Raw genomic sequence first — 137614 nt, 5'->3', positions numbered from 1 at the left:
TCAGGGGAGCCTGTGTTCAGTGTTATCTGGAACATTCTCCAGAGTCAACTGGCCAAAGGCCAGAAACACGTTGCTGCTCACTACAACCCCCCCACCACCAAGGAAAGGTATGCCCAGGTGCCCAGGCGCCAGCTGAGGGCCCCACCTCTCGGCAACCCCTCCTCCAGGGAGCCAAGACCACAGTCCAACAAAGACCCCAATCAGGATGTTCCTGGCCACGTTCAGAGACTCTGAACCCTTCAGGTTCTCTGGGGGGGCAGGGGGGGGAGGGGTGCTAAGGGTGGGGGTAGGGACAGGCAGGAGTCAGAGTTATTGGCAGCAATAACAGCAGGTGGGTCCCCCTGGGTCTCCTGGGCCCCTGGGAAGGGGAGGGGAGTGCAGAATGGTATTTGTACCTCCCAGCACCAGGAGCCCTGAAAGGCACGGGCTCTTGCTCTCTCTCTCCAGATGGAGTGGTTTCTGTGTGAGATTAATGACATCTCTCTTGGGTGGGCAGGGGGTGCCTCCTCCAGAGGGGGCCTGGACCCAGGGAAATGGCTGCTGGTAGCTGTTGCCATGCTGCGGGGTGAGCAGAGCCTGTCTCTGCCTCTTTTTATAAATTAAAAACTGAGAATCAGGTTAAGCGCCTCGTCCAAGGTCACACATCCGTTACATGGGGAGAGGGTGTCTAAAGCCCAGATTTCTGACTCCAAGTCCAGTGCTCTGTCAGGGGTGGGGAAGGGACAGGGTGAGAGCCTTTTGGGGAAATGACTTGATCACCTGTTTTCAGTGGCTTGAGGCCCCGGATACTTCGGTCCCCACAGGGGTTGGGTCTCTTGGTCTCATGGGAGAGGAAGTGGGGACGCAAGTGGGAAGGGTGATGGCAGGGTAGGAATCAGAAGTGGATTCTGGCCTCGCTGCCATCCTGTCTCCCCATGTGACCTCGGACAGACCCCTTCCCTTCTCTGAGCCTCAATCTTTTCAGTTATAAAACAGACAGATGACATTAACAGACCTCTTCTTGCTCTCAAACTTCAAAGGGATGCTCCAACACCCTCAACTGTCAAGAGAAGGACTGAGGCCCAGAGAGGGAGAGTGTCTCACTCAAGGTCACACAGCTCCCTGTGGCAGAGCCAGCTAAGATCGGATGCTGGACCAGATATGGGCCACGAGGCCAGTCATAGGTGTCCTTCTTCGGCCAATTCTGCAATACCTCTGCCCAGCCAGGGCTGGACCCAACCCTTGGGCTGCTCCCCAGTCAAGCCTATGGCTTTAATCCCCACACTGCCCAGGCTGTGGGCCTCCAGCTATGCTCCCAGACTCCAGGAGGCTTTTCCTAATGGGGAGATGGCAACCAGCCCCGCAGAGGGACCTTGGCGACAGAATCAGAGGGGCAGGAGGGGCTCTGCTGGGCTCCTTCCTGTCTCTGCTAAAACCCCTCCCTCAGCTATGGTGAGGGATGACTGGAGGTAAAGGAGTTAGGAAGGCCCTCGCTGAGGCTCCTCGAATAGGAAAGGGCAGGCCCCAGACCCAGGCTAGGCCCAAGACAAGAGGACTTTTTTTTTTTTTTTTTTTTTTGAGAGAGAGAGAACATGAGAGAGAGAGAGAGCAAGAGTATGAACTGGGGGGGAGGGGTAGAGGGGGAAGCAGACTCCCCACTGAATAGGGAGCCTGATGCAGGACTCGATCCCAGGACCCCGAGATCATGACTTGAGCCAAAGGCAGACTCTTAACCTACTGAGCCACTCAGGCGCCCAAGACAAGAGGACTTCTAAAGTCCTCCCCTCGATGGGAGCAAAGTACACCAACAGCTCCTATTAAATATAACATTTTTGCCAACAGTTTTCTACGGGATTTTTATTATTTTGTTCTTGGAAGTGTTTGGCTACCAGGCACTGATTTAACTGGCAGTTAGCTTTGCCTTCCTTCTCATCCATTCTCCAGCTTACCCGGGATTTCTTACCAAGTGAAAAAATGTAGCTGACAAATTGCTTTCACGAGTAATGACACTTTTATGAATACCCAATGTAGTAATTAATGCAGTTGACCCAACGTTACATTTTGTAGACATTTAACATTTATTAATTTCGATTTCACAGTTTTCTTTTCCATTTTGTAGCCAATAAATATTTCAAGCTCTCAGATATTTTTGCAGGATCCTTAAAAGTTCATAGGCCCAAAGAGCTAGTGTGACCTTGAAAAAGGGACTGAACCTCCCTGGGCCTTGGCTTCACACCCCCACCCCTGTCCTGCTCCCCGGGGGCCCTGCTAGCTGTGGGCAAATCCTGCCGGGCTGGGCCACCCCAGGGGCAACATTTTAGAACCACAGTTGATCAGCCCCAACAGGGGCTGCCAGGCCTACGATGAAGACGCTCAGGACCACACAAAGACAGAGACAAAGACCTCCCTTTCACCCATGAAGAGCAAAGCAATAAAAAATGTTATTTTGCCAGTCAGTTGAATTTCATTTGTGTGGTTTGGAGTGTATTTTCTAGTTAATGAACCTGCCACATTTATGACCACTCTTTTTCAATTCGATGGAGAGAAAGGGGGAAAGGGAAGGGGGAAAGCCTGCCGTATTTCCCCCATACAGCTGGCTGGCTGACAGCAGCAGATCTGGGAAGGGCAGAGCTGCATAGCTGCAGACCTAATACCCCGGTCAAGGGCAAGTTCACTGGGGAAGCAACCGTTCATGCAGCATATTTGATGTGGGTTGGACCTCAGGGACAAGTTCCCAGCATAGGGCACTTGCTCAAGGGAAGTCCCCAACCCCACCTCCAAGCATCTTTCCTGGCTCAAGGTGACCGGGTCTGCTGTGGTCCTCTGCCGGCAGGCTGGAGGATGCCAAGCGGCCAGCGCCCTCCACCCTAGTTAAGCAGGTTTGGGGCAAAAGGCGAGAGACTGGAACGTGGCCGGGGGAAGAGGAGAAGGTATGCCCCTGGCAGACTCGTCCACCCATGAGGCACGCTGCGATCAGGTCCTGAATAAGCCATGACTGGTGGGACCAGGGGCTCCAACTACAGACACCCACATACATAGACACATGGGCTCCCTCTCCTTCCCCCAGCCCAGCACCCCTCCCTGGGACACTTCCCAAGGAGCAATCTGAGGCCTCAGTCTCTGGGGGGATTCTCAGCTGCCAACCCCACTATTACCCCGACAGAGGACATCTCCACCCACGCTGGTCATGAGCTGCAAGGGCAGCAAACCGGGCATGACTTTGCAGGGCTGCCGAGCAGGTGGGCTTTGGCAGGCAAGCCCTTATCCAAGCTGGAGAAATCCCTCTTCTTCTCTGATTTCTCCCTCGATCACCCCCGCGCCCCTCCCACCATCACAGCAGCCCTGGCTCAACTCACATGGTGCAGTCGTGAACCATGTCTTCATTCATTCACACACTTTCACTCCCATTCACTATATGCAGGCAGACAAGGTGGATGTGTGCCTGAGGAATTCTCAACACTACTAGAGAAGTAAGCACGGCAGTCACAGAGGAGGAGCCAAGTTCTGATGGGGGAAACACAGGCTCAGGGAGCACAGTGGGTGCCCCACCAGGATGGTGGAAGCAGCATTCCTGGAAGACTTCCTGGAAGAGGAGACAGCTCATCTGGGAAGGGAGGAGGGGATTCTGAGAGGAAGCCTGAGCACAGAATTGTGCGTCATTCAGCTCTCACCACAGATGGACAGCGAGAGCAGGGCCGGAGCTTGGAGGCTTGCCTTGAGATGCAGCACCCACATGGCCACAGAGTGTGTGAATGGGAACTGAGGGGAGAGACAGTCTGAGTCACTGGTTTCAGGCTGCCAGGGCCTCAAATCTTCCACTTTTCCCTCCCAAGGGATTTGCATTTGAAGAGGGATCAGAGCCCCAGAAGGGCATCAGCTCAGCTCTCCATCCTTTGCCAGAAAGACTTTCATCTGGGCCTCTTCTCCCTTCCTCCTCTGGTCCCCAGACCCTGCACCCCCACACCCATCTTATGGGGTGATCACCGTGGTAACCCCCACACTGGGGGTCCTTCCCCTGCCACTAGCCTGGGGCACACCGGGTCTTACACAGCCCCCGCCTTGGCTGAACCAGCACTGAGCTCAGTGATCCTGCTAGGTTGGGGGGGATGGGGCAGGGGGACAAACACTAGGCCCTCCAGGGTGCTCTGATTTCCCACCTGGTAAGACCTTCCCATTGTAACAGGAGTGTCTAGAAACACTGTCACCCCGAGGAAGGTAGAAAGAGGTGGCATGGAGGACACTGAGGCCCGGAAAGCTGGGGGACCAGCCAAGGCTGCAAACTAGTAGATGTCCTGGCCCCGACCTCAATCCAAAGCTATCTGGTTCCAAAGTTTGTGCCTCCAACCACTGGGCCATTAAGCCGCAAAACCCCGAACACCTGCCACGGCTGAGTGGGTCAGAAGTTGAGTGGAATGTGAGTGGTGAGTGCTGTGGGGAGTCGGCCCCATCTACACAGATGGCCAAAATTCTACCCCAGCTGACAGCTGCCATGTGGGAATGTAGGCCCCGGGATGTGAGATCATCTGATCTTTTCAGAAAGCAGGAATCCAGCTTTTCATAGGAGATACTCAAGTTCATAAGGGTTATCTAATCAAAATACATGTCATTAGATGTTGTATTGGTTAAACAAGACATGTCTACCTCCAGTTTATGTGTATTGACTCAACAAATGTTTAATGAGCACCTACTATATGACAAGTAGGGTAACCGAATCTTCCCAGTGCACCCAGGCTGTGCTGCTTTGAAGCCTGACAGTCCCACATCCTGGGAAACCCCTCAATCCCTCTGCCAGATACGGAGCTTTGGGTCTCCAAGGGGAGCATAAGAAAAAGTCCCTGGCCTGTGGGAGCTTCCTCTGTGGGAGAGGGAACAATACAGGCATCCCCTGGGCAAGACAGAAGGAAACAATACAGGGTGAAGGATAGACTCAGTGGGAACCTGGCCGGGGGTGGGGGGGTGGAGGGGCTGATCAAGGACGACTGCTCTGAGAGGGTGACAGTCATCCCCGCCGAATCCTGAAGGACAAGAAGAAAAGTAGTCAAGAAAATATCTGCCATAACAGATACACCGGCGAAAATACGAAAATGTGTCCGTACAAGCTATTCGCTCGGCTCTGTAAAAACAAGACTGGAAATGACCCAGATAACATCAGTAGGGGCGTGGGTGGTGGGGCGCCATGCAGCTGGAGGAGGAAACAGGAGGAGAAGGGTACCCCACTACTCAGTGCCTGTTGTCAAGGACACACCGTTGAGCAGAAAGCTGGGTGGAAAGATGCATACAACAGGCTGCCATTTATCTAAGAAATTGTGGGGATGTGCTTACATTTAAAAGTAAATAAGTACAGGGACATCCGGGTGGCTCAGTCGGTTAAGCATCTGCCTTCGGCTCAGGTCATGATCCCAGAGTCCTGGGATCGAGTCCTGCATCGGGCTCCCTGCTTGGTGGGGAGTCTGCTTCTCCCTCTCCCTCTGCTGCTCCCCCCACTCATGCTCTATTTCTCTCTCAAATAAATAAATAAAATCTTAAAAAAAAAAAAAGTAAATAAGCGCTGGCTGTCGGTTAAGCAATCGACTCTTGATTTTGGCTCAAGTCATGATCTCAGGGTCGTGAGATGGAGTCCCGCATCAGGCTCTATGCTCAGCAGGGAGTTGGCTTGAGATTCTCCCTTTCCCTCTGCCCCTCCCCACCGCTCTCTCTCTCTCTCTCTCTCTAAAATAAATAAATAAATCTTAAGGGGGAAAAAAAAAGCCACCTGAATCTGGAGACAGGCAGGAATCCACGGTGTCCCAAGTAAAAACTCTATAAAAATGAATTAAAACATTGGCAAAAGAAAAAACGTATAGGCCAATGGGGAAAATTTATCCACGTCCTAGATGTCGGATGATATTAGGGAAATAGAGCTTATTTCTTGAGTGTGATAATAGTGTTGGGGTTAGGTTCTGGTAAAGAGCCTTTTTATCTTTTGGAGCTAATGCTAAAATAACTACAGATTAAACGACAACATGCCTGAGTTTTGCCTCACAAAAACCCCGCGGGGGAAGTGGGTAGGGCTATAAATAAAACAAGACTGATTGGTCATGAATTAATAATCCTTGGATCTGGGTGATGGATAGAGGAGAGGTTCATTATTTTCTCTCCTATTGTATCTGTTTGAAAGGGGAAAAAAAGTAAAAACAAACAAATGAAACAGGATTTGGGGTGAGAACTTTCTAGACAGAGGTTATCAGCCACCACAAAGGCCCTGGGGCTGGTGTGAGTGTGGCCAGTGCAAGGGTAGGGAAGGAGGCCAGTGTGGCAGGAATGCGGTAGATGAAGGACGGGAGTGCCACACGAGGTCAGAGACACAGGGGTCCCGGCCACGCAGAGCCTGGGGCCAGCGGAGGAATGTGGGCTTTACTCTGACCACCAAGCAGGATCCATTAGAGAGCTGTGGGCAGCGGTAGGGCGGGATCTTTTGATTAAAAGCATGTAGCCTCCCCACAGGGTGGAATATTACTCAGCCACAAACAGGAATGAAATACTATACACCCTATAACTTATATACTAAGTGAAAGAAATTGTAGGAAAGGCCACATATTGTAGGATCCCAATTATGTGGAATATCCAGAATAGGCAAACCGATAGAGACAGAAAGTAGACTCATGGTTGTCCAAGGCTGGGGGACGGGGGAGTAGGGACCGACTGCTAATGGGTTACAGGATTTCTTTCTGGGGGGTGGAATGTTCTGGAATTAGTTGTGACGGTTGCACCACATAGTGACTATACGAAAACCACTGGATGATACACTTTCAAATGGTGATTTTTATGTTGTATGAATCATATGTTTTTTTGAAAACCCAAAAAAGACAAGATCCTTTTGGCTGCTCTGGAGAGTAAGCAACAGGAAGGGAGCCGGGGAAGCAGGAAGAACAGTCCGGGGACAAGACCAGCCATGGCCATGGGAAGGTACCACTGCTCATGCCCCCAGTGGGCTGGCTGGGGAGGAGGGAAAGAGGGGTGGGGGTGGGTGGAGATGCCACCATCCACCAAGATGAAGAAGGCCAGGGTCCCAGGAGTAGCAGACTTTTGTTGCATATTCTTTAAGTTCTAGGTGTTTGGTGGTCATTAGTACTTCTCCGCACATCGTCCCAGCCCTTCTCTTCCAGGCCCCCAGGTGTGGCGTGGGGCCATGCAGCCAGTTTGGGCCAATGAGGTATAAGCTGAAGTGAAGTGCATAAGGAGACCCTCCAGAACTCAGTGACCGAGGAGGTTTACTACATTCAAGATGGTGGCTGCTTCGCCCACCTGGGTTCTGGAGTAAGAAGACATGAGCAGAGCCGCAGAGAGCCCACGACAGATGTCCCAGCTCCACCATTACTAAGTGAATGACCTTGGGGAAGTTGCTGAAATTCCCCATGCTTCTGTTCCCCACCTATGACATAGGGATAGTAATAATACCCACCTTTCGGCATCACCTGGCCTGAAGGAAGGGTTAAATATGTGCTGACGAGATTAATAAAGGAATGAAAGTGGGTATGTCAGTCAGGCTCCTTTAGTCACCAAGAACCGAAGTCCAACCCAAGCTAGTTCGTGAAGAAATGGTGCTCAGCAGCTCCAGTAACTGAAAAGTCCAAGTATGGTAGATTTGGCTTCAGACACAGCTGGATCCAGGGACTAAACAACGTCCTTCAACCTCATCTCTCTCTCTCTCTCTGTCCTGCACACAGCTCCCTCCATGTAGCATGGAAGAGCAAAACTCCAATTGACATCATCCAAATAAGCAACTTTAGACAAAGGAGAAGATGCAAAACCCCAGAGAAGAGATCTGATTGGCTCAGCCTGGATCTCATGGGCTCTCGTTAAGCAGAAAGGGGTCCAGTAATGAAGAGCTCCCACAACTAGATGAAGTGGCCAGGGGAATGTTCTCCCAAAGGAGGGGGTTCTGCCACCAGAAGAAGAGGGAGCAGTGATGCTGAGCAGATACAATAGGGACACATCAGAGTCTCCCAGTAGGTGACTGGGCAGCTGGCCAGGGTGGAGCTGCAGCCTGTGACCACTGGGGAGGAAAGGGTGTGGGAAGGGGGTAAAGGGGAGTTGGTGGGAGAAAGGGGAGGAGAGGGGAGGGAGAGGAGTAAGAGAGGAGAAGAAAGGAAAGGAAGCATTAGGGAGAGTAGGGAAGAGGGTGTGCCTGGACACACAGAGCTCCCCCTGAGCTCAGCACCCATACAGGCCCCCAAACACCCTGCTTGCGAGGGGCCAGCCCCACCCCAGCCCCGACCCGCTTGCCATAAGGTCATCCCACACCCCTGGCCGTGGTGCTTCGTTTCCACAAACCAGGTCTGAGCCCATCCGTTCATGTTGCCCCTCTGGCCAGTCAGCCCATGGGGGGCCAAGAACTTTTGCTGGAATTCTGGGTGGACATCTCTCTCCTTCTGTGCTGGGAAGCATGGCTGGGATGGTGCGGCCCTTTTGCCACCATGAAGGAAGCCGTCCTCTAGTCGAAACCAACACCAGGAATGGAAGAGAGTGGAGTGATGGGAAATAATTGGACAGTCCATGACCACTGAGAGGCTGAGTCCAGCTGTGGGGCTGGCTTACCCCTGGGCCCCAGCAGCACGAGCTAATACACCCCCTCACCTGTTTAAGCCACTTCGAGCTGAGTTTTATTACGTTCACACAAGGGCAGCAGAAAAGCTGAGGGGAATGGAGACCAGCCACTGTCCTCTCCCTGAGCATCTATCTGTTCTGCCTGATGCCAGAGGGGGGCCAATGGCCACAGAGGGGTCTGTGTTAGTCAGGGTTCTCCAGAGAAACAGAACTAATAGGATATGTGTATATATACAGAGAGAGATTTATTTAAGGAATTGGCTGGCAAGTCCAAAATCTGCAGGATGGGCCAGCAGGCTAGAGACCCAGAGGAGAGCCCATGCTGAAGTTCGAGTCCAAAAGTGTCTGCTAACCCAGAGGTCAGGCTTTTGTTCTATTCAGGCCTTCAACTAGTTGGATGAGACCTACCCACATTATGTCAAGCAATCTGCTTTTACTCAAAACCCATTGTCCACTGATTTAAGTGTTAATCTTATCCCAAAATACCCTCACAGAAACATCCAGAATAATGTTTGACCACTTATCTGGACACTGTAGCCCTGCCAAGTTGACACATAAAATAGACAGACCATCACAGGGTCCCCAGATGCACCTTGGTCAGCCCCCTCAGGTACAGATGAAGAAACAGAGGTCCAGAGAGGCCGACTGGTCTGTCCAAGGTCACACAGCAATGTAGCAGCAGAACCTGGCTGCCTCCATCCGACTCTCAGGCCAGTGCTCTCTGGACAGTCCGCTCACTCCTGTTGTGGCTCCTGGGCACCCAGGGGCCAGCTGAGAGCTAGAGCCACAGGCAGGCTAGCCCATGGCCAGCCCAACACACCTGAGCGATGGGCCTTCGAGAAGAAATGCTGGCTGGCATGGAATTTGCATATCATTTACATGCTGTTCCCCAAAGTTCAAACTATACAGAAATTTCTCAGATCTACCTTTTTCCTTACAGCCTTGTAGCTTTAGCCGCATTCCTTTGGAAGGACCCAGAAAGCACTGGTTCTTCTGGGTTGGTCACCTTCCCTCTCACCTGTCCCCTGACTCCCACCCCGGGGCTGCAACAGCCATGAGGTCAGGTTCAACTGATCGAGGTTTTCCTCCATGAGGCAAATGCACCACTGCCCATGTGGGAGTTCCTTCAGGTGGTACAAGAATAGACATTTTTTATTTTAATAGTCATGTATTCATTTTTATGTTGCTTTGAATTTATGACTAGGGATGCTGGTTTCCCATTTATGGAGGTCATATAAAGTTTCCCTTTAAACTAAATTTAAGTTTTTTAAAAGTAAGTCAATGGAAATAAAAATAGTCAGTAAATAATGGAACAGGCAGTATGTCGATATGGCCAAAACAGAGATGAAATAACCAAGATTTTAGAAATGCTGGACTGACCAAAATATCTCCTGCCACCCTGTCAACCCGCTTCCACTTGGCCTGGCCCCAGTGGAGGTGAGGGCCGAGGCGATATAGTCCCGCGTGTTGGGAGGAAGTGTGTACTCTCCTGGCTCAGGAACTATGGCGTGTCCAGCCACCTCACTCCAGAATCCTGTAGACCCCAGGGAAAGGGTCCCAGCACCAGTTCTGGGGACTCAGTATCTACCAAAGGAACATCCCACCAGGACTCACTTACTGTCATGCTTCCCAAAAGGGGAGTCATGGTTTCCCACCTAGACCACCCACCAGCATGGAAATAAGCCATTACTCCAAACATAAAAGCCTGCAAGGTAATTAATATTCCAGCCATTTAACTCAGCTGTAATACCCTCACCGTTAATAAGCTAGCTAAGAGCTCCGCTTGAAATTAATAACTTGCAAATGACCCAAGAGCCCTGGTTTCCTACCTTCTTTTTTTTAAACCAAAAAAAAAAAAAAGACACACACCAGAATTTAAATAGAAAAGCAATTTTCATTTATGAGCCAGTATCATTATTCATAACCGGAGAATTATAAGGAGTAAAAGCCTTTTCCACTTAATTAGAATCTTGAGCATCACAGCAAAGGGGAGAGGCCATATCTAGTACAGGGCATTAAGGATGCCAAAGGTACAAATCGAAAGGAAGGAAGTCCCTCCCGGGTAGCTGCAGGTCTGCACAGCTGCATGAGGAGCAGGACCCGCCCTCCGTGCATCTACTGCAGCCCGAGTCCTGCTCTTGCAGCCACATGGGGGCTGAGGCTGGCAAGGGAGAAATATGCAAAGATGCCTGCATGTCACGTCCATGTCCTCAAGACACAAGCGATAAAGTCTAATCTTAAACTGCAAGGGAAGCAGAAGGGAGAGAGCAGAGCCAGCAAAGGAGCCGCAGAGACCAGATGAGAGGCTGGTGGGGAGGGAGGATTGGAGGCAGGAGGGACGAAACGGGGAGAGAGAGCTGCCTGTCCTTCTTCCCATACAGAGGACCCGGCCCTGAGGCTCATGACCCCCAAAGACCCCACCCCGCGTACCAGACGCTAGGCTGGTGCGCTCTCAGGTTAACCTCACAGTCGCCCGCAAGCCTCACAAGACAACCCGTATCTCTTGTCCCAGGGAGGGGATGAGACTCAGAGAGGGGAGGGACATGCCCTGGGGTCACCCAGCCGGGCAGAGCTACGAAGCAGACTCAAGTCTTTGATTATGCCAAGTCCAACATCCAAGGCCACCAGCCAGCTCTGCCTTCCTTTTATTTATTTATTTTTTAAGATTTTATTTATTTATTTGTGAGAGAGAGAGAGAGTGGAGTGAGGGCCAGAGGGAGAGAGAGAATCCCAAGCAGACTGCTGCTCAGTGCAGAGCCCAACCCGGGGCTCGATCTCACAACCCTGAGATCACCACCTGAGCCGAAACCAAGAGTTGGACACTTAACCGACTGAGCGACCCAGGCGCCCCAGCTCTGCCCTTTCTTTTAAACCTCCCAGCATCCTGGTAAAGTAGACATCGTCGTCGAAACTGAGGCTCGGGCTAGCTGAGGGCAAGTACTGGCCAGGGCTGAGGTTGGGACTCGAACCCAGGCCTTGGACTCAAAGTCAAGCACTTGCCTAGCGCCAAGGCACAAATATCAGGAAAGCTGATTGTTGAACCAAAACACAGGGTTCAGCTGAGCCCCTGGAAGTGGCATCTAGACTCAGAATGTCCAAGCTCTAATGATCCGGCGAGGGCGCCTGGGTGGCTCAGATGGTTAAGCGTCTGCCTTCGGCTCAGGTCATGATCCCGCAGTCCTGGGATGGAGCCCACACCAGGAACGGGGAGTCTGCTTCTCCCTCTCCCACTGCCTCTACCCTCTGCTCATGTTCTCTCTCTCTCTCTCTCTCAAATGAATAAAGAAATCTTTTAAAAACATAAAAATAAAATAAAGATCCGACGAGTCACCTCATCCACTGCCGTGCTCATTCTATAGGTGGGGAGACCAAAGCCCCAGAGAGGATGCCCTGACTTGGCCAAGGTCACGTCCTCCTCCCCCACCCCCTGCCCACTGGCCTCCTGGGGCATCCTGGCATCCCCACCTCCCCTCCATGGCCCGTCCCACCCCACCCCCAGGCACTGGCAGGCAGCGAGACCTGACAGCTCCAGGAGGACATCTCAGCTCCCAGATGCTCCGCCAGCTGGCAGGCCTGGGTCCCCCCGTGGGCCGCCTACCACGTGTGGACACAAAGCCTTCCCCACCAGGAGGCTTAGGTTGGAGTCTGGGCTCAGCAGCCGCTGCCTCTCCAGTCGTGGGCAAGACGCACCCTGTCAGCTGTCAGGGGAACAGAGGAAACAAACCGTGCCTCGAGCAGGGATGAGCTCATCGTCCTGTCTGAGGAACCAGATTTCTTAGGCAGTGGTTCGCAAATGTCCAGTTATGAGCTTGCTACATCAGAATCACTTCTCCAGAATACAGCCCCTGGGCCTCACCCCCCAGAGAGTGTGATCTGGTGGGTCTGGGGGAGGGCCCAGGAATCTGTATCTGAAAAGCCTCCGGCTCCGTGCAGCTGACTCTGGCAAGCGGGCTTGGGGACCACTGCTCAGAGCACTTTACTCACAGAGGGTCAAACTTGCGGGCACTTTAAGGACCCCCTAGCCCAGCCCACCCATTTTACAGCTGGGAAAACTGAGGCTTATGGGACTTGTCTTGATTCAGTAATGGTGGTATTACACAGAGCCAGGTGTCCTGGCTCCCAGCCTGGGGTGCTTGCCCTTCTGTGAAGCTGTCCTGGAGAACAGAAGGAAAGGGCTTCTAGCCCAGGACTGTAGCCCATGCTTGGCACAAAGCAAGATTTTCATGGACAGTTGTTGGATGGGAATGAAGAGCATCGATCTGGGGACAGATAGTGCCTGTTTCTGCCCATCTCTCCCTGCTCCCTGGGGTCCTGAAGGAGCTCAGTCACAGTGGTTTGTGGGACACCTCTCTCCCTCCCTCCCTCTCTCCATCTCTGTCTCTGTCTCTCTGTCTCTTTTTGTCTCTGTCTCTGTCTTTCTGTCTGTCTCTGTCTCTGTCTCTGTCTGTCTCACACACACACACACACACACACACACACACAACATGGGTGGGTGGGCGGGCGACAGGACCGGGCTGCCCAGAGTTCTCACCCCCCTGACCTCTACACCCTCTCTTCTTGGGATCTGTGAGTAACAGCAGTTGCCTCCTGGTCTATTGGTCTCACTGCACCTAAATAATCATAAAACTCGACCATAAAACACCCTCTGCACCTCAGTTTCCCCATTTATAACCTGGGGTTGCATCCACCCATCCTGCCACAGGGGGTCAGCAGGAATTGGATGTGATAACGCTGTAAAGAGCCTTGAAACCATGGAGGGCTCTGATCTCCAGGGAGAGAGAAGGCACATCCGAAGCGAAGGGCGGCCCTTGGAGGACCCCACCATCAGAGTGCCTCCTCAGGACCCCTCTTTGGAGTAGGTAGGGCCAGAATGACCCCCCTCCCTCCAAAGAGGTAAAATGAGGCACGGCGAGGTAAATGACTTACCCAAGGATACACACTGGTTATCCAAAGATCCAGGACGAAATGAAGAGATGGGAGACAATGTCATCCAGGCCGGTTGGGGTTAACCAAGGAGAGTGTCTCGGGGGAGGTGAAGAGATGGAGCAGCCGGTTGCCAGACTCGCAGGGCACGTGCACTCACACACACGTTCACACCCCCTCTTTCCGCCAGCCCCGGCAGAATTAGGAATGCAGGCAGTGTAGAGAACCGGCTAGACAATTACCCTGTCACTCCCGCTCCTAATTCTCCCTCCCTGTCTTTGGACACAATTGAGAATCTCTTTTAGGTTCACAATTAGACCCCTTCTCCAACTGGCATTGTTTCTGCGCCTCACCACGTGACTTCCCCTCTCCCCAAGCTCTTCAGTGGCAGACCTCTCAGCCCAGCGAAGCCTGACAAATCCTTCCTGCAAACGTGTCTCAGGCTCAGAATAGCCTCCCCAAATAAAACAAAAACCCTCACGAAGTGATTCCAGGTAAGTTAGAGCATTCTGTGCGCAGCAACGTTCCCAGTGTGTCTGCCTTCTCCCCAAGTCATGACCATTTCTCATCTCTGACAGCCATTCAGGCCAAGGCCACAGACAGCCAAGGGAAGCCTGTTGCTCCGAAGACCCCCCACCGACCAGATCACAATGATTAGACGCCCCCCACCTTCTCATCTGGAGCGTGCTGGGGTCGGGGAAGGAAGACATCTGGTCTCCCGCGCAGAAACAGAATAACAATGCTCATGGATGTTGGCAATGCGAGCTACTCTAAGCCCTGTGCATTTATTAGCTCACTTAGCCCTCATACCAGCTCCCTGAGACAGGTATCATTACTGTGCCCCTTTGACAGATGGGGATGGAGACCATCTGACAACCAAGATCCACGTCCTCTTGGGGCAATGATCATTGGAGCAGAGAAATGGCTTCCTCTTTAGGTGGAACATGCACACTTCAGTTTGCCCTAGTCCACACTGCTCCCTATTATATTATACCCTGTCTGCCTGGCCCCTTTAAGTCACTTGCTTCCTAACCCCCCCAGGTGTCTGAGTTTGTAACCCCTACAGCATGTTGCCTCCTCCCCCGTACTTCCTCTGCCCCGCATCTGACTCTTAAGGAATCGGGATCTGGCGCCTACAGATCTGCAAAAGTCGGCACCCTTCCTTCAGACCGGCTCCTCCTTCGGATGGGCTCCTCCTTCAGACCGGCTCCTCCAGGAAGCCTTCCCTGTTTAACCATCAACCCTGTAAATGTCTGAGCTGAAAGGCTTCCCAGAGTCCCTCTGGTGCTCACCCATCAGTTACAGATTAAGAGCCCGAGGCCCAGAGAGCCATGACGTGCGGCTACCCCCTCACATGATCGCGAAGCCCTGTCCCACCAACAAGGTCCCCACTCCCGCTCCTACCGGTGGTGGGGAACTAAGGCTGGGATTGTTCTCATGCATGTTCTCATTACTGAAGCAAGATGCCGGGTGTCTCTTTGCCACGTACGAGGCGGCTCTCACTTCCAGGGTCTTCCTGCCCATGAGCCAAGGCTACTTGCCCTCTCATTCCTCCTGACTCTTCTGTGAGTCCCTGAGCTCCAGGGCCAGGTTTTGGGCCCTCCCCTACCCCTCTGCCTTCATCTGGGTGCAGCCTCAGGGAGCCCGAGCCTGGAGCTCCCACAGACTCTCCTGTCCCCATACTTGCGTTCTTCGTTCTGCCTCCGTTTCATACCCACCCCGGTTACACTCTCCTCCTGGGCTGAAGTGAGGCCTGATTCTGCCCCGAATTTCCCAGCTGATGAAGGAGCATCACAGAGAAGCTAAATGTGACCCAAGGTCACAGCTGCTCCTGCCCCCGGACTCCTGTTTTAGCTTATTTCCCCCTCCAGTCTGCATTGCCCTCCACAGAAGCCAAGAAGGGACTCTGTGACATCGCTGTGACTATTCCCCTGTCTTGGACCTTCCCCTGAGGACCCTCACCACTTGGAAAACATCCCATTTTCTGGAGTAGGCAGTAGAGAACTTGGGGCCCCCCAAATTTTCTCAGAGCCTTTGCTATACAGGCCCTGGCAGATCCCCAAGCCCCCACTCCCTAGTCTTCCCCGGGACTCTGCCCGTCTGTGGATACCCCCAGGCTGTTTGTACAGCTGGGCAGGCTGTGCACTGCTCCCGCAGCACAGCCACATGCTGCAGTCCTAATTGTCACTCACTAAGCATCGCAATGCATCCTACACGATGCGGCTGCCAATTGCAGGAAGCGCTGCAGCAGCCCGCCACTCCCGCGGGCCAGGGAGCATCCCTTCCCTCCACTGAGTCTCCCCCACCCCCGCCCCCACCCGAGTCACTAAACTCCCTCAAGCAACTGGGAGTGGACCTCCAGGACTGACAGGAGAGGTCCCCCAAGCAGGGGATATCTTGCTTGGCCATAATTAAACTCTGCCACTGCACGGGCTGCAGACAAAAGGGAGCCCATAATGGGATTAGAATTGTCATAAATTAAAATCATAAATTCAATAAACGCCTTATCGGCCTCCCTCTGGAAGTGGCTGGCCCACAGCGGCTGGCTTTGACAGGCATAATGGAGGGGCCATGGGAAGATGGGTCACTGCAACCAGGTGGGCTGCAGGTGGGGGAGACTCTGGCTCAGCTGCCAGGCTGAGCTGAGGGGGCCAGGTCAGGGGGCCCTTTTCCAAGGAACATCCCACAAGGACAAACCATGACAGCTGACAGTGTTGGCTCCTTATCACCCCCAGGATTTAATCCAGCCTAGCTATTCACCAACTTCCTGCCTTAGAATTGGTTGACACACCTTCTGCCACACACGATATGGGCACCATTAAATGGTCTTTGGCCTCAAATGTGTGGTGCAGAAGACATACATTGACAAAGCAGAGTTCTGGGTTTGAATCCCAGCTCCAGCACGTGTGAGCTGCATGGCCTTGGCCAGGTGTCTGCATTCAGGAGCATTCACTTCCCTCCCACCCTGAAGGCACCATCCATCTGTCCATCCATTCATCTCCACATTTGGCACATAGTTATGGTGTTTGGACTGAGTGCCAGTCTGTGCTAACCCTCGGGGGAAATGGCAGTGAGCAAGACACATAAGATCATGGAGTTGACCTTCCAATGTGGAGACAGACATAAGCAGACAATTTCACAAATAAACTGATTATAATCGCAGAGGGACCACAAAGGAGAAGCCCAGAAGACCCAACCAAGCTGGATAGGGGGATGTGCGGTGAGAGATTTCGTGAAGAACTAAAGCTTGAGCTGAGGTCTAAAGAAAAAACCAAGAGAAGAGGGTGGGGGAAGCATAAAGAGATCTCAACATCAGGAAGAATGTGTGCAAAGGCCCTGGGGTGGGAGCAGCGGGGATCCTAGTTTAGGGGGGCCTGAAGTTTATAAAACCTGGGTGGGTGACGGGGCTTTAAAAAAAAAGAATGTAAAATTAAGCATCAAAGTTAATGTTTATTTAGAATGAAATAAAGTTCTAAATAAAGTTTAGAATGAAATAATGCTTATTTAGAATGGAAAACACGTTACAAATTACACACTTTCTAAAGCTGACAAATACCACAGACATCACAAAATCCAGGAGAGAAAAATATACTTTTATTAACTGTTTAACACATCTCTATAATATTTTCTTCTTACATTTATTGGCTGCAGACTCTTGGATTCTCTCTTTGTATGTCAACATTTTGTAATATCATTTTCTAGAGGAAAGAACGATAATCCCTCCAGCATTATTGAGGGAAATACACACACACGCACATATATAAACACACATATGTAATACACACATATATAATACATATATTTTGTTATACAGGATGCATAAAGCATGTGGCTTCACACACAGACACACTCATTGTCTGTAGAGCTGCTACAGATGTATGCCCTGCTGGGGTCAGCAGAGTAACGGCCCCGCAAGACATCTATACCACCATCCCCGTAAGCTGTGAACACGTTAGGTTACATGGCAAAGGGCAACTAGGTGGTAGCTGGAATCAAAGTTGACCTTGAAATAGGGAGACGATACGAGACAATTTGAGTGGGCCTCATGTAATCCCAAGGGTCCTTAAAAGTGGAAGAGGGAGGGCGCCTGGGTGGCTCAGTTGGTTAAGCGACTGCCTTCAGCTCAGGTCATGATCCTGGAGTCCCGGGATCGAGTCCCACGTCGGGCTCCCTGCTCAGCAGGGAGTCTGCTTCTCCCTCTGACCCTCCTCCCTCTCATGCTCTCTGTCTCTCATTCTCTCCCTCGCAAATAAATAAAATCTTAAAAAAAAAAAAAAAAAAAGTGGAAGAGGGAGGCAGGAGGGAGAGGACCAGAGACAGCAGCGTGAGGACTCAGCCCAGCATCACTGGAGGCTGGGGCTACAAGCCAAGGAGTACAGCCAGCCTCCAGAAGCTTGAAAAGGCCAGGAAACAGATTTTTCCATCAAAGCTTCCAGAAAGGAAAGCAGCCCTGCCAAGACCTTGATCTTAGCCCTTGATGGGAGAGCCATGTTGGACTTCTGACCTCTGGAACTACAAGACACCAAATTGGCATTGTTTAAGCCACAGAGTTTGTGGTAATTTGTGGCCGTAGTAGTAGGAAAGGAATGCACCCACAAACACAGGAATTCTAATCAGTTCCATTTCACACACTCACCATTGAGAAAGGAAACACACACACACACACACACACACACACACACACACAGTGTGTTTATACTGGTATATCATGTGTTCTCAAGGATGTCCCTGACTGGAGAGAACTGGTTTTGACAAGACCTTTGTGAGAACCACTTAAGAATTTCCACATCCGGGGCACCTGGGTAGCTCGGTGGGTTAAGTGTCCAACTCTTGTTCTCAGCTCAGGTCTTGATATCAGGGTCATGAGTTCAAGGCCTGCACTGCGCTCCAAGCTGGACATGGAGCCTACTTTAAAAATAATAATAATAATAATAATAATAATTTCCACATCCAACAACTGACTTCCTACTCCACACATGCCAAACCACATGCCAAACCTTCTGAGATGGACACCTCAGGACACACACACTCCCAAGTCAGGTCAACCCCTGGCCCATGTCTTCATGTCACGACCTTGGGAAAGTCATGGGTGGGGGTGGTAGGAGGCCTCCTTAACTAGACTCAGAGACTGTGAGCCACATACATAGATCCCGTTGAACCCACACTAAACAAATGTCCCCTCAGCTTTGCCTTAGATGGATTTTAATGCTGTCATGGCCACCCCAGCCCCCCGACCCACAGGCAAGGGAAAGCAGAGCATCTGAGTGGACAGAGACAACAGTCTTAATAGGCTGCAGTTAACACATCTCCATTAGCGAAGTTTACAAACACACCTGACTGTGTGGACACGATGTTAGGGGAAGGGACCTGTGTAACAGAAGGACCCTGAGCCTTGAGCACCGAACTTGGGCAAATCCACGCTTGCCCCATTTAAGTAACTCAAAGCAGGTTGGGGCCTGGGGCACAGTGGGTCTGGAGGAGTAATGGGGGCAGCTGGTGGGCCAGACGGCTGGGCCTTGAACCCATCTGATTCACCAGTGGTAAATGGGATGGTGACAAGGTGAGGTCACAGCAGCTGCTGGATGGTGAATGGCTGGAGGAAGGTTATTGCAGGGGTCCCAGGAAGAGCTGATGGAGGCTGGGGAGCTGGGAGGAAGAACAAGCACCAGGCAGGAGAACCACAAGACCTTGGGACAGGTTGGAGGGGGCTTGAGGAAGAGGCAAAGTCAGGGGTGACTCTGAGGTTCTGGCTGAGAGATAAGAGGGTTGGGGTGGAGCAGGGGCTCCAAGAGGAGGGGCTGTGAGGGAGAAGAGGAGACCCTTTGTGCCCACCTCCCCTTCCACCCACAGGACGGAGAAAGGAAAATCTTCCCTCACTTCCCCGGCAGCCACCGAACCGTGACATTGGGACAAGACTAAGATCCTGCCAAGCTGGTGCTACCTAGTGCCTCAGCCCAGGAAGCAGAACAAAACCTCCAGAAACAGAAATGGGTTCTTTTCTTGGTGACAACGTTCTTGCAGCTGCTCAGGCTCCCTCAGGACCCCACCCATTCCCAAGGCCAGTGCTTGTTTACCCCTGCCTTTCAAGCCCCCACTCCTCATCCTCTGGAGGTATCCATTCCCCCCCACCCCAACTCCCAAGCCAAGCCCAGAGTCTTTGCTAGTGCTTATTAAGCTACTAATTAATTGAATTTTTCCCCCTCATTGCATGCTGTTAATTAGTTTCTTGTAGTAACAGAGACTATTATTCTTGGAAGTAATAACTTGGTCCAGGAGGCAGTTTTAATGTTACTTATAATTGCTGGAGGAGGTGGGTTCTTGGGCTCAGGTGGGTGGGGCTAATTCAGGAAAGGAAATAAACGTCGACGTGATTCTCTTATCTAAAAGATGACTTTCATGTTCATCTTAATGTTGTCCTGTGTTTTCCAAATTTTCTCCAATGAAAAGCATTATCTTTATAATATCAAAAGTATGCTGGAACTAATATGAATTCAACAAAGTCACAGGATATAAAAATCAATGTACAGAAATCTGTTGCAGTTCCATATACCAATAATGAAGCAACAGAAAGAGAAATCAAGGAATCGATCCCACTTATAATTGCACCAAAACGCATAAGATATCAGGAGTGAACCTAACCAAAGAGGTAAAAGATCTGTGCTCTGTAAACTATAGAACACTTATGAAAGAAACTGAAGAGGACACAAAGAAATGGAAAAATATTCCATGCTCATGGATTGGAAGAACATTGTTAAAATGTCTACACTACCCAAAGCAATCTACACATTTAATACAATCCTTATCAAAATACCACCAGCATTTTTCAACAGAGCTAGAACAAAGAATCCTAAAGTTTGTATGGAACCACAAAAGACCCTGAATAGCCAAAGCAACCCTGAAAAAGAAAAGCAAAACTGGAGGCATCACGATTCCGGACTTCAGGCTATATTACAAAGCTGTAGTCATCAATACAGTATGGTACTGGCACAAAACCAGACACACAGATCAGTGGAACAGAATAGAAAACCCAGGAATGGACCCACAACTATATGGTCAACTCATCTTCGACAAAGCAGGAAAGAATATCCAATGGAAAAAAGTCTCTTCAACAAATGGTGCTGGGAAAACTGGACAGCAACATGCAGAACAAAACTGCACCACTTTCTTACACTATACACAAACATAAGTTCAAAATGGCTGAAAAACCTAAACGTGAGACAAGAAATCATCAAAATCCCAGAGGAGAACACAGGCAGCAACCTCTTCGACCTCAGCTGTAGCAACTTCTTACTAGACACATCACTGGAGACAAGGGAAACAAAAGCAAAAGTGAACTATTGGGACTTCATCAAGATAAGAAGTTTCTGCACAGCAAAGGAAACAATCAACAAAACTAAAAGGTAACCTACGGAATGGGAGAAGATTTGCAAATGCCATATCTGATAAAGGGTTAGTATCCAAAATCTATGAGGAACTTATCAAACTCAACACCCAAAAAACAAATAATTCAGTTAAGAAATGGGCAGAAGAGGGGCACCTGGTGGCTCAGTTGATTAAGCGTCTGACTCTTGATTTTGGCTCAAGTCGTGATCTGAGGGTCATGAGATGGAGCCCTGTGTCTGGGTGTGGAGTCTGCTTAAGAGTCTCTCTCCCTGTCCCTCTGCCCCTCCACACAGCTCACTTGCTCTCTCCCTCTGAAAGAAAGAAAGAAAGAAAGAAAGAAAGAAAGAAAGAAAGAAAGAAAGAGGCAGAAGACATTTTTCCAAAGACATCTAAATGGCCAACAGACATATGAAAAGATGCTCAACATCACTCATCATCAGGGAAATGCAAATCAAAACCACGAGATACCACCTCACACCTGTCAGAATGGCTGAAATTAACAACACAAGAAACAACAGGTGTTGGTGAGGATGCAGAGAAAGGGGAACCCTCCTACACTGCTGGTGGGAATGCAAACTGGTGCAGCCATTCTGGAAAATAGTATGGAGGTTCTTCAAAAAGTTAAAAATAGAACTACCCTATGATCCAGCAATTGTACTACTGGGTATTTACCCAAAGGATACAAAAATGCTGATTTGAAGGGGTACATGCACCCCAATGTTTATAGCAGCAGTATCAACAATAGCCAAACTATGGAAAGAGCCCAAATGTCCATCAATTGATGAATGGACAAGGAAGATGTGGCATATATATCTATATATACAATGGAATATTACTCAGCCATAAAAAAGAATGCAATCTCACCATTTGCAATGATGTGGATGGAGCTAGAGTGTATTTTGCTAAGCAAAATAAGTCAGTCAGAGAAAGACAAATCCCATATGATCTCACTCATATGTGGAATTTAAGAAACAAAACAGATGAGCATATGAAAGGGGGGGAACAAAAAGAGAGAGAGGGAAACAAACCAGAAGAGACTCTTAACGATAGAGAACAAACTGAGGGTTGCTGGAAGGAGGTGAGTGGGGCAGGGGCTGGATGGGTGATGGGCATTAAGGAGGGCGCTTGTGATGAGTACTGGGTGTTGTAAGTAAGTGCTGAGCCACTGAATTCCACTCCTGAAACATTTTGCAATGTATGTTAACTAATTAGAATTTTTTTTAAGATTTTATTTATTTATTTGAGAGAGAAAGAGAGAGAGAGAGCAAGCACGAGAAGGGAGGAGGTGTAGAGGGAGCGGGAGAAGCAGACTCCCTGCTGAGCTGGGAGCCCAATGTGGGGCTCAATCCCAGGACCCTGAGATGACCTGAGTCGAAGGCAGATGCTTAACCGACAGAGTCACCCAGGTGCCCCTTAGCTAATTAGAACTTAGATAAAAATTTGAAAAAATATATATATAATATCAAAATTTAAAAAGATGCAAGGCTGGGGCGCCTGGGTGGCTCAGTCGTTAAGCGTCTGCCTTTGGCTCGGGTCATGATCCCAGGGTCCTGGGATCGAGCCCCGCATCGGGCTCTCTGCTCAGCGGGAAGCCTGCTTCTCCCTCTCTCACTCCCCCTGCTTGTGTTCCCTCTCTCGCTGTCTCTCTCTCTGTCAAATAAATAAATAAAAAATCTTAAAAAAAAAAAAAAAAAAAAGATGCAAGGCAGGAAAGGCCTCAGAGTGTCTAGGAAGATTGTGCCAGAGCATGGAGCCACAGAGTGCTGGGCTAGGAGCTGGGAGAGTGGGCTCCCTTTGCTCCCACAGCTTCTGTCCCAAGCTACCCCTTCTGTTCCCTCCCCATGATCCCACAGCTAGTAAGCACCACAACCAGGATGCAAAATCTGGGCTCTGACTTGGAGCCCAGGGACCAATTGTGGACCCCCGGTGAGTTACAGAAAGAAAGCAGCTGGGAGTCATGTCTTCTCCAACCAGGAATCAGGGGGTCACAATGAGGAGATGATGAAGAAGCAGCATCTGAAATTGTACCCCAAACTGCTAAGCCCCTTTTTCCCATCTTCAAAGAGCTTGCATTCCAGTAAAAGAAACAAGAAAAAAGTAAGCAGAAAATAAAGTAAAGGAGAAGTTTGTGGAAGCAGAGAAATATACCATAGCTAGGATGGTCAGGGTCTCCTCGAGGAGCCGACACTGAAGCTGAGATCAAAAGGATGAGGGGAAACCCAGCCATACAAAAGGGGCATTCTAGAGGATATTCTTACCTGGAAGAAGGGCCTCAGAGCACCCCCTTCAGCCAGATTCCTGCCTAGTCCTCAGAGCACAGCAAAGAGCTATCACTCACACCAATAAAAGCACCAGTTAACCTTGATGAGACCGCAATTAGCCGGCAAAGTCTTAACTCCATCATTAGCCTGGGCGTGGGAGGGGAGGGCAGCAGGAACCACATCTGATTCCCAAAATGGCCTGTGATGTTGAAAAGTGGCCAAACACAGGCTGAAAACTCCTGACTCCTCCATGGGAATTCATTCTGTTCTTCCTTCAGTTCTCCCCAGACGAAGCAGCCACTTGCAGGCAAGAGGGACATCCTTGGCGGCTCCAATATGCCCCCACCCTTTGCTGCCACTTCAGAAGACAATCCCCGTCAAAGTGCTTAGGTGGAGTGATGTGCCGGTGAATGCTTACCAACCCGTTCTCTGAGGGGGGAAAGCCCTGATTTGTAGCATCTGCCAACTCCCATGGTGTAAATACTCCCACCAGCGTCAATTGCAAACAACCAACCTGACCTCACTGAAGACCAGGTTGGAAAGAGATGCAGACAGGTGCGAGTTGGCCCCACACACACCACTGCTCAACCCTTGGCAAGTTTCCTCATCTGCAAAGTGCAGATTAAATGAGATAAGGTAAGTCACCATCACCACCAGGAAGGGCTGGACAAAGGTCAGTGCTGATAAAGTAAAGGTTTCCTTCTCCCACCCAAGGAAAGCAAGGGAGTCCCAGCACAAAGTTGGGAAATGTCACCGGAGCATTTAGGGATTGATTATCCTGTTTAGCCATCTGGGCGGAGACGGCATGGAGTGGGGTTGGCGGGGACAGGCAGGACAGAGAATGTAGGAATCATTAACTCCCCATCCCCACCAGCGCTGGGTGCAGTCTCGCCTTCCGGGTGGTAGCAGAGGGATGGCTCCCCAGGACAGGGGCCGGGCTTCGCTGGTTCACCGCTGCATGCACAACCCCCAGCCCAGGGCACAGCAGGAACAGCAGATGTTGGATAATGTGTGCCAAATGAGTGAATGAATGAATCATAGAGACCTCTCCAAAAGAAGGAAGGTAGCCTCCCCTTCTCAGCCCATGCACATGCACGACAAGCAGCCTAAATCATGGGGTTGGGCTCTGGATCGGATCACCAGGCCAGCACCCCCTGCCCCCCCGCCACAGGACACTGGGAAAGTATCTTGGGACCCAAGGATAGGCATGTGGTGCTCTGTGAGAGCAGGGTAGAGACAGCCCTGTGATTCATAGCAGCAAATGCTGGGGAAATAAATATCACACTGCCCTAGCCCTTCCCACCTCAGCCTCTAATATCCTTTCCGCGGAAAAAGGCCTTATTATTCAGTGCCTGTGGTGACAGCTAACGAGTAAATCAGTGGCCTGGAGATTGCTCCCTGGGGAAATTGGCTATGGCTTCTGGTGACGGCCACTCTGCAGGGGCTGTGTGGGAGTAGGAGGGGTCACACTGGGGCAGGAGAGGGGGCAGGGGTTGGGTATGGAGAGAAACTCCCTGCCCATCTTCTTGCTTCCCGTGAAGCCCCACTCCCCACCTCCACCTCACCCCCATGCCTTCACTTGCCTTCCTGGAACAGAACCAGCTCATGGGGGAAATAGAGGCACAATTCAAAGGAAGTATCATATAGTCTTCTGGGCACTAGTTTCCCCAGGCCCCAACCCTGGAACCAAATCCACCCTCCTGGGCTGGAGTGGGTAAGAACCAAATTCACCAGTTACAGTGCTAAGAGATCACCACTGTTTTCCCAGCATCAACACCTGATTCTTGACTATTTGCCTGGCACATAACAATCCCTCAATAAATATTTGTGAATGAATAGATGAATAAATGAAAGCATGAAGGAATGATGACAGAACAGAACAGGCATGGCTGTGCATTTTCATCTATTTCCCTGCCTTGTTATCTTCCTAATCTTTCCAAGGACGCACCACGACTTTTCATCACTACAGTGATATAATTCACTGGGTCACACTAATTTCTAGTCACCTGCTTCAAGCACTGCTTGGTTTTGCTTTCCTTTCTTCCCACTGTCAAAACGACACTACCCCGAGGTCCTCTCCCTCCCTCCAGATGGTTGGCATCATAAGCAAACTGGACCCTGTCCTCCTGGCTGGTGTAATGTCTCCCGACATCCCCAGCAGGACCCCATGGGATGGCCTTCATGGTCAGAATTCCAGATGCTGGGCCAGGCAAGGAGGTACTCTGGGGGCAAGAGGGCTCTCCTATCACCTTGAAACCTCACAGAAGAGTAAATTTCAGGGGACAAGTGCCTACAGGGCTCTGCAGAGAATGGGAGCCACGAACTTGGTGAGGGTAAATGGCCCAGTTCCAAGTTTTCCCCAAGGTCAGCAGGATACAGCAACGCCAGCCCCGCTGCCAGCCACTCTGGCAAATCTTTCTCCTAATTACATCTGAATTATGCAAATCAATACCAATGTCGATATACGATTTCCTCTAACAAGTCAAGAACATGCAAGAAGTGAAGACCTGGAGAGATGGAAACCCATCTAATTAGGAGTGAGTTTCTCTGTTTTTCTCTTGGCTGAGGGAGTAGTTGGCTGCATGACAACCCCAGGGAAGAGAACATTGGGATACGGAGCAGGGCAGAGGGCAAAGAAAACATGAAGACGGGGTGTGGGCGGAAGGGGTCAGGAGTTGGGGGCCATGATGAGAGCATGATGGGTGTAGCGTCAGTCTCAGAACAAGCATGTGACCTTAGAGACTCTCCTTCCATTGAGCAGTTTAAAATCTCTCGAAACTGGTGGTTGGGGGCCCAGAAACATGGAGCAGGCACAGTCTGCTCCCCCCCTGGACATGGGCTAAGAAGGAAAGAATGAGTGAATGAGTGAATGAATGTTATAGCTATCATACATTGGACCTTCGCTATGTGCCTCTGCTAAACACTGCATCTCCGTGCTTTCATTTAATCCTCAACACTCAGAGTCAGATACTACTATGATCCCATTTCAAAGATGAAGACAGTGAGGTCAGAAAGGGGAAATGTCTTGCCATGGTCCCATGGCTGTAAGGAGAAGGCTGGGACACCAGCCCTGGTTGTCCCGCTGCACCCCACTGCTTCATTAAGTACAAACTGGGGGTTCATAGGCAGAGTGTGGGCAGGTAGAGAGTTGCCTATGGAAGGGTCGGAGAGGGAAAAAGGACCCTTGCTTTAAAGCCACGGGGTCCTTGGGCACAGTTACCCCCTCCTGCAGGCCCCTCATGCAAGGAAGAAGTACCAAGACCTGAATCCAAGAACAGGAAAGTCATCACAAGAAGGGGCTGGCTTAACTCCCTTTGGAGTTTATGCCCAATCATTTTGTTATGGCATATCGTCCCCAAGTAGAGACTGGAACACACCTGGTGAGCTCTTTATCTGGTCAATGAATAAACAGTCACTCAACTGAGGACCCAGTGTGAAGCACTATAGCATAGTAGCTAAGAGGCTGGCCTCTGGAGGCAGACTGTCTCCAATCCCAGCTCTGCTACTGGTAGCCATCTGGCTTATAACAAATTATTCTCCATGCCTCAGTTATCCCATCTCTGAAATGGGACTGATGGCAGTGCTTAACATATAGTAGGACCTCAATAAATGTTAGCTATTGTGATTGTTCAGGGCAGGGCACCAGGCCTCAAGATGAATGAGGCACCATCTCTGTCCTCGAGGGGCTCGTGTATAAGGAGAATGGGAAAAGACAGCACTGTTTAAGTCAGTTATGGAGGTGAGCAAAGGGACCATGGGAGACTAAGAAGGAAGCTCTTAACCTTGCCTGGCTCAGTGTTCTGGGGAGCTATGGAACAATCAGGGAAGGCTTCCCAGAGGTGGCAACACTAGGGTTGAGTCGTGAATGATAAATGGTCCTTACCAGGTAGACAAGAAAGGCAATGGCTTTGCAGGCAGAGGACCCAGCCCGTGCAAAGGCCTGGAGGCATTCAGGATGTCCATAGCAGGCCATGGGCCATGGCAGGAGCTGAAGCTGGAGAGGTGGGCAGTGCCTTGTCTTCCAGAGACCTTGAATGTCAGGCTAAAAGATTGGGATTTCATCTTAGAAATGCCAGGAAGACCCTGAAGAAGGACAAGATGAGATTTATATGTTGGAAAGGGTGCCCTGCTGGTGAGTGAAGGCTGGAGCAGAGATGTGGAGTAGGGAAGGCAGGAGGCTGAGTCCGGAGCCCAAGCCCCAAGCTCCCAGCTCACAGCTCCCAGCTTCCCGCCAGGCTCCTTCTGTGGGGGCTGAAGTGGGAGCCGGAGCTCAGCAGGACCAGAGAAGTTATTAATCGCTCCACGACGCCGCAAGCCATGGTCCATTTGCTGCTTTTCTTGGTCTGTTTTGAAACTGTGAAATGAGCTCCAGTCTTCAAGGCGGCTATAATAACCATCCCGATTCTGACATTTAAATTACAGATGGCATTTTCAATTAAACAGGCGCTCTCAGCAGGTTTAATTTAGCTATCAGTTCTGGTCTGTTCTTTAAGTGCTTTAAAAAAAAAAGAAGAAGAAGAAGAAAAAAGGCCAACAGTGAATTCTAGGTCTCCTTCTAGGAGGAGGAAGGGTCTCTGAGAAATGACACCAACTCTCATCTTCTAGCTCCCCCAGGGACTGACGCAGCCTCCTGTAACAGTCCTACTCCACTGAATCCACCCTCATTCACATCCAGAGGCACTCACAAAGCCACACACATAAATACAGACCCAGCCTCTCAGCTATAAGCCCAACAGCTTTGGGGTCATTTTTGCCACAAGTGTGCAGAGGCTGTGCCTCTCCTGTCTGATCAGAGTCACAGTAAGAGATTCCAGAGTCAGACAAACTTCAATGGAGGCCCATGCTCTACTACTAACTAGCTGTGTGATCTGGGACAACTTGCTTAACCTTGCTGAGCCTCAGTTTTCTCAGCTGTAAAATGAGAATAAAGATAAGGCCAAGTTGGAGTAATGTATTAAGGTGTCCAACACTGGTGTGGGCTTATATGAATGCCCATTAATCCTTGTGCCTCCCCCTCTCCTTCCCTTAGACTGTTCTACCCTGCCGACTTGTGGTTCTCCCATTCAGGATTTCCACTCCTGGAGCCTATTTGGTGGTGGCCGGGGTGCTGTCCGCGGTGCTGAACCACGCCTATTGCTTGCTCTTAGTTCCAGATGCGTTCTCTCCTGTCCGAGCGCAGTCTGGCTGGCTTGCTCTGAAAACCTCACCACCACCCCCAAGGCAGCCTCTGCAGATGACCTGGAAGACAAAGGCCCAAATGTCCTCCTAAGGTTCTGCCTCCCCATATCCCAGAGTGATTAAACTGAGGGCAGGGGGCAGGCGCACCCAAAAGAAGAGTACCCTGACCTCCAGCCCATATGGACACAGAAAATCGCCAGCTTCAGCCAAGTAATAGTCCAGCTGCTTGGCTCCAGCATTTGTGTCTGAGGTTTGTATTGTTCTGGTTGATTCCTGCTCTCCTTTTGGGCTCTGGTATTCTCTGGACTTTTGTTAGCTGGACAATAACCTTTGCCCTCTCCTTCCCTCAGCCCTAGTTCCACTTGATCAGAAGTTGATCTGGAAGTGAGGGGACAGGCAGTCCATGCAAATATACCCCAACTGGACACTTCTGGCTTCTGCAAAGCCAGCTTCTCTCTGAAATACTGGAACCAGCACACAGTGCGTGTGTTCCAGAAATCCACACTGTGCATCAGGTCAGGCCAAAGCTCCAGTCCACCCCAAGGCCAATAGACAGGGTGAACATCGTCCTGAAGACATTAGAAATTGGGGGGTAGGGGGGACATGAGGCTGCAGCCCAGAATCTCGATAAAACAGCGTCTCCAAGGGAGGGTTTTAGAAGAGAGAAAATTCTCCCAGCTGAACCTTATTTGCAGAACATTAACAGTTCATAAAGCACTTTCTCAACCACCCACCTCATTGGTTCCAGCAGCAGTCACATGTAGTACTATTATCCTATTTTATAGGGAAGGAAGCTGAGGTTCAAAGAAGTAGAGGAACTTGCCTAAGGCCACTGGGAAAAAGCAGCAGTATGTGGACTTGAACTCTGGACTTGGGAAGTCCCATTCTCCCTGTCCTCATACCCCAGGCCACCTTACTCAGGAAGGTAGGGCAGTTGGCAGAAAACAAGGAGGGCCCACCCCACCTCTACACACCTGCAATCAGTGCTTCCAAGGCAGGGCACACCTGGGCTCAGCAAGGCTGAAGCACCAGCTCTCCAGGCAACTCCTCTACTTTCACCCCCTCGCCGTCCTTTCCAGCATTTCTCATCCGAGCCTCTGTGCTCTGTTCCCCGAGCCACAGCCTTTAGGGGCAGTTGTGCCCAACAAGGCCCCCTTCAGAGGTCCCCACCTCTCCACTATGTGCTGGGCCTTGTAGGGGACTTGAGCCCCCTCCCTGCACACATCAAACCCAGATCAGTACCAGTCCTTGGTGAGCATGCGGAGTGTGCCCAGTGCTTTACACAGAACAAACCTAACTCTGTGGAGTAGGCATCATGATGTCCATTAAAAAAAAAAAAAACTTACTGAGATTCTGAGAGGTAAAGAACTTGCCCAAGGCCACCCAGCTCACGAGGAGTAGAGACACATTTGAACCCCAGTGCTGCCTACACTTTTTCCAACCATGCCCACTCCTCGGGGCTGATGGCTGGGAAGTGGGGGCAGGCAGGGGAGACTGAAGGGATTCTGGAAAGCTTTCTTGGAGGCAGAGCACTTCTGAACTCCCCCAGATCCAGCCTCCACACTGCCCCAGGTGCTCCCACCCCTCCACGGGTCCATAAGCTTCCATCTCCCACACCACCTCTGCTGCCCCTTCCCCAAACCCCTGTGGACCACAGGAAGCAGGCTTGGATGCCCCCACCCCCTGTCCCTCACAGGGCCTCTTGCTCTGGCTCCTCTTCCAGAGCCCTAGAGTAGCCTTTATGTCCTCGAGGTAATATAATACTCATGAAATCAAATATTTGTTTTGAGCCCTAACTGTGCCAGGGGTTGCACTGTGCTTCACACACCATCTAAGTTCATTCTCATGACCACCTAACAAGGTAGGCCCAATCTTTCTCCCTATTTGACAGAGGAGAAAACAAGCTCAGAGAGGTCTGGAGTCTTACTCAGAGTCACACAGCCAGCAAGGGATGGAGCTGGTCACTCTGCACCCATGCCTGAGCCGGGGACCTCGGCGCTCTGCCACCTGTCAGAACCAGACTCCAGGTTGGCTGCTCTGTGTCCGTCAGCACCTCTTCCTCTGCTCCCCAGTGAGCAGGGGCCAGGTGGTCAGATCAGGCACCTGAGGACCCCCCAGAAGCCAGGGGTCTGTCAGCTCTTCCCACTTCTTACCTCATTTCCTTTCTGGCTCTGGAGCCTTCCGGAAGCCTACATGCCCCTCCCCAGCCTGGGTTCTCCACCACCCAGAGGACAACGGTGTGGGATGCAACCTCCCTCTCCACAAACACCTGATCCCAGAACCGAGGTGGCTGACTCTCAAAAGAGGCATGTTCATTCCCTCCTGCAACACGGCCTCAGTTTCCTCATCTGTACCTGGAAAAGTGCAGAATAGGGGGTGCCTTGAGTGAAAACCCCTAAGACAAAATGTGCCGGCACTCCATGGTGAGTAGGAAACAAGACTGCTCCCCTTCTCCATCCTCTTCCTCCTCCTTGTCCTCCTCCTCCTCCTTCCTTGATCCCCAGGGCAGATGTCTAATCAATACAGTAGAGTTCATCAGAATCTCTCGGCATGGGGTGGGAGGCAGAGCTTGTAACATAAAAAGGCAAGCGCAATCTTATAACATGACTTTATATTTGGAGAACATAAAACAGACACCCAGTGCTTTCACAATACAGGCTAGAGATAATCAAGCCTGGCAAAATTGCCTTGGCCATTGGAGATATTTCCTGCATGAGGGAGATCAGACAGCAAGGGGGCATGAGGAGGGCAAGTGCCCCTGGAGAGCTGGCGGTGCCCACTGCAGGCTGAGCAGCTCTCAGCTCAGGGGCACGGAGCCCCCTCTGCCCCCACCCCTCTCTCCCTGGCCAGGCCTCCAGCCCTTGCAGAGCTCTAGCCTCGGCCCCCTCCCCAGCAACTCCTTTGGCCCCAGCTCATTAGCCCTGAAAAATCTGCTCAAATCCAGAGGGAGGGTTTTTCAGCTAAAATAGCTCCAACTTGGGCTAGTTTTTTCCTCTCTTCCCCACATCATTAGTGAAAGTGCAATCTCTGCATCTCCTGGACTGTGTGGGGTAAGGAACCCCACCCCCTCCCTGGGGACCCCTGGCCAGGCAGAGTGCCAAGGCTGGGATCTGGCCTGGGGGTGGGCTGGGGGAGCAGATGGAGCCGGAGACCGTGAAAGAGGCAGAGAGAGTCTGGGCAGAGCCCCTCCTATCCTGCCCAGGTGGACACTGCATCCTCCTCACTGAAAATTGGAAGCTATCACTCTCAGCAGGACCGTGGTTGGCAGAATGCTTGCCCAATGCCCAGCGCTGTGCCAAGCACCCACTCATTCTCACCTGGAGCCCGTGAGGGGCAGGGCTCCCCCCAGCATCCAGTCCCCCTTCTTTAACCCCATAGCGTCTGCCCCCCTCTCTCAGCCTATGGTCCTCACTGGGTGAGTCCATACCAGGCCTTGTTGCCCATGGGAGGGCCATAACAGTCTCAGAGACGGGCACGTGAACCCACTGGACTTAATGCTGGGGGTGCTGGGCCCCTTCCGGAGTGAGCCTGCCTGGGATGAAGCCACACAGAGCTGAGAGACAAAGAGAAAACCCAAATTCTGAGTATGCCATTGGAGTCTCTGGATCCAGCTATACCTGAGAGAAATCGGCACTGGGCTTTTCTGTTACGTGAGCCCCAAATTTGCTTTTTTTTTTAAAGATTTTATTTATTTATTTGACAGAGAGAGCAGGAACACAAGCAGGGGAGTGGGAGAGGGAGAAGCAGGCTTCCTACTGAGCAGGGAGCCTGATGTGGGACTCGATCCCAGGACCCTGGGCTCATGACCCGAGCCGAAGGCAGACGCTTAATGACTGAGCCACCCAGGCGCCCCCCAAATTTGCTTTTTATTAAACCACTCTGAATTGCATTTCTGTCATTTGCAGCTTTTTATTAAACCACTCTGAATTGCATTTCTGTCATTTGCAGCTGACATATTGGCAACAAGTAAACCCATTTTTTGGATCGGGAATCTGATGCCCAGAGAGATTGAGCTACTTGTGCCAGGTCACACAGCTATGCCTGGGTAGAACCAGTACCCCAGAGTGAAAAGCTCTCAATCCTAACTTGTTCCACCTGAGGTTTGGGGGGGCGGGGGCAGGGGGATGAATTTGAGGCCATTTTCAGCTCAGCCCAGAGAGGGAGGGACAAAAAGGTAACAGGTTGTCATAGTTACTAGTTCACTGTGTGGCCTCAGACAAGCAACCTCCCCTCTCTGAGCCTCAGGCTGGGAACAAAATGTCTCACCCCTGCAGAATGCAGGTGGCCCGTTGGGCAGGTGGGATGGCTGCCTCTTCCCCCCCTCCCCACCCCAGAGGACTGTGAGCGGGGGGCATCCCCAGCCAGGCAACAGAGGCCCCTGTGGTTGTCAGACACTCCCCATGAACATGCACACTCCACCTGGTTTTAAATGTCTCTCAAAGAGCAAATTCAATTTGGTATAACTCCACCAGCTCTGCAGTGCAGAATTCATCAGATGAGGAGCCTGCTTTTGGAGGAATAATTCATTTTTCCAGTGTCGGAGAGCAGAGTAATTGATCCAGGGGGCCGATGCCTCCCTCCCTTCTCCCTGCCCAGGACCATCTGATTCCAAATGCAGCCCAAGACTGTTAGGTCAAAGTCACAGCAATAAATAGGAGGGGGGCTTCTGCTTTAATATATTGGATTATTCCACTCAGTGGTGACGAAAAACAAGATTTAATTCCCTGAGAAATGCCAGCTGAGAAAATCATTTCCCTGCCTGCTTCTCCTTTCCTTTTTTTTTTTTCTTTTTATTTTTTCCAAAGACATCTTTGTCTTTATGCAGGCCACAAGGGCCTTGTTACACCGTGAACAGCAAGAGATTTCTCTGCACCTGCCCAGGGTCATCTTCTATCTTAAGAGAAGGTTGAGGACCCTCTTGGCCCACCACCCTCAATCGTGGGTCCCTAAGGACACAGATTTCTGCTCAAATCCACACAACACTGTGGTGCTTATCACATTGATAAATTATAACAATAAGCCCCAGGAAATGACCAGTTACTACCACACCTCCAACTTATGGGACAGGAAGCTAAGAGCTGGCTAGATTTACCTTTCTATTACTCTTCAGATCAAGAGTCCACTCACTGCTTCCTCCAGGAAGCCCTCCCTGATTAAGGTCCAAGTTAGATGCCTCTCCTCTGGGTTCCCAAAATATGGTGGGCCTTTTTCTCATAGCCCTTTTACTATTGGACTATAAGCTGCCAGATTTGTTCATTTTACCTTTTTAACAAACTCACATATAGTACTTGATATCTGCAAGCCCTGATCTTCACAAATACTACTTCGTGCATTACAAATTATTCATTCATTCGATCCTCATAACAACCCTATGAGGTAGGTACTATGATCAGCCCTGTTTTATAGACAAGGAAGCTAAGTCGCTGACTGGTTAAGTGACTTGGCCAAGGTCACACAGCAGGAAGGGTCAAAACTGGCAATCTAGGTATCACCCCCTTTAGTCGGTGAGCTCCCAGCGGACAAGGCCTTCAGGGGTTCACTGGACCCTGAGACCCACACCCTTCACCAATCCCATCCTGTACAGGACCGGAATCTGCCATGAAAGTCCTATCACGTGGGACAGCCCCTTGGTGTGGACAGGACTCCCTCCCTGGAGTGGATTCCAGCTGTGTGGCCTCTGGCAAGCCTGCATTCTCTGGCAATCAGTGAGAGCCACAGTCTCTCACATGGGAAGGAAAACAGTGCCTAGGTGTGCTGGAAGGATTCAAAAGCCCCACACCGATGCCTAGCACATAGTGAGCGCTCGGTAGGTGTACAATACCATGAACTAGAAAATGCGGACTTCGGGGATACTCTTGCCATGCTCAGAAAATAATAGAGCCTTATCAATCCCAGTAAATGAAGCAAGGCCTGAGATCTGGATGGAACAATGGGTTTTTCTTAATAGTAGTAGTAAGATGGGTGAGTTGCCAAGAATTACCAAGAAGAATTTTGCAATCACGCACAATCCATTTACTTCTGGGAGCTACCAGGATGCGAGAGAGTCTGAAACGGGGACCTACTGGGCCAGAAATGGCAATTGAGGAATGTTTCATTCATTAAGTGTGGGTTGAATGCCTTTCAAGTGCATTGAAGCAACGTGGAGTTCGGGAGGAGCACAAGCCCAAGGGCCCCTCGGATCCAGGGCCACCCCAGCCAGCTCTGCAGGTTACAGTTTGTGATCTTGACCACTAGACCCACCTCTCAGCACCTCAGACTTCTCTTCCATAAATTGGGATGACGAGTGAAGCCTCCCCCAGGGGCTGCTACAGGGAGTCGGTGAGATATTGTAGACCGGGTAGGAAATTGACAAATGTTAGTCTCCTTCCCTACCTCCCACCCCTGCCTCTCCACAGTGGCCCCAGCGGTGCGGCAGTCCACCTGACCCACTCAGCCCCCTGTCTTATACAAAGAACCCAGCAGGTGCTAGGACTGGGCCTGGAAGCTTGGGTGCTTAAGCTCCTCAGAGCTGCAAAGCAGGTTGGCAAGTGGGGTTGCAGGTCTCATTTTGCAGCTGAGGACAAGGGGCAAAGCCAAGTGAAATCCAAGTGTTTCTGTCTCCAAATCCATGCTCTGAACCCCAATTCCTGGGACAGGAAAGGAGGAGGGCAAGCAGGGTGGGGAAGAAGCTGGAAACCCCTACATGCAAGTTCATTTACCAAAGGCAACCCCAGAATGGAGCCCGTGAGGCTGAGACAGGTCACAGAGCGATACCCTAAGGGAAGAAAGGCAGGGAAGGGTGTCAGCTGGCCTGGGATGGAGATGGGGCCTCAGGGAGCAAATGCCTTGTACGTGCAGGGATGCTCCCTGATGTTCCCAGGGAGCTTCCTCCTTGTCCTGCAAACCTCACCTGGTATGGAAGGTATTTCATACCTTTCACATCCCCCTCCTTGGCTTCAGCCCCTTCTCTCATCCAGGCAGTTCTTCCTTACATCTAACTGAAATTTTTCCTGTTGCATCACCAGCAGACCCCTGCTGGAGCACTAGGAGACAGCCCCCAGCCCTGCCCACCCTGTCTGCAGAGTTAGTGGTGGCTCCTGGCTCAGGGCAGTAATCCTGCTGACAATTAATTGGCTTTTGTTGGAGGAGAATGAATACCATCTCATCTTAATCTTCTTCATTATTCTCCTTGTTCAGCAGAGTCAACACAAGATTAGGTTTAATTTATGGGGGAAAAAATAGCAAAGTCATTACTCACCAGGAGATCAGAACTGGATCTGCCTGGGTGTTCCGTGTTCACTGCAGGGGAGGGGCCAAGAGGAAGGCCCAGGGCTCTGCCAAGTTAGCAGGGGCGGTGGGAGGAAGGTGGTGTCTAGGCCCCCAGACTTATTGGGGGCTGGATTCCCAGAGACCACAAGTCCTTCCTAGTCTTATAGGACTCTAACCTCAGAGGACCTCGCATCCTAAGTATTTCTCAGGAGCCTCTGGCGTTAGAGCAGCCCCAAAGCAGGCAGGAGGCCCAGCTCCTCAGGCCCAGACTCAGCCCCAGACAATAAATCAGGCTCCAAATTCAAATCCCCTCTACAGATACCCCCTTCCTCTGCAGAGAACGGGGCAAGAGGAGTCCAGCCTGGGAACTACCTTGACAATGCTGACACCTAGTGGTGGTTTGAAGAACTGGTCCTTCTTCCCTCCTCCCTATACAACCACTACTGAACATATAACCATGCCTACGAAAATCCAGGTTTACAAAGAAAACAAATCAGAGATGAAAATTTTCCCATTGCAAAACTGCTAAATAGAGGGCTCCACTAAGAAATCTGAAAGAAAATTCATTTTACCTTCCCCAACCCCATGACCAGAATGGCCCAGAAACACTTAGCATCCCCTCCTTCTGCCTGGGGCAATTAATAATATGCTTAAAAGGCCTGGAGCCCCACAGCCCCGGTCATCTCCACCGTTTCCATGCTTCCTCACCTCAGAGCCCCTAGTTTCTGCCCCGGCTCTGTCCCCTGGCATGTGCCCATCTCTGACTCTGTGCCAGAGGGAAGTGGCTAGGACCTGAGCTGGGAATCCAGCTCAGCTGGATTTGAAAGTGGAAAGCCATGACTATCTGCACATTGTGTATATCCCTGGGCAAGTTACCCAACATCTTGGAGTCTAAGCTCTTTCATCTGTAAAATGGGAATATCTGTAATCACCGGAGAGGGCCACTGAGCAGATCGAAGAGGCCTGTGTGCTTAGCACAGGAATTGGCTCCCAGCAGGTCCCAACGGATGCCTGTTATCATCCCCATCACTGCTGTAATCAGCATCCTGTTCATCCTGTTACTCTTGGGAAATTTGGTTTCATCACGTCAACTGTAAGTTGCTCATGTCTAACTCCCCATTCTCGGGTCCTGCTGGATAGAGCAAAGGTTTTTCCTTAAAACATGTATACCTTGTAAGACAGAGCACACAGTAAGTGCTCAGGAAACTCTTGGGATTGCCTGCCTATATCTCCAACCTCATGTCAAACCACTTCCCTACTTGCTCACTGAGCTCCAGTCTTTCTGATCTGTGAATGAGTTCATTCCCACCTCAGGGCCTTTGCACTTACTGCTCCTACAGTGCTCTCCCCCCAGATATCTGCATGGCTGGTTTCTCCTCATCCTTCAAATGTCCCTTCCTCAAAGAGGTCCTCCCTGATCACTTTGACCAAAGTGACCACTCTCACTCTCTAGTTTGTTTACTTCACTATAGAAGTCAAGTGCCTAAGTGGCTAAGTGGAATTCCAGTTCCACCACATATTAGCTCTGTGGCCTCAGGCAAGTTGCTTAACCTCTCTGTTCTCCAGTTTTCTCACCTGTAAAAATGGAAGTAATAATACTTCCCCCTCCAGAAGGTTATTTTAATGAATCAATATATATAAAGCTCTCAGAGTATTGCCTGGTATGTATATTAAGGGCTCCATCATGTTGATAATTATTTATTTAGATGCTTGTATTTAGGTTTCTCCGTCTAGACTGTATATTCCAGGGGGCAGAGTCCTCGTCTGGTTTTACCCTTCCTGGCAGATAGTAGGTGCTCAGTAAACACTGATTGATTAGAAAGGACCTTCGGGAATATGCACCTCTCTCTCCTGAGCCGATGTTCAGGTGCCATTGAGCCACGTGGCTAAGCTGTCCGCTATCCACATTCCCCACTGTCCAGAGAGGGCCCTGAGGCGCCCCCTGCTGGACATCGTAGGTTTTCCCTTGAAGGAAGCCGACATCTGTAGTCCTATAATCAATGTTTGGGGGGGGGGGGTTGTTAGGGGTTAAGCGCCCGCTCTTTGAAGCCCATTGCACCTAGGCTGAACCTTGTGCTTCTCCAATGAATCTGTGAGTCATCTGCCGAGTCTTGGCTCCTCAGTATCCTCATGTGTACAGCAGGGTTAACAATGCCCTCTCCCCCTTCCCCATCTCCGACTGGGTCACGGGGGTGGTGTGACAGGCCGTGCCCCATGCACAGTGAGCTTTGCTGGCCCACCTACCCCCGAAGCATCAGCCCTTTTTTTTTTTAAGATTTTATTTATTTATTTGACAGAGAGAGACAAAGCGAGAGGGAGAACACAAGCAGGGGGAGTGGGAGAGGGAGAAGCAGGCTTCCCGCTGAGCAGGGAGCCCAATGCGGGGCTTGATCCCAGGACCCTGGGATCATGATCCGAGCTGAAGGCAGTCGCTTAATGACTGAGCCACCCAGGTGTCCCAGCATCAGCCCTTTGATGACTCAGGAGCAGCTGCCTGGTCTTCCCAAGCTGAGTACCACCAGTGTATCCAACTAGCCTCTAGTGACAGGTACTCAGGGACAGTGGGTCTGAAGCATCCCATTATCTGAGCCCCTCAGGTCTCCTCCGTGGTTCCCATGCCCTGGGGCCTCAGGGCAAAGAATCTGGTCTCTGGGTTTCTGGCTCCCTCCTCTGAGAGCAGACAGTTGGCTGCAGGTGGCCTCACTGGGCTTGCATCCTCCTTCCCCACTCCCCCATCCCCGCCTCCCTGGCTGCTCTGTCTCCCCCATCATAGCCCTGGAGGTTTCTCTGTGCCCTCTCCCGCCTCACTCCACATTCGTCCCCAGCCCTCACCAGTGGCCTTGGCTTTGGCTGCTGGCCACATACACTGCCAATCCTCCAGCCCAGAGCCCCAGGCCCCTCATGGGTCTCTCTTCTGACTGCCCCATGGTGGGGGGGATCTCCTCCACCCGCAGCACCTCCCATGCCCCCACATCACAGCCCTGACATCCGGGCCCCGCAGGCACCTGGATGCAACTCCTGCCTCTCATGCTCGCTGAGTCTCCATCCAGCCTCTTCCTGAAACCCCCTCCGGGGGGGGGGGTCCCAGTCCTCTCCCAACTCACCCTCATGGGGCTCTCCACATGCCCATCCTAGTCCATCGCCCCAGAGCACTACCTTGCCTATTACTCTTTCATGGAAACTCATGGGGGGTGACCCTCTTCCTCCATGGCTTTCATCAAACCCATCAAGGCATCAATTCTCCTGATTGGCAACTCAGGTAATTGTGGACGGTGCCTTCCCCACCAGAATGTGTGAGATCCCCTAGAAAGGACTAAGGATGCCCATGGGGCAGGGGCTCTGCCTCCACCTTCAGATTGGGAATTCTAAGAGAGACTGAGGATGACCCCAGAGCTGGGACTCTAGCTAGAGCCCCCCCAGGACACTGGATATCTCTTCCCAGGGCGCCCCATCTTCCTGGGACAAAGAGTGTCTCCCTCATCCCTGGAATCTCAAGGCCCTGCACAGAGCCTGGCCCCAGGGCTGGGACTTCAGGAATGGTGAGTGAATGAATGAACCAGTGAACAAGTGCAGGCTGGCCCAGTTTAAACCCCGCAATCCCATCTGACCAGCAGGTGGCACCGGGGCTCAGAATCAAAGGAAAGCTGGAGGGCCACTGAGGTTTTATTGGTCACCATTTCCAAGAGGAGAGCAGCTGTGTGGAGACCCTCAGTCCACCCCCAGGACCAGCAGCTGAGCATCCTGGGGAAAGGCTGGGTGTGAGAGCTGCTGGGGAGGCCAGAAAGAGTGCCGGGCACCACACCCCTGCCCCTTCCGCTCAAACCAGTGCTAGGGGGCCAGCCTCTGGGTAGGGCTTGGAAAAAGACCAAAGACAAGATACGAATGACTCCTGTTCAATCCAACACCAGGCCCGAGAGGATGGCATGAAGTGCGCATGAGCTAAGAGGGACGTTGCTCCCCCAGCCACCCTCTCCATCTCCCCATCCCCACCTGGGCCACTGGCATCCATCCCTGGGCCCAGGAGAATTCGTATTCTAGAAGAGGTGCTGCCAACCCCCCTCCCCAATGATCCTGCCCTCAGAAAGGAACGGGATGGGGATCAAGGGATCCAGAGAGGCCTGGAGGACAACCCCCCACACACACCCTGTCCTGGCCTCTGGGCAGCTTGGGTGTCAGTCAGGCGCCAGGCCCAGCTCCCCACTCCTCGCCCTCACAATCCCAGCCTTTGTCCAGCCGGCCCAGGCCTGGCTGGCTCTGCACGGGCCCAAGGGCCCCTGGAAACCAGAGCAGCTGGAGCCCCACCAAGTATTTTTCCAGGCCGGGCCTGGGGCCCTCAGGAGACAGAGAAGGATGCAAAGGGAGAGGTGTTCATTCGTCCGTTTGTTCATTCATTCCTTCCTTGGACAAATAATATTTATTAAGCGCCCACTTTGTGGCAGGCATGGTACTAGGTGCAGGGGGTTCAGCGGTGGGCCCAGCCCAGGCCCATACCCTCACCCATCTTATTTTCCAGATGCAAATATGTGCCAACAAAACCCCTCCTTCCCAGTGTGGGGGCTGGGCTTGGAGTATGGGACAAGAGAGGAGTGGGGGGTGAGGATGGTAAAAGTGAGGATGCTAACGACTAAGACCTATGTACCCCAGACCTCTGCCCCTCCAAGGCGGGTGAGGTTGGAGAAAGGGGGTCACTCAGGGCTCCACCCACACGCTGCTGTTGGTCACCCGGGCCCCGAACCAGCCCTTCCAGTAGACGGAGTCCTGACCCCCGTGCTCGAAGCGGACAAAGCGGACGCCGGGCCCATAGTCGGTGAAGGTGTGCGAGATCTGGGGAGTGAAGGTAGGAGGGTCAGGTTAGGGCGCTGGTGCCTCACCCAGCCACCCCACCCCGGCGCACTTTCCCGCCTCTAGCCTCCCCTCGATTTCTCAGCCTGGGTCCCTCTTCCACACCTCTCCGCCACGTCTGCCCCACCCTCGTTCCGTGGGCGGGGTTTCCACGAGCCCCGCCCCTCGTTCCCAGGCCCCGCCCCGCTACCCGGAGCCTCCAGGCTCACCTGGATCCAGCCCCCTTCGTCGCTGTCTGGGGGCACGGCCACCTGCCCGCTGCTGAACTCGGCCAGCACGTCCTCGTGCTCCGACAGCAGCTTCACGGTGAGCTCGTACAGGCAGCCGGCGTCGCCGCGGCCCGAGTACCTGCCCCGAGGGAGGGAGCGAGTGCCGGCCGCGCCCTGCTGAGCCGCTACTGTGGGCCGGGCCTGCTACACGGGTTCTCATTTCCGCCCAACCCCGCCGCCGGTACTACCAAGGTCCCCGTTTTACAGATAAGGAAACTGAGGCCACAGAGAGAAAGGACTCGCCCAAGGTCCTAACCCAACGACTACACCCCAGGTCGGCCAGACCCAACTCTGAGGCTAAAGCCAGCCCACAGTGACACGTTTTGGTTTTTTGATTGCCAACATTTAGAAATCAGGAGGGGAGGAGGAGTTCCACCTTCTGCTGAAAACCCCTGGCCCACGTGACCACAACCACTAGAGTCGGGAGGCAGCGGCCCGTGGGGCAGGGCAGCGGCTCCAAGTTGCCCCTCACACACACACACACACACACACACTCCCTCCTTCACCCCGTCCCCTTTCCCTTCCCCACAGTCCTGGCCCATCCCCACGGCTGCTCACCAGTCCTTCGCCACGATGGCCGGCTGAGTGGTGTCCAGCAGCTCCTCCCAGTAGCCCTCGGCCTGCAGGTCAACGACCTGCGCTTTGCGACACCACCTGGGGAACTGGAGTTAGGAGGGAGTGGCGCCCCCTCTCCCCCGCTTTGCCCTCCATCCCCCTTCTCCTTACTCAAAGGAGGAGGCGAAGTACTTCTTGACGCTCTCATCGTGGATGAATTCCACCCCACAGTCTCCGGGCAGGTCCTCCACCCTCCAGCCGTCCCCACCGTGCTCCACGTCGCACCAGCCCTCCAGGTCCTCTGTAGGAAGAGGACAGCCCCACCCTGGTCACCCACTCCCTGCTGAGGGTGTGGCAGGGCTGGCCCTTGCTCCTATAGTTTGGGGGGCGGGGGTGGTTGCAGGGCTGGGCAACGTGGGACTTGAACGGTGGGCTGGGCAGGTGATGGTGCGGGTAGAACGGGAGGCCCTTCCTGTCCGTCCCCAGATCCTCTCTCCCTCCTGGGAGGGTCCTCCCGAGGGCCGGTGTTGCCCCAGCTCGCTGAGGGGGGAAGGACCTGGGAAAGGGGACCCCCAGAGAACAGTCAGCCAGGGAGGCAACCACACGTACAGTATGCGCTGGGGCCACTCTGCAGAGCATTGCGCCAGGGCTTTATCTCACTGAGCCCTCCAAAGCGGGCTAGCCTTGTTCCGGCCCATTTTGCAGCAGGGCAAGTCGAGCTCGCCGAGCCCCTCACCTTCCCCGCACGGATTGCGCAGCAGGTTGCGCCGCCGCTTGCTCAGGAAGTAGAACTGCTGCCAGTGGTCGCGCTCGTCCTCGGCGCCGCCCTCGGGCACCAGCCCCTCCTGCTGGCACTTGAGCAGCCAGAGCGGGGCGCCGTCCACCAGCTCCTTCCAGCGCAGGCACACCAGGCGGCAGGCCTGCACCAGCTGGGCGGCCGGCAGCTCGGCCAGCACGCGCAGCAGCAGCGGCTCGGGCAGCTCGGCCAGGTACGCGGCCGCCTCCGCCGCCGCCGCCGCCGCCGCCTCCTCCTCCTCCTCCTCCTCCTCCTCCTCCTCCTCCTCCTCGGGCTGCTCCTCCCCGGCGCTCGCCTCCTGCGCGCCCGCCTCCTCCTGCTGCCCCTCCGGGCTCACCTCCTCCGGCTGGCCCACGCTCTCTGCAGGCGGGGGTGGGGGGCTGTGACTCCGCTCAGACTGTCCCCCTCCGAGCCTGAGAACCCCCGTGTGTCGGCTCTCTGCCTCCCACCCAGCCTCGGGCAATCCGCAGCTGGGCCCCAAGATTCTGCGCCCTGAGACTGGTGCCCAGTGGAGGAGGTCCACCCAAGGGGGAGGGGCGGGATGAGGGCCACAGACCAGCCCCGTCCCAAGAGTGGCCTCAGAGGCCTCAGTTGTCCCTGCAGGGCCAGTAAACCTGAGAAGACAACAGCAACTGATAATATTCCTATAAGGGCATCCATCTATTGCACGAACTTGACTCCATGTATCACACATCCACTCCTTTATCCTTACCAGGACCCCCTGAGATCCCTGCTCCCCTCGCCTCCTCCGGGGAGTGCTCCCAGACTTCCCACCACGACATCTTCCCACTGTGGAGTTCCTGTCCTTCCTAGCTCTTGTCCTAGCGTGTGTTGGCTTGTAAACACCTCTCTCAGGACCAGACTGAGCGTGAGAGGGCAGGAACTGGGTCTGGGACGCTCACTGGTTCATCCCAGTGCCTGGCATCTGGAACCCTCCCTGGCACACTGTCAGCAGCTAATGTTTCCTGGGCATTTAGCAAGAGCTAGGCATTGTTCTAAGCAGTTTCTTTACTCTAAATCCTTACAGCATCTCTTGGAGGCTGTTCCTACTGCCGTTGCTATTTCATTGATGAGGAAGCTGAGGCGTAGAGAGGTGAAACCACCTGGGATCACACAGCAAATGAGCGGTCGGAGCCTGGACTTGAACCCAGGCAGTCCAGCTCCAGAGCCACCATTAACCACCGTGCCCTCGATAAAATAAGGTATTGACTTTGGAGGCACCATTATGAGTTTGATTTTGACTCGCCAAATGTTACACCGCTGGTACGAGGGCAGGGCCGTGGGGATCTGAGGTTGAAGGGAAGGGAGCACAGGGTTGGAACCCCCTGCCAGCCACAGCTGTGTGACGTGGGGGCTCGCTAGAAGAGAGCAGGTATACGGAACAAGGAGATATAATAAATGCTGGAGAAACGAAGGTCCTTTCAGTCCCTTTTTTACCTACCCCTGGCCCTCCGTTTCCTCATCTGTGAATGGGAGTAATCATTGGGCCAGGCCATTCAAACAAGCGCTGATGTTCCGATCCCCTGAGGGGGGGCCAGGGCACTCTAAATCGTAAGGAGGGGGCAGATGTCAGGAGCTCCAGGCTGGGCGGTCTCCTGGAACCCAGCCGGCCTCAGCTGGGCCATCAAAACCTTGAGTAAGCAGATACTGAGCACACAGTGTCTCAGGAGGAGGAAGACACAGTGGCGAGGAGATGGGGCCACTCCGGATGATGGGGGAGGAGGGACAGTGCTCTCAGAGCTAGGATGGGGGGGTGGGGGTCCTAAGGGCTAGAGCCTGGAAAGCCCAGGCGGTGGTAGAAACAGGCCGAGCCTTGGGGGAGGGAACAGGCAGGGCCTAGACCCAAGTCTGTGTGTTGCCAGGACCCCAGCCTGTCAGTGCTTACCTCCCCCCACCACATGCGGTATGTCTCTCCTCCCGCAGTCAGACCCTCGAACTGAATCAGGGTTTACCTCTTCTTCAGAACCCAGAGCACAGTCAGTCCTCATAAATCTTACTTAGTGAATCTTATTGAGCATAACACTTTCCTTCATTAATAGCTTTTTTTTTTTTTTGCCACATCTTTATGATGTGGGGGTTTACCCTTTCTTTTTTGCCAAGAAGAAACTGAGGCCCCCGAGAGGCTTACTAGCTTCGCCCAGGAACAATGGGTGTGCAGAGAGGAAAATCCCAGGCCCCAAAGCCACATCACCCGTTTGTCTTGCTGCCCACAGCTCTCTGGGGAGCTGGGCCCAGTGTCCTCACCTCTCCACCTTTCCCCCTGCCCTGCCCTGCCCTGCTGGACACCTGATGCTCCCCCGAAAGGTGCACCTTGCCCGGTCCCCTCTTCTGGCCTCAGGCCTGGCACTCCAGGCCCCAGATCTGATTACAGCCCCCGCCCCCCCTTTCCAGCACATACAACTCTCCACATTGTTGCCATCGGAAAGTTATCTGGCCCCTGGAAGCTGCCTCCCAGGCTGACTCACTCACCTGCATTGGGCCCTGGAGTCCAGGGAATAGCTGAGCCCTGGGAAAACGCAGGAACCCATTCTGGGACCCTATAGAGGGTGTGGCAAGGGGGTCATGGATGGGGAGCAGGGGCTGAAGGAGCTGGGAGTTTCAGGGCTAGAGGAGAGGGGCTTGGCCTCCTGAGCGTGCATCAATATTTCTGGTGGCCTGCTCAAAGCAAGGCCCACTCTCAGATGGGCCCGATGGGGCAGGGGTGGGGGAATCTGCAGGTAGGTCTTTTTCCCACCCTGACTCAGCAGGCAACCCCTAGAGGCTCAGTAGGGAGTTCAAGGGATGGGGGGGAGGGTCTCTGGTGCCAGACAAGATGACTGGGCAGTCTCTGAGGGCCCTGAGCACAGGCGAGAGCTATGCCCCAACTCTCCCTCACGGCTGGCCTGATCCCCACTGGGCAACCAGCCACCCAGTTGAAGAGCAGCCCCTCCAGCCAAGGGATCCCAGGAGGAAGAGTGGGATGGGGTGGGGAGAGGCCGGTAACCCCAAGAAATCCATGGGGATACAGGCAGCTCAAGGGCCAGAGCTGACAAATGAAAGAAGTTGATGGAAGAAAAAGGCTTGCAGCCTCCTGCATCCCAGATGGGTCCCAGACCCAGACCCAACAGACCCTAGGAAGCTGACAGGCGGGAACGTGGGATTACTCCTATGCTATTTGCCTGGTAAATAGGACCCAGGAGCCTGTCACCTCTAGAGGCCTCCAGCCAGACAGAGGGCTGCGCTCTTTTAAGACTGTCTCAAGGGCTTTGCTTGGGTGAAAGTTTGCCGCGCTGGGTGTCGGGGACCCCCTCGCTCTCTGATGCCCCCTCTGTGTAGCAGTCGCCCGCGTGCCCCGGTCTCCCCTCCCGGGCTGAGCGAGTGGATCCGGGTGGCGGCAGCTACCTGGTTCACCGTCTCCGTCCATCGCTGCGGAGGGCGGTCTTGAGAGGAGGAGGAGCCGGAGCGCTGCGGGGCTGCGGGGCTGCCAGAGTCCCGCGGCGGCGGCGAGTCCAGGCGCTGCCCGCGTCTAGGTCGGGCCCGGCTGGCCGCGCCTCTTAAAGGCCCCCGCCTCCGTCCCCGCCCCGCCTTTGGCCCGGCGCCGGGACGCCCCGCAGTCCGGAGCGGTCGGCCCCAGGCCTGAGGCTACCGGTTCCTCGGCGGCCCCGGGAGGCTGGGAAAGGTCGGGAGTCGGGTTTTTTAATGGGGGGAGGGAATCCGATTTGGGGCGTCTTCCAGCTCCCTCCAGGGGTGGCTGCTGGGAGGTGGAGGCGAGGGGGCAGCGAGTCTGGGTCAGGTGGAGGGTGCGGGGCGCGCAGTCCTGGAGGAGGGAGGGGGGCGGAGGCTCCTCCCGGCGCCCCCACCCCCAGGTAATTTTCCTACGACGCGATGGGGGGAGCGGCGCGGGGAGGGCCGAGGGGCGGGGGCGGGGCCAGGGCGGGGTCTGGCGGGCCGGGGCGGGGCCGCACGCTCCAGCTCTGGCAGGCAGAGGCCCGCTCAGCCCCTCCGCTGAGAGGGACCGCGCAGCGGCGGCCGAGCGCAGGTGACGCGGGGGAGTGGGCGCGGGGAGCGCCGCGGTGGGGATGCGGGCGGGCCAGGGATCCGCGGGCGGGCGGACTGGGCGGTTTCCGGGCAGTGCGTGGAGCGAGGCCGGGTGCGGACAAGGCCCAGGCCTCGGGGGCTGCGCGGCGCGGCCGAGAGCGGCGATGGAGGCTAGAACCCGGGCTGGGGTCGCTAATCGATGTCCAGGGGTCCGAGCCCCGGCTTTGGGGGGCACTTTAAGGCCACAACGCGAGGTGGGAAGGCCGCAGGCGCGCCGGGGATCCTGAGGCTGAAGCCCAGCCGCGGGGGTGGAGGTGGGAGTATGGGAAAGGCCTTTCCCCGTCGCCCACCCCCTCTCGAGTCCCGACCGGGCAGATCATTTATTCTGCGGCCTTGAGAAGGTCTCTTGAGCTCTTTGGACCTCTGTCGGAGACAATGATAATTATCCCCCTGCCCCCAACCTTTCTCCCTCCTCCGTTTGAGGACTTGCTGGACGGTTCTGCGGTCCTGCGCATTGTTACTTACACTCTAAAGCCTGGCCTATTGGAAAAGGCTTGCTCTAGAATCAGAGAAGACTCTTTCTGTCTTCTGTCTGTCTGTGTGACCTTGGGCAGGTACTCGCACCCCTCTGGGCCTCCTTAGCGTCGTTAGAGGCTGCTGTGAGGTGACAGTAAAATCAATCACCTTTATTTTTTTTTAAGATTTTATTTATTTACTTGAGAAAGTGAGAGTGAGCAAGAGAGCATGAGCAGGGACAGAGGGATCATGACCTGAGCCCACGGCAAGCGGCTTAACCGACTGAGCCGCCCAGGCACCCCCAAATCAATCACCTTTTATCGAGCATCTGCTGTGTCAGGTCATTTGAAACCATTTTAGTACCGTTCCTGGCCCCATTTTACAGAGGAGGAAACTGAGGCTCAGAGAGGGACGGTGAATTTCCTGAGATCATAAATGGCAAATACTCAGTTCTGGTGAGGGGGCCTGGTCTCTAGTGCAGCTTTTCAATAACCACAGGGGGGGCATCCAGAAGCCACATGCCATGGCCGTGGGGAACATCAACGAGCTCCCCGAGAACATTCTGCTGGAGCTGTTCACGCACGTGCCCGCCCGCCACCTGCTTCTGCACTGCCGCCTGGTCTGCAGCCTCTGGCGAGACCTCATTGACCTGGTGACGCTCTGGAAGCGCAAGTGCCTGCGGGAGGGCTTCATCACCGAGGACTGGGACCAGCCCGTGGCCGACTGGAAGATCTTCTACTTCCTACGCAGCCTCCACAGGAATCTCCTACACAACCCGTGTGCTGAAGGTGGGGTGCAGAGTGGGTCTGGCATGCCCCCAACGCACACACTGTCATGATAGCAGCTGACTTTCATTATGCACTTACTGTGAGCCAGGCATTTTGGATGGTTTAACTCCTTTAATCCTCTCTCAGTAATCCTAAGAGGTAGGTGCTGTTAGTGCTCCCATTTTTCAGATGGGCAACCTGAGGCCAAGAGTGGCATTTTTTGTATTCCACCCTCATTTCCCCAATGACCTGTCCTAGGAGAGGGACTGTTGGCCAGTTGGGACTACTTGTGCCCAAGACCCAAGACCAGGAAGTCAGAGCCATAATTTGTGGGCCTAGATCCCAGACTCCAGGGCTAGGCCTCCTAGGACTGCCCCAGAGTGCAAAGGGGACTTTACTTATGGAAGAATGAGAGATCCAGTCTTCTTTCCAGCATATTACAACAGGTAAAACGAAACTTCTACATCATCTAGAGCTCCCTTTTCCCCTTACTGTGGTGTAACTCATCGGCTCAACACTAGGATGAGATGGGTGCCTCATTTCCCATTATGTGGGCCAAATTCTGGAGCAAAATGATAATGAAATGACTCCAAGCTGTCCAGAGCTTTCAGATGCCTGCCTCACTTGGCTCCCCAACAGCTGTGTTCTTGACCAGCAGTTGGCATACTGTGGTCCATGAGCCAAATCTGGCCCAGAAGCTAAAAGTCGTTTTTGCAATTTTAAATGGTTATTAAAAAAAAGAGAGAGAGAGAGACTGCAACAGAGATAGTATGTAGCCCACAAAACCTACAGTATTTTGGCCTTTTACAGAAAAAGTTTGCCAGCTCTTGTTCTTAACTCCAGTTTACAGAGGACAAAACCAAGGCTCAGAGAGGGAAAGCAACTTATCTAAGGTCACACAGCCCAGTACTGGTAGAGCTGAGACTAGCCCCAGATCAGATCTGTCTGGCTGGTGTCAGAGCGTTCTCCATCACAGAAGGTATCTGGTCATCCACATGGTCACATGTCTTGGGATTCCCAGTGGAAATCCCTTACCATGATGCTGGGCACACAGGAAGCATCTAATAGAAGACAGCCGCTATTGATCTGCAGTGTCCCACACAGTGTCCCACAGCATGGGGCTTGAGGGCAGCTACAGAGACCCAGAGAGAGGATCTGGGAGGAAGGGGCACTTGCAAGAAAGAGACCACTGGGGGGGGGTGCTTCCCTATGATGTGAATTCTGCTTTCTGGCCAGAGGGCTTTGAATTCTGGAGCCTGGACGTGAATGGAGGTGATGAGTGGAAGGTGGAGGATCTCTCTAGAGACCAGAGGAAGGAATTCCCCAATGACCAGGTCAAGAAATACTTCGTGACTTCTTATTAGTAAGATCTGAGGCTGGGGAACTGTTGGGGTTGGGGGGAAACCCAAGTCACTTCACCCCAGGGTCTCCTGCTCTGGGAAGGGCAGTCTTCGCCCCCCCCCCCCCCCGCCCAGTGCCCTAGTGCTGAGCCCCAGCCCCTCCCACCCCTCTGCCCGCCCCCAGCACCTGCCTCAAGTCCCAGGTGGTGGACCTCAAGGCCGAAGGGTATTGGGAGGAGCTGATGGACACCACACGGCCGGACATCAAGGTCAAGGACTGGTGAGTGCCTGGGGCGAGGGTCTGGGGGAGGGGGGCCTGCTACTCAGGCGCCCCACCCCCACCCTGCCCCCCATCTCCAAGGCCCTGATGGGCCCTCCCTCTGCCCGCAGGTTCGCAGCCAGGCCAGACTGCGGGTCCAAGTACCAGCTGTGTGTTCAGCTCCTGTCGTCAGCACATGCACCCCTGGGGACCTTCCAGCCAGACCCGGCAACGATCCAGCAGAAGAGCGATGCCAAGTGGAGGGAGGTATGTGGGCCGGGAAGAGGGCAGGTGGCATATCGCCCAAGGCCGAGACTGCAGTCAAACAGGCCTGGGTTCAGATCCCAGCTCTGCTGCTTCTGACCTGGGCCTCAGCCGCTCAGGCTCTGAAATGATGCTGGTAAAGCCATGTTCAAAAAGGTTGACCGTTATTAGTTACTAATATCGGTTACTATTACTATCTAGACCAGGGGGCCGCAAACATTTTCTTAACAGGCCAGATGCAAATATTTTAGGCTTTGTAGGCCGAGTTGTCTCTGTCACAACTACTCCACTCTTCAACTCTGCCATTGTGTGGTGAAAGCAGCTTTATGGACATGGCTGTGTTCCAATAAAACTTTATTTACAAAAACAGGCCGTGGGCCCCGAGCCATAGTTTGCCAGTCTGACCAGTGCTGTCCAGTAGAATTTTCTGCAATGAGAGAGATGGTCTGTGTCTGCAACTGTGCAGTACGGTAGTCAGTAGCCACGTGTGACTATGGAATGCTTAAAAGAGCCAGTTTCTGCTGTGACTGAGGAACTACATTTTTAATTTTATCTAATTTTAATTAATTTCAACTTAAATAGCCACACGTGTCCAGGGATGACCGTAGTGGACATCTTTGGGCAGTTTGCAGAGTTTCCTTCAGTTCCCTTGAGTTGTACTTAAGTAATCCTGTGGAGTGGCCCCAGGAGGATTTTGCTCCATTTTACAGATGAGGAAACTGAGGCAGAGAGGAGAAGTGGCCTGCCCAAAATCACAGAGTTAGGACTAGAACTCAGTTCTGCTGACTCCTTGTCCAGCACTAAGATCTTGGCCCCTTCCTGACCTCTCTCCCTCCCTCCACCTGTCCCCGCCCCCCCACCCCCTCCTCCAGGTCTCTCACACGTTCTCCAACTACCCACCCGGCGTCCGCTACATCTGGTTTCAGCACGGCGGCGTGGACACTCACTACTGGGCCGGCTGGTACGGCCCGAGGGTCACCAACAGCAGCATCACCATCGGGCCTCCCCTGCCTTGACGCCCCCCAAGCCCTGATCCGCCAAACCCTGACTGCTGTCAGAGAAGGGCTGGGTTAGGGAAGGGGAGGGGGCCCAGGCTCCCCCAGACCTCCTAGTTCATCCTTGCCCCACAGTTGCCTATTTTATGGAGCCTCTCAGTTTGTGCGGCCCTCACACGCCAAGGGGGGGCCGGTGCTCTAGGCCCCAGGTCTCAACCAGTGATGACAGGGGAGGCCTGTGTCAACCCCTTTAAGAGATGGGGCCCCTGAGGTTGGGGAGGTGCAAGGTGTTCTCCCAGGCTCCTCCAAGAGTGGTCTCCAAGCTCAGATGCCAACCTAGATGTGTGTCTCTACCTTCCCCTCCTGGGCCCTTTCTCCCTGTCTCCACTGGGGGCCCTCGGAGCAGGGACAGTCAGGACATCTGGCAAGCCTGTGGCTGCCCTGCATAGTGCAGATGTTGGGAGGTGACCATGGAGCTCAGACAGATCTGGGAGTGGAAGAGGAGCTGTGCTGGCCTGTCCCCTGCCTCATTCTGCCACTTCCAGGCTCTTTGCTCTGCCCGCCTGCTCGGAGAGGCGACTTGGACCCAGAGGCTCAGGCGCAGTCGGAGATGGGCAGGGCCAAGATGGAGTGGGGGCCAGGCCAGGTCTGGACTGACCTTACTGTCAGTGAAGCCCCAGAAGTCAGATGGGTATCAGGTGGGGGCAGAATCTCCAAAAGATCCCTGGAATCCCGTGCATGATAACCCAGGGCAGGTGGGGGGAAGGATTAGACCCTGATTCTAAGAATGGGGCATGCAAGCCCTGGATGAGGTGAGTGGGTGGTTTTCAAGGACCACCTGTCCACCTCCATGCCTAGACCAACTTCCCTGGGGCTTGAAATGCCCTATCCCACCCTTGGAACTGCCTTTCCTGAACCTCCCCACCCTGCCCAACCTCACTCCTACCTCTCCCTCCTGCTGGAAGGACCCCAGCGCTCGGATTCTGCCCCTGCTGCATGCAGCTAAATAAAAGGTGTTTCTAGCCCAACTGTGTCCTGTGGTTTCTGGGAGGAAAGGCAAATTTCATGGGAAGTCCTGCCCTGGACCTGCAGAAGGTGAGCCTGTGCAGTTTCTGTCCAAGGTGCAGGGAATGGTTGACATTTCAGGAGCCAGACTATGGCAGGACCAGAGCCCCAGTACAGACCCCTTAATGAGCTGCCAACATCTCACCCCTGCAGCCCTCCAGTACTGTGAGCTTCCTCCAGAGGTGGGGCCACAAGGCCGGCGGCGGGGGGTGTGGGGGGGTGGATATCTGGGTGGCCCCTGGATACACCTCATGCTGGGGCAGCAGTACTCTCGCAGGCACTGCTCTCTGCTGTCTCACCTACTCTGCCAAGTGCTTTACTGACATTAGATGAAGCCAAAGCATTTAGAACGGTGTATGGCACACAGTAGATGCTCAATGTACTGTTTAATTATCTCAATAGTGAGCTGGATTAGGGCCTCAGCCATGGCAGGGACACCACTCACTAGCTGTATGTAAGTTAGCAAAAGACACCCTTGGGGGAGATGCAACCCTGGCGAGTTAACAAGGTGGCCTGGGCCCGGCATCCTTGGGCAGTGCACAGCCTGCACAACCCTTTTTGGTTGCCTTAAGTAGATGCTTGATGATTACTTGTTGAAGGAAGAAAGGAATTCATGACAAAAACGCAGAGAGGTTTTTACCTTTGAGTAAACTGAGGTCTCCGAGGCCATGCCCTAGTGAAGGTAAAAGCCAGGCTCCAGCCCGGAGTTTCAGCAATCACCCTCCGGAGAGAGGCCCGCCTCCCTCCCTACAGCGGAGGAAACTGGTGAAGAGTCCTCGGAGTGGCTCGCGCAGAGGTGAAGACTAGGTTAGGAGAAGGCTCGGAATTCCCGGAGGGAGGAGAAAGCAAAGGGAAGCGGTGGGATCCTGCTGCTGAGCCGCCGATCACCTGGAGGGGAAGACAGGTTCAGGCTACGAGGTCCGGGGAGTCCATCGCGCAGCCCCGGCACTGAGGACCCCAGGACCCCGGCCGGGTAGCAGCGGAGGAAGCGGGCTTCGGAATGAAGAAGGCTGTGGGCGGGGCGAGGCGAAGCGGTGGGCGCGGCCCCGGAGCCCGAGGGGGGCGGCCCGAGCGCGGCGCGTGACACGGGGCGGGGCGGGGCGACAGCGGACGGCGCAGCGAAGGCTGCAGGCTCCAGGCCGACCCGGAGGTCCGGTCCCGCCGGGCGTCAGGTCCCGCGTCCAGGTCGCGGCCCAGCTGGGGAACGGGGGGGGGAGGGCGCGACAGGACCGGGAAGGGCTTGGGTGTCTGATACCGGAGGGCGGGGGCGAGGGAAGGAGGGGCGGGGCGTTAACTGAGCCCGCGGCGCAGTCTCCCGCGGGCGGGGAGTCCGGGGCCGCGGGGTGGGGGCCCGGGCGGCGCGCGGTACGCGCCGGGCAGGATCCCGCGCGGCCCGGCTCTGGCTCCGACTCCGGGAAGTGCTTCCTGGGAGCGACACCCTGGCCACACACCTCACTGGTGGCGACCCGGCCCAGGGCCGATCTGGGACCTCCCGGCACCCCCACGCCCGCGGGTCCTGGGACGGGCTTTCCGAAGCCTTAGCTTCTGCTCTCGAGAAATGGGCGTAGTAACCGTGCCTGCAGGGGTCGTTGAGAAGGTCGCGACTCGGGCCGGGCATGTGGGAAGCACAGGTACCCCCGGGGTGGCGGGGGGAGGCCTCACCCCATGCCCCATCCGTGCGCAGTCAGGCTTCGCCCTAGACCCAAGAACGGCAGAAACTAAGGAGGCTGATAACGTGATAACGTGCGACCAGACCCAGAGACCAGACTCTGGACGCCTCGGCGGGGAGCTCTTCGTACCTAAGTCGCCTCTAACTCTGACGCAACGACTTTTATTTGGCCTAGACAGTGTTTTTAGAAGTTGCCAACACTTAAAACCTGACAGGTTTCGTATTTTCGAAATTGTTTAGAGTTCCTCCTGAAAAAGCAGAAGACCTAGCCACACGGAGTTTTTACCGTCATAGCATTTTTGCACAAGGTGCAAGCACCTTATTTATTGTTCTCTGCCATGCTGAAATGCTCCTGCCTGGGCAGGAGCCAGAGGGTGCGCCCACTCTCATTTTTGCTGGGATGGTAGCTTTGAAAAGTCTGTGGAGGGCTTCTTTGGCCAAGTCTCTATGGAAAATGAGAAGCCTCCTCAGAGACTGTAGGTCTGGGAGGGGAATATTCCCTCCCTCTCCCACCTGTGAGCAGATGAGGCCCATCTGAGTGACAGTGGCTGGCCTTCCTTCCCCCACCCCACCCCCACCTGGGGGATCCCCTTAGAGACCTAGATTCAGGCCAGGGTGGGCACTGTAAATTTTCCAAAACCCTTGTGCAACTCAGGTGTAGAGGGAGGAAGGTGTCCTTGGGGGCAGCTAACTACAACCACTGGAGAGTGTTTTCGCGCCAACCTTAGAGTAGAAGTAATGATGCTCTGGAGCACTTCTCTGCCAGCCGGGTGCTAAATGCTTTACTTGTACTAACTCAGTCCTCCCGGCCCTGCTGAGGTCGGGACAGTTGCTTGCTCCTGCTACGGCTCCCCAGCTAACCACTGCAAGCGAGGATTCAGTCCCGGGCAGTCTTGCTGAGGGTCCCTTAATCGGCTTTGCAGTTTCTGAGCATTTCAAAGTGGGCTCGGGCCTGATGCCCCAACCAGAATGGAGTGGCAGGCGCTCCTCACTGGGGTGTTTTATCACATCTGGCTTCCAGGCCAATGTGAGCAATTTGAGGAGAGGAAGTTGGTTTTAGCACTAGCGAAATGACTTAATGAAGCTGTGACATAGAATGTAAAATCTTTATTACACCCCCAGACTAACTGAATTCCCCGCACGAAAATAACCTGACCGCAAATTCCTGCAGAGCTCAGACAACGGCGTGGCCTCGGCGAGGTCTGCCAGTTCACTGGGCCCAACAACTTAAAATTAAGCGATTATTTTTTTTTTTAACAGGGGGATGGGGGCCTCTTTAAATATTAATCCCTAAAGTCTTTATTAACATTTTTATTACACTCTTTCAAATGTGTGCAACGTGTGTGACTGCTCCATATTTTGTACTGGAAGAAGGCTCCAGCCCCTCTTGTTTCACAAAAGAAAGAGGATGAAGAGCCCCCGGCCCAGGTCCCTGGAAATCTGAGGGGTCCACCTCCTTGGTCAGGGCTCATAACCACTGTTGCCCCTCACAGGCCTGTGGGCGCCCGCTCCCTCCCCACCAGCCATGGCCCTAGTCAGCATCAACGAGCTGCCCGAGAACATTCTGCTGGAGCTGTTCACGCACGTGCCCGCCCACCACCTCGTTCTGCACTGCCGCCCAGTCTGCAGCCTCTGGCGGGACCTCATTGACCTGGTGACGCTCTGGAAGCGCAAGTGCCTGCGGGAGGGCTTCGTCACCGAGGACTGGGACCAGCCCGTGGCCGACTGGAAGATCTTCTACTTCCTGTGCAGTCTCCGCCGGAACCTCCTGCGCAACCCGTGTGCTGAAGGTGGGCTGGGGGCTGCCCCGGGCTGGCTCCCTCGCTGGCTCCCTCCCTTTTCCTGAAACTCAGGGCCTTTGCCCCTGCGATTCCCACACTATCTGGAATGTTCTCTCACACCCCTGACACCGGACCACACGCTCTTGGTTCCTCCTCATTCTTCAGGTCTCAGTTCAGACACCTGCCCTGGGCCCCCATCTGGAGACTGTGCTCCCCCACCTCTATCCTGTCCGTTCCATTTAGTTCCTTCGTGGCACTTTCGTAACCTGTCATTGCCTGTTGTATCTCGTGGTTTTGGTTTTTGTTTTTGTTTTCTCTGCTACAAACTCCAAGGTCCAGGGGCCTAATGGGTCTTGCTTGCCACTCTACACCCAGTGTCCACAATGACGCCTTCACCTAGCCGGTGCTCGAAAAACGTTTGTTGAATGAATGAACAAACTGCACGTTCACCTTTCCCTCTCTAGCTCAGTCTAAGCTGCCTGACATGTATGGAGGGCGTCCTCTGTACCAGGCGCTGGACTTCACCGGGCTGAGGGCTTCACAAATGTCATTATCCTCCCACTGTCCCCATTACCCAGAGGAAGGAAAGGAGGATTTCCAGAGGTGACTGCAATCACATCATTTGAGGCCCCTGTTTAACTTATAATGTTCTCTTGTACTTGCCAGGGTCTTTTTCCTTCACTGAGCACCCACCACACACCAGGCTTCTTGCTGGGCTACGGCAACAATTAACGGAGGCATAGTTTGTACACTTAGAGTCCCTGTCGTGTCGATTTTCTCTCTTGATCCTCACAAGGACCTGGGGAGTTGGCCAAATAAGTAGGGTTGGCTCCATTTTATAGATGGGGAGTGTGAGGCCATGGTGAGGATCCTACCCAAAGGTCCGGAACTGCCCAGTTGCCGGGGCCTGGTCCTGACCGATGAAGGGCCTCAGGCCCCTCTCAGAGGCCCCATAGACCGTGGCTCAGACACTCAGTCTCTCTGCCTGCCCCAGATTCCACTCAGAAGCTGCCCAGCCAGGCCACCAGCTCAGCTCACACAGCTCCACAGAGCCCCCCTGCAGCCCGGACGTGCACTGGGCTGGGGGCTAGCGGCCATCAGTCCGGCCTTGCTTGGATCTCTCCTTGGGCCTAAGCGAGGCACAGCCCCACTCCTGGATTTCTGTGTCACTCCTCTGGTTCTCTCCTGGCAGGCCCCAGGGCACCTGGGGAATAGGTGTGGGCTCGTAGGAGAGGGAGCAATTTGGAAAAGCTCCCTTGGTGATTGTTCTGGAAAGCCTTGGTAGGGAAACACTGCTGGTTTTTTTTTAAGGTCCTCTTGGCTCAGTCTGAAGGGGGAGACCAGAACCTACCAAGCCAACCTGGTGGGGATCACGAATACGGGGTTCCTGCGTGCCACCAGCACCGAGGATGCCCACCTTCACAGTTATCCCTCCCACCCTGGGCAGAGGGGGTCAGGGCTGGCACAGCTGCAAACCCAGAAAACCAGTCCTTGGGCCCCCTCGGATCTCAGTTACCTAGTTAGGGTGTCGGGAAATGTCAGTCGTCAAGTAAGTGGTGTGCATTGGGACAAACTGACATTAGTCACCAAGAACCGAAATATTATCACAGGCCCTTCATAACTTCCTGTTTTGAGAACTGAAACTTTGGTATTTCCCAGAGCCCCTCAGCAACATGAAAGGAAGGAAAGGCTAGTTTAGAATTTTTGGTGATACTTTTTTTTCCCCCCAGCTTCATGCTAGGAGTCAAGCCATTCAGGAACAAAGGGGGAGGGGGAGGGGGAGGGTCCCAGATCAGAGCTGATATGGCAGGGACAGGTGGAAACGTGTTGGAGGAAGGGCACTCTGTAGGGGTGCTCCGAGCCACAGCTGGGGTGCACCCTTGAGATGTGAGCATGAGCAAACCCTGCCTTAACCCCCCTCCTCCCTCCCTGGCCCAGGTGGGCAGGACCGGCCCGGACATTTACACAGGAGATCTGACCTCGGCTTCTGTTCTTCCCTAGAGGGTATGACATCCTGGCAAATTGACTCCAATGGGGGAGACCACTGGAGGGTAGAGAGCCTCCCTGGAGACCATGGGACAGATTTTCCGGACTCCAAAGTCAAGAAGTACTTTGTCACATCTTTTGGGTAAGATAAACAACCGGGCTGGTGGTTTTGAGGGGGAGGGGGGTCAGGACTCCTTTTGCCAAATCTCAGGCCTAAGTGAGGGCCTCCCTGTGCAGCTGGAGGAAAGTGGTTCCCAGACGGGCTCAGCGTCTCTGCTTTCCATGAGCAGGAGTACTCAGTGGCCAGGATTAATAGCAGTGGCGGGGGGTGGGGGGGGTGGGTAGTAATCTGAGGGCGCTGGGAGCCACTGGGTGATCAGGGTAAGTCAGAGGTGTGTGCAGCTTCCTCATCTAGGAACAGGAATTCACGGAGGTGCCCTCATCGGGGCCCTTGAACTAGGATCACGTGCCACCTAGGCACAAGTGGGTCAGAGCCCCTGCGCCAGCCAGAGGCAGCAGTCCTGCAGCAGTCAGGGGACACTGCTGGGTCCTGGCCATGCAAAGCACACCCAGGAATGTAAGCCTTTCCTTTTGCTCCACAGGATGTGCCTCAAGTCCCAGCTGGTGGACCTCAAGGCCGAGGGCTACTGGGAGGAGCTGCTAGACACATTCCGGCCTGAAATCGAGGTTAAGGACTGGTGAGTGGGGCTCGGGCCACGCTCTGCATCCTTCCCTCTTCCTGCGGACACGTATAGGCAGTGCCCGCTCTGTGCCCGGCGGTGTCCTAGGGTAGGGGCTGCCCCAGGAGCCGGCACTTGCTCATTCCGCACCTCCTGGCCTGCCACCCTGCATCAGCAAATGCTAATTCCAGCTTACAGATGGGCAGACTGAGGCCTAGAGATAAGTTGTCACAAACAGGTACTAGAGCAACAGAGGCAGCAGGACCCAGCCTCCCTGGACCTCACTCCCACGCCTTCTGCCCATCTGCCTCCCCTAGTCCCTTCACTGTGCATCCCTCAGCTCTTTCCCAGGCTCCTGCTCTGTGCCCGGAGCTGTGCAAGGCCCCAGGGCCACCACTCTAAGGGAAAGGGGTGGGGTCTGAGGAGCGTGCAGAGCTGCAGAGGGGTGGACGGCAGGGCTGAGCAGAAGGTGAGCTCTGTACCAGCCCCCATCACACAGGCCACCCCTTGAATCTCCCAGAATCCCCAGTCAGATCCGTTATCACGTACAGGAAGCACAGCTCCCACAGCCCAGGCTCTTATCTCTGTGGAGCGCCTTTTGCTTTGTTAAGGGGACGTCTTCACTGGACACCCAGAAGGGTTGCCACTTTGCTCCGATGTGGCCCCGCCCAGAGATTACTCACCCCGGGGGCACAGCTGGGCCTCAGGAGCAGAGCAGGGCAATCCAGCTCAGAGCGCCAGTCCATGGGTCTGCTGCCTGCCCTCCTCCAGGGTCACCTTCGGTCCGGGGGTGTACAGTCCTGAGCCCCACCCTCCCCCAGGTTCGCTGCCAGGGCAGACTGTGGCTGTGCCTACCACATCCGAGTCCAGCTGGTCTCAGACAACTACATCGTCCTGGCCTCCTTCGAGCCCCCGCCCGTGATTATCGATCAGTGGAACAATGCCGAGTGGACCGAGGTGAGGCCCCACCTGCTTGCCCCCCGCCACCCGCTTCTCGGAGCCCCTGCCTTCCAGCCTGCCTGGCTCTCCCTTGCAGGACCTGGCGCTTCCCCTTTCCCCTCTCCAGTGGAGTGATCACCCCATCTTTTCCCCTCCCCAGTCCTCGTGATCACTTCTTCCTCTCCCCTCCTCCCAGGTCTCCCACACTTTCTCGGATTACCCCTCAGGGGTCCGCCACATCCTCTTCCAGCATGGGGGCAAGGACACCCAGTTCTGGGCAGGCTGGTACGGGCCCCGCATCACCAACAGCAGCATCATTATCAGCCCTAAGATGACCAGGGACCCGGCCCCCTCCACAGCTCAGCCTGAGACCATGCAGGGGCAGGAGAAGGCTGCCCGCCCGCCCTCCTCACTTCGTCTCCACAGGCCCTTCTGACAGTTTGTCATCTGATGACCATTCATCCGTCCTCTGTCTGGGCCACCGACTTCCAAAGGTCCCCTCCAGCTGAGCCTGTTGTGGGCAGTGAGGGCCCCTGCCCCGGGAGCTCCTGCCCCAGTTCCAACCTTGGGCAAACCCACCAGTTTGTGGTAAGTCCCTGTCATATGCTCTGACATTTTGTGACAATAAATGTTTTCAGTAAAACCAGCCTGGGGTTGGGTCTAGTGGTGGGGGCCCTTGGCACTTGGGCAGCGAAGCAGCCCCTCCTCCCAGGTTAATTTGGCTGTTCCTGTCCCTCCCACTCCAGTTAGTGACAGCCCAGCTCTGCCCTTGGGGCCCTTTATTGAAGCAAGTCACAGCACAGTATTTGAGACAAACAGTGTTGGCCGGCCAAATCCCAGGAGGCGGAGATAAGAAATCAAGGTCCGAGCATCCTTCCCTGCCCTCCTGGGGAGAGTTTCTCCATGAAGGCAACCAGACCTGAGCAGTGCCGCGCGGGAGGGTGGGTGGTCCATACACAGAGGCAATAAGAGCACTTGGAATCAGGGTGGCCCTACAGCACTGCCCGAGGCTGGGGGCCCCCAATGTCCAACAGTTGTAGCATCCATGGTGGGGGCAGGCACACCCTCAGCTGCTTTTATGAGCTCGCTCTTCCACGTAGAGCTGCATCTGGTAGGCAGGAATACACAGCCACGGTCAGGAGGACAGCCGGGGCACCTCCTCAGGAGGGCCCACAAGCCCCTGGCAGACAGATCTCTGCCGAAGGTTGGGGTTGTATGGTGCAGCCACCGGTTAAGAGAAAGGGAGTTTGGAGCCTTACACCAGGCATTCCCTGGTCATCTCCTCCAAGCCTTGAGCCGTACATAAGCCTCTGGCAAGGCCTCAGCATACCTTCAGTAAAGCCTACCAGGTCCCCATGCAGCTCACCTTTAAAATGTCTGACGTCATTGTTTTTAGTGGTATCAGCCGGGGGTCATGCATGTGGACATCCTGCTCATCTGCCAGGATCCAGGGAAAGTCCTAGGGAGGGGACCAAAGGAAGGCGGTGAAAGGGGGCTAGACCGTGGCCTGCCCTCACTTCGCTACCCCCTCTCCTCTCCAGAGCTGGGGTCCTCAGACTTCGGGGAGCAGCAGAATCACTAGGGAACTCCCAGCATGACAGATGCCCAGGTTCTTCCTCCTGAGAGGCCGAGTCTACAGATCCGAGCTGGGCTGGGAACCCAAGTGATTTAACCAGGCCCAAGCACCAACTCTGAAACTGATGGGCAAAGACCATCCCCCGCCCCCCGCCCCCGAGAACTGCCGCTGAGCTGGCAGCCCCAGGACGAGGCTCCACCCTCCTCTCTGTGCTGAGTGCCCAGGTGGGCCAATGACAAGCACGTGGCCACACAGTTAACACACGACAAAAGCCACTGGATGCCAAGCAGTGCCATAAGCAAGGTAACGAGTGCACTGTCAGCGACAGCCCTGCCCACTCTGGTTTTCAGAGCCTCCCAGCTGTTGTCTCCCTGCCCAGCTTCCCTGACCAGTCTCATCTCACCTTGATGACCTGAATCTTCTCCATATTGCGAGTGGCAGCTTCTCTCGTGTGCACTAAGACCGTGAAGGTACAGCCTGAAGAGGCAAGAGTTTGGTCAGGGCCGGGCCACCTCATGCCCGCCACTGGGCGTAGCCTCTTCCCACCTCCCTGGCTGGCTCGGCAGCCCCCCCAGAGGAGAAGAGTGGAAACCAAGTGCCAGGACAAGACACGGTCAGTAGGGAGACTGAAGCCAGGTGGAAATCAGGGTAGCTTCCTGGAGGAGGTGGACTTTCAGAGAGGTTCTAAGAGGCAGGAAGAGAGGCGGTTTGCTGCAGTTAAGTAGGGCCCTGAGAACGCACACCAAGCCAAGGGAGCTGTGGACATGCCCGAGGATGAGGGCGTGGGGATGAGCACACCTGGGGGGTTGTGGTCCAGGACAGCATCACATACACTGATCTTCAGGATGAAGGCTCGGAGCAGCTGCTCCACATGAGACAGCAGGGAATCTGAGCTGGGAAGAGAAAAGGAGGGTCTCCCATCACACTGGCGCCCCCTCCCACCAGCAGGCAGTCAACCCTGGAAGCAGACCCGGGGGTCCAGAGCCCCTCTCTGCTTCTGAGTGTGTTGGCTTCTAAGCGCCTGGCTACCTATCTTGTCTACACAGTTAACATCATCTGGAGAGTTGAAAACCAATGTCAAGTCCCATCCCAAACTAAGTCCAAATGGGCCATAGGGAGCCCCCGTAGGTCCTTTAATATGCAGCCCAGGCTGAGAACAAGGACACAGCCCAAGCCTCTTCATACCCCAGGACACCAAGCCAGGAATGGACAGGGCTTGCCCAAGGCTACACAGCAAGTGGAGAAAGATTCCAGTGCCCTGACCAGCCAATACCCTTGCCCAAGGTCAGCTTCTGGTTGCCTATGGACTGGACGTTTGACTGGGAAGGCAGAAAACTGGGTCTGTGTCCTGGCTCTGCCACCATTTGGGTGATCCTGGGTAGCTCATGTCATTTCTCTGGTCCTTGGTTTCTCCATCTATAAAATGAGGTTAGGACTAGCCGTTTAGCAACCCTATGATTTTCCAGGTGTGGACATCACAGAGGTTACAGGGAGAGCACTGGGTGGCCAGCCGTGGCTCAGCCGCTAACAGGCCTTGTTAGGATGGCGTGCCTTGCCGTTCTCTTTACCAAGCTTCCTGGAGGAGGTGGGCTTTCAGAGGGGCTCTGAAAGGCAGGAAGGAAGAGAGGCAGCTTGGTGCAGCCAAGGAGGGACCTGAGAATGTGGACCAAGCCAAGGTATTCAGGGGCTGCCCTAAAGGGGTGAGCGTGAGGGCTGTTTCTAGGGACCTCACACCAACCAGCCAGAAGACCAGGGAGAGGCAGCTTACCTGATGGACAGCAATGGAGGCTGGGTGATTTCAAAGACGAATTTCTCCACTGGGCGGTGCTCTTTGTCCAAAATTACCACCACCACTTTCTCCACATCATTCTGCAAGGACAGGAATCCCCTACTCCAGAACAGGGTAACCCACCCACCACCACCACCTCCCTGCCCAAGGAAGGATGGGAAGGGCACACTCACAGCCCCACTCAGCTTCGAGGCTAAGGGTCCCTGAGAGCCCAGAAGGAGGTTTGAGAAGTTCAAGTAGGCACCCCCTGGCATGAGTGGTACAGACTGAGAGGGGAGAGGACACCTGGCCCCATGGGGGTACATCTCAGAGAGCAGGACAAAACAGAAGGGGGAAATTCTGAGGGGCCAAGCCCCGACAGAAATTGGGGACGGGGAGAGAAACAGATGTGGGGAAAAACCCAGAACCCTCTGGGGCAGGCCCCACTCAGCCAACTCCACTAACCAGGGCTCCCAGGCCCAGCACACACTGAATGTGGCTCCCGTGCCCTGAGGTCTGTCCCTGGGCAGGGGTGGTCTCCAGGATATAGGAGACAGGCTTTTGGGTGTAGAGTCATGGGGACCCCGCACAGTCCCAGCATCACCCCATCCCGGAGCATTGGAGCAGACTGGGGGGGGAGGTGGGCTGGGGGACTTGGTGCCCTCACCTTCTCCAGGAGCGGCTTGACACAGTGCAAGGTGTCCTGGATATACTGGTTCAGCTCTGGGTGGCAGGACATCTGCATACAACCCCATGATGGCTCGTGAGGCCCAAAGCACCAACGGGGAAACCACCCGACACCCCTCCAGGAGCCCAGGGAGGGAGGCCAGCAGTTCCCTAGGGCTCCCCACCCAGGACACTGACTTCCCATCATGGGGCTAAGAACTGGAATTATCCAGAGAGAGGGAGAAGTTAGAAGATAAGAATTTAGTCTCAACATTAGCACTTAATATAGCATTGGGGGTTTCTAATGTGGGGTCCGTGGGCTCCTCCAGAAGCTGAGAAGTCCCTAAATCGTGTGTATTTGGGCATGCAGGCATTTGTCCCAGAGAAGGGATCCAAAAATGTAATCAATTTTCAAAAACTGAGAATCTGGGGGTGCCTGGGTGGCTCAGTCGTTGAGCGTCTGCCTTCGGCTCAGGTCATGATCCCAGGGTCCTGGGATCGAGCCCCGCATCGGCCTCCCTGCTCGGCGGGAGGCCTGCTTCTCCATCTCCCACTCCCCCTGCTTGTGTTCCCTCTCTCGCTGTGTCTCTCTCTATCAAATAAATAAATAAAACCTTAAAAAAAAAAAACTGAGAATCTGGAACTAAGAGCTACGTGGCCTCAGGTAAATCACTTAACTTCTCTGAGCTTTACGTACTTCATCTGTGGAAGATCTCGTAAAGACCAAGTGAGGAGTGAGAGAAGCACCCAGTACACAGCAGGTGCTCAGTAAATGCTATTCTGTTTTCCTTTTCCTTGTATATCCTTCAGGCTTCCACCACCTTCCGGTATTGGGTCATTCATTTATTCTAACGTTTACTGAGTGCCTTCTAAGGGGCCGGCACTTCTAGAGAGTGGGGACAGGGGAACATATATTTACTGCTTTGTCTGCCTTTTGACCTAAGACAACCCATTACAATGAGGGCAGAGAGAAGGTACCTGAGGTTTATAGGAATCACCTCCTCAAAGCAACCATTCACCAGCCTCAGGAGCTCTTTTAAATACAACCATGCCCCAGGGGCAACTCTGATCTCAGGGCCTGGTCTCTAACTTGGGGCAAAGGGAACTCGAGTTCAGAGGGGACAGAAAGCTGCAGTAGGGGTGGGAGGCTGTCAGGCTGTCAGCTGCGGCTGGGAACTGGAAAGCAAGGCCAGGCTGCTGGGGAGAAGAGGGGGAGAGGGGCTGAGCCTGCAAGTGGAGGACGGTTCAAAAATCCACCCTCTACCCTCCTTGAGGTTCGGGGGTGACCCAATGGCCCCAGCCCAGATGTGGGGGCTCACCTGGACAGGCACGTTGTACTTCTTACGCTTCTGGAAGATGCCCACCGGGTAGACCTCGCGCACGTAGAGGATGAGATGCACGGCCACCTCCAGGAACTCGCATAGCACGTCGGCCACCACTGCGAGGGGACAGAAGCCAGTGAGCTCGGAAAGCCCGCCGGCCCAGGCCCTCCCTCGCCCCCCACCCCGGGTCCACAGGCTCCGCCTCCCTACCTTGACCAAAGTTGAGGTCCTGGCGCGTGAGTGTGGTCATCCTTACCGCCACCTAGGGAGTGGGGCAGCAGTGGGGGCTAGTTCCAAGGGGCCAGGCAGCCGCAGGGTCCGCCCGCCTCCACTGCCCCTCCCCTCCGTCTGGGGGGAATCCGGGCAGGACGCCCCCCCTTCACACAGAATCGGGGCGGCTAGAAAGGACCCCCCCCACGCTGGCATCATAGCTCGGGGACATCAGTTGCGCCCCGATCAGCCTGTCTACTGGCCCTCTCGCCCTGCCGCCTCGGTGGGTAGGAAAGGCCAGAGCTGTGCTCGCAAAAAGGGCATGGCCACAGCGGGTTGCGCAGGCCCACGAGCGTAAAATGGGACGCGCGGAGAGCGAAACTAGGCTGGAATAAGACTCCCCCCGCTCTTCCTGGCCGGAAACCTCCTCGGAGAGAACCCCGCCCCTCTCCCCCCCCCCGGTACCGGCTCCGGCCTCGGGGCCCGGCTCGGGGCCCGGCCCCAGCGCGGGAAACCACCGACCCGACCGCTCGCGCCTCCCGCTCAACCAGGGGCCTGGAGGCCGCTCGGTGACGTCCGCGGCTCTCGGCAGGTCCTAGTGACCGCCTCCGGCCACGCCCACTTCCCCCGCGCAGCCAACCGTGGTGGCGGGAGGGAGAGGCAGCCGGAGGGGCGGGGCCTGTGAGGGGCGGGGCCCGGCCTCGGCGCCTAGATGCCCGCGCCCGAGGAGGCTGAGACTGCGTCGCGCCGCTTCCCTTCGGTTTGGGGTGGACGCGAAAAAAGACACCTTTGCAGATCGCTCCGCTCCCCAGGCCATTTCTCTCGCTTTGGGAAGCTCTGAGAGGGGACGGATAGGTGTTGCTGGTGAGGACCAGGTGGAGGGCACAGCTGGGGACTAAAGACAGCGACATCTACTGCTAGCCCCAGAGTCACCATCCCCGGACCTCAGGGCCCAACCGAAAGCGAATCCGCCGGCTCTGGGGGCGGGGACAGCAGAAGACAGGGTGCCCTAACCTGCCCGAATCACACATCTATTGAGGGAGGGGATGCGTGGAGTTGTCCTCGGCCACTAGAGACACGGACCCTGGAAGGGCTGAGAGGCCCCTGGGATATAAGAATAGTAATATTAAAATCATCACCAACACGGATTGAACGTTTATCTGTCAAGAACTGATTTCTTTAATTCCCTCATTAACCCTCAGAGCTAAGCACCCATTTTCCAGCCCCACTTCATAGATGGTAAACAGGCTTAGAGATGTTCCCTAATTTGACAAAATCACACAGCTGGTAAACACACCTAGTTCTGACTTCTAATCTGACTCCAGGGCCTCAATTCATTTTCAGCCGCTTTATTTTACAGGGGGAAAACTAAGGTCAGAGAAGTTGCTGTGGAGTTATAGGTAACAAATCATGACCAGAAGCCTGGGGACATTGTCCCTGACCTCCAGGGACATAAGAGCTTGTTAGGAGTCACGCCCACCTGTGAGTACACAGATCTCCCCAGAAATGTTAATCGGTTACAGCTCAGTATTGGAGACCTGTACCCCTTTTCACTCCGGATGCCTTCAAACCCGCATTTGCCCATTCTGATGGGGTGAAGGCAGGGGAGGGGATAAGTAACTTGGCCCATTAAGCCAGGAATACCAGCAAAGCATTTCTCAGAGGCAGTCCTCGGAAATCTGCATCAGATCCCCCCCGGGAGCCCATTAAACACCTGGAACCCAGGCCTCCCTGACCTTCTGGACCAGTCTGGGTGCAAAGCGGGGTTTTGGCCCTTTAACAAGTTCCCGAAGGGCCCTGATGCCCAAAAAAGTATGGGAATGGCCAAAGCAGTCTGGGCTGTTCCCAAGGAAAGTCTGCATTTCATACAATTTCCATGCTTACCCCAAAGTGATAGATGATTTATTTCAAGAATTGATACACCTGGCAGCCCATTTGGGGCACAACAGCCCTTCTCAAGACTTGGGGACCCTGCCCATGTCATGCCATGTAGGAGAGGACCATTGCCACAGGAGTTGAGCAGCTCAATGGCTTGTAAACAGTGTCCCCTGGCTCCTTGAGATTTCATCATTGTGGATACTTTAGCGCTGGAGAAAGCAAGGGTCCTTTGCCCCTCTCTGGAGGCTGTTCAAGCAGTTTTTTTCACTGGCATCTGGAAGTGGCAGTCTTGGGGGGGGCAGGGGCAATTCCTTGTAAAGGGTTTCTTAGGATTGGATCCTGGGGTGGGAAGCTCAGAGTCCAGCTACTCCTGTGGGGTGGCCTCCAGGGTATAGTGTGAGCACCGTGGGGTCTCATGCCAGGCCCCCAGCCTTAGCCCCCTGCCCTGAGAAGACACAGTACAAGCCACCTGTCGGTCTCCTGACCCACGGAGCTAAAGCACTTCAAAGAAACCTTGGCGGACATACGACCCATCACTCAACATTTTTCATATGCAGAAAGTGAGGTCCCAACAGCTTTTGTTTGACACTTGGGGCACCTGCCTTGTCAACTAGAAACCCATGGACGAAATGCCTACATTTGAGGCTTTGGATTCAAAGCCAGCCATAAGCAGAGGAAGGCAGGCGGGGAGACAGATGAGGAAGGATTCAAGTTGATCTGCCCCCTAACCCCAAAAAGGCCTCTGTCTCCTCGTTTGTGAAATGAACATAGCCTTGGGTTCCACGGGGGCCAAGAAGCTGGAGAGGGGCGGGGGGGGGGCCAAGGGGGAGCTCTATGAGGACTCATCTGTCATTTTTATCCATAGGGCTCTGCGGCATCTGGGTTTCTAGATCTTAAGCCCATCAGCGTGATGGATAGTCTTGGGACCCAGATTACATTATGGGGTTAATTTATTACATTTTTGAATACCCATTTTCTGGTTGACTGTTTTTCAGTTATTTGCATATTTTTCACCATAACGACAATATGTAGGAAGGCATCTGGGAGGAAAGGATGGATGTTTAGGAGGAGAGAGAGCTTATTTGCCAACTGGAGCAGGTCCCTGAGGGTCTGCAATGAGGACAGAAAGAAAATCACTCCCAAGACACATTTAAATTGAAACCAAGAGAAGGCAAGATGTAACAAAGTCTTGCAAAGACCAAGGCCTTCAGGGGCAAAGGAGAATTCCTGGGGTCCCCTGAACAAACACGTAACTAGTGAACTGGGTAAAACAACAGGTGATGAAGGGTCCAGACCCCTAAGATGCTTCCAAAGTCCTCCCAAGATTCAACATTCATCCCATCCCTGCCTAAGATTCCTAAGAAACCAAACACAGGAAGGGACGGGGGGCGGGCAGAGAGTCAGCCACATAAAGCCTGGTGACAATCCCACTGGTCCCCTGCTGCTCAAGGACCCAGCCAGTTGGAAAGCCCCCTGAGCAGAGACCCAGCCTTGTTCATACTTTTGGTCCAGCACCTCACCCAGTGCCTGGCCATACCCAGGTTCTCAGTGAGTGCATGCAAATGAATTAATGAAAGACCAGAGAGAGGAAGTAAGGGTGCACAGTGACTCATTGCCACTTGCCCCACTTGAATCCTGACTTATTCTGGATGAGAACAAAGACCTGGGATTTCAGTGCCTGAGCTACAGGTGGTGGTGGGCAGAGAAGAGTGGCTTTCAATAATGAAGCAAGAGCTGGGGGATGCTGTCTATGTGCCCCGTCCCCGCACCCACCAGGCTGCCCCTGTGCATAAGGCGCCGCTCCTCTCCCCACCACTGCTCCTTAGCCAGCTGTGAGGTCCTTCCCTCTCTGAATCTCAGGTTCTTCATCTGTAAATGGGATAATGGTAGCACCGATTCCGTAGGGCTGGGGGGTGGGGGTGGGGAGGTGGGCAGGAAACAAGTGAGATGTTTGTAAAAATGTAAAGTCCACAACGCCTGGCACATAAATTCTCAATTAGTGCTGTTATGACAATGAGATTAAGATCTACACACACTATGTAAGCACCAAGAGCAAGCGCTCCGTACCAGCCACCATGTTTTCAAAACCCCATCTAGGGGCGCCTGGGTGGCGCAGTCGTTAAGCGTCTGCCTTCGGCTTGGGTCATGATCCCAAGGTCCTGGGATCGAGCCCCACATCGGGCTCCCTGCTCCATGGGAAGCCTGCTTCTCCCTCTCCCACTCCCCCTGCTTGTGTTCCCTCTCTCACTGTGTCCCTCTCTGTCAAATAAATAAATAAATAAAATCTTTAAAAACAAACAACAACAAAAAAAAAACAAAACCCCATCTAAAACATCCTCAGCTGCACCCCCTTCCCCACTTCCAAAAAGGCAGCCCCCAAGGTGCCCTAAGGGAGGACATGTATCCCCATGGCCAAGACGCCTAAAGGCAAGGGACTGTGGCCCACACTCAGCTCCTCCCCTCTGTGATCAGGCCTTCTGAGATGAGGCCTGACCTACACAGCTCCCTGGATCCTCTGCTGACCTCGGACCCAAGCCAGGGCCCTGACCTTAGGCCAGCAACACTGGGTGCTTCCAGCACCTTAGCCAGGGCAGAGCCTACACATGCCATCCCCTCCCTGGTGTTTTGTCAACTCCCCAATATCATTGACCCCTTGTCGGTCAGGAGGACCTTACAAATCATCTATTCTTAAACTTAGAACCTCCACCCAGAGACACAAAATGTCTTCCACAATTTCAGGGGTTCTTGGGCCCTCTGAAGTCATCCCAGACCACAGGGTAAGAACCCTTGATCCAGTTCAACTGCCACTTTTTTTTTTTTTTTATAACTGCTTTATTGAGATGCATTTCACAACCATGAAGTTCTCCCTTTAAAGTACGCAATTTAGGGACGCCTGGGTGGCTCAGTCGGTTAAACATCTGCCTTCATGGTCCCAGGGTACTGGGATCAATCCCCGCATTGGGCTCCCTGTTCAGTGGGGAGCCTGCTTCTCTCTCTGCCTCTGCCGTTCCCCCTGCTTGTGCGCGCGCTCTCTCGCTCTCTCTCTCTCTGACAAGTAAATAAATAAAATCTTTAAAGTATGCAATTTAGTGGGTTTTAGTAAGTTGTGCAGTAATCAGCACTAATCCCAGAACATTTTCATCACTCCAAAAATAAAAACCCCACACACAGTAGCGGTCACCTCCCCACCCCCGTCTCCCCTTCCACCAGCCCCAGGCAACCCCTAGACTACTTTCTGTCTCTATGGGCTTGCCTATTTTGAACATTTCATACAAATCATACAACATGTGGCCTTTTATATCTGGCTTGTTTCACTTGGCATAATGTTTTCAAGATTCATCCACATGTGGCGTGTATAGGTACTTCATTCCTTTTTATGGCCAAATAATATTCCATTGTATGAATCCACCACATTTTCTTCATCCACTCATCAGTCGATGGATATTGAGTGGTTTCCACTTTGGGCATACAACTCTGGGGGAAACTGAGGCCCAAAGTCACCATAACCACAATGGGCTAGGCCTCTCCTCACATCTGTCTTTTTCCACTGCATCACTCTGGGACAACCCAGAGAACAGAGAGCATGACATAAGATCACCCCACTGGTGGGGCGCCCGAGTGGCTCAGCTGGTTAAGCGTCTGCCTTCAGCTCAGCTCATGATCCTGGGGTCCTGGGATCGAGCCCCGCATCAGGCTCCCTGCTCTGAGGAGAGCCTGCTTCTCCCTTTCCCTCTGCCTGCCACTCTGCCTACTTGTGCTCTCTCTCTCTCTGTCAAATAAATAAGTAAAATCTTAAAAAAAAAAAAAGATCACCCCACTGGTGAAGAGCCAGAGTAGCAGCCTTTGAACCAGAGTCCGCAGTGAATACCTGGCCACAGTTTCATTCCTGAAAAGGAGAATCATGCCCACAGACCCCCCTCTCATCCAAGCCACAGTACCTGTCTCCCCACTTTTGTCCTTGCCCTACAGCAGTCTATTCCCAACTTTAGGAATTGGAAGGAATTAGTTAAAGCCTATCAGTTTGGGTCTCTACTCTGCTCAGAAGCCAGTCCATCCTGGTGCCCATCAGGCTGATAATATTACAATAACAATAGCACTTAATTTTTCTAGAGCATTTCCCATGAGGTCAGGATCTTAGGAACATTATCTCCTTACAAAGGCCATCGCACTTAATCCTTGAACTCCAAGAGTTAGGGATGATGATGATGAGCTCAGAGAGGTTGGGCGCCTTGCCGGAGGGCACCAGGAATGGCAATCAGCAGATAAGCCCAGGCATCTGGCCAGACCACAGAACGGAGCTCCTAAACCTCTGAGCCATAATTGCCACATTCTGGAGGAAGAGGAAAACAAGTCGAAATGGAAGCCACTGGGCGAACTCTGGGAGCCAGGCAAGACTCCCGCCCCACCACTCTTTGATCTTTGCAGCGCCTGTGGCCCCACTGACCCCGCCGTGAGTTATGGGGGCCGCGGGACTCATAACACAGCATTCCCGGACTCCCAGGGTCGTCGGGACGCGGCGCCCCACGCGGTGATGGATGAGCCGCCCCTGGGGCTGGCTTTGTCCCGGCGGGGCTGGGCTGGGGAGCATCAGACGGACTTTGGACGGGGCGTGGCGAGAGGAAGACGGTGTGTGTGTGTGTGTGTGTGTGTGTGTGTGTGTGTGTTGGGTAGGAGAATTGTATTTCTCCCTTCCCTCCGGGGGGTGGGGAGGGGACACGCCAGTGCGGCAGTCAGCGCCCGGGATTCCCACCTGGTAACGTTTGAAGACCCCCCCTATACCCCTTTATCGAAGAGCGACCTCTCCTAGAACCCCGCCCCACCGCTCCGCGCACTTTTCGAGGCTACAAAGGCCCCGCGGTGCCCCGTCCCGCCTTCCTTGCACCGGGCATTTCTTCCGTCCCATTTGACAGCCTGGGCGGAATAATCCTTTTGGGGACTGGCCGGCCCCTGCCCAGCCAGACGCGGCCGCAGCTGAGCGCTCAGCTCCGATCCATTGTTGGGGTCTGCCAGGGACCCCCTGCCGCGGCCTTTTGTCGCCCACTCCCGGCGGGGCAGCTCCAGATGCGCCACCGCTGCCCGCGCCCCGCCCGTCCCACGCGCTCGGGGCAGCGCCGAGGCGGCTCTTACGCACCGGGAGGAGTGGGCCCGCCTCGCCCGGTGCCCGCACGGCCGCCCGGCTGCGCCCGCCTTTGTCTGCCTCCTTTGTCTGCCCCGCGCCCTCGCGGCGGAGGCGGCTAGGCCTCTGGGGAGCGGGCCCGGAACGCCGAGCGCAGCTGGCGAGGGCGCGCCGGCCGGGAGCGCGCGGGGGCCCCGGCCCGGCCCGGGGCTGCCCCTCAGCAGGGGGCTAGCCAAGCCCGCTCCAGCCGCCCCTCCCCCGCCCCCTCCCCGCGCGCCCGCCCCCTTCCCGCGCGCCCGCCCCCTCCCCTTCGCTCCAGCCCCACTCAGCCTGGGCACATCCTCCTGCCGCCCGCGCACCTCTCCGCGCCGTCCCTGCTTCGCGGCTCGGCCCTCCGCTGCGCTCGGCTCCCACAGGCTCTCGGCCCCGCGCCCCTCGGCCCCCGCCCCGCTGACCGGACAGGTAAGGCATGGCCTTGGCCCGCCCCTGGCCCCGCCCTCCCGCCTCACCTGGTAGCGGCCCCGGACAAAGGTGGGCTACCTGGCGCGCTTAGGGGCGGGGCGCGCGGGGAACTGTGGCCGGAGGTGAGGATCCCGCTTTCTTCCCTGCCCGCCCCGCCCTTGGAGCCGTCGGTCCGTGTGTCCGCCGCCTCCGCTCCTCGCGGCGTCTCCAGCCTCTGCTCCCGGTCCCCGCGTCCGCCCACCTTCCGCCGGACGCTCACTTTTCTACGCTCTGACACTCTGTCTCGCGCGCGCCCTCGCCGCCCTCTCTGGGTCGCGGCTGTCGCCCACTCTCCTCCTCCCTCTGGGACCGCGTCTCTCTTTGTCTCTCTGTCTCTGAGTCTCTGGGTGGTCACCAAGGCGGGGGAGTGGACTGGGGAGTCCGCACCGCTCGAAGAAGCTTCGAAGACTTCCTGAGCCCCGAACAGAGCTGGCAGGCATGTCCTCCTGCCCCTTTCGAGGCTGCCTGGGGGGCTAAAGTATGTCGGGGGGAGAAGGTTCAGGGTGCGCCCTTCCGGCGCTGCCGGTGGCCCCGCGCCCGGGCCAGTTCCGCGCCCTTGCAAACCCCGACGGCCCCGGCTCAGGCCCTCTTCCTCCCCACTGGCTTTTCTCCATTCGCGCACCCGGGTCTCAGCCGCCTGCGGGAGCCAGGAGCCGAGGTTTGAGACGTGAGGGCTCTTGGGTTTCCTTCTTGCTTTCTTCCACTGGGTGTTCCCTCCGGCCTTCGCCTCCATCTGGTCTCCTGCCCTGCGCACTCCTCCACTCTGCCCTCCTCCCAGCCTGTGGCACGCCGAAGTGTCCCGGTGCGGGTTCAGCACCATCCCTCTGGGATCCGGCAGACAGAGGCCCTGGGAGTGATCGTGGACAAAGGAACGCATGTCTCTGAGCCTCAGTGTCCCCTTCATAAAACGGGGATAATAGCACCTACCTACAGGGACGTGTGTTGGAACAGTGGGGGTAAAAAAACAGATTGGATGCCAGCACAGTACACGCTTGGGGATCATGGGGGAGGCTTCAGTCCCTGGCTGGGGTGGGGTTGGGGGCGCCACAGCAAGGGGGATATGGATCACCAATTCAAGCCTTAGAGACACTGCAGAGAAACGGGACTGTGGTCCCTTCCCACATGGGGGTCACAGTTGCAGCCCCCCCATTACAGGGTTCCCACTCTCATAGGCACTGTCCTCTCTTCTCGATCCTCCTCTCTGCTTGTCCTCAAATCAGTTTAAAAATCAGGGTGAAAAGGGTCTCTGCTTCCAAAATGAGAGGAGTGTCGCTGAGTCAATGTTGCCAACAGCTGGTCATTCATCATGAGGCATCCATGTGACTCATTCCCAATTCTGAACCTCTGTCTTGCCCCGATTTCTTTTTTAATGGCACTAGCTCACAAGCCATTTCCTTTCCTCTGGGGGCATTGTCTTGTTGTATCCTGGACCTGCTGTATAATTGCCCAGAGCCTCTGACCATCATAGCATCTCTGTCCTCATAGCAGGTGACACACACACACACCCCCCCAGGAGTCCAGCAGTGATAGGGGCCAAGTGGCTTAATGAGGGCCACTTCAGCAGAGGGAAACCTCCCAGCTGGCAAGTTCTAGGCTCTCCTGGCTAAGTTCTGGTTTTTAGCCCCAGTCAGGGCTGGCAACCTGAGCCTTTCTCTTTAAAGAAGACACAGGGGCTCTCCCTCTCCCACTCACCCTGCTTGTGTTCCTGCTCTCACTATCTCTTTCTCCGTCAAATAAATAAATAAAATCTTAAAAAAAAAAAAAAAAAGACACAGGCACACCCCATCCAGCCTCCTGCTCATGATCCTGCCTGGCAGACAGGCCCAGCTTTGGCAACCCAGGGCCCTCTGCCATCTCTTCCTCCTCTGGCCATAGCCATCCTCAGGAAAGCCAGCTCAGCGACCCCTGCGACCCCTCAGAAATTGGCTCAGAGCCTCCTTGACCCTCACCCACCTTCTCTGCCTTCCTCCTCACCACTCAATCCACCCCCTCTCCCCAGCCCTGAATCCTGCAAATGGCTCCCTGTTGCCACTCAATTAACAACTCTACCTGCCTCCCACAGTACTCTCGTTTGCATCTTGGGTTTCAGCCACCACCGAGGGCTGAGCATCTCCACGCTGGCTTCCTCTGAGCTTTTGCCAGGGCTCTTCCCTCCATCTGAAATGTCTCCCCTGCCCTGCATTCAGTCCAAGCCTGCCCTCCTTGCAGGCCAAGGTCAGCCGTCCCCTCTTGTGGGAAGCCCTCCTACTCCCCCTTGCCTCCCTTTCTCTCGTGGTCTGCCCTTCCCTGGGCAGGGCTGGGTCTTGTTCCATTTGTGGTCCCAGTACACACAGTCGGTGCTCTGTGCACACGTGTTCTATCCAATGGAACCGTTGGTCAAGGGGTTAGGAGTGAACTGAAAATTGCAAGCCACAGGTTATCCAGGGTTGGCCCTGGAGCAAAGGACCATAGATGGGAAGGTTGGAGGGGGAGCAAGCCACCTGGAAAATCCCCGTGGTACTAGGGGCTCTTCATCCTTCTGGAAGATGAGGATGATTTCTGTGCCTGGTTATAGACAGGGAAGTGATTGCCCAAGTCCGGCAGAATGGGTTTGAATCCCCACCAAAGGCTTCCTAGCTATGTGACCTGGAGGGAGCTCCTTCATTGGTCTCAGCCAGGAATGTGGGGGAGCGGGGATCTGCATCCTGGCCTCCCTGAGTCTGCAGCCTGGGGAGAACAGGAGCTCCCTCCAGAGAGGGGTCCTGGGCATGTTCCCAAGGGCAGGTGTCATACGAGCATCCCTATTCTGGCCCTTTCGGGTGACACCAGCCTCTCTTGCTGCTCCAGCCCCTCTGCCTGTCTTCTGCTGCTCTTCCTCTTGAGGGGGCCAGCTGGCCACCAGAGCACAAGCCCTCCCCAGGAAGGACACAGGCCCTCCGCAGGAAGGACATGGGAGGGTGGCTGAACCCTTGCCACTAGAAGCCCTGCCCTCACCACCACCAGGTCCCAGCTTTGGCAGCTCTCCGTACCACAACGCCATGGTCCGGCATTGACCGTCTGGGACACGTCACTGGGTGGGTGTGGGGGTACAAGGGGTAAGGCCCCTGCTAGAATCCAGAGCAGGTGAGATGAAGTCATTGTAGAAACTACAAGTTTTTTGAGGCTCTCTCTGTGCCAGGCTCTGGGTTACGGCCCCCCACATGAGCCGTCCTTGAAGGTCTCTGTGCCAGGCTCTGGGTCACAGCCGCCCACATGAGCTGTCCTTGAGAGTCACAGCACCGGCACTGGTATGGGTCACCGAGGGTAGCATGAGGAGTGGTCAGAGGACCTGCCTTTGGAGTCAATAACCATGGGTTCAAGTCTCAGCTCTACCACTTTCTCTACTGTGTGACCTTGGGCAAGTCCCTCAAAGCTTTGTCCTGATGTTGAGTCCTGTTTGCCCACTTCAAAGGGCTGAATTAGATAATGCGCATAAAGTTCTGGGCCCCCCCATTAGTAAACGGCCAATAAATTGTACTCAAACAACACATTCCTCTTTCAGATGTGGGACTGAACCCCAGAGTGGTTAAATGACTTGCCCAGGGTCACCCAGCTAAGAAGTGCAGGAGCCAGGATCCACCCCCAGGCCTGCCTGACACCAGGTGTCTTTCCACTCCACGCTGGCCTCTGCCAGAGCGAACAGCAAGCATTTTGTCACTTGATGATTAAGTGGTGGTTCTGACCGAACAGCAAAGTGGTGTTAAATTGTCTGGGCACCAAGATAATGAAGTTGGGGAAGAGGGGTGCCAGAGGATTGCTTGGGGGGAAGGGGTGGCTACCTATAATGTAGCAGAAGTCAGGACTCTGGCCAGGAGGTGGGCGTGGGACACTGGGAGAGAGAAGCACAAAGCTGGGAGCCTCTGGGTGGGAGGGTGGGGGCTCTGAGGAGCCCCCCAACTCAACACCCCTACGTAGGTTTTTTGAGGTGTAAGGCCTTGGGGGGTTGCTAATTCCCAAGGCTGCTGTTGGAAACAATGTAAGCAGATGGGGCCGCCCCTGTGGGGAAGCCAAACCTCATTTACCAAGACAATGGTCCTCTCCAGGCAGGCCTGGGCCTGTCCTGCCCCACCCCATGGAAACCATCGATCACCCCACTGAGGACTGAGGACAGGACCACCTGCGCTTGCCCCCCTACACACACGGGCACAGATGCACAAATGCTTCCAGGACCAACCCCTCTCCCCACCTCCACTTGCCACCCACTCTCTCTCTCCCTTCCCCATAATAAGGAGGGCTTATGCTTATTTTGCCCTTACTGGTGACTGCTCACTTTATATACCTTTACCTCTCCTCTTCCTCACAAGGCCTGGCATTTTATAGGAGAAGAAACTGAGGCTCAGAGAGGTTCAGTGACTCGCCCAAGGTCACACAGCTCTTCCCGCTCGGCTCCATGGGGCCCTCCCATGGCGGAGCTTCATGGATTTGTGCCGCCATCTGTGTTCGAATCATTGCTAGTTATGGTTGTGCTTTGATCTTTCATTAGACCTGCGGCCTCTCTACCTGGTCCGAGTGGGGATACTTGGACAGCAGGGGACTATGTCTTTGCCCGCAGATTAGAATCTCCTTCTAGCAAAGGATATGTTTTCCCCATGTTCTGGGAACTTCCAAGGAGGGATCTGGGTCTCTCCTATCAGACTGGGAAATCCCTAAGGGCAGCTTGGGGCCAGGGCTGAGAGCTCCTTGTGGGCAGGAGTGGTGTCTTTCTTATCCATCTAGGAGTCCTCCCTAGATCCTAGTCTCCCAAAGCAAGACCTAGATCTCCCCTATCATACTGGGAGCTCTCTAGGGCCAGGGCTAGTATCCCCACTCGGACTGGCAATTTCTGGAGCAGAACCAGGTCTCCTCCTTCAGACTGGAGGAGGCTGACGTGACATCCAGGTCCTGCACCCAGAGGGGCTCAGCAAGTGGTGACCACCTGGTGTCACTCTCCCCTGCAGCCTCCATTGCAGAGAAGCACCCAGTGCTCAACACCTGGTGCTCCAGGGGTCAAGATGCAGAGTCCTCTGCGTGAGGCCAGGTTGGCTCAAAGGCCTATGGAAGGGTAGGTAGGGCTCTGGCTCTTCTGAGGGCCCTTCCTACTGGCCAGGGAGAGGGGTAGGGACTAGCTCAAGACTGTCAAGGCCCCAGAATGTCAGTGAGCAGCGCCCAGGGCAGCACCCCACTAGTGGGCACCTCTTTGCTGCCTTCCACCCCATATACACTACCTGGGTTCCATGCATACTGGAATCCTGCTTCCTCCCCAGATACGCAGCATACAGAAATTCTGATCTCCTAAATAATCCTACCTCATGACAGACTGATAGTCCCATTTCACAGATAGGGACATTAGGACTCATGAGGAGGTCTGATGGTGGGAGCAGCTAGAGGGACAAAGTCTAGTCACAAAATGCCTTGGGAGGAGCCCAGCCCATGAATTTATGAGCCGCCTGTCCCTCCCCTCCTCTCATCTAGGCTATAACAGTTTTGATCGAACAAGCAAAATTACCCATTTTCCAGCCCTGGGGGGGGTCAGCTCCCTCTAAAGAAGACAGGAATCTGCTCCCAGGAGCTCTAAGACCCCCCCAACCGGAGCTCCAGCTCGGGCAGCCCCACAGTTCTAAGAGCAGAAGGAGGGCCTGGCGATGGACCCCTCCATTCTCCACGTCCAGCCCTTCCAGGAAGCGGCCAACCTGGTGAGGGCGAGGCGCCAGAGGGAGGAGTCAGACAGATGGGTTCCAAGTTAGGACATTGGGAATGTAAAACCAGAGATGGACATATGGGAATGTAAAACCAGAGATGATTATTGCATTGAACAAAATCCATCCTAAGCACTACTGAGCCGGGGTTCCAGGTCTATAGTCGCTGCCAGGGCTCCCAGGCTGGGGGTGTCGAGGGGCTGGGAGTGGGGGGGAGCTCTTTATTTTTTTTAAAGATTTTATTTATTTATTTGACAGAGAGAGAGAGAGCACAAGCAGGGAGAGGGGTAGGGGGAGACGGAGAAGCAGGCTCCCCACCAAGCAGGAAGCCTGACTCAAGACTCAATCCCAGGACCCTGGGACCATGACCTGAGCTGAAGGCAGACGCTTAACCTACTGAGCCACCCAGGTGCCCCATGCTTTATCTTTTAGCATGCACCAATACGGCCTCTGAATTCACACTCCCTCAGGAGATGCTCCTAGCCCCTGGGGACTTACTCCAGATCCTGAAGGATATTACCTGTCACCCCTCCCCACAGGGGGCTGTCAGTTAGGCAGACAGATAGAGACAGCTTGTCACTGTGAGTCATAAATTCCCAGGCTCCCCGGCACGGCACACAAGGCTGAGGCCACCCAACCTGTTGATCCAGTGGTCTTCTTCCCCTATTCCCCTCACCCCAACTTTTTCGAGCAATGCAAATCATTTCCCATGGAATCTTATTCATAATCCCAACACATCAAACTGAGAAAGGCAGTGTTTTACGAACAGAACACCCCACCACCCCCACCACGAATCTCTTCCCGGAATCAAAATTTTCCCTGTCTCAGGCAGACACAACTTCAAGCTCTCCTAAGCATTCAGCGTCCTGCGTAGACATGCCAGGTGACCACCCTTATGCCCCCAGTTTACAATCCTGCCTTAAAGCGAATCAGCGAGAAAAAAGAACCCGTCCTTGGGGATATGAAGGCATGTAGTGGTTGTGGGTTGCACTTGTTCCGAGGAGGCTGGGCCTCTAACTGGCTTTGGTCAGTCACGTCCAGAAAATCCTGGAGTGGGTACATAAGTAGGTGCAAATGGGCACGGTTCTTTGAAACTGCTCACCTTACATCCCTGGGACACTCTTCAGTGACCCGGGAGAACCCGAGTTGTGATGGCACACTCATGTTCAAATTGGAGCAGAGAACGCCTCTGAGAGTCTGCTGTTTTTGCTACAGCTTTCAGAATAGTTTAAAATATATTTTTTAAAAAGTAATGTTGGAATCAAACATCTAAAGGACCCCTGAAACATCTCTACCAAATGTGGTGGCTCCAATGTGTCCTTTTCCCACATGAGGAGGAGACCCAGAGTCAGGGAGAGGGATTCATGGGCCAAGTTCTCCCAGTGGGTGGTTGTCTGGCTCACAGCCCGGACTGAGCTCCCTAATCCTCGGCTCCGTCAGAGCATCACTGATATTCCTGGCCCAGATCCCCATCGGATGCCCCTCAGCCAGCCCTACTCCCACCCCCACCCACCTCCCCCCTGCTTCCCGCCCCCAACCCACCATCCCCCAACCCACCATGCAGCGGATGAGCTGATCAGCAAAGCAGGAATGTGAACCTACAGCTGTCCTGGGATGCCCAGGGGCATCCCAGCTCCACAGTTGTCTGCCAGGCAGGTGGGGCAGCAGTCCCCCCAGTCTCTCAGCCCCCACATGCCAGGCTGTTGGTGGGGGAGGGGTCAGGAATCAAAGCCCACTCCAGGCTCAATTAATTGCCTTCATTTGCACATGCAGCCTTTGGATGGCGACAGTTTGCAGGTCAGCTGTCCCCACCGTGTAGAGACAGCTTAAGGACATGAGGTCAGCTCTTTCCCCTCTGTCCCCAGCTGCCAGTGTCTGGACCCCCTCTTGGGCCTTGACTGCACTCACAGCAATAACAGATTATGAGGGCGAGGCAGGGGACCCCGATGAAGCTCAGTGCACGGGCAGGGTCTGCAAGGACTGTCATGTGTGTGCGGCGTGAGTCGCATCATCTTGGATGTGTGGTTTACCCCGCCCCCTGCCCAGAGTCTCAGCTTCCTCATTGTAAAAGTGTGGAAAATGGCACGCTGCGCAGGGTAGCTGAGAGGACTCTGTAAGAAGTGGGTGAAATCAGCATGTGAGAGCCTGGGCCCCACATTTCCCCAGGAAACAGCGGCTCCGATGATTACGTTTGCTTTTGTTTTGTTTTGCTTTTAGTGAGTCACTTAGATCTCAGTTATGAGAGGGCCGAGGGCCATCTCTGGGCTGTGGACGGGTCCTGATGTCCCTCGACAGCTCTCCTCCAGGCTGCTGGGGACGCAGCAGAGCAGACTTGGTGAGCAAGCCACAGGCAGAACCGTCCAGGGCTGACGGGGCTGGGGGAGGTGGGCACCTGCTGCCCCTTTCTGCCTGGATGCTTGGCGCTTTGTGACGCAGCCTCCAACCGGCTTCCAGAGTGACAGAAATGGATTGGAGCCCTTCATCGCCGTGGATCCCTGGCACCACTTCTGTAGAATCCCACGTTTCCTGAGTGGCACTTTGCCAGGCTGGCATCTTGGCTGCTGGGCTGTGCCAAGATCTGCATACAAATCCTGTGGGCTTGGAGAGAGGGCTCCATGTAGTCATCAGGGCAAAGTGGTGCCAGGATCCTCAGCCCTCACTCCAGCGCTAGCTCTCTCTCTCTCTCTCTCTCTCTCTCTCTCTCACACACACACACACCCACACACACACCCTGAGAATTTATTTGTGATCTTCTGCGCGGCTGTCAGTTTGTGCTCAATCTACTTCCATCCCGATCCATAGTTAGTGCCTATTATTTGCAGGGTCCTATAGATGTCATAGGAACAGAGGGAAGAGTGGGATGGAGACCCGTAGGATCTTTCTGTCCAGTCAGAATCTTAAAAAAAAAGGCCAACTGCCCCAGCACGAGACAGCACGGGAGGTCTTCAAGAGCTGGACAAAGCTGTGTGGGAGCACTCATAACTGGGGGACGGACGAGGCTTCCTGGAGGAGAGGACCATTTGGGATGGACCCCAGAGGATGGGCAGGATTTGGATAGAGAGAGATGGGGGTGGAGAGGTGAGGTTGTTTCAGGCGGAGGGAACAGCCCAAGTGAGAATAGACACAGGAAAGGAGGGGTGTGTTTGGGGCCCAGGGAATAGTCTCTGGTTGGCTGTGAAGGGGAGGGAGTAGAAGTCGAGGCTACAAAGCCAGGTCGGGGCCACATTATACAAGGTCTTGAGTGCCAAGGTAAGGAGTCCATGGTTAAATGGGAAGGCAACAGGGAGCCAAGGACAGTTTTAAGCAGGCAAGGGTTAGGCTCAGAGAAATCTGTCAGGAGTATGGGCTGGTCTGGGGCAGGATGGTGCGGAGAAGGTCCTGGCAGAGGAACGGCTCCCCGTGGGTGCATCAGCACTACACACCGAAATCCCCCTCTTGCTGGCCCCTGGCTGGCTCGTGCATGATTTGTGGGGTGCAAAGGGAGGGAGGGAGCAAAGATGGCCCTGAAATTAGTTGGGGTACATTAAACAGACCCACAGCCACTAGAAGAGTCTTGGCAACAGGACTTCAGTGAGAGAGAGAGAGAGAGAGAGACAGAGAGATGGCTACGGATGGGCTCGTGGTGCCTTGAGGGTGTGGGGACAGGCTTCCTCTCTGGGCTCTGCAGAGGAGGGGCCGTCCCCTGAGACAGCGCCCCCCAGGGGCGGGTCAGTGAGCTCAGACCTTGGCTCTGGGAGTCACTGACTAGCTTCGTGTCAAGCACAGGCCCGCGGCTCAGCCCACCCCTCCTTCTCTGCAAGCTTCGCTGGCCTCTTCCTGCACTTCTGGAGTGACCTGCCTCACCGACTCCCACCGCGGGAGGGGGGATTCCAAAGCTTCCCTCCCAGGAGGGCGCTCTGTGGGCTTCTCTGGGGCTATTGTCCCTGCGAGACAGAAGGGCTGGGCCGGGTGGGGGACAGCATCCCACACAGCCTCAAAGCCTTTCTCAGCCACACGGAGAGCTAAGTCTGGCCAACGCCAGTCTGGAGAGCAGCCCACATCTGCCTCAGGCCTGGAAACCGGGTTTGAGGGGTTCCTGGGAGCAGAACAATACTTGACTGACAGGCCTTTAGAATGGGCCCCTCCTCCCACCCAGCTGCTCAGGAGCTCCGGAGCGCGGGCCTGGCTGCCTGAGCTGGGCCTCCAGAGCCCTCATTATGGAAAGGCTGGAGGTGAGGCCGAGGGGGCAGAATCCTCTTGTGGCCCGTGAGGCGGCCAGGAGAGCGGGCCGGGGCTGCATGGTGTATAGTCTGAGGAATGCAAGGGTGTGTGATGAGACTGGAGTTGTCACCCCAAGCCATCCCACGGTCCCACACAGCTCCTGAGGCTCTCCCAGGACGTGCATGCAGCTCCCAAGGTGGGAAGGGATATAGGGCAGCCTCTTTCTCTCAGACCATGGTTCCAGGAAGAGCAGAACTAAGGGCAGTGGTGGGGACAGGGCCCGGGCCTCCCGGGGACCAGCACACTCCTGGCTGGGATGAAGGGAGAGCAGGATAAAGGATGGTGGGGACCAGGCAAGGTGGGAGGAGCTAATCCCCCCCTCTGGCCCCCCACCCCCTCAGAGTGGGTCAGCCCGGCTGGGCTCCAGCCTCCCTGTCCCACCTACCCTCCCCGCCCATGACCATTCCCAGGGCCTCACTGGGAGTTGCCTAAAGATGAACCTGGTGGGGGTGCGGGGGGTGGGGGGCGGTGAGGTGGGAGAGAGTTGCAGGGACTGAGAGGGCTGGAGGGAGAGATGCTGGGAATTATCACAGGCCCACCAACCTTTCCTCGGCCCTGGGCGATCCCATGGCTGCAAATCAAAGGAAATGGTTGTGTAAGCACCTCTGCCTGCCTAATGGCTACGTAGGAGGCCCGGGGAGGCCATAAAAATTCAATCAGCCTGGCTAGCCTGGTGCCGAACTTGTCCGGACGCTGTGAGACTGGTACAGAGGTGGGGGCTGTGGGGGGGGGCCGTGGGGGAGGGCCGCAGGGGGAGGTCTCCAGACTTCAGCAGACACCCCACCCCACCCCATCCACAGGGCTTATGAGCCTTAGCTTCGAGGTCCTCCGGGACATCCGGCGGTCACTCCCTCCTCCCACAGGAGGAGGCCCCACTTCTGGTGGAGAATGAGGGTGATCCTGAGGGTAGGTCAGGGTCAGCTCACCCCACCCAGCAGGCGGCAGAGCCAAGCTTCCAGAGTTCCTCAGCCCCAGCAGGGACAGAGCTGGGTCAGAACCTGCCGGGCCCTTGGAGGGAAAGAAAGGAGCAAGGACAGGACTGGGCTGTCTTGGGGCAGCCGTGAGCGAGGTTCAGAGCACAGACATGGCAATGCCAAGTACGCCAGTTAATTTCTGCTGCAGAAAATGCTGGGAGCCACCTCGGACGCTTGTCGAAAGGACAAAGTGATATAAATTCCCGCGAAGCACTAAAGCTGATTCCTGCCTAGGGCACGTGCTCAGAGAAGCTGTTCTGTTCCTTTGAATTTACGCTTTGAGTCAAGCCTCGGGGATGACAGGCCTATTTCTGAGCTTGGAAGGACTCAGCTCATTCTGGGGGACTTGGCAAAGGGCAGAGGTGCGTGTGGAGAAAGGGATTCTAGACTCATCTGGAAGCTGGATGTTGCTTAAACTAAACCAGGGCTTCCCAGCCTTGGCACTGTGGTCTCTCTGGGCCGGGAAGTCTCCATGGTGGGGTCATCCTGTGAGCTGCGGGGCGTCCAGCAGCATCCCTGACCCCAGCCCCTGGAATAGCAGCACCACCCGGCTGTGACAACTAAAAATGTCTCCAGGCGTTGCCAAATGTCCCCTGGGGGCAAAGTTGTCCTCGATCCCTGTTGAGAGACACCGGGCTCTAATAATGTGGGCCAGGGGACTTGGAAATGGGGAAGCAGAAGAGGAGGAGGGCTGCTAAGCTGTCCACTCATGGTGTTGCTTTTCTTCCAGACCAGAGCTCATGGCTGGGCCCAGCACCCACATTGTCCCTATGCTGTTCCTCGCCCTCCTGGTGCTCCTGGAGCTGAGCCTGGCAGGCTCCCTGGGACCTGGAACCCTTGCTCGGAACCTTCCTGAGAATCACATCGACCTCCAGGACCCAGCACTGTGGATGCCTCCAGCCAGCCACCACCGCCGGCGGGGTCTGGGCAAGAAGGAGCGGGGCCCAGGCATGCCCGGCCGGGCCCAGGACGGAACTGTGGTCTCCACCACCAGGCAGGCCTCCAGGCTGCCAGGAGCAGGGGAGCTGCTGCCTGGGCAGAGTCCTGCAGGCCTGGTGCAGGACAAGGAGCTGCTCCTGGGGCTGGCGCTGCCCTACCCTGAGAAAGAGAACCGGTCTCCTGGGTCAGAGAGGGTCAAGAAACGCAGCAGGGAGCACAAGAGGCGCAGAGAGAGGTTGAAGCTGCACAGAGGTAGCGGAGGTCTGCGGGGGCTGGCGTCCTGCCCTGGAAGGGAGGGGTAGGGGCATGGGGGAAGGTCATACCCAAATGGCCAAGGGGGCTCTCCAAGCAGGAGGGGGAGGCCGTGAGTGAAGTGTCAATGATGTGAGGACCCTGGGAAGATATCCAGAGGCCCCAAAGAGGGCAGGCAGTGGGCCCCCAGAGAAGGGGAGGGGTCTCTCAAAAGTCAAAGTGATCTGGGAAGGGGAGGGAGCTGGGAGAGGCCTGGTGGTGGAACAGGGGAAGAGAGGGATACATAGCTTTCGAAGCTCCGTCTCAACAATGAACGATCCTCCTAAGTCAGGAAGTTCTACCTTGTGTCTGACCTAAATCCACCCCACTATGAGCCCTGAACTGAGATGCACTAGTTCAGTGCCCTCTAAGCACATCACTTAATCAACTCTGAAGCCCAGAGCGGGGACCAAGCACTTAGAAACCTGGCGCTGGGTCTGCCCAAGTTCGGGTTGTGACTCTGCAACTTACTGGCCATGTGCCCTGGGCAAGTCACCTTTCTGTGCCTCAGTTTCTCCCTCTGCAAAATGAGGATAATTTTGCATCCCATCTACCCTCAGGGTCGATTCATAGATGACTTAGATGCTCAGAATGGCACCTGGCAAGCATCAGGGGCAATGAACAGTAGCTAATTCTCAACTTGCTCTCGACGTGGAATCCCTGGCCTCCGACCCGGACACAGATGACCCAGGGAGAGATGAGGTGTCCTTATCCCTCCAGCCTCTGCCCTGTGTGTCTCTTGGGGTGCTCCCCTGCAGCCCTGCTCACCTTCTTTTAAGTTTCCCCCACATCCCCAAATCCCTGTGAGGGCCCCACTGCCCCCTGGCCCCAGCTGCCCCCTCCCTTTGCCCACTGTGTCCTTGAACAAACATGCCCCAGCAGCTCCATCCAGGCGGTTCCTCCTGTCTCACCAGGCCCCAAGGCCACCAGGCAACCTCAGCTTCCGAGTCTCTTCAAGTGACCAGACGGCCTCCTGGGCAGACCAAGTTCCACAAACGTGGGGCAAGTGTTCTGTAGGAGGAGAGTGATGGAGACTCGGCGCCCCCTTCACCTGCATCAGCTGGGGCTTTCTTCCCTGCCAGGCCTACTGAGACCCCCCCCCACCAGGTGGACAGAACACGGTTGAGAGACCCCAGCTTAGACGTAGCTTCCCACCCCTTGAGGTCACGTTTCAGGTTGGGGAGGGGACGCTGGCATCCTTGGAGCATGAACTCATTCCTGGCTCAGCTCCAGGCCCCAGCTCCATCAGGCCAAGGGGGCCTTCCTAAGGGAGTCGGTGTGTTGGGTGCATGGAGGAGGGGACAGTGGAAGTCTAGAGGCCAGGCCCAGCCCTGCTAACCTGCTGTGGTGCTCCAGTTGACTGGGCCCCAGTTTCCCTGTCTATCAAAGGAATGGAGTGGATTCAGTGGTCCCTAAGTCCCCTATCTACTCTCTGGGGTTTGCTTCTGGAGGGCGAGGTGGCCCCAAAGGACCCAACCAACCTTAAAGTCAGATCTTGCCTGAGAAAAAGAGGTAAGGATGAGCCTGGGCCCCCCAGCTTCTCTCAAATTCCCTTTGTTCTTGATCAGCCCCAACCCTGCACACTCTCTCCCCCTCACACTCAACCTACCCCAATGCCCATGGGTCTTGGAAGGTGGCATCAGTGGTTAAAAAGCATTGGTTTTGTGCTCAGATGGACCTGGGTTCGAATCCAGGCTCTGCTGTCCTCTGGCTGTGTGTCCTGAGGCAAGTTGCCTAAACTCTCTGTGCTTTAGATTCCTCCCCTGTAGGTGAAACTGAAGAAGCACCCATCTCCTAAGAGTTCCTACAGTGGTTAGATGAAATAATGCTTGTAAGGCAGGACCCAGCATACACCAGGGGCCTGCCACACAGCAGGTGCTTAATAAACAGGGTGATGATTATCACCACATAGGAAGCACTCGTTTATACATGATAAGCTGCGGCTCTTACCTTCTCAAAGTCTCCGCCCCCACTGCAATGCCTCTTAGCCTCATCACGTGACTCCCCTCCTCAAACTTCACCTCCTCCAGGAAGCCTTCCGTAGTTAATCCCACTAGATCCCATTTGTTACACTTGCACCCCTGGCCGCACCCACCAACCCGGACTTGAACTTGCTGGAATGTTGCTTTAGAGAGAGAATCCTTGGGCTGTCTCCCCAACAACACCACAAATTCATTCAAGACATTCCCTCCCTCTTCTTTCCCTGCCACCCCAGTCCCTCATTTCCACCTCCCCAGGAAGGGGGACAGCAGGAATGTTGGCTGAGCCGATGGCTTGTCACATGGTCCCTGCCGCCTCCCTGCTTGCAGTTGGAAATGTGAGTTTCGATGTGGGCTGACACAGGGCGGTGAGCAGATAAAGCCCCTGTGTTTCCCCCTCCGTGTCTCAGGCCGAGCTGTGGTCCGAGGTCCTAGCTCCCTGATGAAGAAAGCAGAACCCTCCGAAGACCAGGCACTGGATGCCACGATGGAGGAGTCCTCCACCAGCCTGGCCCCCACCATACTCTACCTAACCACCTTTGAAGCAGCACCTGCCACAGAAGAGTCCTTGATCCTGCCCGTCACATCCCTGTGGCCCCAGGTAAGGGGCCCCAGAACAGCCTCAGAGTATATTCAGGGAGACTGAGGCCCAGAGATGGGAGGGAGTTGGTTGAGGCCACGGAACCAGGTCTCCTGATGCCCGTCCAGCTCAGCTATGGCCCAGCATTCGCTCTGTCCTGAAACGGCTGTTGCTGTCCGGAAGAGCGTGGTCCTAGGGGCTCACTCCAGGGACGGGCAAGGAAGCAAGCACCAGCTCATCATGCTGGCTCTGCATGGAAAAGAGCGGGGAACTCGGAGGAGAATTTGATACATACCCAAAAGTCCAGAGAATTTTTAAAACCATGTCCCCGGGGTGCCTGGGCGGCTCAGTCGGTGAAGCGTCTGCCTCCAGCTCAGGTCCTGATCCCAGGGTCCTAGGATCGAGCCCCGCGTCAGGCTCCCTGCTCAGTGGGAAGTCTGCTTCTCCCTCTCCCTCTGCCCCTCCCCCCCTGCTCCTGCTCATGCTCGCTCTGTCTCTCAAATGAATAAATAAAAAATCAACAAGAGGTGCATCCTTCTTGGACCCCTTTTGTGGCTTTGAATTTTTTTCCAAATAAAATTATTTAAGATGATCAGTAAAGTATATGTATAGAAGAAATAAAACTTTTTTTTTTAAAAGATTTTTATTTATTTATTTGAGAGAGAGAGAATGAGAGAGAGCACATGAGAGGGGTTAGGGTCAGAGAGAGAAGCAGACTCCCCGCCGAGCAGGGAGCCCGATGCGGGACTCGATCCAGGGACTCCAGGATCATGACCTGAGCTGAAGGCAGTCGCTTAACCAACTGAGCCACCCAGGCGCCCAAGAAATAAAACTTTTTAAGCAGTAGATCATTCTTACTCCCTTGTGGGTCTCATACCCCCTTGAGGTTCTTTTATTTTAAGATTTTATTTTTAAGTAATCTCTACAGTCAATGTGGGGCTTGAACTCACAGCCCCTAGATCAAGAGTCACATGCTCCACCAACTGAGCCAGCCAGGCACCCCCCCTCCCCTTGAGAGTCTGATAAAAGCTAGGGACCATCTCCAAGGAATACATGGCGATCCACACTGTCGAAGGCCCCCGGAAGCCCATCGGTTGAGAACCCAGCCCTAGAAGATGCCTTTATTGCCCATGTCCTACCGCGTGCTGATCCAGCCCCGAGACTGCTGGCCAGGGCTGTGAGCCCAACTGAGCTGTGGTCTCATGGGCCACAGAGAACTGATAACTTTTGTGGAGGAGAGAAGGGGCAGGGAAGTGAGTGGCTTGGCTTCATCCAGCTCCCCTCAACAACACAGGTGTAGAAACCTTGAGCAGGTGCAACTGCTTTCCCAGCCCCTCCCCCAGGGGCCCAAGGGATAACTCACCCATCTGCATCCATACCATCCTGCAGGATGGTGGCTCCTGGAGCTTGAGCCTCAGGCAGCTGTTTCCTGTCCCTGGGGCTGGGATTTCAGGCTGCCCAGCAGGGGATAAGCTGGCCTCTGAGGAGTCCCTTCTTTGCCATTTGGCCCCGGGGTCCCACATTTCCGCTCCCACCTGTTGGGAGCTCCAGCTTCACTCTTCTCCATGCCCCTTCTGCAGGCTCAGCCCAGGCCTGATGGGGAGGTGATGCCCACACTGGACATGGCTTTGTTCGACTGGACCGATTATGAAGACTTAAAACCTGAAGTCTGGCCCTCTGCTAAAAAGAAAGGTATGTCCACCTCCCCGGCCACCCCATGCCTGGGCTCCCTCCCCCGCCCACTGTCTATTGGGGTGAGGGCCCCAGTGAACCCAGCCTGACCTACAGATGTCCAGAGTGGAAGGGCATGCAGTCTAAACTGGGACTAACACCCAAAACGCAAATGCTGTTATCAAGTGCTGATCGCAGGCCAAATGTTTTCCTCTACCAACTCATTTTCCCCTGAAAAACCAGCTGTTGGGTCTACCCTGCTATTGATCCCATTTTAGAGAGGAGAAGACTAAGGCAGAGAGAGAGGTAGAGTCTTATCCACACAACACAGCGCAAGTGGCGGTATGAGCCCCTGTGCTCAGTCTCTCTGCTCTGCTGGGCGTCAGCTTCTGACGACACATCTTCTTGTCCCCAGAGAAACACCGGGGTAAACTCTCCAGCGATGGTAACGAGACATCACCAGCTGAAGGGGAGCCGTGCGACCACCACCAGGACTGCCTGCCAGGTACCCAAGCAGCATCCACGGGCAGGGCTGGGGCCGTTCCCAGGCCCACGAGCAGGGCCTGTGGGTCCCTGACCCTTTAGGGAGGACAAATGATAACAATCAGGGCTACCGCTCTACTGAGAGTTGCTGTCGTCCTGTATTAAGTCCTCATAGCAACCCCGAGAAAGGGCCTCTCTCATCCCCAGTGTTCAGGCAAGGAAACCGAACCTCAGAGAGGCTGAGTGTCTCGGCTGAGGTCACACAGCGAGGAGGTAGCTCAAACCTGGGTCTGTGTGGTTCTTCACCCCTGCCCCATGCTGTCTCAAGTCAGGATGAGCCCTCTCTCGACTTCCTCCTCCTAACACCTGCTCGGGCTTAATTCTGTCCCTGTCCCCTTATGACACCGCCGGGCTTTGTGGGGGTGGGGGGCGAGGGGCATGACACCCTCCTTGTATAGCAGCTGCGCCCATCATACAGTCTACAAACAAGGGGCTTGACATTGGGACTGCTGGCCCTTGGCCCTTGTCGGGTCGGTTCGGGCCCCGGGAAGCGGATACCGAGGTGGGGTTCCAAGTGCAGGAGGTTTATTCTGGGGGAAGAGGGAAGGCCTGTGAATGGCAAAAGGGGGGAGGAAGCAGGAATGGACCCAGAAACCTGTGATGCAGTCTCAGCCTGATGGGGAGCTCCAGAGCAAGACTGCCTGCTGACGGAGGCCCCATTGGGCAGGACCGGCCAGGCCCTGGTCCCTCTGCTGGGGGGTGGGGCTGCTGCGGAACCAGCGTGACATCGGCCTGGTGGCTCCTGAAGGTGCAAACACTGGAGGCCGCCAGCTCACTGCTGTCCTCACCTCCAGACAGCACGGGGGTGAGGGGGGGAGACCCAAGCGGCCCACTTCCACAGTGCCATGCTTGTTAATTCAGCGGCCAGAATATTCCACAAAATAGCAACCAAAGCAGCAATTCGGCGCTGTTTAAGGCAGACCACCAGCTCCCGGACAGGCTGTTGCCTCTCCAAACCATTGTTTTCACCCTGAGCAGAAAGAAAAGGCTTGAGTTTGGGCCAACTGGGCAGTGGCCCTAGGAGCTGACTGGGTCTGTGGGGGGCGAACCGCTGCCTCAGGCCTCCCTGGGGCCTCCCTGGGGCCCTCCCGCTGCTCCCCGGGGAGCTTCAGTTTCCCCATCTGTCAAAGAAGACGTTGGCGGCAATGATCCTGGAGGCCCCTCCCAGCTCCAAGCTGATTTCACCCCACCCCCAGCTGCTCCGCCCCCTCTCCCTGGGAGGCCATCCCACACTGCCTTCGCTCCGCCCATGATCTATCAATTGCCCATCTGGGGCAGCTGGGGTCTCCGCCACCGGCCCCCCGGCGGCCCTGGCCATGCTATCCATTGGTGGTCCCGGTAGGGAGCCTTGTGCATCAGATGGCACACCCTGCCAGGGCACGGCCCTGCCATGGAAATGATGGATCTCCCGCCCAGCGGGGCCGTGTGCACGTCGGCCGGGGGGAGGGGGGGAGGGTCCAGGCAGCTCGGCTGACGGTGGCCTTGCTGTGTGGGCAGGCACCTGCTGTGACCTGCGAGAGCATCTCTGCACGCCCCACAACCGCGGCTTCAACAACAAATGCTTTGATGACTGCATGTGTATGGAAGGTGAGCCCCATTCTCTCGGGGAGGGGAGTGCCCCTGTGCTCCCAGGGCCACTAAACCCCTTCTTCTCCAAGCTGGTTCTGCGCGGAATGGGGGCCAAGGCTTCCCTGCGGAGGGTGGAGGGCGGGCCCAGGGGCCTGTGGCGGAGGAGAGGGCAGCGGGATCCCTCGCGAGCTGAAGACGTGAGCAAGAACAGCTTTGCTCCGTGCCTTCCCAGTCTGTGAACTCATGCAGTCTCGATTCCTGGCATCGTTTCTCAGATTTGCTTTTCTCGCCTCTTGAAATACAAGCTGGCATGATCTCCTAGGATCTGGAGGTGGGAGAAGGGAGGAGAGGAGCACATCTCTTTATATAAGATCAAATCTGAGAAGGCTGGTACACCAGAATTCTACCCCAGGGGAGGCATTCCAAGTGTGAGAATGAGGGGGTGGGGGGCTGGGTTTCCCAGCCCTGTCCCAGGGGGGATGCACTTGGCCAGCTATGTCCTTAGCTCTTCTGAGCTCCCAGCTGCAGCGGGCGTGCCCTCCTGCCCAGGTGTGCCCCGGCGGGCGTGCCAGGCTCTGTGCCGAGCACTTCACTCCCGTTATGATCATCCTCACAACCATCCCACGAAAGGAGCTCTTACCATCACTGTTTCACACCTGAGCGAACTGAGGCACAGAGAAGTTAAGCGACTTGCCCATACTCACACAGCTAGAAAAGTGGGGGAATATTTTTAATTTTATATTCTGAAAACCTTCAAATACTCGTGTTTGCAATAATGAACCCCCATTTCCCATCACTCAGCTTCAATACTTACCAGCTCACTGCCAATCTCTGCTGTCTCTCCCCCACTCAGTTCCCCATTCCAGTATGATTTTGAAGCAACAGATCGTTCATCTGTGAATATTTCAGTATATAGCTCTCTTTTTTAAAAAAAGATTTTATGTATTTGACAGAGAGAGACAGCAACAGAGGGAACACAAGCAGGGGGAGTGGGAGAGGGAGAAGCAGGCTTCCTGCCAAGCAGGGAGCCCGATGCTGGGCTGGATCCCAGGACCCTGGGATCATGACCTGAGCCGAAGGCAGACGCTTAACGACTGAGCCACCCAGGCGCCCCTTGGTATATATCTCTAAAAGATAAGTACTCTTTGAAAAATAAAATACCGGGGCACCTGGGTGGCTCAGTCGGTTGAGCATCCGACTCTTGGTTTCGGCTCAGGTCATGATCTCAGGGTTGTGGGATCGAGCCCCGTGTCGGACTCACTACTGAGTGTGGAGTCTGCTTGGGATTCTCTCTCTCCCTCTCTCTCTGCCCCTCACCCCTTGCTCGCGCACACACACTCTCTCTAAGGAAAACAAAAAAACAAACAAACATGAACAATAATTACTCAATATCATTCGGTAGCTAATTGGTTGTTCACATGCCCTGAGTTGGAGAATTTGGTCTTGGTCCTTCTATTAACCATCCTTAGATACGAGCCCTATTTTTGCTCATATGAGCCTCAAAAATTATCTGCTGTGCAAGCAATAAAGCTACTTGGGTCTAGTCAATCAAGAAATATTTACTGAGTGCTCACGACGTGTCCAGTACCATTCTGGAGACTTGAGATTAGATTCAGCCGCGAAGAGAACAGGCAAACTGCCCCTCTGGATTCCATTCTAGTGAGATGTGCAGATAGTAAGCAAATCCAGAGATGAGATGTCTTTAGAAAGAAATAAGGGCTGTAACAAAAATCAGGGTGGTGTGATGAGGAGTCAGGGTTGTTTTAGAAAGGACAGACAGGAGGGGACAGCAGAACCAGCCAGCTGAGGATGGGGGTGCGGGGAGGGAGAGCCCCAGGCATGAAGCAGGGCAGAAGCCAGGACCTCGGGCAGGAACAGGGCTGGCGTGTTTGAGTGGGCCTGGCACACAGTGGCCAACAGAGAAGGTGGCCCCAGGGCCAGGTGGGAGAAGCTGGTGGGGAGGATCACACAGGATCTTTTGATTTATAATTGGAAGTCACAGGCAGGTTTTAAGCTGGAGAATGACATGGTCTGGCTGCAGGACTCTGGGGGGCAGGAGTGGAGACAGAGAGGTGAGGGGATGGAGGCAGGCAGGGGTGGGAGGGGCAGGAGATGCTGGGAAACTATCTTCTGTTACCTGCGTGCAGGGTTGGGGACCCATTTCACAGAGCAGGAGACTGAGGTGTGGAGCAGGCCAGAGGGCACTCTAGTCCACAGAGTCCAGAACAGTGCTGAGGCCCAATCATAGTCCTTGGCCTCCAGGTCCAACCCAGGCACCCAGGCGAGGGGGATGTGGCCCTACTGAGTCCAGGAATCCTTCCTTCTTTCCTCCCCTGGACCTCAGGTGGGAGGGGGCAGCTTTGCAGGCATCCAAAAGATGTATCTGCATCCAAAGCCCTATCTGCTCATTTCCTCTGATCTGTCTGGCACTGGTCAGTCCTGGAGGAAACTCTTGCTTCCTCCCTGGAGACTCAGGCTCCAGAGAAAAAAGAAGAATGGAAATGACAGCTTGGGCAGCTCATTAAAGCTGGACCAGGAGGAGTTTGTCACTAAGATGACACACCAGAGGGATCTAGGTGAGGCCAGGAACCCTCATGAGGACCAAGAGTCCTGAGGATTTCTGAGGGCCCAGGGCTGAAGTCCAGCAGTCAAGGCCAGCCTGAGTTGTGGAGGGTTCCAGAAGGGCTTCTGTGGAAACCAAGCACTCCTGCTCATGAATCCCCTGCCCCTTTCCAAGTGTCACTTGTGTGACCTCATGTCTAGATGCCCAGTGACCCAGGTGTAAATTCTAGGCCCCTAAGCACAAACTTCACAGCGGTTCCTTTATTCTCTTGGTAGTGACATAAGTGAATCTTCAAGTAGCAATGTCCTCTCTCCCTGGGGTCAACTCCTAACCTGAAGTGTAGGGATTGCTCAGGCCACACTCACATCCCTTGCCCCCACCACCAAGAGGAGGTGGCCTTCTGAGGCCTTAAATAAAAATTATGTCTACCCATGTATCTCAGGGGATGCCTGTGGTCATGACAGAGAGAGCTTCAGCTCTGAAGCCCTCCCACTGGTGGGCCAAAAGGGCCACACTGACTTTAGTTTGAGTGGTCAGGGAGGGTCTCTGAGACCTGAAGGCCACAAAGAAGCCAGCGATGCAAAGAGCTTGTGGAAGGAAGTTTGGCTGCGAGAACAGCAAGTGCAAAGGCCCTGAGGCAGAACATGGCTGGGGCCACAAAGGAGCCAATGATGCAAAGAGCTTGGGGAAGGGGGTTTGGCTGCAAGAACAGCAAGTGCAAAGGCCCTGAGGCAGAACATGGCTGGCTATTGAGGAAAAGCAAGAAGACTGAGTGTGGCTGGAGCTCATGAAGAGGGGAGTGGGAAGTGAAGAGGGCAGAGAGGAGGCAGGCCCAGGTCCCAGGGGGTCTTGTAAGCCAGAGTAGGAAGTTTGGATCTCCTTTTGAGTGCAAGGGGGGGCCACGGGAGGTTTTATAGGGGAGAGCAGAACCTGCATTCCTTTACAAATTTTTTTAATAGACCTTTTTTTTTTTTTTTTTTTTTAGCAGTTTTGGGTTTACAGAAAAGTGGCACAGAAAACACGGTTTTCATATACCCTCTCCCCCTGCACAGTCCCCTTGTTATTACTTGCATTAGTGTGGTTCGGCTTTTAGAGTGGAGGAACCAACGTTGATAAAGTCCATAATCTGCATTCACATTCACTCTCCGCATTGTACATTCCATGGATTTTGATAAATGCATCGTAATAGGTACCCACCATTACAGTATCACACAGAATAGTTTGGGGGGCCTTAAATAGCCCCTGTGCTCCATCCGTCCCTCCTTCCCTTCTCCCCCAATGATCGCCTTTTTAAAGCCCATTCAGGCTGTCCTGGGAGAGTGGGTGGGTTGTAGGGCAGCGTAGGGTGGTGGTGAGAGGGTGCAGGGAGTCCCAGAGGGCGCAAGGAAGGAAGGGGAGGGCCCTGGCCGTGGGCGCCCCTGACCCGCTGGCCTCTCTTCGCTCAGGGCTGCGCTGCTACGCCAAATTCCACCGGAACCGCAGGGTCACGCGGAGGAAGGGGCGCTGCGTGGAGCCGGAGACGGCCAACGGCGACCAGGGATCCTTCATCAACGTCTAGCGGCTCTGCGGGAGGCGCCTCCCCACCGGCCTGGGGACTGGCGCCCGCGCCGACGTTTGGAGAAGCCGGGCGATTTGTTTAGAACTAGCAGTGGGAGTTCAGATGGGGGACCCGATGACCGAGGCTGCAGGCTCGAGCCCGGGACCCTCAGCCCTGGGAGGGGAGCCCTGGCCCAGGAGCCAAGCTGCATCACACCTGCGCCCACCTCCCCGCCCCCGGAGGACCCGCAAAGGCCTGCGCCTCCCGGTGGCCTGGTGCTCCGCGTTGGCAATGTCGAGAGTGCCCTCTACTGCCCAACCTCAGCACTGCAGCCGCTTCAAGTCAAACAACGAAGAGGTTTCTGAGAAACGGAAAGGACCAGAGAGACAGAGCACCCCAGGAGATGAGTGCGGAACATCTGTACGTACCAGGCACTGTGCTAAATGCGTGCCATACGTTATCTCATTTAGATACCACAATGACCTTTCAAAGGAGCATTATCACCGTTTTACCGGTGAGGAAACCGAGGCAGTTAGTTATAACTGGACTTGTCCAGGGTCCCAGATCAGTGCTCCTCAAACCTTAACCTGTGTAAGAATCCCTGGGATCTGGGTAGCATGCAGAGTCTGGTTGGGTCGATTCTGCATTTTTAACAAGCTCTCGGGGGCATGCTGCTGCTGCTGGCGAGAACCCCTCCGAGAGCACCCAGGTCCTAGGGAGTAAATGCCTGAGCCGGGATCTGCACCTGGGCCAAGCCTGTCGGGTTCCTGGGCCCGCATCCTTGCTTCTCCACAGCCACGGACTTATTCCAAGTTCTCCATGGCTTTCAGTGAGAGAGAAGCCCTCCCTGGGAGTTCCTTTCACGGTGGTGAGGTCTGCAGTAACAGGCTGTTCTCTTCCTTCCCTGAACAAAGGTGTAGCATCTTTAAAAACAAAGCATTGCATTAAGCCCCTGCTTGGTGGTAAGGCATGATTTGGGAAGATTGGCCGCTGCCCTCTGGGAGCTGGTAATCTGAGATATGATGTGTTTGGGGAAAACGATAGTGCTGTTCCTTCTGTTTCTGTGGCTCTGCTCACCCAGTCCCAGGACATGCACTTTGACATTGCTCTTACAGCTTCTTTAGTTTCATAGTAGTTCATGCCCTTTGAGAATCGAATGCCGATATGGGCTCAAAATAATGCACACATCGCGCATGTGCACCCACTTTGCATACGGCCTTAGTGGCTTTCAGGCCTCCCACAGACCATCTCTAGACACCCCCGACCCCACACTTCTGCAGCAGAGCCTACTGAGACATTGGGGCTCCTCTGAGGTCAAGGTGTTCTCTGAAACCACCCCCCACAAGCTAGACCCACGATACCCACCCAGAACATCTACCCCAGCAGATCTGGCTCTAAGGGCCACCCCAGGAGAGCCACTTAAACCCCCCACCCCCACACCTGGCACCTCACTCCTGGTCAGCCCTCTGGTCCAGGGCAAACCAGGCTACAAATGACAAAAGCCCTCCCCATCCAAATTCTTCGCAGGCCTGGACACCTGCCAGAGGAACCACACCCTCGATGCCAGGGCTGTTTACTCCATGGGAAAATCAGTCAGGGTCAGGGGTCTGGCACCAGGCAAAGCAGACGGATCGAGGAGAAACCAAATATCCTTGCTTACGTCTCCCTATTCAAGTTCTATGGGCAAAGGAATCTTAGAGGTGGGGGTGGGGCAGAGGAACTAAAAGAGATCAAAGCCGGCTATTTGGAAATCAAACCCACCAGCAGTTTTGTCTAAGACACCAGACGACACGCATGCTGTGTGAGCTTCACTGGGGCTGGCTGATTTGAGAATGTGCTAGAACCCTAAGGGGGGGTGGGCTGCAGGCAGGAAACACAGCATTGCTTATGTCTGGCATCGCATATGTCTGGGGGGTAACAGTTCAGATGACCCTGGGGCATCAACAATGGAAAGCACAGAAGGTCAGGACAAAGCTGAAAGGCCCCATGGAACCATCCCCGTCTAGCAGGGGAGTTCTGCGATGGGACCTTCAGGCCCTAGCTCTTTGCCCTAGTTACCTTCATTTCATGGTTGCAAAGGTGGGTGGGTTAAAACCTCCTCACCCCAGAGTTAGAGATCCCAGAGCCCCCCTCAGTGTTTAACAAACCTCTCCGCCTGGAAGTTCTTCCTTAGGTCTATCTCAGATTTCTTTGGCTAGTACAGAAGTCAATTCCCCCTAATCCAGGATTCAGCCAACTTTTACCATAAAGGGCAGGTAAATATTTTAGGCTGTGTTCCCATAAAACTACTCGTGGAAGCTGAGATGTGAATTTCATATCATGTTCACATGTTACAAACTACTATCTGTCGTTTGGTTTTCTAAAACCCGTTTATAAATGTAAAAACCTTTCTTAACTTGCAGATTACCCCAAAACAGGCGGCAGGTTGGATTTGGCCCACAGGCTATCATTTGGCAGATTCGTGCTCCAGTCTACTGGTCTCAAACTTGGCTGCCCGTTAGAATAATTTAGGGAACTTTCAAAGGTACTGATGATGCCCAGGTGCACCTGCAGAGGTGCTGGTTTCATTGGTCTGGGTTGTGTCTGGGCTTCATGTGTGTTCAAGGCTCCCCCAGGCAACCCTAATGTACAGCTGGGCATGAATTCTGCCCTCGTCCTCCGGACTATGGGAATGCTGCTGGTGACAAACGGCCTGCTCCACCTCTCACCACCATGGTGACCTTAGGAAAGTTACTTGTGCCTTGATTTCTTCATCTGTAAAATGGGAATAATGACTCTCCCGTCATAGCAGTGTTGTGAGAAGTAAACGTAAAATCCTTATAGCGTGTTTAGAACAGTGCCAAGCACATAATAAGCTCCCAGTGTTGGCTAATTTGTTTTCTAGGGTAATTTTGGTAGGTGGTCTGTTCTTTGACAATGATCTGTCAAAATCACCACTCAGGCTCCTTCCCCTGCAATACTGGGGCCAGGAGATGCTCCTGTAGGAAAGAGAGGGTGGCGTGCTGGGGTCAAAGAAGTTTGGAAATCTGTTCTGGACTCAGCCCGAGGCAGCAGGTACAGATCCCGGGTGCGGAGGCAGAGTGGGAAGAGGTGTAAGTGGTATTGGTCTGGGGTGGGGTTCATGAGTTTCAAAAAAATACAACCAGAGGGCGAGCTGAGCAGAAGGCCAAGTGGAAACCAGTAGGTGGTGGTACCATGGGTGGTCCGTGCCCTCCTGCATTCCTTCTGCAGAGTCTTACACCATTCCCCAGAGGTGCGCACGATTCCCACGGGACTCCTTTCTGGGATTCGTCCGGCCATGTGAAGAGTAGCCCCCAAGCCTGCTGGGAATGGGCTGAGGGGCACAGGGTATGAGGGACGAGCCTCATGGGAAAGTGACAGCTTCGCTTGCCCCTTGAGGGGTGACTGAACCACAAGTCAAATCCCAAAGCCACGACCCCTTCCACCGCAGAGATGGATCCTCACTTAAAGCCATATTCAACACACCGAATAAAATCTAGTGCTGAGAGGGTGGGCACAGCCTTGAATGGGATTCACTTTGCAGCAGGAGAGTCAGTGAACTGACATGTAACCTGCAAGGAACGTGTTTATAAGACAACAGAAGAGCAAGGAAAGTGGGTGCCGGGAGGGACACTGAGAGGAGCCAGAAAAGCAAACCATTTAGGATTTCATGGGGCTGGCGCCATCACCTCCATGATCACCTTTCCTCTTCTGGGAGACAGGAGTGCGTGTGTGCGTGTGCGTGTGTGCGTGTGTGTGTGTCAGGGAGGGGGGCGGCAGGAATTGGTTTGCAGAACCAAGGACCTTCATTGCAGGGAGTGTGTTTTCTGAATTCTAAGTCAGGACGGGTAGTTTGATACAGGATCCTCAGCCTCTTCTGGGTGCGAGAGGCTTCCTAGTCCCTCTTTATGCAGTGTGGTCCTGGACCAGCAGCAGGGAGGGCATCACCTGGGAGCTCGGCAGAAGCACGGGGTCCCGGGCCCCATCCCCGACCTGCTGAACCAGAATCTCAGGCGGTGGGCCTCAGCCATCTGGGTTTTACCAAGTCCCCAGGCCATTCTTGGGCACGATCAAGTTTGAGACACGCAGGTCTATGATCCATAAGGGGAAACAGAAAAGTTGGATGGTCAGGGACTTTTGGATGATTCAGGGCATTTACCTTCAGGTGTGAGTTGGCAAATCGGAGATCCGGTTTGCCTGGTTAATAACCAGCAGTGACAAACTCCCAGGCTCTGAGCCCCTGCCTCCTGGGCTGGGAGTGGTCTATTTTCAGAGGAAATCAAGTGGAGCACCTGGGGTGCCCCCCCCCACCGCAGTTGCAGTCATTGGGTTTTCTGACTCTTGGGAACTTCCCTGGGGTGCTGTGGTTCCTCTTTAAAGTGTGGGGGCAGCAGGGGGAGGGGGGTGCTATGCCCTTGTAGTCCTGTGATGGCGTGTTGCATGCGCTCTCTTGAGCTGTAAATAAAGAGCTGATGGTTAATTAGCTGCCTTCTCATCTCTCTCTGCCTCTCCCGGAGATGATCTGTGTGTGCAGGCAGGGAGCATGCTTGGGGCGTTTGGAGGGGACCCTAAGCCGAGTATTTCCTCTGCCACATCTTTGAGCATTTGCTCTGAGCTCAGCAGTAAACGAGACAGAGTCTCTGTCCTCACCTGGACCTCATCGTGCTCCTTTAACCAGACCTCTTGGTGGGAATTTCATATCTTGACCTCCCTCTCCATTTTAGGGTTGGGGCAGCTGAGGTCCCAAAGAGATGACAAGGCTAGTCACAGCAGGCTGGCCTCATTTGGGGCCTGGGTGGCCACGTGCAGGGAAAAGCAGATGCCACTTTCAGCAGGATGGGGATAAACAAAGCACAGCCTCCTGACGCCGGGCCTGGGCAGGCTCAGATGCCATCTTGGGAAAGGGCGTGAATTGGCCAGGGGGGGACCTGGCTCAGCACCGAGAAGGCCATCTCTTATCTTGGTGGCAGCTCCAGCCAGTGCCACCCGCCTCCGCTGACCAGGCCCCGCCAGGCCTGGCTGATTGTAATACAGAGCAAGGCTGTGTTATGGCTCTCAGTGGCTCCACGTCCCGAAGCCAAGCCGGGGTCCAGACTGTCCTGGGGAGAGGCCCTTAAGGGCCTGCTGTCCCTCTGGGAATCTCCCTGCCCAGACACCACGGAGGGACCGGCTTCTGCAGCCTGGACGCGTGGGAATCCAGAATGTCCCAAAACATGGGCCAGGGATTCCCAGCATCAGGATCCTCTGGGGGAGAAAACCCAAGTTTCTGAGCCCCACCTGGGCCTGGGCCTCGGAATCTCTAGGGATGGGGCTTGGCAAGCTGCATGTTTGACGAGCCCCCTGCCCTAGGTTTGAGAACTGCATCATCAAACCTTCCTGAGAACTCACTTTCCTCCCCACTCAGGCCCCAGGTGGCTGGTGAGCCTCTCGCTGGGGATGGTTCTAGGGAATCGAGCCCAGAAGCTCCCCTTTCATAGAAGCCTCAAAAGTCCTTCCCTCGCTGGCCCAGCTGCTCAGCTCTGCCATCATAGTGCAAGCCAGTCATAGACAACACTGAAAACGGACATGCACAAATGAATGAGCATGGCTGTGTTCCGGTAAAACTTTATTCACACAGAAGGGCAGCAGGCTGGGTCTGCCCATGATCTGTAGGTGCCACCCCCTAAACTATACTGCTGACTCCTGGGTCCATGTTTTGCAGAAAGGTATGCTAGGCTTTTAAAAACCCCTTCTGTCCTGGGACGTCAACTCAAATCCATCTCTACTCATGAGGGCCGGAGCAGTGCCGAAGCGAGGAGTCAAAGCCAGTTGAACCCAAGGCCACAGGGATTTCAGCTCTCTGCTGGCAGCCTGGGCGCTGCCCTCAGGGGATCAGGTAGCTGGCTTGGGGGTGTATCAGCCAGGGTTCTCCAGAGAAACAGACCCAGTGGAATTTGTATTTATATATCTTTAAATGTCTGTGTATTTGTATATATCTTCTATTTATACAGATTTATTTTAAGGAACTGGCTCACACTGTGGCAGGGGCCAGCACGTCTGAAATCTGTAGGGCAGGTCAGCCGGCCAGAAACTCTGGCAGGAATTGATACTATAGCCTCGAGACCACATCTCTTCTCTGAGACCTCAGTTATCGCTCTTAAGGCCTTCAACTGATTGGACGAGGCCCACCCACATGATGGAGGCTACTCTCCTTTGCTTGGAAGTCAATTGTTTGTAGATGTTGACAAATCCACAAAATGCTTTCACAGCAGCACCTAGATTAGTGTGCAGTTAAAGCCTCCCATACTGCAGCTGGCCCTGTTGTGACAGAAAACTGGTCATCACAGAGTGGCGTCTAGAGCTCAGCTCCCCAGCTCTGGATCACAGCATGTGGGCACACGGCAGTTGTCTTTGGTGTGTCGTGACATCCTGGGCTTCCTCAGTCCTTTGTCAGCCTGAGTGTCAGGTGGCAGCAGTGACCGCCGTCTGTCATGTAAGTGGGCACGCATGTCTTAGTGTCAGGACTATTCTGGTGGGCGTGGCATGGGGGCAGGTGTATGACAGACACTTGGGTAAGCAAGTGGCTAAACAGAGGCGCTCCTGTCCCTTCACCCCACCCCTCCGTGATGGCGTTTCCTGAAACCCACATATCTGTGCCTGGGGGACCAGGCTGGTGATTGGTCCGTCCAGCAGGTCAGGCTGCTCAGCTCTGGGCACTGTGGTCCTGAGCGGTCTCTCCATGCCCCAGCCTTGACCCTGTGGCAGTGGCTGGCACAAAGCAGAATGCGTGCTGAGAGAGGGAATACATTCAGCCAAACACAACTGTGAGCTCATTTATTGAGCTGCGTCCACGGCCAGAGGCACCCTCCTCTTGTATAGTTAGAAACTCGTAGAGCCCCCTTTTCAGAGCAGGAAAACGAAGCACCGAGAAATAAAGGTCACTCGTCCAAAGTAGTGCAGCTACTCGATAGCAGCGTCAGGGACCCCAGTCAAGTCTCTCTGACTCTAAAACCTGAACATGTCCACCGATGTCACGTTGCTTCTCAAATGCCACATGTTTGCTGAGCACCTACTAGGAGTCGGTCACCGGTCCTCCCTATCCCCCACTGCCCCACCCACACCCCAGGTCACAGGAGCTGCATGGTGCATTTGGGGTCACCAAGGCTGCTGCAGGGCCAGCAGGGGACAGGAGTTCTGCTGGGCAGGCCCCAGCCCCGGGCTGCCAGAACTGAAGATCTTGCACTCACCAGGCCGCCCTCTAGAAAGCCCCTCGGGTTGAGATCCCTCTCAGGGGCTTCCCAGCAGGTAGAACCTGTGGAGGTAACCTGCCTGATCCCGGCACCCACTTCCCCATTCTTCTCTTATGTCTCCCCCCACCATGGGCGCAGGCTCCCTTACTGTCCCCCAGCGAGGAACATGAGCCCTCACGGACCTGCCGCAGACCTGGACCCGAAAGCCATCGGCACTGAGCTGGCCCGGCAGAAGGGTGTGAAAGTAAACACCAGGATAAAGCCCCGCAGCAGATAGGCACCTTGGGGGCCTCGGGGCCCAGGGGCCATAACTGGCCTTGTTTGTGTATCTGAGTGGTCACTAAGGTGCTGTTAGAGCCCTCCGATGCCTCCCTTGAAATTCCAGCCCCAAGCATGCGGAGAGATGGGAGGCCAGACAGGTGGTAGCCTGAACTCAGGACAGACCGACAGAGCCGGGACAGGCGGTGGGAGGCAGGAGGCACAGAGTTAATGAGAGCCTGGGCACGCGCACACGCACGCACGCACACACACAATGACATGAAGAGGGTTGCTGGAGTATGGCCCAGGGGGATGAAAGCCACAGGGCAGAGCATACTGGCAACAGCCTCTTCTGTCTGCCTTCCCTCTGGCTAGTGTCGAACACAACATCTGTTTCCAAGAACAGGACACAACTTCGTTTTCTGCTTCTTCCACGCTCACCAAGAGCCCCATGGGCATTCTGATGTGTTCCCTGATGCCTGATATGAGCTGCGGGCCTCTGCAGGGACAAGGTAATATCACTAAGTGTCCGGTGAGGCCAGGACGGGGCTCACCCCGCAGTCATGTTCATAGGACCCCGATGAGGTGGCAAAGCCACAGGGACGTTGGGAATTACGGGCTACATTTTTTTTTTTTTTTAAAGATTTTATTTATTTATTTATTTGACAGAGATTGCGAGAGCAGGAACACAAGCAGGGGGAGTGAGAGAGGGAGAAGCAGGCTCCCTGCCGAGCAGGGAGCCCGATGCGGGGCTCGATCCCAGGGCCCTGGGACCATGACCTGAGCTGAAGGCAGACGCCTAACAACTGAGCCACCCAGGCACCCTACGGGCTACATTTTAAAGCTCAAGGGGGAGTCTTCAAGGATCCTGAGTGGGGCCCACAAAAGTCGGCCATGGATGCTGCTGTAAGTTTGAATTCTGTGCCACTGGGACACATATTTCGGAATCAGCCCCCCTGTGTTTTGACTAATCACAAAAACAAATGTGTCCTCTACAGAGGACGTCCCTCCCACCTCCCGGCAATGTCCAGGCACCTCCAGAAAACCCAGGAAAAGAGAAGTAGCAGAATCGTCCACCCCGACTCCCTCTGGGCCCAGGTTGCCCCAGGATCGTGTCCCCTTCCTGGCTCTGAGTGAATGCTGCTATGGACACGGTGATTTTCCTGACGAGTTATATGGCGTTCAATACTTTCAGTATCTTGGCATCCACCAGGGACTGGGCTGAAGGACAGGGAATGAAGCCTGGGAGCCCAAGAGAGTCACCCCAACCCCAGTCCTACAGGGTTCCATTCGGTCCCATCAGCTCCTGCCCCCGTGCCCTGCTGTCTGCTCAGGGGAGCTGGCCTTCGGGAAGAGACAGAAGACCACAGCCACAGATCCAAAGGCCAACACTGACCAACAAAACTCCCAGGCCTCCCCTATAACCCCACCAGACCTTAGGCCAAGAAACACAGAGCCAGCATGTTTGAGACAAGCTGACACAAACACTGGAGGACAGGTCTCCAGATCAAACCCCAGAAAGAACCCCTGGGCCACCAGGGGCCACGACTCTGCTTCCAGGCCCTTCTCTGAAAGCTTCTTGCCAAGGGCCCTGCTTTCTGACAGGTGCGTGTGACTTTCAACAGGGTTTGGGTGATGTTCGCTGCTCTCTTTCTTCCAGTTTGATTTACCCACTTGGGAAAGGAAGTGGCTGGGCCCCATTGCAATTGTGGGCCTCCAGTGCATTGAGAACCAAATTTCGCTGGCTAGTGGGTGGGGAAGCATCTCAAAACCTTTCCATATTCGGTGCTTCCTTGGTGCCTCACACAGCGCCCCCGGGGACTCATGATCGCTGTCCTCATTGTCAAGATGCAGAGAAAAATTCGGAGGGATTAAGTGACAGACGAAGTGACATAGACACAAAGTGGCAGTGCTGGGGTGGGGGTGAGGGGGCGGGGTGAACCACGGTGTCTCTGCTAACAGGAAAAGGGGGAAGAGCATCTTCCCTCCATCAAAGGGGTGTTTCCTGGTGCCTCCATTCAACCGGCATTTATCGTGGGCCAGGACCTGCTGCGAGACGCTGCAAGATGCTGTGGGGTTTTGTTTTTGTTTTTATAGCAGCAGGGTAGCTATTTGCTTACTGAGCATTTATGAAGTGCCAGGAGCTGGGCCACGCATGTATGTAAATCATCTCACGCGACCCCCGTCACCCTGGGGCTCGGCATGGCTACTTAATTTGCCCAAATCACTTTGCTAGGAGGAGGCAAGGCGGGGATCCAAAAACACATCTTTACCCAAAGGACGCCAGCAAGCACAGGAAAGAGATGGGACGGTGTTTGTGATGCAGACAGGCCGCGTCTGAGGACCCCAGAGTGGGGGTCCCGCAGGACCTGCAAAGAGGGTCCTTGGCTTTGTGCAGGATGAAAAGCAGATGTGTGCCAGAGGAAGTAACAGCCTGAGTGACAGCGAATAGTGTGTGTGACAGTGTACTTCTGACAGAGTGTTGGGAGACTCGGAAAGGAGAATGAGTCTTGTCGTCAGCTGGGGCTAGGGGTTTCCATTGGAAAGGAGTCTAGGGGACGTGTTCCTTCGGGAATCCAGGGTAGGGTCAGAGCAAAGACGAGTGATGGTGAATAACAGGTGTTATCTTATAAATCACTGAAGGGATGGGGTATTGATGCCAGCATCGGCCGAGGTTTGTTGGAAGCTGATGCCCTGGAACATATTTGGGATCTGGCTCCTCTTAGGTGTTATCAGGTCTTTGGGGCCTAGGACAAAACTCAGAGAATGATTAACTTTTTTGCTTCCCCTGGAAGTGGGAACATAGCTTCTTTGGCTTATTTAGAGGCAAAGTAAAGAGTAGGAGTAAATGGGGCCCAGCAGAAAGAGTGGGGATGGAGCCTTTCTACTTTTTGTTCTATGTTTTTTTTCTTTTTAGATGTTTCCTGCGTGGTTTGTCCCCTCAGGCCTTGTCCACAGGGCTCTGAGAAGCCACAGGAATATGTAGGTGCAGACTCAAGACCCGGCTTCATCTCCAACACTGGGGAAAAGGATTGTACATCATGGGGCTTAACCCTGTGCTCCCCTACGCCATCTGGACAGCGCCCAGGTGATGTAGGAAAGACATTAGGGTTCGAAGCCAACGGCTGAGAAAGAATTCTTGAGATGTCTTTTGTGCAAAAAGGTGGTTTTATTAAAGCTTGGGGACAGGACCTGTGGGCAGAAGGAGCTGCACTGGGGTCATGATGAGTGGCCCATTATAGACTTTCAAGTTGGGAGGGGGTCAGGGATAGCGTAAGTCTCCCAGGTATTTTGGAAGCAAGGTTTCCAGGATCCTGAGGGGGCTAGCTATTGTTGGGAAAAGGTCATTTGTTACCGTCTAGTAAACCCTCAGTCATGAGACCCTTCAGATGTATATCGGTGGGTCCTATGCTTGGGGGATGATTGCCAACAGGTATCTTGGGAGGTAGAGATAAAGGAAGTTTCCAAAGGAATTTTTATATGTTAGACTTAAAGGATCCTGGGAGTCAGGCTAAGATTGCCTTTTGCCCTTAGCAAAGTATTAACACCGAGGCAGCTGAGTTCCTACAGCTACAGTCCTACAAACACTCTGCTTGTTTCAAGGACTTGTCAGTGGGCTGTAGGTGGTAAGGAAATGTAATTTTTCTTCTGCCTTTGTTTCCCACATCACAGGGAAAGGGACCTCCCAGGGTACCCACAATGCAATGCCTTTAATCAAACAGCATCACCCTCAAAACATTCTCAAGAGATTTCATTTTTTCCCATCCCGTACTACACAAGTGAATTTGAGGAAAGCCTGTTTAAAAACCAGTCATTACTATTGACTTCCTGGTGGTTCTCCTTAATGAGTTCCTCACTGTTCTGGCAGTACGCGGCTACATACGCCCATCTTCATCTCCGGTGCCGTGGAAAGGCCTCCTGCCTGACACCAAGTCCTCGGCATCCACGGGCAGACCTTGAGGGGGTATGCACGTTTTATTTACACGGCTCCCATGCAAGCTTTGCTCATTGTGACTTTGGCTAAGTCATCCGAACTGTAACAATTTCTCCATTAATAAAGTAGGAGTTGCTCCCTACCACATGAGAATTAAAGATGTGAAAAGAGAGACGAGCCTTGGGGTGTCTGGGTGGTTCAGTCGGTTAAATGTCTGCCTTTGGCTCAGGTCATGATCCCAGGGTCCTGGGATCAAGTTCTGAGTCAGGCTCCTTGCTCGGCCGGGGGCCTGCTTCTCCCTCTGCTTCTGCCCCTCCCCCCAGCTTGTGTGCACGTGCTCTCTCTCTCTCTCAAATAAATAAAATCTTCAAAAAAAAAAGAGAGAGAGAGAGACGAGCCTTTCTAAAACCAGCACCACTGACTGAATGGCTTCCTGGGCAGAGCCTGACTACTAGTGGTACCCTGAGGACAAGCGGAGGAGGGGGGTGGCTGGTCTTCCCAGTGCCTGTGATGGGAGGAAGTGGTGCCCACATATGTGTTCAGCTGGCACGTGCTGGTTCATTCCCTGAGTGCCTACCATGTGCCAGGCATGGGGCTGAGCACTGAGGATGCAAGACCCTCCTACAGCTCAGTCTAGTTATTTTGCATGTCTTTCTATATTGAAGGTACAGAGATAAAACTTGGCTGAGGCAGACAGGATTGGTGAGGGACATGATAAATTTATTTTTTATTTTTATTTTTTTTAAGATTTTATTTATTTATCTGACAGAGAATGACACAGTGAGAGAAGGAACACAAGCAGGGGGAGTGGGAGAGGGAGAAGCAGGCTTCCCATGGAGCAGGGAGCCGATGCGGAGCTTGATCCCAGGACCCTGGGATCATGGCCTGAGCCGAAGGCAGATGCTTAACTGACTGAGCCACCCAGGCGCCCCGGGACATGATAAATTTAAACTTGAATTCCAGAAGTGTGCTCACGAAAGCTATCACCCCAAAGCCTTGTGGAATATGCTTTGTGGGGGCCCATTTGTCCTCGCATAGTCAGGACTGGGTCATGGCTCCTTTGAGAATAGTCACTTTCCTTTGTTCCTGTGAGCTACACCCCAACCCCAGCCAGCTGGGTCTTGTGCCTCCTCCCCCACGCCTCCCGCCCCAGCTGGTCAGGATGAATGCAGTGTCACTGTGTGAGCCGAGCCGCAGGGACATCCCACAGACCCAGCCTTGTGCTTCCTCCACAATCTGTCTTCCCCTTCTTTGCCTCACTCCATCCTTTGCATCCCAGCCTGGGCTACATTTTCCTGAGATGGAGGTGGTGGAGCTGAGGGGCCGAATGTCAAGCTCCCAGAGCCAGACCTCCTCGGTCCCCAGCCCAGTTTCATACCAACCCGTGACTTGGGCAATCCTTCCAACTTCTCTTAACCTCAATCATCTTACTGTAAACAAGGATGAGGATAGTACCTGCACCATGGGGTCACTGTGGGAATTTACTACTGAGAATTGACTACAGACCATTTTTCACATTGTCTGCCACAAATTAAGTACTTAATTAATGTCCGCCTTAATCTAGTACTTGTTTTGCATTTTCTCCTCCTAAGGTGATCATGGTCTTATTACACAGTTATAGGCTTGGAAGAAACACCTCTAGGATCTGAGGTGGATGGGGACTGTTTCTTAGAAGAGAGTTGATGGAGGCCGCTGGGTGGCTCAGTCAGTTGAGCATCTGCCTTTGGCTCAGGTCACGATCCCAGGGCCTTGGGATTGAGCCCCGTGAGGGGATTAAGCCCTGCCTCAGGCTCCCCGCTCAGGGGGCAGCCTGCTTCTCCCTCTCCCTTTGCCACTCCTCCTGCTCCTGGTCTTTTGTGCTCTCTCTCTCTGCCAAATATATAAATAAAATCTTTTAAAAAGAGAGAGAGAGAGGGGCGCCTGGGTGGCTCAGTCCGTTAAGCATCTGCCTTCGGCTCAGGTCATGATCCCAGGGTCCTGGGATCAAGCCCCGCATGGGGCTCCCTGCTCAGTGGAGAGCCTGCTTCTCCCTCTCCCTCTGCCCCTCCCCCGGACCCCCCATGCGAGCTCTCTCTCTCTCTCACTCTCCCTCTCTCTATCTCAAATGAATAAGTAAATCTTTTTTAAAAAATAAAAAAGAGAATTGATAAATAATAATATAATGTTATAATATCCACCATTTATTGAGGCATTACTCTCTTCTAGGTATCACATAACCAATAATTAACAATAACTAGGGGCGCCTGGGTGGCTCAGTCATTAAGCGTCTGCCTTCGGCTCAGGTCATGATCCCAGGGTCCTGGGATCGAGCCCCGCGTCGGGCTCTCTGCTCTGCGGGAAGCCTGCTTCTCCCTCTCCCACTCCCCCTGCTTGTGTTCCCTCTCTCACTGTGTCTCTCTCTGTCAAATAAATAAATAAAATCTTTAAAAAAAAACAATAACTAATACTTAATGACAATAGTAGCCAATCCTGATTTAGCACTTACTATCTGCCAGGCCCTGTTCTAAATGCTTTTTGTGTATTAACAAATCCTAACAACCCTTTGAGGAAGATAACTATTAATGTCCTCATCTCACATATGAAAAAACTAAAGCACAGAGAGGCAAAGCAACTTGCCCAAGTTCCACCAGTAAGTGGCAAAGCCAGGATTCAAACGCCTCTTCCCCTGTGTGCTAACTCCGCAAAAATCAAACTAGGTGTAGCCATTTCCCAGCTCAAGATCCCAGTGGCAGGCTTTGGGGCGCTCTGTCCCCTGGGCTGGAGGACTGTATCTCCAAACAGGGCATCAAATTAGGCCAGTGGGCCCTGAAGCCCTGCAAAGGTCCCCCTTTCTTTGTGTCTGGAGACAGCACCTGTCTTGATCCGATTTCAGGACCCTCCCACTCCCCACCGCCAATCCCTGGCAGATTCTCAACCTCCCATGTGGTTTCTCCCTCCTGGAGACCAGCAAGCACTCAGACCAACCCTAAGGGGACCCTTACCCCAAGTGACTCTAATAAAAGCTGGTGTTCTCCAACTGAGAATTGTCTCTGGTTATGGGTGAAGGATGGGGTGGGGAGGGGTGGGGTGAGGGTAGTCAACAGCCTAAGAGAGATGCCAGGTAAGACAGCTCTTTCTTTCCTCAATTCTTCTCATTTACAATTGAGGGGCACACAGTGTTTAGATAAAATCTTTTTGTTCTCTGATTTTCTTCCTTCTGCAGAGAGGTGTGTGCTATAGGTTTTCTGCTGGTTTTCCGGCTAGATTTTCCTAAAGTTTTTGGTATATAGACTCAAGTGGACTCCAACCAGTGTATCGATAATAACCTCCTGTATTGGTAATAACAATAGCTCATGTGTATTGCTCACTTACTAAGTGGCAGGTACTTCTGGGCACTTTACCTTGACAAAGACACTATCCTTGACCAAATTTTAGCTAGGTTCCTCTGAGCCCTCTTCTAGACGAGGCCTGGCCTTCTCTGTCAGCCTGTCCTTGCTGGGACTGCAAGATCCAGTTTTACCAAGACTCCTACTAAGTCAGTTGAGTGAGAATCGCCCCCACCCTTGATATCTGGTCACCCTCCATATCTGATCAAGTTCCCCATCCCCCATCTTTGGTGTCTAAGTCCTGGCCTGCCTTTAGCAAGAATGCTGCTGGCTCAGTTTAGCAAGAATCTCCCTACCCTTTATATCTCCTCTTGGTCTTTTCCATCCGCTGACCCCTCCCTCTGCGCCTGTCCGGGCTGTCCTGGGAAGCGAGCTTCCTCACTCCCCCCCATTGCAATACCCCTATGGCAACGGTCTTGAATAAAGTCTCCCTTACCGCTCCAGCAAGTGTCAGAATAATTTTTTCATCCTCAACATGAATGAGTTCATCTAACCTCACAAGGATCCTAAGAGGTAGGTACCATCAATGTCTCCACTTAGAAGCGAGGAAGGAGGGAGGAGAGATGTCTCCTTGGGGGTGAGACATCAGCTGTTGGCACCTGGACGTTCCCCCAAGTTCTTCGGCAGCAGGTGGTCCCATCAATCCATCTGTTGGGATACTAACCAGGCAAGATATTGCGTCCTTTGCGACACAAATCCCAATATTCTCCAACAGCCTGCCGGAACCGCGTGGGAGGCGGCGGGAGCTAGAAACCCGGAGGGAGCAAGCCGCCGGACGCCGTCTCCTAGCAACCGGGCCGGGGTCGCGTGACCCGCCTCACGTGGCCGGGAGCGGCGCTGGAGTCCGAGCGGCCGCCGCGAGCGGGGCGGGGCGGGGCGCGGCGGGACGGGGCGGGGCGCGGCGGGGCGGGGCGGGGCGGGGCGGGCAGGGGCGGGGCAAGTTCGTTTCCCGAGTTCGGAGCCCAGGAGCCCCAGCGGCTGCCGCGCAGGTGCCCTCCGCCTGGGTCGGGATGGAGCTGCCTACCGTGAACCTGAAGGTGGCGACGGGCAGGGTGGGGCGCGGGCGGGGCGGGGCGGGTTCCCCCAGAGTGTGTGGGGCGTTTGCTTTTTTCAAGAAGGATTTCAGAAGTGAGAGGACCGAGAGCTCGGGGCAAGAGGGGGTGGTAGGGAGACAGCGAGAGCGTGGCCCCCAGGTGGGAAGGAGGTGAGCAGACCGGCCATAGCAGGGAGAGGAATCCAGGGAAGGGCCAGCAGGGAAGACCGAGGGGGAGCTGGAGGCGGTAGGGGAGGGAAAGGGCCGCCCGTTCCCCTTTGCAGCCTCGGCGCCTCCGGCCCGCGAGTCCCGGGAGCCTGAGGATCGCTTTGGCCTGCGCGCCCAGAATTCCCCTGGAGAGAGGGAGGGAGGGAGCCGCGGGGTGGGGGCGGGCCCTGAGAGCCCAAGGGGTCTCGGCGGCGGTCACCTGCCGGTCGCCCAGAGACGGGGCTAGACCTTTCATCTGCACGCCCCGCACCGCCCCGCTGCTTCGTTGGCTTCATCAGGTTAAGAAAACCCGAAATTCCCAGACCAGTGGTTTCCAAAGCTTATAAATCCAGCGTCCTTATTTCATAGGAAACAGGAACTCCAATAGAAGTTACTTAGAAACAGAAAACCCCAACTTTGTGCCCTTAGGAAAGCACTGCGCGGCTTCCTGGGGTGTCTTCATTTCCTGTGGCATGTTCTCAGCCCCTCCAGATGCCAGCGGCTTCTTCATTTTGTCCCCGGCCGTGCGGGCGGGCTCCGCTTCTGGACTGCGCTGACGGCAGAGGGGCTGGGGCCTTTAGCTTTGGGCTGGAAGGCGTGAACGTTGGCCCAAACCTGCCATTTGGGGTCTCGGTGCTGTCCCCCTAGAGACTATATCCAGGAACGCCCTTTTACTCACCAGTGACAAAGCATTTAGCACACGTGGTGTCCAGCACTGAAGGAACCTAAGAGACAGAGGACCACAAAACAACACAATCCATATTTGGATTATTAGACGGGGTCTGTGTTATGACTTAACGGAGGCAGATTTCCCTTAATCTCATCTCCCTCCCAGAAGCTTCCAGCCAGTTTGGTTTACAGGAGGGCAACCGAGGTTTGTTGGTGTCAACATTCACTGTGTTCCAGGCAGTGTGGAGTCAGTGCCCACTGCCTTTTCTCTGATGAGAGATTTGCCTAAAATCATGGCTAAGAGAGCATCAGGCGAGGGACAGAGCTGCAGGAATGGAGAGGGCAGGGGGCCCTCATTCCTGGAGCATCTGTGGTATGCCAAGTGGTTCATTTGATCACAGCCACTTCTGAGAAAGCTGATATTGTCGCCTTTCTTACAGATGAGCAAACTTCGGGGCAGATAAGTAACTTGCCAAAGTCCCACAGGGATTAAGTGGCAGAGTTAGGCTTTGAACCCACTGGGGTCAGACTTCAAAGCCATATCCTTTCCTGGCCACCAGTTAGGGCTGACTTTGGCCTTGACGGTGTCCATCCACTAGGAGGGCTTCGTCTGTTTGGGGCTTTTTTTTTTTTTTTTTTTTTGAGCAACTTTATGGGCTGACAGGCCCAGTGTGCCCACAGGTATGAGCTGTGCTGGTGTTCTCTGCCCCAGAGTGAAACGGGGCCTTCCCTTGGCTTAGGAAACAGGACCCCGGGTTTCCAAGGGTCTTAGCTGCTACCAGTCAGAGACCAGTAAGTGCTGGGAGGCCCTGAGGGGCCAAGGTTGCCAGGGAACATACATCCCATTGAATTTGAATATCAGATCAACAGTGAATAATTTTCTAGCATAAGTATATCCTAGGCAATATTTGGATCACACTAACAAAGGGCTTATTAACCAAAATTCAAAACTAACTGGGCATTCTGTATTTTTGTTGTTGTTGTTAAATCTGGCCACTGTAGGGAGGGCGGCTGTCGACACCTTGCTTGTAGGCACTTAAGTGGGATGTTCTGAGCCAGCCCCTCAGGAGCTAGGAGAATGCATGCCTGTGGACCTGCATTCCCTCGTTTCATCTATTCCGTGGCATTTGGCTGAATCCTGCTCGTGCCCAGCCCTGCCGGAGTGGTCAGTGGTGCCAGGTGAAAGAAACAGCTGCCCCAGGCCCTTCACACAAAGGGCCGTCCCTAACTGAGTCCCATCTATGAGGCAAGTCCTGAGCTGGAGAAATGACATTGAGACAGGCCTGGCCCTGCCCAACCCCCAGCTTCCTGTCTGTCTTCCACTGTCTTCTGTCCAGCCACATTGGCTTCTTTTCAGTTTCCAGAATGTTCCATGCTTCCTTCTGCCACAGGGCCTTTGCAGGTGCTGCCCCTTCTGCTTGAAATGCTCTTCTTTGATCTCTGCCCCTAGTGAACCCCCTGCTCACCGTTTTTACCCTGGCTTAAATGTCACTCCCTCAGAGAAGCCTCCTAACCACCCCACTCTCCCCCACCCCACCCCGTTGTAGAATGAGGCTCCTTTTCCTTTGCTATAACTGTCCCTCAGAAAGAAGGTCTCACTGGATCCCTCATTCCTAAGACGATGATCTGATCAGCAGGTGTCTCCCATGACATAAAAGTTCTGCCACAGCTGCCCTGCTCACCGTTGAGCTCACCGTTGAGCCCCCAGGGTGGGTGCCAAGCAGATGCCAGGGATGCTGAGTGAAGTGTTTGAGAAACTTAGCACCATTTGATCATGTGTCTCAAGCCTCTGGGAAAAGAAACCTCAGGGAGTCTTGTGAGAAAAGGCCATGGGAGGAGGGTCCAGGGAGTAGTGTAGCATTAGGGTTAAGGACTCAGGAAGCCGACTTCCTAGTGGTAGCAATGAGAATGGCCACGCACTGAAGGCTGACCACCTGGTGGGCACTGTGTTGTGTGTTTCACACGCCTCTCCACCTCCCTGGACCACTAGATCCACAGAACAACCCCATGACATAGGCGTGATGGTCCCTACTTTATAGAAGAGCAAACAGCAGTTCCGAGAGGTCAGGTGACTTGCCCAAGATCACACAGCTTCCAAGTCACGGAGCCCCGGCTCCATAGGATCAGATCCGCATATTTGGCTTCATTGCCCACACAGTTAACCACTGGCTGACTCTGCCTCCCCAGTATGGCATTCCTGACTTAGGTCTCTTAGCCTCAGCTACCCTTGGGGACCTTACTGCCTCATGTAACAGGCTGCTGAGTGTTTACCCAGGACTAATAGAACTATTATTTCCCGTATTGATCTGTCTGTTGGCCTTAGGTCTGTCTACCTCCTGTCCTAGAAGTCTCTCGCCCCCCACCCCATTTGCCCCTGGGCCCTCTAGTGGCACATAAAGGGTCTAAGTCCTGGTCCCCATGACCCCTTGGCTTCCCCTTAGTCTTCCCTTCTGATTAAACCTCCTCCTTTCCATCCACCCTTCCCTTGCTCTTCCAGATCCTGACAGCATAGCACAGACTTTGCCACTTACTAGCCCTGTGACCTTAAGCAGGTCTCTTAACTCTCTGAGTATCCGTTTCCTCACTGTAAAAAGAAGATAAAAATAAACCCTACCTTCTAGGGTGGTAAGAGGAGGATCCCGTGGTCCAGGAGTTGGTGGGGCATTACATTTTTAGTAGCAGAAAAAGTCAGGCCAGATAGAGCTATCGGACATTTGCATCTGAGCTCTCTTGTTTGTAAGTATCACACTGTGGGCCGATTACTTAATCTCCCGCTGCCTCAGTGTCTTCATAAGTAAAAGAACATGAATAGTCCCCCCCACACAGTGGCCGAGTGTTGGAAGCAGTGCAGACACATGGCAGGCAGGTCCTCGTCAGTTACAGGTGTGTGGTTAGCTTGTTAGCGCTGTTACAGGAGGCCTGTTCCACGTGGGTACTTACGGTTGTTACGTGGATTCGTACAGTGACTGTCAGACACCTCTCTGTGGTTGAGGCACCCCACTGGGACATATGGGGGCGGGGGATAAGGATTGCGTCCAGTTCGCAGAGAGTGAACCTTGGGCACAGACGCAAAGGGACGTGGCCCCTGGACCAGAACCCAGGCCTCCAGTCCAGCATCCTGTGACCCCCGGCTGCCTTGGCTCATCCTCCCTCCCCTGCCCCGTCTTCTGGGGAAAAGCCAGGCAGCCTCCCGGGCGCCGAGCACTGTATGAAGAGTGCAGGAGCTCCGATCTCTCTTTGCTCTTGCCCAGCCAGGATGGGCTGCCCAGGCGCATTCTCTCAGAACGCAGTGCCTTCCTCCCCTAGTCTCTCAGGCAGTACCTGAGAATCCCTAGTGTCCCCTTGGTTATCAGAAACCTTCCCAGCAGCCGGCAGACAGTTCTTTGTGCTGAGATGAGTCACTGTTCCCTCCTGTGTCAGGAAGAGCCGGGCCCATTTGGCTCGTTTTCTGGTTGGAGCTCTTCTGGACACCAGGCCTCTGTAGGCCTGGGTGGGTGTGCCCTCCCATTACGAAGATGGGGAAACTAATAAAGAGGAGGATTCATCTTCTGGGGGTTTCTATTCCCAAGGGCTTAAGAGACATGATCAAAAGGTGCTAAGTTTCTTAACTATTTATAAAGCAAAAGTGACGGCACATGGAGGGGACACAGTATGTCTTTAGGGGTCCTCAGTGTTTCCAGGTTGCACTCTTCCCAAAACAGATGGCTTAGTTTTGGACTTCGGGCAGGTGCTCACTGCGTATTACAGGTCTTTCCGGCGCTTGGCAAAATATTTGTCTCACAGGTGACACAGCCATTTCCCCACAGGCTTGCCTGCATCTCAGCTGGCTTCCGGGTCTCAGCTTTTCATCTCCCCTTCATCAAGCAGGGCTCTGCAGGGCCAAGAAGTACCCACGTGTTAAAGACCCACTGTGTGCATGGTCTGGATGTGGGAACCAGAGCACTTGGAAATGAAGACGGTTTCTGGAATAGAAGCCAACAGTGGGGAAGGCTCAGGTGTTGATTTTCAGGAGGAAGGTGGTCATGTGACCTGCCTCCCCTGTGCTCCCTTCCTCGGTGTTTGCTCTCAGTCTGAAAGCCGGACACCAGGACCACTGCGGCTGGTCACATGCTGGGGCCTTTGAGGCAGGGCTTCTCCCCTCTGTGGGCAGGGTTTCCTGTCAAGACAGAGGGGGTATTGGTTGGCTCTTGAGATAAAGATCAGAATTCTTCCCCACAACCCCCAGGCCTGGCCCTGCCCACCCCCCAGCTTCCTGTCTGTCTTCCACTATCTTCTGTCCAGCCACATTGGCTTTTCAGTTTCCAGAATGTTCCATGCTTCCTTCTGCCACGGGGCCTTTGCAGGTGCTGCCCCTTCTGCTTGAAATGCTCTTCTTTGATCTCTGCCCCTAGTGAACCCCCTGCTCACCGTTTTTACCCTGGCTTAAATGTCACTCCCTCAGAGAAGCCTCCTAACCACCCCACTCTCCCCCACCCCACCCCGTTGTAGAATGAGGCTCCTTTTCCTTTACTATAACTGTCCCTCAGAAGGTCTCACTGGATCCCTCATTCCTAAGATGATGATCTGATCAGCAGGTGAGACATAAAAGTTCTGCCACAGCTGCCCTGCTCACCGTTGAGCCCCCAGGGTGGGTGCCAAGCAGATGCCAGGGGTGCCGGGTGAAGTGTTTGAAAATGTAGCACCATCTGATCATGTGTCTCGAGCCTCTGGGAAAAGAAACCCATGGCAGACTAAGCCTCCTCTCCCTCGGTCTCCCCAACTTTGTAACGGGAGGAGCACACCCACCCAGCCCCAGAGAGGCCTAGTGCTCAGGCGACACCGGGCTCACGGTCAGGTTTGAGCCGTGGCTCTGCCACTGGGCAGCAGTCACTCACCTCGGAGCCTCAGATTCCTCAACTGTAAACGGCACTTCTGGGGGTTGGAAGGATTAAAGGCGTCCACGTACAGAACACACAGTGGTGCCCACACTGAGGCAGCGTTCCAGGGCAGAGGTAGCCAATCACGAAGCTCCCTTCCAGGGCAGAGGTAGCCAATCACGAAGCTCCCTTCCAGAGCAGAGGTAGCCAGTCACAAAGCTCCCAGAGCAGAGGTAGCCAATCACGAAGCTCCCTTCCAGAGCAGAGGTAGCCAATCACAAAGCTCCCAGAGCAGAGGTAGCCAATCACTAAGCTCCCAGAGCAGAGGTAGCCAATCACGAAGCTCCCTTCCAGAGCAGAGATAGCCAATCACAAAGCTCCCAGAGCAGAGGTAGCCAATCACGAAGCTCCCTTCCAGGGCAGAGGTAGCCAATCACGAAGCTCCCTTCCAGGGCAGAGGTAGCCAATCACGAAGCTCCCTTCTAGCGCCAGCTTTCCGTAGAGTGCACACGTGGCTGTGTCAGGGGCTCGGCTGCTCCGTAAAGTCAGGAGCGTTGGTCCTTGCAGGGCTGTTCTCCCAGCTTAACAACTCTCTTTCGGGCCATGGCACCAGAGCCCTTTTGGTTCACTCGCATTGGGCCCTGGGGGGTCAAGGTGGAAGGTCCCGGCCGTTTCAGCTCCCCCCATGTGCAGAAAATGTCCACATTTGTCACAAGCTCCAATGGCTCCCCTCCGCTGAAAGCCCAGGCCCTCCCACCCTGCGAAGGTTGGGAGCACCGGAGTCAGACTTACACTTGAACTCGAGTTTCACCCCCGCCATCGGTGGAATCTAGATCAACTTAATTTTCCTCGGAGTCTAGTTTTCCCATCTGTAAAATGGGAACGATCATGGTGTCTGTTCCAGAGGCTCTCGTGAGGCCCAAAGAAGGAGGCGTGAGTGTCTGGCACAGAGCAGGTGTGCAGTAAGTAGTAACTCTTCTCGAAGGGCTTCTCCCTCCAAAGCCAGAGTTCTTTCTTGCGGGTGGCAATCCCCACTTCTGCCCTTTCAGCGGTCCAGAAGCCTGGGCTGTTCACTGCACACTCTTGCCGTGTCTGCCCTCACACTCAGGCCAGTACACTGCCCCCTCCCCGGGCTCTTGGCATCCCCCCTCCCAGCTTGACCCCCCCAATCCCTTGAGTAACTCTTTCAAGGTCCCCCATCTACCATTGGGACCCCCATGGAAGCTCCTGACTTGGGACTCCTGACCCCTGCTGGTGTGGGTCCACTCCCTCTTCCTCCCCATTTATGTTCCCTCTGCCACCTCTGGAACACCTTGCTCTCCTCCCTTTTGCCTGGCTGGTCCCTGCCTATCCCTTAGCAGGCGCCCCTCCTACTTCGGAAGCTCCAGCTGACAGCCGCCCTGCCCTCCCCATAGCATCCGCTCCCTCCTTCTTCATTCGCTTTCCAAGCAGGGCCCTTTTGATTACCAAGAGTAGAGACAAGTTCTAGTAAAGGGGGCTGCGATTTTAAGGACATATGGGAAAATGAAAGGGGTAGAATGGTGTAGAAATCTAGAAAAAATCCACGCTCCGTGCTGAGGCCCTCGCTACCCTCCCGCTGCTCTTCCCCTCCTGCCCCCTGGTGCTCTCCTGCTCCTTGGATGCGGGTAGCAGACAGCCACTGGGCCCCACTCTGTACCCCAGCTCTGTGTGCCAAGAAACCAGCCTCGTTTGAGTCCCACGCCTCCCCCCAGCCATTTCCTATCCAGGTATATCCTCTGATGCCAGAGCAGATTGCGAAGCAGGAGGGAAGCAGGAGGGCGTGTGGGTGTCTGCTGCCCCAAGGGAGTAGGGCCGAGTGACACGGCAGCTCCCCCGGCCTGACCTGCACTCTTCCTCCTTCACCCCTGCTTCGCTCACTGTTGCTGGTGTTTTGTTGTTGTTGTTGTTTTTTAAACATATTTGTAAAGCCCTGTTAGGTGCTAGACAGGTGCTTCCTGTGTTTTCTGGCTCCAGAAGCTCTCCCCACCCCTCCCCAGATGGTGGTCTCACTCATAGTTCTTTTCTTTCCTTCCCCAAGACGATCCTGCTGGTTCACTGGCTGCTGACGACCTGGTGAGTGACTCTGCAGGTGACCACTTCTGTGTCCACCTGTCTCCCAGGATCTGGGTCCACATACCCCCAGGCTCTCGTCCATGTGTCTCCTGGCCAGTTCCAGAACTAAATAGCACCTTTGTCAAGAATGTCATCAGCATCCCCATGTCCCAAGAATGTCTGAGGGGCAGGCAGTTTCCAGAGGCCTCTGCCATCACCCCCCCCCCATCCCAGAAGCTTCAAGCCTTCATCCTAGGGGAGGTGGCTGGCCCAGGGCAGTCCCCACAGCTCAGATCCTCCTCCAGACATTGCCCAGGCCCCTTTGGGGGCTTGGCATGACTCTGGTTCCTCCCCAAGGCCTTTGTATCTGGAAGGTGTGAGGTGCTAAAGCCAGGGGGCCCGTCTCACATAGCCTGCTGGACTCCCCGAGGCAGCCGTGGGGTGGATGCCGGCTAGAGCTCTGTTTGTCTGTGACCTTGGGTTAGTCACTTAGACTCCCTGAGTCATTTTCTCACCTACAAAATGAGTGCATTACTGACCCTCCCATTTAGCCTGTAAGGTCATTGGAAGGTGAAAGCCGAGTTTTAGAAACTGTAATAACCACTAACATTTCTTGAGGGTGTCTAGGAGCCAGCCACTGGGCTGAGCACCTTCTGTGGGTTGGCTCCACAGCTCAGCAAGTAGATACTTTATGACCCAAGATGCAAGGTGGGATCAATTGCTTAGGGGTGGACCCTATTTCTTATATCACACTCCTGCCCAGAGATGGCAGACTTGGGATTCAGATGGACCTGGGCAGGTCCTGGCTCAGCTGTGGTCCAGCCAGGTTACCTTAGGCAAATGGCCCACCTCTTGGGACCTTGGTTTCCATCTGTAAAATGGGTATAAGGATAGCGCACATCCCTCAGGGGCTGTGAGGGAGAAGCATGTTGTGCTCATCCAACACTCCCCAGGGCCTGCCACAGAGGGAGGCTCGAGCATTGCAGGCTTGATTTCATTATTACTGTCTGTTTTACCTGCCGAGCTGTGGGGCGATTTCCCTGCCAAAGCAGGACTGGAAACCGCTGAGCTTCTGTGTGCATTTTGCAGAGCTTGAAGTATGCTGCACATGTAAAATGGTTGTGAATAATGCAGACAGTGAAAGTCATGGCTAATGACTTTGGGAAGCAAGGTCAAAATACAGATTTCTCAGTCATACTCCCCAAGATTCTGAGTTGTGGTCTGGGCTGGGGCCCCCGCACTAGCTTCTTAAAACCAAAAAGTCAGGTGACTTAAAGACTATCAAGCTGAGTCAGGTTCTACACTTCACAGCTTTGTACGCGTTCTCTGTAGGGAACACTTCAGAATCCAGAAACCTGACGTGACTCGGGTGCCTCTTCCCACAGGGGCTGCATCACGTTCTCGGGCCCCTATCCCTGGGCCAACTTCACCATCCTGGCCGTGGGTGTGTGGGCCGTCGCTCAGCGGGACTCCATCGACGCCATAAGTCTGGTGAGGTGGGGGAAGCAGGGAAGGGACCGGCCTCGGGGTGGTCCGTGGCCCCTCCTCTTACCCCCCTCGACCCATCCCAATCCTGTCTCTTCCAAGGAAGGGGGCCCCCACCCCGCCCCCTGTTTTCCATTTCTAAAGCCTTGTCAAGAAGCCCTCCCCAGCTACCAGCCCAGGTGTGTCTTCACTAGCCTGGCCCGCTTCTCGGCCTGCCTGGCTCCGGGAGCCCTGAGTCTGCTCAGTGCCTTTCCCTGAGAGAAGCATGGGCGGGGTCCCCCCAAGTGCCCCAGCTTGGCCACTCCTCGAGGGCACTGGAGCATGTCCCCGATAACCCACCTCTAGGGCCCTCTTTTAGCAGGGAGCCCCACGAAGAGGGAACTGCTGTACTTCGTGAGGTCAGAGTGGACACAGCCCCGCTGAGCTCTGCCATGGGGGAGCTTCCCAGCACCCACTGCGCCCCGAGGGGCAGCCAGCTCTCCAGCAGGGCCTGTCAGGATAACTAAGAAGGGAGTTCCCTGTGGTGCGGACGGATTGGGTGAACTCCAAGGGACCTTACATTTCAGAGGTTCTAGAACCAAGTCTTGTGCCCCATCATGGCCACAGGCTAGGTCCAGACCTGGGTCCCCACATCCCTGCACTGGGTGCTGTAGTCCTCGGTCAGGCGTCTCACCCACCAGGTCCTGCCTGCTTGCTGATCTGTTTTCCAGCAAAGCCTAAGGACATAGGAGGGCACAAATGGAGCTTCCAGTCTGGTGTTTGTGGTAAGGGATCCATGAGCCGTGATGGAGCGTCAGGGTGCTCATAAACCCTGATGGCACATGGTCCCCCCGGGCCCTGCGCCTGGCCTGTCTTGCAGTTCCTCGGTGGCTTGGCGGCCACCATCTTCCTGGACATCGTCCACATCAGCGTCTTCTACCAGCGGGCCGGCTTCACGGACACAGAGCGCTTTGGGGCCGGCATGGCCATCCTCAGCCTGCTCCTCAAGCCCTTGTCTTGCTGCTTCGTCTACCACATGTACCGGGAGCGTGGGGGTGAGCTCCTGCTCCGTATTGGTGAGGCCACACCTCCGGCCAGCTCCCTGACTGCCCCTCTCGCCGGCCAAGGTGCTGGCGGCGCCATCTCCCACATCTCCCCTGTCTCTGGCTTGCCTCACCCACAGCCCCTGCCCAAGTGAGCTGGCCTTGCCCGGGGGGACGAGGGCTCAAGGCGTGGGGGTGGGGGAGGTGGGTGCCGACACTGACGACCAGGCTAGAAGGTCTACAAGCTCTGGTCTCTGCTGCACGAGCCCAGGGCTCCCATCCCAGCCTGCTGTGAGCTTTCCCGGGCATCAGGCTACGGGCAGAGTTGGGGGCAGGCCCAGAGCCCCGTCTCAACCCGAGCACGGATGCAGCTGGGTGAGCCCCAGTCCCGCAGGCAGCTCTGGGCGGCCTGCAGCCTGAGGCTGGTAGGCATCCACGGGGCCAGCCCCTCCTCTCAGCCCCATGCCTAGAGCCTCCCCTCCTGCCCTGTGGGGTCTGGGTGGCCAAGGGGGGGCCTGCTGGCATGGGCCGTGGAGCCTCAGCTGAAGCTGGCCCTGAACTGCGGGTGCTTTCCCTGCTAATGTCCCGGTCACCTCAGCCTGGCCCACCACTGCCCCTCCCACACCCTCCTGAGCTGTAGCCCCTTCTCCTGGCGGCTGGGCCATTTTCCTGTTCTCTCTCACATACTGCTCATCTCCTTTCAGAGAGGTGGGGAGAGGGTGGGGGTGGTCTTCCACTGTCCCCTCCCAAGAGGAGAGGCCCGGAGGGGCCCATGACCCACCTAGAGGGGCAGCTGGGCCAGGGCAAAAGGCACCTGTGGCCTCCCCAGGGCTGATCTCAGCAATGCCCTGGGGTTGCGGGGAGTCACTCACATTCCTTGCATTGGGCAGATGAAGGAGCTGGTGCCCAGAGCCCCTGGGACTTGTTCAGGGTCAAGTGTGCAGGGCAGAGAGGGGAGCAAAGAGCATGGGCACTTAGAGCCCTCGCCCCTACCTAGGACCCCCAGCCCAGAGCTCTGGGCTCTGCAACTGTGCCAGCTCTGGGCCTTCTGGTTACAGTAGCTCGGGGTCCACTCTGCCCGGGAGAGGAGCCTGTGGGCCAGGGCTGGGCATCCCTCTGCTCAGATGCGTGCTGCTCCGGGAAGGCCCCAGTGTGATGGCCAAGAGCACTGGCTTTGGGCCCATGCTGCCTTGGCTTGAATTTTAGTGTCCTCCGCATCAAGCGCCATAGTGGGGGCAAGTCAGTTCATCTCTTTGACCCTCAGTTTCCCTGTCTGTGAAGTGGGGGCAACCCAAATACCTGCTCTGGAGGGTTATGGGAGGATTGGCTGAACACCTGCTAAAAGCCGGCGGGGGGGGGGGGCACTGCTGCCCCCGTCATTGTCCCAGTGCCTTCCTGGTGGGGGGTGGGTGGATCTTGGTTGGGACTCAGTAGACTGCCTTGAGTCCTCACCCTTCGTTTTTTCCTTCCCCCCTCATCCCCCCCACCCTCAGGTTTCCTTGGACCATCACAGGAGCGCAGTGACTACCAGACGATTGACTCACCAGAGGCGCCCACAGACCCCTTTGTAGGCTCGGAGGGCAGGGGTCACTCCCCGCAAGGGTACTGAAGCCAGTCTGCTTTGGCCCCAGCGCAGGGGCCAATGGAGCAGACCCCAGAGACAGCCCAGGCTGCATCGCCCTCCTCGTGGCTTGGATGGCATTCTAGAGATGTTCCTGACCTCCACCCCCCTTTCTTGGACTGTGTTCTCCTGTTGCCCATCTCCCTAGTCAAGTGCCCTGAGTGGCCCGGAGCCCCGTGCACACCTGTCCCAGACTCCCTGAAGCCTCCTCTCCCTTCAATGTACCCCAGTGGTCTGAGGCTGGGAACCGTGGTCTCTTTCCTCACCTCCCTTAGCGGCTCCGTGTAGCCCCCGTCCTGAACCATGCCTGAGCCAGGCCTTGCCCAAAGTTTATTGACCTCGCCCACGGAAGCTCTGAGAGCTTTGGGCGATGCTCAGTCCTGGGAGCAGCCCGGCATGGGAGTGAGGTCCCCGTGCTTCTCACTGCCTGGTAACTTGGTGCTTGGGGACCTCGGGGCTGGAGGCAGGAGGTGTGTGCAGCACCTGAGACCCACCACGGCCTCCAGCTGCCCTTCCCACGGCCATGGCATTCACATTTGGGGAATCGGTAGCTGGGTGTGTTTTGAGCCATGGTTAATCTCCCAGCCGGGCTGGGGCCTGGACCTGCCATTCCTGAGATTTCTCCTTTGAACCCGCAGGGAACCTGGGCTTAGCTGCCCATTTTGTTGTGGCAGGAGGAAGCAGGGGCTCACTCCCCAGCTTTGGCCTAGCCAAGGCCCCAGCAGAGGAGGGCGCTGTTTGGTGTGGCCGATGGGCATCCGTGTCTCTGAATCAGATGACTTGGTTACCGGTTTGCATCCCTCTCTGCCACTTTCTGGCTGTGTACCTTTGGGCAGCTTAATGTCTCTGACCTCAGTGTCTCCTGGAAAAGAGCTAATGCCTGCCCCGGGGGTGATGAGACAAATGAAGTGTGCCGTGCCTGGCCCTCGGAAAGCTCCCTAAGCCACAGCAAAGTTGGTGGGTTGCTCCTTGATCCTGTGATGATGTGGGGTCAGTAGGCAAGGGGCGACCTCTTCCTGGCAGACCCTATGTCCTGGTGTCAGGGCTGACTGGGACCGGTACCCATCCAGAAGCCCCAAGTGTCCCATGGCCAGGGTCCTAATCTACATCGACTGGACCGAGTGTTGACCTCAGGGCCTCACGGGCCTGGGCTCTCCCAGGCCATCCCGGCTTGTCCCCTGCACAAAGAGATCAAGGCCTAGTGCACAATCCCACCACCCTCCTGGGGCTCGGTACGTGGTACTGCTGAGTGCGGGCCGCAGGGCTCAACTCTGGGGCCTGCTCTCAGGGAACAGACATTAAGAGTCCTCTGGCAGGAGGCAAGAGCTCCGAAAGGGACCCCTGGGAAGGGACCAAGGGACACCGAGTGGCTGCAGCTGCAGGAAAGCTAGAAACAGTTTCACCATCAGAAGGGGACGAATAGATAACGTGTGGTACATTCATTCTATGGATATGGTTCAGCAGTTCATGTGAATAAACCAGACCTAGTTCTATTGACATGGGTCCCCCTATGGTGAGCAAAACAGATTGTAGAATGGCATCTTCAACGTGAGCGTTCGCATGAATTTAAAAACCTCCAAGCGATATCATATGTCGTTCATGAGCGTATATGTAGTGAAATACAGAAGTGTGGACTAGAAGGAAGGACCCTTCAAGGTCATGGCTGAGGCAGCCTTGGGTAGGGGAGAGGTGTGACCTTCGGGGCATGGGACTAAAAACCCAAGTTCCGGTTCTCTTGTTTATCCCAGTTCCTGGCACACGGCAGGCTTGCACTGTGCGCGCTCCTGTGTGTATGTGGTGAATATGTCAGATTTCCAAAGGGAATGAAAAGGTGGGGGGGGGCCACAGTGGGGGGACAGCTAATAGAGCCTGTGTCAAGCAGAGGGGAGAGTATATTCAGAGACCCCGGTTCCTCCTAGTCCCAGACCCTCGAGTCCGATCGGATCTTTATGGGGGGCAGAGGAAGGCCCCTGTCTTAAGTGGGGGTCCCCAGAAGCAGACCCTGAATGCAGCGTCTGGCTTGGTGCAAGCAGGGGCGGGGGCTGGGCTTTCTGGTCATTGGCCAAGGGCTGCTCTGGAGTTGGGGGACAGTGACTTAACCTCCCAGGCTACTCTGGCTCCCTGACCAGGCAGGCCCAGTGGCCCCAGAAGCTGGAGGGCTGTCTTTCAAGAAGAGTGCCACCAGAGGTACGGGGACAGCGAGAGCCACCAGTGGGGTGCCCCCCTTCCAAACGGCAGGTCTCGTAACTGACGTTCGAGCATTCATTCAACAAGCAACCAAGAGCCTATGGGAGCTAGGAGTCTTCCAGCTGCTGGGGATACCCGAATCAAGGGGAAAAAGCCCCAAGTACCAGGAGATTCCATTTGGCATGAGAGGTTCCAGGCAGGGGAACAGCTCATAGGAAGGCTTGAGCAGGTGTGTGCCTGGCCAGACTGTTTCTGGGCACGGTCGGGAGGCCGGAGTGGCTGGAGCCAAGGGAGGGAAGAAGGAATGAGGTCAGAGAGGCATCAGGGACCAGGTAGCAAAGGGCTAGTAGGTCATTTTGAGGACTTTGGCCTTTTCTGAGTGAGATGAGGGGCCGCTGGTGGGCTTTGGGCAGAATGGGACACGATCTGACTCACACTAAAAGGACAGTGTCGATGGCTTGGGCTGGGAGGTAGAGATGGGGGTGGTGACAAGTGGCCGTGTTGAGCAGAACACCATGCACCGATTGTCCCTTCCAGGGAAGGACATCAGGCAGTTCTGCCCACTGTCAGAGTAATCAGAGGCTCCAAGGAAAGCAGTGCGGTCAGTCACTGGCTGGACAACGCCTTACTCACGCCTAGAAAAGAGCAGATCAGCCTTGGCGGCGGGCGGCGGTCCCCCGTGGCCAGCAGTAACTGACGCAGGGCAGTTGGCTTAGTCTCCCCTCTCTCCTGCCAGAGTGGAAGGACACTCCCTTCCCTGCAGAGGACAGACACAGCAGTGGGGTTGGCCGCGCGCCACATGACACGCATGCGTAAGCAGAACAAAAGAGCGAACCCTGGGCTTGAAATAGGGGAAGATATTCCCACACGAGGTGACAAGGTCAGCACAGGCTGTTGTGGGCTCTTTATCTCTTGGGAAGGAAGTGTTCCAGCCTCAAGGCCCATTGTTACCCAGTGGGTGGGTTTGAAAGACAACAGGCAAGCGACTGCCTCGCCCAACAGGGCCGCTCTTGGATATGTTCTGAAGGCAAGGCGACAGGATTCACTCGTGGACAGGATGCAAGAGAAAAAGAAGAATCCACGATTGCAAGGTTTGGAGCCTGAGCAGCTTGGGGCTTGAGCTGCCACCGACTGGGAGGGAGGGTGGCAGGAAGGCCAGGTTCCAGGAAAGGCCAGATGAGCCACACTGAGGAAATGGGGCTTCCCACCAGACCTTCTCACCACTGGGAGGCCAGCTTTTATAGACACTTGGAAGTACTCTGTATTTCATCCTATAGTATCTGCTGATCCGGAAACTGTCGACCACAGGAAGCAAATTCCTCTTGTCTCTGCTCTCCTGCCGGTGAGGACGGAAGCCACTTGTCTAGTTCCCAAATCTTGTATTTCTTGTTTTCACAAAGCTGAGCCTTCCAGATGAGGGAGCCAGAGACAAGCCCCTGTCCCAGGAGAAGTCACTGTCTTCTGTTGGCCAAAACTGGACCAGAGGCAGCTGAACCTGCAGGAGCCCCTGCCGTAGGCCCATCCTGGGAGTCTCCAGAACAGCCTGGAAATTCCAACTCTCCCAGCCTCCCTCCAAAGTGGCCCTAGAGCCAGAAAGCCTTGGTCAAATCCCTACTGGCACCCCATGACTGGCTGTGTAAGAGACAGAACAATCTCTTAACCTCACTGTGAGTCAGTTTTCTCATCGGAAAAGTGGGGCTACTCATAGTGTTGACTCAGGGATTAGTAAAGTCTGAAAATGTGTAACATCAGCATTTCTCATTACCTGTGTTACCATGTTAATTATTCAGAGAGAGGGAGGGGGTGATGGGTGTAGGGGAGGAAAGAGTCTTCCTCAGCCCTCTTAGGGTCCCTGGCTGGGTCTGAAAATTAAACTGACAAAGATTAACAGGAGAAAAAAACACGTACATTTTTTCGAACTTTTACATGTACACAAGAACTTTCACAAGAGAAGGAAGGCCTGATGAAGTGATAAGAGCAGGGAGCTTTTATACCTTTCACACAAAGAGACAATAAATGTGTGAAGAATTGACAAGACAAAGAGGTCTGGGGTGGGGTAGTGAATGGTGAAGAGGTAACCAGGAAGATAAGGGTTAGATTAACAAGGTTTGTTTATACAGATTCCTTGGCTATAAATTCCCTGTCTCTGGTAATAAAAATGTCCTCTTTCCTCGTGGTACAGGGAGGATACCATTCACGCAGAGATTTAGGACCTGTTTCAGGAAAGGACAAGGGATGGGGTCAGAGTGACTTCCTTCCTTCTGCCATTTTTTCAAACGCTCAGGTTAAGATGTTCAGTATGCCATGGTGCCAAAATTTGGGGGTAGCATGTCCTGAGCCCCATCACCAGTCTGTCTGACCATCCATTCATGTATTCATTTATTATCAATTCTATAATAATTTATTGAGTGCTTCCCACAAGTTTTGAAAAAATTGTCAAGAAGTAAAACAGAGGTTTTCCTCACTGGCCACAGCAGAACCCTGAGGGTCCAGTTCTCCAGGTAGTCGAGGGCTTGTGTTCATACCTATGAATCTAAAAACTATTGACAGATTCAACATTATAAAACATTATCATATCGAAGATCTACACTCAGATTCACAGACTTGAAATTGAAGGGAGCTTAGAGCTCCAGAAGCCCAGCAGTTTGAGATGTTTTTTATTTCAAACCCTTGGCTCAAAAGAAATCTTACACAGGGTATAAAACAGAGCGGGTCTGATAGAGCCCACCAGCACCACCACCCCCGCCACTCTGAGGTATGGCCCCCAAAACACAATATGGAAACTCTTCTCCTACATCCACCTTATTTCACAGCTCGGGACACGGGCCCACAAAGAGGAGACGTGGTCAAGTGCACGTGGAGACTTTGGAATGTGACGATGGGGAGACTGGGGTGCCAGGTAGAACTTAAAAGGAAAAAAACAGAACTGCTACAAATGAACAGTTAGAGACTCAATGGATGGATTAATTCATAGAATAGATACATCAGAAGAGAGAATCAGTAGCCTTGAAGAGCTATTTGAAGGAATTACTCAGAATGGAGCAAAAAACACAAAAGAAGAGAGGTTAAGAAACGAGGGATAGCATGAGAAGGTCTGACATAACTCTATCGGAGTTCTGAAGGAGGCCCTGGGAGAGAGGCAACATTCAAAGGAATAAGGGCAGAGAATTTTCCAAAATGGAAAGACACCAAACCTCAGATTCAGGAAGCCAAGCAATCCCCAAACAGAAGAAATCCACATTTATAGTTATCATATTGGCACTTTGTTCATCATTGCTTAATCTTTGGCACCTGGCACAGTTCCAGCACACAGTAAGTGCTTTATAACATATATAGAATGGGGGATCCCCAGGTGGCTCAGTCGGTTAAGCATCTGCCTTCCGCTCAGGTCATGATCCCAGGGTCCTGGGATTGAGTCCTCCATCAGGCTCCTTATTCAGCAGGGAGCCTGCTTCTCCCTCTGCCACTTCCCTGGCTTGTGCTCTCTCTCTCTCTTTCTCTCTGACAAATAAATAAATAAAATCTTAAAAAACAAAACAAAACACAAATATAGAATGGATGGTGCAAAACACCAAAGATGAACATTAAGATCCCCAAGGCAGGGGCGCCTGGCTGGCTCAGTTGGTAGAGCGTGCACTCTTGATCTCAAGGTCGTGAGTTCAAGCCCCATGTTGGACCATAGAGATTACTTTAAAAAATTAATTTAAAAATAAAAATTAAAAAATCCCCAAAGCAAGCAGGTAGAAAAGATGCTGTCCTAAAAGAAATGACAATTATACTGGCAACTGATGCCTCAACAACAAAAGGAGTCAGAAGACAGGGGATGGTATCTTCAAAGTGGTGTGAAAAACAACCGTCAACCTACAATTGTGTACTGTGAGTTATCTTTCAGGAATGAAGAAAATAAAGGCCTATTCAGAGAAATGACAACAGAGTTTATCAGCAACAGACCTTTGATACAGAAACATCTAAAGAATCTTCCTTGTGGAAGAAGGACATTTTTCCACAAAGGAGATCTGACACACAAAGGAGACAGTAAACATGTGGTTTAGTGTTCAAAACTATACTGGTACATTTCAGGGGGAGCTGGCAAGGCACAAAGTGTTATAAAGTCCTTTTCTGTCTGGGAGGAGGGTAAACACTGGATTAACTTTAGACTTTGCCAAATTAATGTCTTGGAGAACCACTGAAAGAATAGAAATAGAATGTGTAATTTCCAAGACAGTGTTTGGGTGTGTGCGTGGTGGGGGGAGAGCCTTGATCAACTCTTTTGTTGTTGTTTGATCAATTCTTAAAAAGCCAAGAAAAGAGAAAAAAGAAACATGAATTTGGACCATTGGCAAACACAAAAATAAGATGGGTTTTATATATACACATCATGATCATACCTTTGTAAATGATTTTCTAGAAACTTCCAGCCCTATTGTGTTTATAGAAGACACACCGAAAATATACAGACACAGGAAGGCTGAGAGTACAAGAGGGAGAAATGTTAAACCAGGCAGGGGCGCCTGGCTGGCTCAGTCAGTGGAACACGCAACTCTTGATCTTGCGACCTGAGTTCGAGCCCCACATTGGGCGTGGGGTTTACTTAAAAATATATCTTAAAAAAAAAAAAAAAAGTCAAATCAGGCAAAGAGAGCTGGTGTAGCTAGATTGGTATCAGACCAGCTTGCCTTTATGGCACCATCTTCTTGGGATAAAAGAGCACCAAGATCTAAACAACGAAATGTTCGATCCACCAGATTTGGGAAGAGATGTTAGATACACAGACTCAGGAAGGAAGTAGTAATTACCCCTGTCCTTCAAGAATTGCTTTAGACTTTAGGAGGCTCTTGGGCATATTTATTTGTTAAATGTTCACAGCAACCGGTGAGCGGGTAGAGGAGGTGTTATCATCCCCCTTTTGCAGATGAGAAGGTCAGAGAAGTTAAGCACTTGCGAAAGGCACAAGGCAGCAGAACGGATGGCGATCACAGGTCTTCTGACCCCAGGTCAAGTGCTCTTTCCTCTCGCGGTTGCAAAGGGGAAAGCATACAATCTGGACCGAGGGTGGAAAGGCGCGGCAGGGCTCCATGGGGAACAGCGGGTGCAAAGGCTTGGCAGATGGGAAAAGCCTAGAGGGCACTGTGACTGGGCCGAGCCCGCCACACGGGAGGAGTGGGTAGGGTGGACTCCAGGCAGTTTCAGGGGGACCCGACGGCCCGCCGCGTCGCCTATCTTGCACGTGCAAGAAGCTTGCACAAGGCCACGTGCTTCGCCACCGGATGCGCGGCGGGGCCGGGACCCTCGCGGAAGACCGCGCGCCCGGGTGTCCCCCCCCCCCCGCGCCCGCGCCCTGCTGCCCACGCGGCGGCCACCGGCGGCCACGCTCCCGACTCCTGGAGCCCCCGCGTGCACCTCCAGGCTCCGCGGCCGCTGGGCGGCGCGTTCTCTGCCGTCCCCCGACCCCACCCGCCTGGGTCGTTAGCCCTCGCCCGAGGTCCTCTCCAGTTTCAAGCCCGGTGGGGTGAAGGAGGACCGGAGGAAGACAGACGCCAGAGGACGGGCCCAGGAGGCCAGGAAAACTGACCGCTGGTTCTTTGGGTGGGAAGAGGAGGGAGGCTCTGATGTCCTTAATTGGACAGGGATGGGGGTGGCGTGGCCGGGGGCAGACGAGGGGGGGGCGGGGCTGTGAGGAGCACGTGGATGGATAGATGGCGCCCAGGCACGGGGTGGGGGCACCAAGTTAGGAAGGGATCCTGTGGGTTGAGCTGTCTCCTGTCTCTTTCGGAAGGAGGTGGACGGAGTTGGGGGGGCGGGGTCCTGGTTCTGAGCGTGGGCTGTGGAGTTAGTCCCTTGGCCCCTCTGCAGCCTCTGACCGGCTGTGGCGCTTGGGCTGGGCAGGGAGCCCCTTAAAGCTCCAGTTTCCTCATCTCTAAAACAAGGGACCTAATGCTTCGGGCTGCAGTGCCTATTTGGCAGGGTGTATGGTAAAGGCTGCATGGCGTTTCCCATGGTCCGGGCGCTCGTTTTGCACAGTGTAGAAGCCCCTGTTATGGGCCAGGTAGTATTCCATGTGCTGCAAATACTCCAGGGGAAAAATGACAGTGGCTTGCAGCCCCTGGAGGGAGAGGACCAAACTATACTCTCTTTACTCTGTTCGGTGGTGGCAAGTCATGGAGAAAAATCATGCAGGGTAAAGAGAGGGCGGAGTGCGGACTGTGTGATTTCATGTGCGGCCCGGGAGTGAACAGTCAAGAAAGAATTCTTGAGATATTTTCAGTGTAGAAAATGTGGTTTTATTAAAGCACGGGGACAGGACCCATGGGCAGAAAATGCTGCACCAGGATTGTGAGGAGCGACTGATTATATACTTTTAAGTTTGTGGAGGAAGTCGGGGTAGAGATAATGTGAGTTTCTCAGGAATTTTTGTGCGCTGAGAGCAGGGTCTACAGGACCTTGGAGGCCTGGCTGTCGTCAAGGTAAGGTTGCTTTTCGTCCCTAGTAAAACATCAACAGGAAGGCAGCCTTGAGTTCCTTGAGAAAGATCACGCTCAACCTGTCTCAGGTATTCGGCAGTGGGCTGCAGGCTGTAAGGAGATGGAATTTAAGCTACATTTCTCTGGCTTTTGTTCTCCTCATCCTTTTCTCCCCTCTGAACAGTTTTGACCCTTAAACCTTTAAGGTTGCTGAGGGAGGAAGGTCTTCTCTTCTGTAACTTCTTCCTGCTGAATAGGGGCCTAGAGATGTCCCCACCTTTGGGTCAGCATTGGTCACTTGGGGAACTTTTATATATATAGGAGTTACCGAAGGCAGAGACAGCCAATCCAAGGTGTAGACACCACATATGAATCTCCCTGAGGAAAAGGGATCATCTGTCGGCAGGAAGTTATGGTAGGGAAGGGGTCTTGGCACCAGGCAGGGAGACACCGGGAAAAAAACAAAACCAAAAACAAAAACAAAAAACAAAAGAAGATTAACATTATTATGTGAAAGAGAAGCCCAATAAAAAAGGCCTTTGATAGTGGACCAAAGTTTTCCTCCAGCGCCTTCATTGTCGTTTGAAGAAAAGTGTGAGAGGTCTTCCGCAGGTCCACAGAAATAAGAAGGCGGGTTAGCCAGCCCGCTGGATTCCTGTGAGGAAGGTACAGGTTTCATTCCTAATATAGGAGTCCATGAGGAATGGCCTTCCAATTTTATGGCCATGGGAGAACATAATACAACCCAGTAGGGGCCCTTCCATTTTGGAGTTAAACCCCCTGCTGTGTTAGACTTCCAATCCTTGAAATAAACCATGTCTCCTGGGTTTCTGTGGGGTGGGTTGCTAGTAACCGTCAGATCAGGTAGAGGGAGGATACGGCCTGTGTATTCCTTTAGCTAGATATTTGAGGAAACCAGAAGAATTCAGAAAATAGTGTTAAAATCTAATATCTACAAAGATGTTATTGAAAACTATTTTCTCTCTATAATCACCCTCATTCTTATCAAAGATAGCCAAATCAAGACTAATTCATTTTTAAAAAGTCCAATTTTATTTTATTATATAATTATTATTTTTAGAGAGGTGGGGAGAGGCAGAGGCAGAGGGAGAGAGAAAATTTTAAGCACGTGGGGTTCGATCTCACAACCCTGAGATCATGACCTGAGCCGAAATCAAGAGTTGGATGCTTAACCGACTGAGCCTCCCAGGCGTCCCAGAAAGTCCAATTTTAACAAACCTGTCCTAATTATTTACATAAGCTCAGCAAGAATAGTGACTGATCACATAGATCTTTTAAAATCTGCTTTGCTGGGGCGCCTGGGTGGCTCAGTTGGTTAAGCGACTGCCTTCGGCTTAGGTCATGATCCTGGAGTCCCTGGATCGAGTCCCGCATCGGGCTCCCTGCTCGGCAGGGAGTCTGCTTTGCCCTCTGACCCTATCCCCCCTCATGTGTTCTCTCTCATTCTCTCTCTCTCAAATAAATAAATAAAATCTAAAAAAATAAAAAAATAAAAATAAAATAAAATCTGCTTTGCTGGAAGTTTTATAAGGAATCTCGGTTGAACTTTCAGTAGCCTCTCTAGGCCAGAAGCCAAGCCAAGTGCTTACCATCAGACATGCCTGCAGTAGCTGTAGATTTGGGCGTGTTCCTCTTCTCAAGGTCCCTAAATATCCTGAGGCTCCTGCACCTGCCAGGAGGTGACATCCTTTACTCACCTGGTAAGGCTGCTGGGACCTCTGCAAGCAAGGTATCCGGCCAGCATTTCCAAGGGGCTCTATTGACTCCGGGTTTCATAAAGTCAGACTTAATTCCTTAAAGCTGTTTGGTCATATCCGAGTCTATGCATGTCCCTCAAATATGACATTCCGTTCAAAGCCTTGGTAAAATAACCAATGTTTCCAATGGTGTCCTGTTACAAGGAGAACAGATTCTTATTGAACTTATGCCAATGATTATGATTGCCATGAAAGAAAGAATATTCACTGAGAGTTTCTGAGTTTCAGAGAGTTCAGGTAGAGAGAAAAGTTAAATACTTCAAATTGTTCACAAAAGAACATTTTATCATGTTTCTGTAAGTCATGGACATCTTAAGAGAAAGTTCCCTCAATCTGGAAGAGCAAACATCAGAGAGCCAGCAATGTTTCAAACAAGAGTCACAAAAACTATAATCATCTTCCTTAGTGCATTTAGTCCCATGTTCCTAATTCTTATTCAGTTTGAAGGCAGCTCTTTAGTTAGTTCCGGAAATTCTTACCCATTTCAGTTTTATGATTTTAAAGATATCAAAAACCTGTATTTGTCAGAAGCCCTTTTTATGAATCTCTTTGAAGATGAAACACATTCCACAAGAAAATAAGAACAATAACTATCAATGACAAAAGACTCAAAAATGGACATGGTTCAAGATCTGATGAGAGTTCATTGTAATAGAGCTGACAAGGAAATTCTGTTATCTCTGTGACATCTAACACTTCAATAATCAGAATATTAAGTGATGACCTTATAGCAGAACATAACACACCAAATAAATGAGCCTAATTAGTCAAAGAGACTTCGTTTATGATTTAAATCTCAGGGAAGTTGATTAAAACCTCAGAAAGTGGGCACCTGGGTGGCTCAGTTGGTTAAGCGACTGCCTTCGGCTCGAGTCATGATCCCGGAATCCTGGGATCGAGTCCCGCATCGGGCTCCCTGCTCAGCAGGGAGCCTGCTTCTCCCTCTAACCTTCTCCCCTCTCATGCTGTTTCTCGCTCTCTCAAATAAATAAATAAATAAAATCTTAAAAAAAAAAATAAAACCTCAGAAAGTTATAGAGCCCATGCCTAAATAGGATTACAGATCATGACAGAACTTAAAACTTAATTATTTATTTAACCAAGGTGGCAATAAGAGACTCCTTGGTAGAATAAAAGTTTTATATTTAATGCTGATAACCCTAAAGACAGGTCTTAATTAAACCAACAAACTTAAATTTAGTTTAAATGCAGAATATGTTCCTCCTGGGTCCACTTAAAAGTCAATCCGTTTGTTCCCCATTGTCAAGTTTTACCTGGGGCAGTGGTGAGGAAATCTGAAGGGGGCGGTGTAAGTCCAAGGGGGTGCTCTTCGCTCCCTGACAGTGAGGGGAGGAGAAGGAGCCAGTGGGGTGGAGGCACCAAGGATGGTCTAGGGGCCAACTATGCAGGCCACACCCAAGGTGGTGCAGAAACAGGAGGAGGAGGAGGGGGAGGGGAAGGCAGAAGAGGTGAGATGCGCCCAGGAAGGCTGGAGGTGGATAAAAGCCCAGCGGGCAGAGAAAGAGGATTCCCAGTCCTAAAGCCCACCAGCTTGGACAGATAAAAAGACAGGTTGTCTTTCCAACAACAAGCGGAAATAGGCAGTCCCTGTCGGGCTGGAGAAGACAGAGAAATTCCCCGAAACAAAAGGAATTTCGGCCGCTGCTTGGGAATATTCCTTAAAGTCCCCATCCCAAGGTAGACTAACCAGAGACAGCTGGCTCCAATTATCAGAGCCATGAGCCCGGGAAGTGAGTGAGGGAGAAGCCCCCACATACAGCGCTAGTAGTCTGGGTCTATCAGGAGGAACAGTGAGAGAGAGTCCGTGTCCCCTTTGTCAGGGATGGCCCGTATTTCCTCCAGTACCCTGAGTTTATTCGGAGGAAGCCTGTTTAGATAATCATCATCCAATATATGGGGAGGGGGTTTTCTAGACTGTTTAATGGCCAAACACATTCTACAAGAGGCCCTTAAGTCGGGGTCCTGATTTAGGGCCCTGAAGGCCTGGACATAGGGTACCTCCGTCCACTTGCCATGTTTCCTGCAGAAGAGATCTAACAGATAGATCGTATTGAAGCTTAATGTCCCATTAATTAGCCATTTTTCCTCATCTCTTTGGGTTTTTTTTTTTTTAAGATCTTATTTATTTATTTGACAGAGAGAGACATAGCGAGAGAGGGAACACAAGCAGGGCGAGTGGGAGGAGAAGCAGGCTTCCCGCTGAGCAGGGAGCCCGATGCGGGGCTCAATCCCAGGACCCTGGGATCGTGACCTGAGCCGAAGGCAGACGCTTAACAACTGAGCCACCCAGGCGCCCCTGGTTTTGTTTTGTTTTGTTTTTTTAAGATTTTATTTATTTGAGAGAGAGAGTACAAGTGGGGGGAGGGGCAGAGGGACAAGCAGACTGTCCACTGAGCAGGGAGCCGGATGTGGGGCCCCATCCCAGGACCCTGAGATCATGACCTGAGCTGAAGTCAGATGCTTAACTGATTGAGGCACCCAGGCGCCCCTCCTCATCTTCTAAGGAATACTGAGGCCATGCAGTGTTACAGAAGACCAGTCCTTTCTTGGAGCTTGCAATCCAAATTGTTTCCAGTGGGTAAAAAGGCATCCCAAAGGAGAGCCCTTGGGAACTGAAAAAGAAGCCTAGAAGGTCCGTTATCAAGAAAATCCTCCCTCCCCCCACCCCCCGGGTGGCATCCCATGTAGGATATATGAGAGGCTCCTGGTGTCAAAGCGACCCAAGGTGTCCCTCTAAGGAAATTGCTATGATCACCACCCCGCCCTGTAGGAGGGATGCTGGTGCCCCCCCACCCCGCTTTTCCCTTGCATCCTAGGCTACAAAGGGGTGCCAGTGAATGGACCAAAATACCATGCCATGCCTTGCCTTGCCATGCTGTGCTGTGAAGAACCTACCGTTTTTAACCCATGGAACACACTAGAAAAATTTTACAAGCGGAAATTACCCCATGTTGTAATTTAAGTGGTATAGGACATTGACTGAAAACAGTAAAGGTAGAAATCCATCATGGTCTAAGCAACATCCCAATACATTTGGTCCTTACAGCCAACTTCCCTAGGAAATGGTCCCGTTTGGGTTTTAATTCAATCAGGTACTGGTTTCGGCTGGCTTCCAGAGGAGGTCTCGCGGCCAGAAGTGGCTGGACCAGAGATGCGAAAGGGGTCACATTAGACCCGATGAGAAGGAAACCTCACACGGGAGTCTTAAGATTGGCAGCTGTACTAGTCACTTAGGTGGCTATCCTGTGCCCAAGACAGACAACTTTGTATAAGAATAGGAATAAAGAGGAGCGCCTGGGTGAGTTGGTTAAGCATCCGACCCTTGGTTTCAGCTCAGGTGATGATCTCAGGGTCGTGAGATCAAACCCCACATTAGGCTCTGTGCTCAGTGCAATCTGCTTGAGATTCTTTCTCCCTCTGCTCCTCCCCCCCAGTGTGTGCACTCGTTCTCTCTCTCTCTCTCTCAAATAAATAAATAAATCTTTAAAGAATAGGATAGAATTCTTGGGACATTTTCAGTGCAAAAAAGGTGGTTTTATTAAAGCACGGGGACAGGACCCATGGGCAGAAAATGCTGCACCAGGATTGTGAGGAGCGACTGATTATACACTTTTAAGTTTGTGGAGGAAGTTGGGGTAGAGATAATGTGAGTTTCTCAGGAATTTTTGTGTGCTGAGAGCAGGGTCTACAGGACCTTGGAGGTCTGGCTGTTGTGAAGATAAGGTTGCTTTTCGTCCCTAGTAAAACATCAACAGGAAGGCAGCCTTGAGTTCCTTGAGGAAGGTCACGCTCAACCTGTCTCAGGTATTTGGCAGTAGGCTGCAGGCTGTAAGGAGATGGAATTTAAGCTACATTTCTCTGGCTTCTGTTTTCCTCATCAGGGAGCCACTACAGTGGGGGAGAATGGTCAAGGAAGGGCTCACTGCTGTGGTTAAGGCAAGCCTTGAAGGAGAGAGGGAGGGAGAGTTCCAGGCAGAGGGAACAGCAGGTGCAAAGGCCTTGAGGTGGGAATGTGCACAGCACTTTTGAAGAACATCAAGGAGGCTGGTGTGTTTGGAGCAGAGAGAGCGAGAGGGACAAGGCGGGTGAGGTCAGTAAGGTAACGGGGGGCCAGATAACACAGGACAGCGGTCAGCAAACATTCTTAAAGGCCAGAGAGTAAATGTTTTGGGCTTCGAGGTCCATGAGGTCTGTGTTTCAACTCCTCTGCTGTTGTATCAAGAAAGCAGCCAGAGATGAGCCATAAATCACTAGTGGTGGCTGGGTTCCAAGAGAACTTTACTTACATAATAGCTACTGGGCCTTGAAGGCAAGAGCTCAGAAGAGGAGGAGCCAGCCAGGTGACTGGGAGGGAGCTGACAGGCAGGAGGGAGGGGAGGGAACCCAGTCAAAACCCACACTCTGCACACGGAATAAAACAAAGCAGAAGGACTGCGTCAGACTTTGCAAGGCTCTCATCCTGCAAGCCAGGAAACTCAGGGCTATGGGACCGATGAGTTCCAACTGCTCACAGAGCACGGGGTTTTTATGGGATAAATGCGGAAGTCATCTGGCTTTTGGAGCTGATTGGTCTAGAGCTAATGGTCTTTCTTATTTGGATTCAAGGGACTCCAAGGGAACAGGAAGTCCAGAGAGAGCGCGAACAGACTTTGGTGGTTGGGGATTGGCTGGTGTCCTCAGCTGATTTCTGAGAAGAGCTGTAAATTCCTGTAAGGTTAGGTTAAGTGTCCTTTATGCGCCTACATTGGCCATCTCCATTCTGCCTTTGACATAAGTGACTCCATTTTAGTTTGGTTCCACACCCAAGAAGGGGGCATCCTGGAGTCAGGGAAGCAAGGGCTCCCAGGAGGACGAGTGAGTGACCCCCGTCCTACGGCGGCTACTGCCTCCGGAAAGCCCAGGACTCTGGGCTGGCCAGGGGCGTGGCATCTCGGAGATCACCTGGAGGAAAGCAGCTTTGGGCAGGTGGGGGTGGGGGGAGCCGATTGCAGTGAGGTCGGCAGAGGTGGAGATGGGAGAGGAATTGGGATTGGGGTGTGGTGAGAGTGGGAGAGATGAGCTGGAACCTGGAGGCTCAAGAAGGGTGGTGGTGGTGGGTTTTTTTGGTGGTTTTGCTTTCTGTCTTTTAAAGTTGGAAGAAATAACCACCTGCTTAAGTGCTCATAGGAATGATTCAGTAAAAACGGGGGAAGCTTTGGTGGGGGGGTGGTTTCTGGAGCAAGGACATCAGAGCCTGCGTCCCATCCCCCAAGCTCTGTACCCCGGTTCAGGCCTGAGTCTGCTGTGGGGCCGTGGGGCGTCACGGGTGCTTTTCCTGATTCACAGAATGGCACTTCGGAGGCCAGTGGTGGCTCTGGGCGCTGTCCTTGGGGAGGCAAGACGGGATGGCCCCCAGAGCGCTGGGGAGGGTCGGGCTGGGAACGGGACCACACAGGATGGGGGAGGGGCTAGGAGGCTATGGCCCGGAAGCTGGCTGGTAAA

General features: G+C 54.1%; 6 protein-coding genes and 1 non-coding gene across 17 annotated transcripts; 4 read left to right on the top strand and 3 right to left on the bottom strand.

Moving 5' to 3' along the window:
- Positions 1 to 39919: 39919 nt before the first annotated feature.
- On the bottom strand, positions 39920 to 45543 carry FBXO2 (F-box protein 2). Its single transcript, XM_036065147.2, has 6 exons — positions 45402 to 45543; positions 41961 to 42380; positions 41396 to 41525; positions 41228 to 41323; positions 40610 to 40748; positions 39920 to 40382 (listed from the first exon to the last, which is right to left on the bottom strand). The coding sequence occupies exons 1-6, from the start codon at positions 45421 to 45423 to the stop codon at positions 40248 to 40250; spliced, it is 942 nt and encodes a 313-aa protein (XP_035921040.2). The 5' UTR covers positions 45424 to 45543; the 3' UTR covers positions 39920 to 40247.
- A 15-nt stretch (positions 45544 to 45558) lies between these two features.
- On the top strand, positions 45559 to 51206 carry LOC118518332 (F-box only protein 44). 4 transcript variants are annotated; one of them, XM_036065123.2, is made up of 6 exons: positions 45559 to 45678; positions 47052 to 47341; positions 48557 to 48683; positions 48845 to 48940; positions 49051 to 49186; positions 50056 to 51206. In XM_036065123.2, the coding sequence occupies exons 2-6, from the start codon at positions 47077 to 47079 to the stop codon at positions 50197 to 50199; spliced, it is 768 nt and encodes a 255-aa protein (XP_035921016.1). In that variant the 5' UTR covers positions 45559 to 45678; positions 47052 to 47076; the 3' UTR covers positions 50200 to 51206. The 4 variants fall into 4 exon arrangements, with proteins under 4 accessions (XP_035921016.1, XP_035921029.1, XP_035921007.1 ...); XM_036065136.2 differs by lacking the exon at positions 45559 to 45678 and adding an exon at positions 45937 to 46038; XM_036065114.1 differs by lacking the exon at positions 45559 to 45678 and having other exon boundaries at positions 48557 to 48654.
- Positions 51207 to 52328: 1122 nt separating this feature from the next.
- Positions 52329 to 60302, top strand: FBXO6 (F-box protein 6). 2 transcript variants are annotated; one of them, XM_078073792.1, is made up of 7 exons: positions 52329 to 52428; positions 54406 to 54702; positions 56695 to 56821; positions 57282 to 57377; positions 58181 to 58316; positions 58725 to 58886; positions 59840 to 60302. In XM_078073792.1, exons 2-7 carry the CDS (start codon positions 54438 to 54440, stop codon positions 59894 to 59896), a joined length of 843 nt encoding a protein of 280 aa, XP_077929918.1. In that variant the 5' UTR covers positions 52329 to 52428; positions 54406 to 54437; the 3' UTR covers positions 59897 to 60302. The 2 variants fall into 2 exon arrangements, with proteins under 2 accessions (XP_077929918.1, XP_035920941.1); XM_036065048.2 differs by lacking the exon at positions 59840 to 60302 and having other exon boundaries at positions 58495 to 58944.
- On the bottom strand, positions 59063 to 71462 carry MAD2L2 (mitotic arrest deficient 2 like 2). 4 transcript variants are annotated; one of them, XM_036065073.2, is made up of 9 exons: positions 71344 to 71462; positions 63841 to 63892; positions 63628 to 63746; positions 62310 to 62381; positions 61643 to 61743; positions 60673 to 60767; positions 60278 to 60351; positions 59665 to 59757; positions 59063 to 59406 (listed from the first exon to the last, which is right to left on the bottom strand). In XM_036065073.2, the coding sequence occupies exons 2-9, from the start codon at positions 63878 to 63880 to the stop codon at positions 59365 to 59367; spliced, it is 636 nt and encodes a 211-aa protein (XP_035920966.1). In that variant the 5' UTR covers positions 63881 to 63892; positions 71344 to 71462; the 3' UTR covers positions 59063 to 59364. The 4 variants fall into 4 exon arrangements, with proteins under 4 accessions (XP_035920966.1, XP_077929919.1, XP_035920951.1 ...); XM_078073793.1 differs by lacking the exon at positions 71344 to 71462 and adding an exon at positions 70850 to 70916; XM_036065058.2 differs by lacking the exon at positions 71344 to 71462 and adding an exon at positions 64306 to 64441.
- On the top strand, positions 70434 to 94466 carry DRAXIN (dorsal inhibitory axon guidance protein). Of its 3 annotated transcripts, none has more exons than XM_036065020.2 (7): positions 70434 to 70471; positions 82993 to 83462; positions 85882 to 86072; positions 87632 to 87743; positions 88138 to 88227; positions 89763 to 89852; positions 93843 to 94466. In XM_036065020.2, the coding sequence occupies exons 2-7, from the start codon at positions 83003 to 83005 to the stop codon at positions 93953 to 93955; spliced, it is 1056 nt and encodes a 351-aa protein (XP_035920913.1). In that variant the 5' UTR covers positions 70434 to 70471; positions 82993 to 83002; the 3' UTR covers positions 93956 to 94466. The 3 variants fall into 3 exon arrangements, with proteins under 3 accessions (XP_035920913.1, XP_035920903.1, XP_035920889.1); XM_036065010.2 differs by lacking the exon at positions 70434 to 70471 and adding an exon at positions 71218 to 71296; XM_036064996.2 differs by lacking the exon at positions 70434 to 70471 and having other exon boundaries at positions 82993 to 83453.
- A 9870-nt stretch (positions 94467 to 104336) lies between these two features.
- Positions 104337 to 104519, bottom strand: LOC118518522 (small nucleolar RNA SNORA73 family). The gene has a single exon (XR_004908670.2). It is a non-coding gene; the product is annotated as a small nucleolar RNA SNORA73 family (small nucleolar RNA).
- A 5132-nt stretch (positions 104520 to 109651) lies between these two features.
- AGTRAP (angiotensin II receptor associated protein) lies at positions 109652 to 123209 on the top strand. Of its 2 annotated transcripts, none has more exons than XM_036065092.2 (5): positions 109652 to 109757; positions 117545 to 117579; positions 118944 to 119049; positions 119903 to 120077; positions 121559 to 123209. In XM_036065092.2, exons 1-5 carry the CDS (start codon positions 109731 to 109733, stop codon positions 121672 to 121674), a joined length of 459 nt encoding a protein of 152 aa, XP_035920985.1. In that variant the 5' UTR covers positions 109652 to 109730; the 3' UTR covers positions 121675 to 123209. The 2 variants fall into 2 exon arrangements, with proteins under 2 accessions (XP_035920985.1, XP_035920975.1); XM_036065082.2 differs by having other exon boundaries at positions 119903 to 120098.
- Positions 123210 to 137614: the final 14405 nt, after the last annotated feature.

Source organism: Halichoerus grypus, chromosome 5, assembly GCF_964656455.1.
Source record: "Halichoerus grypus chromosome 5, mHalGry1.hap1.1, whole genome shotgun sequence".
NCBI classification, from domain to species: domain Eukaryota; kingdom Metazoa; phylum Chordata; class Mammalia; order Carnivora; family Phocidae; genus Halichoerus; species Halichoerus grypus.
The sequence above is the reverse complement of the archived record's forward strand: the minus strand, read 5'-3'. Positions and strand labels throughout refer to the sequence as shown.

Excerpts from the sequence above, each read along its gene's own strand:
- FBXO2 (XM_036065147.2), bottom strand. The coding sequence starts at position 45,423 with ATGGACGGAGACGGTGAACCAG. Across the intron at positions 41,526-41,960 it reads GCGCAATCCGTGCGGGGAAG|AGGACCTGGAGGGCTGGTGC; the intron begins GTGAGGGGCTCG and ends CTCTTCCTACAG. Across the intron at positions 41,324-41,395 it reads TACTTCGCCTCCTCCTTTGA|GTGGTGTCGCAAAGCGCAGG; the intron begins GTAAGGAGAAGG and ends CCAGTTCCCCAG.
- LOC118518332 (XM_036065123.2), top strand. The coding sequence starts at position 47,077 with ATGGCCGTGGGGAACATCAACGAGCTCCCCGAGAACATTCTGCTGGAG. Across the intron at positions 47,342-48,556 it reads ACACAACCCGTGTGCTGAAG|AGGGCTTTGAATTCTGGAGC; the intron begins GTGGGGTGCAGA and ends CTTTCTGGCCAG. Across the intron at positions 48,684-48,844 it reads TACTTCGTGACTTCTTATTA|CACCTGCCTCAAGTCCCAGG; the intron begins GTAAGATCTGAG and ends GCCCGCCCCCAG.
- FBXO6 (XM_036065048.2), top strand. The coding sequence starts at position 54,438 with ATGGCCCTAGTCAGCATCAACGAGCTGCCCGAGAACATTCTGCTGGAG. Across the intron at positions 57,378-58,180 it reads GAAATCGAGGTTAAGGACTG|GTTCGCTGCCAGGGCAGACT; the intron begins GTGAGTGGGGCT and ends ACCCTCCCCCAG. Across the intron at positions 58,317-58,494 it reads ACAATGCCGAGTGGACCGAG|GTCTCCCACACTTTCTCGGA; the intron begins GTGAGGCCCCAC and ends CCCTCCTCCCAG.
- MAD2L2 (XM_036065073.2), bottom strand. The coding sequence starts at position 63,880 with ATGACCACACTCACGCGCCAGGACCTCAACTTTGGTCAAG. Across the intron at positions 61,744-62,309 it reads TCAAGCCGCTCCTGGAGAAG|AATGATGTGGAGAAAGTGGT; the intron begins GTGAGGGCACCA and ends CTGTCCTTGCAG. Across the intron at positions 60,768-61,642 it reads CCTCCATTGCTGTCCATCAG|CTCAGATTCCCTGCTGTCTC; the intron begins GTAAGCTGCCTC and ends TTCTCTTCCCAG.
- DRAXIN (XM_036065020.2), top strand. The coding sequence starts at position 83,003 with ATGGCTGGGCCCAGCACCCACATTGTCCCTATGCTGTTCCTCGCCCTC. Across the intron at positions 83,463-85,881 it reads GCTGCACAGAGGTAGCGGAG|GCCGAGCTGTGGTCCGAGGT; the intron begins GTCTGCGGGGGC and ends TCCGTGTCTCAG. Across the intron at positions 87,744-88,137 it reads GCCCTCTGCTAAAAAGAAAG|AGAAACACCGGGGTAAACTC; the intron begins GTATGTCCACCT and ends TCTTGTCCCCAG.
- AGTRAP (XM_036065082.2), top strand. The coding sequence starts at position 109,731 with ATGGAGCTGCCTACCGTGAACCTGAAG. Across the intron at positions 119,050-119,902 it reads CCATCGACGCCATAAGTCTG|TTCCTCGGTGGCTTGGCGGC; the intron begins GTGAGGTGGGGG and ends CCTGTCTTGCAG. Across the intron at positions 120,099-121,558 it reads TGAGCTCCTGCTCCGTATTG|GTTTCCTTGGACCATCACAG; the intron begins GTGAGGCCACAC and ends CCCCACCCTCAG.